The 107,387-nt window shown below is 42.5% G+C and overlaps 1 protein-coding gene across 2 annotated transcripts; it reads left to right on the top strand.

The window, feature by feature from the left end:
- The first annotated feature begins 21,057 nt into the window (after nt 1-21,057).
- On the top strand, nt 21,058-96,764 carry TAF4B (TATA-box binding protein associated factor 4b). 2 transcript variants are annotated; one of them, XM_064442830.1, is made up of 15 exons: nt 21,058-21,550; nt 38,038-38,186; nt 38,970-39,077; nt 43,361-43,528; nt 43,634-43,756; nt 45,819-45,908; nt 49,169-49,747; nt 54,836-54,971; nt 55,571-55,676; nt 61,143-61,312; nt 64,083-64,213; nt 69,888-70,013; nt 71,103-71,159; nt 83,554-83,673; nt 94,899-96,764. In XM_064442830.1, exons 1-15 carry the CDS (start codon nt 21,250-21,252, stop codon nt 95,064-95,066), a joined length of 2,532 nt encoding a protein of 843 aa, XP_064298900.1. In that variant the 5' UTR covers nt 21,058-21,249; the 3' UTR covers nt 95,067-96,764. The 2 variants fall into 2 exon arrangements, with proteins under 2 accessions (XP_064298900.1, XP_064298899.1); XM_064442829.1 differs by having other exon boundaries at nt 61,140-61,312.
- Nucleotides 96,765-107,387: the final 10,623 nt, after the last annotated feature.

Genomic DNA, 107,387 nt, shown 5'->3' with positions numbered 1-107,387 from the left:
GGAGATTCCTAGAATGTGTTGAGGTTGACTTCTTGAGCCAGGTAATAGACAGCCCTACCCAAGAGGATGCAATACTAGACCCGATGGTACCAATGCAAGTGAGCTCATTGGTGATGTCAAGATCGGAGGCAGCCTGGGCTGCAGTGATCACACATTGGTGGAGTTCACACTCCTGAAAGATATGGGAAAAACGAGGAGTATAGTCAGGACCCTACATTTTAGGAAAGCAGAATCCCAGCTTTTCAAGGAGCTAGTCAGCAGGACCCCCTGGGAAACGGTCCTCAGGGACAAGGGAACAGAAAAGAGCTGGCAGATGTTTAAGGATGCTTTCCATTGAGCGCAAGAGCTCTCTGTCCCCAGATGTAAGAAATCAGGCAAGGAAGGGATGAGACCAGCATGGCTGAGTCAAGACCTGCTGGTCAAACTAAAGAGCAAGAGGGAACTACACAGGCAGTGGAAGCAGGGACAGGTGTCCTGGGAAGAGTATAGGGACACTGCTTGGTTGTGTAGGGATGGGGTCAGGAAGGCCAAGGCACAGCTGGAGCTCAGTTTTGCAAGGGATGCAAAGAATAACAAGAAGGGCTTCTACAGGTACATCAACCAGAAAAGGAATGTTAAAGAAAGTGTACCCCCACTGATGAGCAAGAATGGTGGCCTAGTATCAACAGATGAGGAGAAGGCTGAGGTACTCAACAACTTTTTTGCCTCAGTCTTCACTGGTAACCTCTCTCCTCACCCTTCTGGAGCTGATGGACTGCATCAAAAGAAGTGTGGGCAGGAGGTGATTCTGTCCCTCTACTCCACTCTGGTGAGACCCCACCTGGAGTGCTGTGTCCAGTACTTGAGCCCTCAGCACAAGAAGGACAGGGACCTGTTCAAGCGGGTCCAGATGAGGGCCACAAACATCATCAGAGGGCTGGAGCACCTCTCCTTTGAGGACAGGCTGAGAGAGTTGGGGTTGTTCAGCCTGGAGAAGAGAAGGTTGTGGGGAGATCTTGTTGCGGCCTTTCAGTACTTAAAGGGGGACTATAGGAAAGATGGGGGCAACCTCTTTAGCAAGGCCTGTTGTGACAGGACAAGGGGCAATGGTTTTAACCTAAAGGAGGGTAAATTTAGACTGGATATAAGGAAAAAATTTTTTACAATGAGGGTGGTGAAACCCTGGCACAGGTTGCCCAGAGAAGTGGTAGGTGCCCATCCCTGGAAACATTCAAGGCCAGGCTGGACGAGGCTCTGAGCAACCTGATCTAGTTGGGGATGTCCCTGCTCACTGCAGGGGGGTTGGACTAGATGACCTCTAAAAGTCCCTTCCAACCCAAACCATTCTATCATTCTATGATTCTATGATTCTATGAAATAACCATTTAATGTTGTGTTCTTTAACTTTCTATACATAGTGTATCTCAAAGTCACTGTATATTTTAAAACCTGAAAAGATTAATTCTTCTGATGAATGAAAAATAATAAATTATACAATGAAATACAAAGCAGGGAATACAGTTATTTGACCAAAAATATATTATGGAAATAGTCTTGTCACTGTTAATAACTAGTGGTGCCATTTCTCTTACACAGCACCTCAGCGACAACAAAGCACAGCAAAAGAGACAATATACTCACGTTTCTGTAAATATGCTCTGTAAGCATTAGTGTGCTTGAAACCAATTTGGGAAAATACCCTCTAACTAAAATCTTGTGGCATTGAATGTACATTTATTGTTTTCCACTTTTAATGTCTGTTGGATTCTTGCTTCATGCTTGCTTTTTTCTACTTTTTAGCATTTTCAAGGGTAAAATTATAATGACTGGAGATCCAGTTGCAGAGTGAGGCTCTATAAGTTTCTTATACATAGGATGCATACATTTTATTCTTAGCTTGGAATGACAGATATAGCATATTCATATTTTATAATCTTTAAGAAGGAACCAAGATAAACTTCTGTTGAACACACACCTCTCACATCATTGCACTGTGGTATTCGTCCTTCCAGACGTGGCCCCATTTCTTTGTCCCCATTTCTGTATTTGGTACGTACACAGTAACTTAGTCACCGGGACCGCTCAAAAGGCCCATGATTCACTGAAGGCCAAAACTCCTTTCCTGTGAAAGTTTACTCATTTATACCGTTCTGTCCTGAGTAGTCCAATCGTCAGTGGAAATACAGTAACTGAGTACATATGTACATTTGAGAGCCAAGAAAATCACTATAAAAAATAACTATGACATTTTGAAATGTTTCCTTTATCTAGTCCAAATTCCTAACAGAGACTGTGCGGGTACAGTGAATGGTTCCTCGGAGTTGTACTGGCTCTAACTTGCATTACTGTAAATGCATATATATAAAACATGTGTATGATATGTATCTATGCATGTGTGTTTCTTTTCAAGCAGAGCAAAAGGGAGGAGAAGGAAGATGCTTCATGTGAGTGCAGTCTGTGAGATCAGGGTCCCAGGGTACAGGAGGTCTGCTGTACAAAACAGGAGATTGCATCCATGGGGAGGAGTTGGTATTTGCAAGGTAGGAACTACAGGCCTTGGTCTTCCCTTGTTTTGGAATGAGAGCAACAAGGGATGCGTGCTAGAAATAGGTAAACTGCCTTTGAACTACTCTACAAAGAGGAATTGACTCTAAGCAACAAATGAAAAAAAAAAAAAAAGTAAGTGTTGATTTCTAGTATTTATTTTGCTTTAAGGACATAGCAATGCTTTTTACCACTCCCTGTCTTTTGCTTTTCTTCAGCAGGAAATTTTCAAGCATGACTCTAATCTAAAAAGATACTCTAGAAATGTATCACAGTGTTATTCTATAATTGCTATATATTCTTCTGCAAGTAAAATCGCCATGTATCTTACTGTTAAATCCATCTGAAAATCAAATTGAGTTTGCTCTGGATATCAGTAAGAAAAATTCTAAATTAAAAGACTCATTAGAAGCCTTGCTGATAGGAATGTGGGCCACAATAATACCTATGCTTTCCTTGTATTGATTCTGTAGGAATAAAGGAGTCGTCTTTTGTTTGGTAACATAATTTACATTTTATTATTAAATTCTACTAGTCTTCAATATTGATAAAAAGTGATTTTTGCATAATTTTCTAAACGTGTTCACATATTAGTGTGTATATATTTTTTCAGGAATAAGGTACTGTTGCTCAAATAAGTTCATTATGCAGTTTTCTAAATGCTACATTCTTTCCCACTCATTCCAAGTGGGCCTTTGGTTCTGCTGTATGTGATGCATCATTTTACCCTGCTGATTTAGCAATCAGGAATAATTCAGTTTGGAATAATTCTGTTTTGTAGGATTCAGGGTTTATATGTTTGTTGAAAATGTTAAGTATAGATTTTATTTTTCATTGATGTTTGTCTTTCCCAGGCTTCTTCATAGTGTTTGGTAGGCATCAACTTGAAAATTTGATTAAAAACTGGCACTGACAAGAAATTACATCCCATGAACCAAGAATAGAGGTAATTTTGCTCTCTGGTGATAGGAAACAAAAAACTGAAATTCATCAGAAATTATGATGAAGAGAGCCAAGTGGAAGAGATAGTCGTCAAATCTGGTAAAGAGAAGCACATGAAACCTCCTATGTTTATTGATATTTATTGCTTCAGATCTGATTTTTTAAGCAAAGTAATAAATTGTTGGGCTAGAACAGAGGACAAAACTTGCAATGGAGTGAAAATGTAACAAGAAATTGCCTATGAAAACTTTTGCTGGCCTATTTAAAATGGAAGTTACATGAGCTCTGAAACAAGTAGAAATGGTGGCTAGATTGTATGTATCTGGCGGTTTGGATTTTTTTTAAGAGGAAACATTTTGTAGTAGAAGTATGAAACCATAGTCTGTTATTCTTTCTAAATGCCTAAAGATATCAGCTTATGTCTTTTTAAAATAATATGCAGTTTTCTTCATTAATTTATGCAATATTTTACCCTCTGTGTACTTTATACAAGAGAGTCACAAAAACTGAGAAGTTTAACATTGGATGTGATGTAGTAAAGCTTTGGTCTTAGCTAAGTGACAAGGAAAATATCTATCACAAGAAAATCATGTAAAAAAGGGATCAGTTTTGTATGTAGTGTACTCAGAGAGCTTTTCTTTCTTGAGTGCTGGATAAGGTGATACATTTCTGTAAGGAAAGGACTACTTGTGTGTTCCTGTGAGCCCTCTTTTGCATCAATTCCTTAGTGTTGGCAGGAAAGTATCTTTGAGGAAGACTGAGAATGCAAAGGAGGGAGGGGATGCTTATGTGCTATTTTGGCCATGCTTGAGACTTTCAGCTCAAAATCCTAGTTTATTTATCATTGATATTTATCCTTCATTTATCTTCTTCAGCCCATTGTCAGACCCAACAGAAAAACTTGTCAGTTTTTCTTTCCTTTTTAGCATTCATTGATTTGTATCTTCTAAGGAAAAGGTTTTATGAGGGGAAATGCTGAGTTTCAAACCAACCGAGAAAGAAACAAAGTTCTTATCTGCTCTTGAGATGTTGACCCTAACGTTCCTTCTATTAGTCTTTCTTAGAATTTTTCAAAGCAGCTGTCTTCATCTTTCTTTCTACCTGTGGGTAAGAAAGGAGTTTCTCATAAATGTCCGTGGTACGTCATTGTCCACCTTTGAAGCTCTTCCCCATCAAAACACCTATGAAACCGGTGACAGCATTTAAGTTGCAGTCTGGCATGATCTTATAGCTAAGTAAACCTCACAGCTAGCTGTTATCAAAAGCTGTGTATTTCCTTCGGTCCCCTCTACACTCGTGGCCACGTGTTCCCAGTCTGTCTCCCGTGCCATAACTTATACTCATCTGATCTTGTAATGAGATGATTAAATAAGATAAATTAGTAGAAAAACAATTGCTTTTCTATAAAAGTAGTTTTCTGCCTGTTGAGCTTCACAGATTGGGAGCAGATGAGTTTCAATGTCAAAGCAAGGGGAGACAATCGCTGGGGCACAAGAGTGGAGCAGTACTACTTTGTCAGCAGTTAGTTTTTAGATCAGCTTAGCCATGACTGCACCTATAAACAGCGAGTATACTGAGAATACTGCTTATCACATTGATCTGTGTTTTCTTGCTACCTCCCTGGGCTCTTGTGTCTATAACCACCTTATTTCCTTTGTTTTTAACTTTGGTTGTAAGCCTTTTATTCAGGGGCTGCCTCTCCTTACTGTATTTGTAAACTTCATCTTCTGCAACTTTGAAAATTTTTGCTCTGATGTTTACTGCACCTTATAATTTTTCCTTCCTAACAGATGTTATTATTATTTATTTTTTGGGGAGGATGACACAGCCTCCACATAGGTGTTTGCCGGTGTCCTTGTGAAAAGACTTAGTTTATAACATCTCCTCTGCGTGACATAAATAAAGTTAATATTGGATTTAAGAACAATTTCTTTATTCTCATCTAACATGTTGGAATCTGAGGGCTAGATACAGCTCTCTTGGATATACAGAAAAAAATCTTTCACCAAGCTTCAAGAGGAAAGAACTGCAAGGAAAATGTATGCCTTTGATGACCATGTCTGTTGGACTTTTGCAGGTATTGTTCCTAGTGTTATTGCTCCACAATTCATTCCATTCCAGGTATGGAGTATGTAAAAGTCCTTTAAAGACTGTATTTATGAAAAACATTGTGAAGGTGGCCATGGTGGTTTGGGGGATTGATACTAGGATACGAAGGCTTGTGTCCCTACCTAGCTGATTTGAATATAGCTGATGGATTCTTATGGGGCCAGTGGGAATTATTTTCATTTTTAAAATTTATTGGTCCCTCCTTTCTTTTTTTTTTAAAATCATCTTATGCAGGTCTGTTTGCATTGCATCATCAGGGACAAGCTGCTTGGATAGCAGAAGCTGCTCTGTACTGGTTGCAATGGTGCAATAGGCAGACTGAAAGGTACAAGAAAGGCAAACCTAGAGATCAAATCCAGGAAAGCAAACCAGGATGGTATTGGAAATATTCCTGGAGAGCTGGAAGACAACTTTGGGCTTGAATCTGCCCAAAGTGCTGCCATCCTCCTCCTCTGCCCTAGAAACTACCTCTTGACACGCCTGTCTCATTTATGAGACCCCTGTTCCAAATATGAACTATCACTTGTGAACATTTGCCTCCGCAAGGAATATTTTGCTTCAGGTAAGGATTGAATGAAGGCAAAACTGCGTGCAAACTCAGCAAACTGGTTAGCAAAACTGCCTAGAGCATACGTCTCATCTCAACATAGAGTTCCATGTGACCACTAAACTGACTGGTCATGGCTAGTTGCCACTGCAAGTTGAAGGTCTTGCTCTGGGCTGTGCTCCTCCGCTGTCACTTTTGTGCTGGCTTTGCTGCCCGGCTGAGGCATGGTAACCCAGGCTGGAAGCCTGCCCAGCAGAGAGATAAGCCAGGAACAAAAAGTTTCTTGCAGCGTGTGACCAAGGTCAGGCGAGAGCTAGCAGAGGCTCAGGGGAAAAGGGAACAATTCACAGAGAGCCACAGTAGTGCTGACTTGGATCAGCCTAACTCTCATACGAGTGTGTGCTCCTGGGTGGTGCCACTTCTTCCTCCTGTCTCTGCTGTACCCTAGGCACTTCAGTCTTCTCCCTGGTGCCCTTTCTGGTGCTTCTTTGACCCCCTGAGAGTTGACTCAACTCACTAACCTCACAGAAAAAAAAACCCTCTTTATTTGTGTGTTGCACTGATTCAATATGCAATGGTATGAGTCCCATAACTCTGTGAGGGGAGGGGAGAGTGAAGAAAGAAGTTGGTGGAGGAGATGGAACTGCCCTTTTTGGTGGCCAAACCACTATTAACACACACTGAGGGCACAATGTGTTGTTACACCTAACTTTCTGTGCATGCAAGCAGCTACTGAAGAAAATAGTCCAAAACTCACTGATCAGATGCAAAGTGAATTCTTTTTTTGGTGAGTTGCCACAAAGTTGTGTGATTGTTAAATCCAGTTCAGAGGAAGCTGCAGGAATGTTTATGTGGAAGTGGTTGGGAAGAACAGAACTGCTGCTTTTGTGGTGATCTCCACGTAGGTCAGGCTATCAGGATATGAAACTGTTCTCTTTGCATGCTTTCAGAAAGGTTGAAAACAAAACTCAGCTTGTCAAAAAAAATTTAGTTTTGAGTTGTGTCAACACGCTGATCTGACTTAACAGCTTCAGAACAGCTCAGCCTAATAGAGGGAGAGAACGAGAAGATGCAGTGAGGGACAAGAAATGTGAGAATCTCCTCTTTTGATAGCACTGTGCTCTTAGATTGGCTGATGCTGAACATGGAGCTGCTCCCCAAGAAGGGTATTCCAAGTGACAGAAGAAATTTTCAGTTTTTTGTAGTAAATGGGTCCATTTACTACAAAAATGGTCCAACTTTTTTAAAAAATGTAAATTATCTTTTACATTTGGAAGCTGTGTGTTTTCACTGGCTTCACAAGCAGGTGAATTTGTGGGAGGATGAAGAACTATGCCAATGAGTGAATAATTGACTAGGAAATTGGGAAATCTGGAACCTACTCAACTGGCTTTACCATGAGGAAAGTTATAATCTGAAACGTGCCTTGAATTTTCTACAGTAGCTTGTAATGAAGAAGAATAAGGATGTACCTCAGCAACCCTCTCTTCTTACACGCTATTATGGTGCTGTAATCCCCATTTCCTGGTACCGTGGGGTGGAGGGAATTGTACAACAGCAAAGTCATGATGTGTGGCACGGTAGGGAGCAGGGTACTTTTCATATGTGTTTTTGGAGGAGCTGAATCCATATTTAAATCTGTACATTAATTTTCTGTAAACTTAAAAACTGTTATGGCCTGAAATTTCCCTAAAATTACTGTTTCTCAGTTAGAGTAAAGTTACTTCTGTGTGCTGTTTTGAATTTGTTTCTGTCCTCATCTACATTGCCTTTTCAAGCTTAAAAAAAAGTTGCAATGGTTTTCTCCTTCTTGAATAGTAATTTGTTGCTAGTTAATGAAAGAGTCTTTGTGATTACTTTATCATTATATTTATGCAGACATGACTGCTGGTGCCAGAATAGTGATTAACAGCACTGTAAACTGCCTCTTGAGGGTCCAGTCACAGTAGAAGATGCCACACGCAGCCTTGCAACTTTAGCAGGTAAGCAGTTTGACATTTTTAGGTTTCTGCTTAAAAGCAACAGGTGGTCCTGACTACTGAATATAAACCAACTGTTTCTATTATTATCTGTAAAAAAAGGAAGGCAGGTTAAGTTTCTCTTTCATGACTTCTTAAAAAAAAGTAAATATCACTTGAGAAAAAAACCCTATTTTTCACAAGAAAATAATTACGATTATGAGCTCTTTTATTTTAAAGAGCACCAGCAAACATAACCACTCCTTATACATACAGATCTGTGAAGAATTTTATTGTATAATTTGGAAATAATAATGTAGAGAGACCAAACAATATTACTGTATAGAAGAGTTAAGATAAAAATATACACTTAAAAAGAAAACAACAAAATCCCTTACAGAACAGAGCAATGTGAAAGGCCAAATTGAAGGTAAAACTCAGACACGGATTCTTATGCTCAAATACTGAAGACTAGCAGAACACCTGTGAGCTGGCTGATTGATTGCAGCCATCTGAGATGCTCCTTCAAATCTGTTCACAACTGTGCCTGAGATCATGTTAAAAGATAATCTGATTAAGCCTAATTCCTGTAGCCTGTGTGATTCTAACAGGGAGTAGTTTCTTTACAGTGAAGCCTGTTTTTCTTCAGTTACTCATGTGTGACTTGGAGTTGTGCGACTAGAACGCTGACCACAAACTAACTTCTGAAGATCAGAAATAAGCTGTTGACGTACTGGAAATGGAGAGTTTTATGGTGAGTACCTGTATCCAGCATTTTCAGTCTTGTGCTTTGCTTGCATATTGGGCCAGTAAATTTCTTAATTTTCTGGGATGCTAAAACTGGTCAGGTTTCCCATGCTGCTGCATGCAGAGCAATGGCTGTAGACCTTTTGGTTTGTCTGCCTTGGCAGTGGGAGCACTGAACTGCACCAGACGGATCCATCTGGTACCTACCAGTCTTGGAAGGTAAGGGTCAACTTAATACGTGCATATATTGCCTTTAAGTTACTAAGTACTTATATGTAAGTATTGCATGTATGGACTGTAAGAATAATCAATTTTATGCATTATAATTTTTTGCATAGTCAATGCATGTCTCTGACATTGCATGTTGAATTCTGAACCAAACATCGTACTTGGTTTTGGAAATAAAAATATAATAAGCTATAGCAAAAATGCATAAATAGATGTAAGACCTTCAAAAAGGCATGATACTTGCTGCAAGAAATGGTAGCCTATTCATACAGAAAAACCCCCTCCATCTGAAATGTATCTTGTGTTTCTTTGTGATTCTTCTGTTCGCTTGTTGCTTTTACAGAAACTTCTGTATAGATACCGAAAACTTGCATATCAGCTGTATTTGAAAGAACACAAGGAGAAACTAGGCTATTATTGGAGTTGTTATGCCAGCTAATTTTGAATCATACTTTGCTCTTGATCAAGGGATTTTGTAATTGACTCAAGCAGGACTGGAACAAATATGGTGAACCCTTCTGTGTACGGTTTCTTCACGCTAGAAGCTCTCCCTGTCAGCGCTGCAGGTGTGCCGCTGGAAGCAGTAGCAAGAGAGCAATCTGGATACGGTAATCTGTTGAATATGTTAATTGGTCATGGAGGCAATGACCAAGAGTAGTAGTAGTATTAAATGAAGACAGGTAGAGGTGGGGTTGAGGAAGTCCTCTGGCTAAAGGAACAGTTGCACCTGACTGCAGCTGGTGTGGTCCGCACTCCGTATTCGGTCAATCAGATATTTACCACTTTAACTTACTGGAGTAATTTCATTGCTGAATTTGTGCCTAGTGATTGCTGAAAGCCCTTACAGTGCATGAGCTCATGTGAGAGAGCTCACTCTTCATTGGTGCCAAAGCCGCCAAAGCTCGCTTTTTGTCCCAAAGACCATGTTCGTACCAGACTCTCCTTGCCTCCAAAACGGACTAGCTGTGCCCTGGCTGCCTGCTCCCAATGTGTGCCAGAGACCATTGTAGCAATAGAGATAATCAGGCTCCAGTGCCCGCACCCATGGCGCTGGCAATTTTCTGTTCTGGCACAGATATAGCTAAGGCAGCTGAAAGGTGCTGCGGTGGATTGGTCTCCCCAGGGCAGACAGGAGCGGTGTCCACCTTTACTGCTCAGAAGGGTTTGGATTAATTCTCTTTGAAAATAAGCATCTTCCAAACTCAGGAGGAGGAGGAGGGAGGGAGGAAGATAGTATGCCAGCACGTTGTAATAGCTTCTGTGCTTTGGTTTTGCGCCAGTTGGAACAATTTTTCTGTAGAATGGATTAAAACTCCCCCCAGACCTGTAAGTGTATGTGCCTTGGTGAAGGCAAAATCAAAGATCACGTTTGCTTTGAGGCAAAGGACTGAAAGGCATAAGAAGGATCCTTTAAAGTCTTATCTTACACTAGTTTTATGTATATTCTGTGCATTTTATGAATTTCTGTTTTTGGCCACCAGTGAAATGAAAGATCCAAAGAGAAAGTAGAACAGCGAATACCACTTCTGTATTGACCTACCTTTGCTTCCAAGAGGATAGTTTTATTACATAAGTATTTCTCATTACTGTGTTGATACTGTAAATGCTAGTTTTATCAATTTTAATTTTTGCCATCCTTCTTATACCTTTTAATGCTATTGATGGCTTTAAAATACCTGCTAGAACTGGCAAGTAAGTAAACACTTGGCTGTGGGGAAAGTTGCCTTTTAGATGTCAGGTTATAGCCATTCTCGCTGTTAGCATTATCTCCCTTCCAATTCCATTTTGCTCTGAGATTTGAGTTCTTAACTTGGAAGTTATGGACAAAAGATAAGGAGAAATCCTGATTCCTTCTTTTCTCTTAATTATTGCATGTTTGTTTTTTGTTTGGGTTTTTTTTTTTATTTCTCCCAAGGTGAGCATAGAGTCACAGAGCTACTTAAAATTCAAGTGGCAGTTTTTTTGCTTTGCAGTCTTCTGTTGTTCTAAACCATGATGTGCCCATCACACCTTCTTCTTGGTTCTCTGTCCTGCTGGGACCTGCCAGTAGTTGCTTTTTATTCCCTAGTTTTTGCCTCAAGGGTGTAGTTAATTGGATTACAGTTCATGTTCTCTGCTTGATTCCCAAGAGCTAGAAAGCAGGGAAGTCCTAGCCACCATCTGCTTTTCCCCTGTCCTGTGGATTTCTTTCATCTCTAATGAACTCGGACCAAAACACAGACCGCTGTGCTCATGAGCTACTGCAGTACTTCAAAGGCATTTTTGAGCTAGCTGGGAAGGAGACCTGGGACATGCAGATAAACGTTGGATAGATCAAGCAATGAGCCTGTGAAAATCTGAGGATTTACAGAATCTGACAACTGGTTTATTAATGACAGTATTGTAAACATAAAAAGAAATACAACTTTCTGAATGTACTTTTTCACTGTAAGCAGGGCAAGACACTGTTCTGGCCATTCTCGGTTTGAGAAAATGCTGATGGCACCTTGTCTGCAGGGATGGCAGAGGTGTGTTGGCAGTTGGGCCTCCAGAGATATGGTTAGTTGAGGAAATCATGGCACAGGTTGAGATGGTCATAATCAGCTCCTCAGTAAACCCAGATGAAGCTTTTGCTCATTTGAAAGGGAAATGTAAGGTGGGCAGATGTTAGTGACTTTATGTTAGGATATTTTTTGTTATTAAACATCAGAGAGGGAAAGATAATCCTTGCATCACTACAAATATTTATTCACTAGATATTGCCAGAGAAGACAGTAGCTGCAGCACTATAAGCCAGTCTTGCATACCAGACCATGTAGACGCTCCTCAATTCACCAGGAAGCTCTGATAGGAATTTAGATGCCAGTGAAACTGAAGAGAGTTTTGAATTCCATTTGAGAGAAACCCTATGTATGACCTTTTTTAACTCTCTGATGTAAAGAAATAGGTACCAAACTTTGGCAGTTCTTCCAAACAGAACTTCTTTGCTTTTAACTGAAAAAAATGACCACAGACAGCATGGCGTTTGTAAAACCCTGAACATTGGTTAGAGGAGTATTCTACATCCTGGTTTACACAGAACGCTTCTTCCATGGACAGAATTTAATTTGAGTTTCTTCAACTATTGCTCACTGGATTGTGTTAAACGGTTTAGAAATTTCTGTCCTTCCCCTAGCTCTACATCAGAAGAGGTTTTAGCAAACACAGAGTTGCTAAATAGTTTACTTAAAGAAAAAGACATGTATAGCATGAAAAAGTTGAGAACTGCTGTTCTCATATTTATGTTCCCAGATACCCTAAGATCAAGTACCGAAACATCAGCAGAGTCTAAGTAGAAGCCACAAGGGAAAAACAGTGACCTGGCAGAAAGGCATGTTGTGCACTGCATAATGTATCATGATAGTGGGGGAGTCCCGGTTTGAAATGGACACAAGCCTTTATAGACTGGCTACAGCAGGTAACTTGACATATGTTGTGGTGAGATTTATAACTTCCTTTCTGTCCTCCACAGGCCAATGCAATTGGTGGCAAAGCTAAAACTGGGTAAAATTTTTTTGGAAAAGAATTACCCAGAAGAAGCTACAGGAGCTCAAAAGGACACCATTGAATCATCAGGCAGCTTTGCAAAGAAGTAATCCAGTACAAAGCACGTGATAAATGCTTCAAGAAAAGCTTGGGCTTCTTTCCTTCATGAAAATGTGAAATGCTTTTAACAATTTTGTTGTATGCTGTGCTGTGAAATCCGGTGGAAAAAACACTGAACTTCCTGTTATAAGGAGAAACCAGCCACCACAGGTATGTCTTTGTAGGAAATAATTATATAACTGGTATACGAAATCTTCCCACAAAAATTATTCCAGGTGACACCTGTGCATCCAACTTGATGTATGAAATCTCCCCGAACATCTGGTGGCACCATGTTAGGTGACTTCTTTATTGTCTCTGTAGATCGATAGTGCTGGGAGCTACAGCGATTGCTGCTGATTTATAATAGTGTAAGGAACTGTTGGGAACGTTTTGTGCAGGAAGGGGTGTAGGAAGGTGTGTGGCAACATGCTGCTTGTGTGGGTTGTATAAGACGTTATTGTTGCCTTTGAAAATGGTGAAAATGATAGCAATGTTTTATCCTCTAGTGGTCCTTAGCACAGTAATTCTGACATGCTGTGGTCCCTTCGTAGCTTAATAGCTTCTGTTTCTACCACAAGTGGCAAATACAGGCTTTAGAGTATATACAAAAATTTACATTAAAAATATTATCAGAATACAGTATTTTCAGTTTTTGTAACAGTTACTTTAACACTTACTACATACTACAAAGTATTGCTAGCAGGTCAAGGGATGCGATCCTTCTTCTCTACTCAGCACTGGTGAGGCCACACCTGGAGTGCTGTGTCCAGTTCTGGGCTCCCCAGTAGAACGAAGACATGGACATACTGGAGAGAGTCCAGCACAGGGCGACAAAGATGTTGAAGGGGGTGGAGCATTTCTCCTGTGAGGAAAGGCTGAGAGAGCTGGCACCGCTCAGCCTGGAGAAGAGAAGGCTCAGGGGGATTTGTCAATGTATGTAAATGGCTGAAGGGAGGGTGCAAAGAGGATGAAGCCAGGCTCCTCAGTGGTGCTCAGTGGCAGGACTTGAGGTAATGGGTGCAAACTGAAACACAGGATGATCCCTCTGAACATCAGGAAATACTTTTTTTTCCTCCTCTCTCTCCGGTGAGGGTGACTGGCACAGGTTGCCCAGAGAGGCTGTGGAATCTCCCTCTTTGGAGGTGTCCACAAGCCTTCTGGACATGGTCCTGGGCAACTGGTTCTAGGTGGCCCTGCTTGAGCAGGAAGGGGCTGGATCAGAGGACCTGCAGAAAGCCCTTCCAACCTCAGCCCTTCTGTGACAGTTGGTGGAAAAAATAAAGACGACATGTTCGAAACTGTGTTCCAGCTCATCATGTTTTGTAGGATTGTTTTTTTTTTTTTTCCTCCAGGTGTAAATGGAGAGAAGCAGTGGACTCGAATTTACCTGGCCTAACTGCAGTTACCTAGGGTTTCCTACTGTCTCTAGGCTTTCGGTTTGAATAACAAATTTTAACGAGCGTGTGCTTTGAAATTCAGTGTGTATTTCACCTCTCTCAATACAATAGTACAGTAAGTGACTGTGACTTGGATGTTTAGGAAAACGGCACAGAGAAAATGGGAGGGGGAACAATATGTAAACACATTTTCCCAAATATTTAAAGAAGCTGAGCAATTAATTTGCTTTGCATTAATGCTTTTGACATTAGCCTAATTTTTTAGTTTTAACATTTGTTCAAAGTTTAAAATACCTCTCTGCCCCTTCAAATATGAGAACAGTGAGGGGGGAGAGAAGAGAAAGAAAAAAAAATCTCAATCCTTCTACAATTCACCAAAAGAAGTAAAAAGATAAATCCAGGTGTCCTTTGCAGGCACTTTTTATTTTTGATCAAGTAAACCAGCTTGTCTGAAACATCCATGGAACTAAAAGAAGGAAGCAAGATTGCAGTTCCAGGATCAGAAATCCTGTATTTCCATGCTTTTATGCTCTAAGAGTGAATCAAATTATGAATTCCCAGTGGAAGGCCTGCAGTTCAGCTGAAAAAACATGGACCTGCTTAATCCAAAATGATACACGAGCACAGGGAGGTGGAAATTAAACACACCGCTCCAGCAATAGTTTCCTACAACGTGATACTTCTGAGGATAAAGGAAAGCAAGGACTCAACCTTGGTGTATGAAGGAGAATTAATTATTTGCCCTGATGAAACTGATTTGCTATGTCCTTTTTCCAGTCAGTAGTGGGGGTTTTGATTTTGGTTTTGTTGTTTGGGTGGTTTCTTTCCCCACCAAAAAATAACTTTGCTGACAAAGTTGGAATATTCACCAGAGTGTTAACTCTTGAGTGTTCTGTTTTCTTTTAGAAATAAAAATTTCTAATAGCTGGCATAACTACCTATGTGTTTATAAAATGCTGGTAAACACAGTTAAATATAGTACATATTTTTGTATTTTGGAAAGTACCCAGTGGACTATAGTTCTGACTGACATCTCGGCTTATTTAATACTAGGGTGCAGCATGAAAGAACAGGAAGACATCCTATATGCTACAACAGAATTCCAGTCTCTGTTTAAGGAGGTAGGTGAACACCAACACCAGTTTTAATTTGTCTGCAGTTGGATTTCAAACTTTACTGGTGTAGATTGTTACAGCTTTTGCTCAGCTTTATTGTGGCTGGTGTTAAGTGGTGGCAAGGGGATGCAGCCCCTTAGTAACTCCCTGTTACTCCTCTGGTAGCTCCTCTGGTAACTCCACTGTTGCTTGCTGGCAGTCTTTTAATTCACCATCATCTGATTCATAAGTCTGATTCTGACCGTTTGTGTTGTTTTGAAATGCTTTACAAATATTTATCAGCACAGGGTTTTCTTGCTATGGAATGTAACTAAATAGAGCATCACAATTGCAAATCATCTTGTCTTACTCAGATTTTTAGTGCAAAAGATATTGAAATGCAAGTTGCAGAAATACAGAAGGGAAAAAGAATCTGAAAAGAAAAAGAGAAAAATACCTAAGTCACAGGACAATTATGATAGTTGTTTTAATGTTTTTGAAGTTCTAAGAGGCGGTAATTGTCTACAGTGCACAGAGCTGCTGAATGAACTTCTTTATTCCTAAGCTGAGTTCTGTAGTTTTCCTGAAACCTGATGAAACTGCAGTTGTGTTAAACCCAATATGCTCGTTCATCCTGCACTGTGCAAAGAGGCATATATTCACGTATTATTCTTCTTCTTGCACATATATTTGCTACAAAACATTACTAACATGTTTTCCAGAAGCTGATGATTGCCCCCGGTTAGTGTTGGTACAAGATATATAAAACCTGTCAGAACCCCTATGTTTTTTTCCATTTCTGCTGTAGCTTTTTGCAAATGGGATAATTCCTGCTCAGTGGTATTAGGAGTCCAGTAAAGTTCTGATTTATGTTCTGTTTCATTTATTAAGTGTTGCAACGCTGTACATTATTAATGAGAAATAGATTAGCAATGTCACTTTACATAAAGCTGTATTATTATAGGGTGCTGCAGTTTCACTGATAAAACTGCTTTCTTTTAGTGAACTTTACTGGGTAGCAAGTGATATCCACTATGACTTCTTAATAGAGCTATGTAATTCTTAAAATGTTAAGTCTTAGATCAATTTTTTTTTACTCTCTGTGATTCACTGAGAATATATTTGTGCCCAATGGCTAAGCCTTTAATGCTGTGACATTTTGCTGATGCATTTTAACCGTACCTATTTATGGTATATTTTCAGCTGCCCATTTCTATGGCTTGTGCCCATTCCTCCCTTCTTTCTCCCTCTGTTCACTTAGTCTTCTGATCTTTCTTCCTCACTTAAAGCCTAGCTTGTGGGGTACGGGTGTTTTCTTGACCTTTCCACCTCATCAGATCACTTCTGCAGCTTCGTGATGTAGCTTTGGGTTCCCCAGACCAGCAGGAACTGCAGATGCACATCCAGCTAGGCTTTCCTCTATTGGGACTTAATGTGCCTCACCACGTGGCTAAGTTCTGTGTCCAGTTAACCCTCTCGGTATTAGTAGCTCAGTATAGTCAACCAAGCTTTATAACTTAGAACAATATAAAAGTATATGCCTAATTCTTTTGTTGTACCTTCCTGTTGTAGTCTTAAATGTTTTATAAGGTTTTGAAGCTGCAGTGTATTGTACCTCAAGGAACAAAGAGTTTGACTTGTTTGTAGTGTAATGCTTGGTTTGGCATCTGTCACCTGAATGTGCAAAAGAAAGAGGCACCTCCATAAAAGATCATCAGTCAAGACAAAAATCAGGGCAGACTGTAACACTGACTATAAATTTAGAAAAAAATGTACTCAAATCACAAACTTAATGTAGAGGTGTGGTTGCTGAGGACATTAAATAGCCAGTCATGATTTCACTTGATAGTTTTCATTACTAAACATATTCACATTTGCAACTGTCTCCTCATTACTTAATCCTTTTGGTCATATCTTCTATTTCTGCATTTCTAACAAGCTCATTCTCCCTTTTCTTTGTGTGTGTGAAGTCTTCTATTCCCTGATTTTTTACTGCTCTTATCTACAGAATCTCATTTCTTTCAGCACCTTTCCCTGAAGAGTTAGTGGTTTTTGTTACTGTTTAACATGTTTCATGGTAAGCTTTTCATTTTTCCCTTTAAAATTAACTATGTTAACTAATGAGATTAAATCTTCACACATATTTCTTCCCTTCATGTTGCAGGTACCTGCTTAAGTTAATTCCATAGTGTTGCCAAGTCTCTGTCATTTAAGAAAAGCTTAAGGCAAATATTGCAAGTTTCTCATTCTGGCTAATTTGCTGGTTGTATTTAATCGATGATTTATCAATTGGAGAGAAAATAAAGCTTTTGTAAGAAGGTTCACTGACAGAGTAGAAACCCTGAAGCATATTAGATGGATTCTATAGCACAACAGGACACTTAGGTTTTAGTGTTGGATGTGGAACTGACCTAAGACTTTATAAAGGTCTGTCTTTGGCGGAGTTAAGGTCTGCTCAGTGGACAGGAATTTTGGAGGGTGGGTAGTTGGTTTGTTGGTTATTTGGACATATAATGGACACAAGTTGCTCTTGGGGAGATTCCGATTGGACACCAGAGGGAAATTTTTCACGGTGAGGACAGTGACCATTGGAATAATCTCCCCAGGGAAGTGGTTGACTTGGCCACGTTGGACACCTTCAAGAGTCGGCTGGACAAGGTGCTGGGCCATCTTGTCTAGACTGTGCCCTTTCCAGAAAGGTTGGACTAGATGATCCCTGAGGTCCCTTCCAACCTGTGATTCTGTGATTTGAAACCCTGGAAAAAGCTTAGTACAGCAAAGACCAATTCAGTGTGCACTGGATAAGCGCCAGCTGTTGGAAGGGGGTTATGCAGACCAAACTATGGGCAGTGTATCACCTAATAGCTCCTGGGAAGGAAATCTGAATTGTTGTTTGCAGTAATGCTTTCCTATGCCCAGAAGGTAAGGAGGATACTTCTACGTACGTGCCAGAGGAGTCCGTTCACGGGTTATTTGAAGTAGCAAAGCAGGTCAGTTCTCCAAGGCTGGAAATTCATGGAATGAACAGCTAGATGTATCTTCACCTGACTTTGAAAAGCAGGTGCCATGTTTATCAGTATGTCCTGGACAAGGTCTTGGGGAAAAAGCTGTAGACAAGAATGATGCCTTGATTAAAAGTTTTTTCAGTGCATGGGGTTTTTTGGTGGTAACAGTCATCCAAGAAAATAAGGATTAAAAAAAACCCCAAAAGCGACAAAAGTAACTTTCCTTACATGTGCTGTAACCTGTTCAGTTATGAAAATAGCTTTAAAATTCCAGATTCATTGTTCCTTGTTATTCTGACTGACTTTTTGCATTTACTTTACTCTGGGTAATGAAGACTGCCTACTGGTCACATCCAGTCCTCTATTATGATACCTTTTTCCATGTGGAAAAAGGACCATTCCTTTTATTTCCTGTGCAGTTTCATAGAATGCTAGGTGCATCTGCTTTGTTTGGAGAGGATGCTGATGGCACTTCAACTAAGCCCAGTTTGGTTGGTTGGTTTTTTTGGTTTTTTTTTAAGGTATGCCTATTTCTAAGTCTTCTGGGCTTTGTTCAATGGGTTTTTTTCTCTTTATTATCGTTGTGCTATACCTTTTCCTGTGTTGTCTTTCATATTGCTTCCTTTGCTCCTTTTGCAGCCTCCATATGTTTTTCTCTATGTTGTATTTTCTACTTCCTCTTTTCACGCTCTGCTATGCCTCGCAGCTTTGATGCATACACGTCTGTCTTCTTCAGCTGTTTCTTTCTGTCTGTTCCAGACATGCTTCACTCCTGAGCATTTGCATGGGCGTCTTGGAGATCTCTTCAGAACTTGAATGGCCCCAAGAAGAGAAAAATTTGATCTTAATAATCCAACTTTTCTTCCTGCAGTCCAAGAACAGTGGACAGCATGCCTTTCCTTGCATCCTCCTTCTGCTGTCAGTCACTGCTGGTCTTTGCTGGAACTGAAGTTTCCCCATCTTCTGGTCTCTGAGCATCCTTTGGCACGCGGGAGGTAATTTGCTGTACCCTGGCTGTTACTTTGTGGGTGTAACACAGCTTCATATGCATATGAAGTGATGTAATTTGCTCAGACTTGGCAGAGCTCTAAAGGGTAGAGAGACCACCTCCCTCCTGTGCTATCCCATTGCCTCTTCCAGTGTTCCTAGCCTGCTCTCACACTTGGAAACTGTAACCATTGCTGCTTCTGCCTCTTTGGGGTTTTAGGCAGTTCTGGAATGGTAGGCAGGGTGAGAGCTGAGGCACGGCGAGGGCTGTGGCAGTAAGGGAGAGGGGATGCTGTGTGAGAAAGCAAATACTGCGTTTGCATCCTCAGTAGGGGGGCTCTTTTTGTGTTCCTGAATATAGGCTTCTGTGGGACTGTGTTTCTTTCCTGGTATGTTGCAAACACAGGTGCGATAGCTGTGGTTTCTGCAATCTGTTACAAAGCTACTGGTGTAACAACAGCGGTAAAAGCATGGTAGAATGGACTTGACATGCATGTAAAAGATTAAGGTGCTTACCTATCCAGCTAGTCCATGTGACTTATCTTCATGCCTGTTGTTACCTGTACTAGTGGAGTTTAGGAGAGTCCAGTTACCTCTGTTGTGACCACGCTGAAAACTAAGCTGTGGCCATACGCTTTCAGTTCTCATCTCGAGCGATTTCTGTCCTGTAGCTGTTTCAGCTGCTGCTGCCAGCATTTTCAATCAGTAATGCTGTGAGATTGAGCCAGGTTGTGAAAGGCAATCGTCAAAAAGGGGAGTGTTTCCTTTGGTCCTCCAGCATGGAACTATCTGGCAGGACATGGAGTTGTCCGATCTTTTGCATTCTTTTCACTTTACATGATTTTCTGTGTATCCTCAAGTATTAGAATTTCTTGTCTACATTTCTACCTGAAAAACATAGATGCAAATGATGTTTAATACAGGAGTAAAATGAAAACTAGTTTTTATTTCCGACCGTTTTGTTGGATTTTGTGCGTTTTGTACCACTATAATGAACCATACACCAGGCCTTGATTTTTGTGATTGCTTACGCTGTGCTCACCTTGGGCAGATGAGCAGCACCCCTGAAGTCTTGCGGGCAAAGAGAAGCATGTGCATACGCATGCTTCAAAACCTACTGAAATTTAGCCCAAAGTTAGCTATGATAGGCAGAAACCTCAAAACAGAATTACTGAAGGTCATGCCAACATCGCTATCGAGCCAGAAAACGCTTTCAGTTATCCCGTGAAAATTGTTTTTAAAAAGCTACGTGCTATGTAACGATTGTGCTTCCTTTGCAAGGGGGGTGAGGAGCACACCCCTCCTCAGTCTTTCTTCAAGTCGAGCCCTGGGCGTGAAGGTCAAAGGGGACAACTTTGTCCCCTTCATCCTCACAGCCGGGCGCTGCTTTCGGCCTGCCGACGAGTTCAGCTCCGGCCCCGAGCCGACCGTGACACGGGGAACTCGTTACACCTGCTGGGGCCCCTTCTGTGGTTAGCGACAGCCCCGGGCACACCTGCCGCCCCCCGGGAGGGCCGGGCCAGGCAGGCAGGCAGGCGCCCCCCTCGCTCGCAGCCCCCCGCCTCCGCCGGGGCCACCCACGCTTCACCGCCTCACGCTGACGGGAACCGGGGGTCCGAGCGCCGCTACCCGCCGGGGGGGGGCGGGGCGCGGAAGGCCGGGTCCCGAGGCGGCGTGGGCGCGTCCCCCAACCCGTAGCAGCTCAGCTGCCGCCAACTTTCTCCTCAGCACCGGCCGCAACCCACCCGGGAAGGAGAGCGAGGCCTCGGCGCCTGCGCGGGGGCCCGCGTGGGTCCATAAACACGGCGCTCTGAGGTGCGGCCGGGCCGGGCTGGGCGCCGCCGCAGTAGGGCGCGCCGGCAGCGTGGGCCCGCCCTCCGCCCGCCCGCCCGCCCTCCCTCGCTCCCGCCGCCGGCAGGGGAGGCCGGACCGTCCGGGCCCACGTGCGCGGAGCCCGGGAGCTGGCGGAGCGGGGCCACCATGTGTTTGGGCGGGCGAGCCGGTGGCCGAGCCAGCGCCTGAGCCTCCCCCGCCCGCGATGCTGCGGGGTGCCGCGGGGTTCTACGCGACGCGGCCGCCCCCCGTTCCCTCGCCGCCTCCTCCTCCATGAGCGCCCCGGTGGCGGCGGCGGCGGCGGCCCCCGTCACGCTGATGCCCGGCGGGCACCCGGAGCAGGCGGCCGCCGCGGGCCCGGCGCCCGACCCGGGCGGCCCCGTCGCCAAGGTGCCCGGCGGCCCGCCGACCCCCGCTGCCCCCCAACCGCCGCCACCACCACCGCGCCCGGCGGCAGTCCCCGCGGGGACCCCGAAGGCGCGGGTGGCCGCCTCCGGGGCCCCGCGGCCGGTGGCGCCCAAGGGGCCGCCCACGGCCACCCTCCAGTTACCGGCCAACTTCCAGCTGCCCCCAGGTGAGTGGGCGGCCGCCCCAGCTTCGGGCTGCGGCGTCCTGTCGCGCCGGTCGGGAGCCCCTGGCCCTGCCCGTGCTGCCGGGACGGGCCGCAGCGGGGGCCGGTGTGTATGTGCGCGTGTTTGACGGGCGAGCCGAAAGTTCGGGGCGAGTTGCTTTCCTGCCCCGAAGTTGTGGGGAGCGGGGCGTGTTTCTGTCTTGCGGGGCGGTGAAGACTGGCGGGGGGGGGGGGGGGCTGGGTGAAGTAAGTCGGCGCCTGGGATGCTCGCAGCGCCTGGGATGCTCGCAGCGCATCTGGAGGATGCATCTGGAAGTCTCTGGATTAAGGGAACTTTTTATTTTGCTGGAGAGCGCGAGGAGCAGGAGGGCTAACCGGAAAAAAAAAAACAACCCCGAGCCACCCCGGTGACCAAATTATAATTTGTGACTTGAAAAGACTAACTGGACTAACTGAGGCTTTCGTGGAACTTGGACGAAGGAGTTTCGCGGGGAAGCGTGGGTGTGGGTTAGCGACTGCAAAGTACCTCCCGCTTACAGTGCAAGTCATCGCACTGCTCTCGCTCCCCTCCGAGCCCGCTGCTCTGGAGGAATTGTTTTCACTTACAGCCAGGCCGGTGCGAGCCGCTACTGAAACAAAATATGACCCTGCGTGAGGAGAGTAATGTTGACATTTCATTCCGTGTTGCCTTTTGAAATTTTTTTTTTTTTTTCTATAAAGCATAGGTGGGAAGCAAAGAGTTTAGAGACACGCTTACGGATGCACCTCTTGTAGCGGCAAAGAAAGTATTGATGTAGGAATTGCGTAGTGCTGGTGAAGGTGGCTCGGTGCTTTGGGTCGCAGCGGGAGGGTTAGCCCGGGCTCCTGCCTGAGCCTCTCTCACAAGAGGAAGAAGGTGCTGTTCTAAACTTTCTGCTCTTCCCGTCAGGCTGTATTTAAATGCTTTTTTAAAAAGAAAGTGGCTTTGATTCCACTGGTCTTGGTCTCACTATATTAAGACCCCAAGATAAGTAATCACTTTATTGCTGTTGTTGCTGTGATTATTTCCTGCCAGGATAGTTCCTTTGTTGGAGCATCTGTTGCAATTACTCTCAGGTAGGACGTTGCCTAAAAGGATGACTGGTTTTACATTAATTCCTGTGCTCCTGGTACATATTTGCATTTTTCTTCCTTTTTTCTTTCTTTCTGTGCTCTTCCCCCCCATGTTTTTATCAAAGACATGTACCTCTCAAGGAAACATATAATGCTAATGTAATTTAAAAAAAAATTGTCTTTCATCAGTGTAAATTTCTGTAGATTTCCCAGCAGTCACATGATACTTTAATGTCTGGGTAGTCAGCAGTCAAGGATAAGTCTAAATTCTTGCCAAGTTTCCTCTGAAATGAACAATGATGGAAACATAAATATATTTTTCGTCTTAGTATGGCCCCCCAGATCTTCAGCTTTTACATCTAATATTTTGGCTTTATGGAGTATATTGGCTTTCAGTTTAACATCTTTCCGTGAAGGTGAATGCTGTTGCAAGTTATTTGTAGTTTAGGAACTACGACTTAGCAAAACTTCTGTTTTTCCTAGTAGCTTGGGTTTGATTACATCAAGGTGTATTGCTGAATGTCATCCAATTTGCATAGTGACAGTAGGCAGATGTAATAAAGTAGTGATACCCTTCAGCTGCATCAGCTTGTTTTCCTTGCTCCTGGGACAAGAAACAAGCAAGCAAACTTTGTATTGGATGCTTACAGGTGCTGGTACCATGCAGCTTTGTAAATTAAAAGTAATTGTATGGAGTTTAATGCTCCCTCTGGAGCACAGAAGTTGTCAGATTTCAAATGGATCAATGTTTCAGGGAAACTTGTCTAGATAATTGTCCTAAGGACGATTTAAAAATACATTCTGGTTTGAGAAAGTGTTAGTATTCTACCTCCATCTTCTATGTGGATTCAATCTTTAATGAATAATGAAATAATTCAGGAATTTAAATGCAAGATGAATAGCATTAAAGCTACAAGTGTTAGCATCCTTAAAAAAGAAAGTGGAATAAATCACCAAATTCTTAGTCTTGAAGAGTTTGTATTTCAAATAAATTGCAAAATCTAGCCGTACAGGATAAAGTACAGAAGGGAGAACGTGCTTGGCTTTAAAATCACACCATTCAACCTGTAACACCTGCTAAGAAAAATCATACAGAAAAGCCTCCTTTCCCTGAGTTTCAAAGGGAGATACTTGAACCAGCTTGTTCTGAGGAAGGCTGGACAGCCCCGCCCTTACTGGTTGTCCTGAAGTACTGGTGAAGTGCTTGTGGCCTGGAGCAGGCATTGCTCCTGTGCTTTTACAGGGCTGCAGCCTGGGGAAGGAGGGGCACCGGGAGGGCTGCGCTTGCCCCCGTGGCTTGGAGGGCAGTGGAGTTCATGGGGGTCATGGATTTAGGCTGTTCTTTCTCTTCCATCTCTACCTCCCCCTCCTCTTGCCCAGAATAAAGCCACAAGGTGGGAAAGGCAGGTGACCAGGTATGAGTCCTCACCTCTGACCATGAATTGTCCCTCTGCCAAGTGCCACTTTACCTGGTTAGCCAGGAAAGATCACTGACCTTCGTAAGTTCTCCAGGTCTTGCAGGGCCCAGACTTGTTCGTAACAAGTTTTTTTCATCACCTTCCTATGTTTTCCTCTACAAGTGCTGGTTTTCAGCTGAGTAGCCAGCTGTTAGACCAGGGCTGGTACTCATGGCCTTCCTCCTTCATCCTCAGGAGGTGTGAGTCCACCCCCAGCTTACGGCTGGCCACTGCTGGGGGTTTTAGCACGCAGTAGGACTCCAGCTGGGGACTGTGTCCTTTACACACCTTCAGCTGGACAGATTCTGCCTTGAAGGTTTGGTTGTGGCATTTTGACCTGGCATAGCAATAGCTCTTAGACTGAATGGTTGGGCTGTGCCTTCCTAAATGGAGGGAACTTGTACGATCTGCTAAAGGCACCCTTCCTCGGTGGCCCTCTTTGTTGACAAGAACACGTTAGCAGCATTTCAGAAGGCTCTGCACGTCGTGCTCCGTGGGACTGTCAGGGAGCAGACCAGCATGGCGAGTGCAGTACTGCCTCGGTCCTGAGCTCTGCTGGTCGTGTCGTCTGTGCTGACGCTCACAGAACTGCAAACCTCTCCTGTCGTGGACCATCTGTTTAACAAGAAATTGTGTCCTTGGTTAAGTTCAGCTTAATGTTGGGGGGGAAAATGGTTGGGCTGTGCTGTTAACAGAAGGAAATAGTTAAAGACTTGAGAGGGGGAAGGAGTGGCAAGGTTTACAAATGTCTGTAGCTCACTGTAGTGTCTTTGGGCCCCACGCTGCTTTGGAGAAACAGAGGGTAGAAAAAGAGCATAAAATAACAGGGAGAATGTTCCTTGATTTTCTTTTGTCTTTACTTTTCTTGGACTCAGTTTTTTGTCACTTCTGTGCCTGTTCTTGTGGCTTTCATTCTGTCTCTGGCCCTGGAATGCTCATTACAAGCAGGCGTTGAAAGGACAATTATCAGATGTATCCGCTCTTGTGGAGGGACAAAAAAATACAGAACTCATCCAGACGCTAGGGATCCTCTGTTGTTACCTTAGGATCTGCTTACAGCAGGAAGCCCTTCAAAAAGCTCACCTGATGCCACTGATGCTGGTTACAGGGCTATGGCAGCAGCTGCCAGTGCTCTTCACTGCAGCATCAGCTGCCTCTGCGTGTGTATTTCTGTTTTATACTTTCCGTTATTGCTAACACCGGTGGGCCTGAGCAAGTATGGTGTCAGCAGAGAGAAGTTGCCCTGAGTCTGCCTTAATTTGCACTAGTAAGCTGGTGCAAGGCATGGCCACTGTATAGTTTCCTTTGTACTTCACTTGGAGGGGAATGGCGGCAGGGACGGGTTCTTGGTTTCTGTTTGCAGCTCAGTTGTCTTCGCTTGGATGTTTTTGCTTGTCCCTGGCAGGTTTTCCACTGCCTACATCTTATCTAGGCTGATAATGGGTAGCTATTCAAAAAGCACAACCACTGTGGCAAGTGGCCAGGGGCTGCATGGCAAGAGGCAGTCAGCGTACAGACACCTGTGAGTGGGAGGGAGAGCGCTGATGTGGGTATCCCAAAACTGCTATGGGGTGGTATGGAGCCTGATCTCATGGGGTTTCTCTTAATTTGGTATAGAAACTAAGGTAACCTGAAGAGTTAAGGGCTGGTAAACATCTGGATGCTGCCGCCTTCTGCTTTTGAAGTTGTACTAATACCTCTCGAGTACAGTACTCTGAATCTCCCTCTTTATGTTCTAGTTGTTATTTCTCGTTGTAAAACTGCATGAGGAATTTGGTATTTTTGTATTTTCGTCTGGTCCTTCACTCTGGAACAGGAGGAAGCACTGATTTTAAAATACTTCTTAGTCTATATTATCTTTGGGTAGGAGGAGGCTATCTAAAGATTTCTGGTTTCAACGGGACAAAAAAAAGCTAGAAGCTCCTCCAAAGTCTGCAGTTTCTGGATGTTGATAATCTCATGAAGCCTGAGCAGAATACTTGTGCTGTAGGATGACCAGTAGGGACCAAATAATCCATGCTTGCAACCTTTTATATCCCAATAGTGTCCTCTCTTCAGCAGGTTTATCAGGATGGATTCTTTGCAAACTTCTCTCTTCACATTAGCCGACACTGGTAAACTTTTTTTCCTGAGGAGGCGCCAGCAAAGCTTTGGCAGGCTTGAGGAACTAAGTCAACTTAAACAGTGAATAAATGTCTTCCGCTGTAACCAGTAGAAATTTCAGCTGCTCTGTATGACTTGCTTTTGCTTTCAGGACTGAATGTGTCTAGCAAACACTGCTTTCATATCATTAAATGCACGGCCCTGTGGGAATTAAGATTTAAATCTTGGCAGAAGATATAAAGCTTACTTTTAGATTTATTGTCTTCACAAAAAACTCAGATGCATTCTGAATACTGAAGCACTGAAATATGACGCTCAATAAAATTAATGTTAAATGCTGTTCAGATTTTACAATCAGTTGGAGTGTATTGCAAAGAATTACAGCTATAGTTTGGTGATGAGTAAACTCTCTTTTAATCCTTAGAAGAGAGAGAACGCTAGTCTGACTTCTGTTGCTTTTGCAGTATTTAAAGGACCCTTCAGCTTGTAGCAGTAAAAATAGCATCATCTGCACACAAGTGACAGCTGGAAGAAATGCTAATTATATTTCAGTATTCTTTTCCCAAAGATGCTGATAGAGTAGGTAAGCTCATGAGTTGTTATTTGGAGTAGTTTGCAATACCAGGGTGGTTTTTTTAAGTCATCTTAGAGAACCAAATATTTGTCATGCCGTGTGTAGAAATCTGCTGTGCTTAGTGAGTAGGATTCCATGTTACAGTTGTATATGTGACTCTTGCTGTAAGTTGCAAAGCTTCTGTTAACTATCAGAGATGAATAATTAGTACTTCCCTAACCACTTAGGCAAAAACCCAAAGGCAAATACTTTGTTTGGAATTTTTTGCATGAAGCTACTTAGCTGAAAAGTATGATGGTTTCAGAAGAAAAAAGTATATAACTTGCAAAGTGGAAAAGATCACAATAGATGTTTCTAAGCGGCTTGCTATTCAAATTGTCAGGATTAAGGTCTGTTCTGCCACCTGGGTCACCTTTAGAAATGAATCTTTCCACCAGTGTCTTGAGGAAATAGTCTCTGATCACAACTGAAGCAAGGTAAAGATGGCAGCAGATGGAAGATCCTTGTTGCTACGGAGGAAATCTAGGGTCTGTTAAGGCTGGGGAGCTTGTGAAGCTCAGTGATCTTACTGATCTGACTGTTCTTAGTTCAGTAAGATGTTACGATGGCACTTGGTTTTCATAGCTTGTGTTTGCAGATCTCTTCTAGCATGCACTTCCAGTTTGGTGGAGGCAGAGGAGACAGCTTTGTTAGTACTGGCTGCTCCTAGGAGTTGCTGGGAAATCAAAGTTCCTTGTGTGGATGACCAGGCTAGATGAAAAAGTGGGTGAAACAGCATGCCCTGGTTGGCACAAAACCTGAAGACTTTCATGTGTGGCTTGCCAAGTGACAGTTGCCATCTGGTTCAAGTGGAGCCCTCGAAGCCAGGCCCAGCTGACTGCTTGGTGGTGTGTTACTAGGCAGTTTGCTTGGGGCAGCCAATGGTGTGTGTTGAAGGGGGTAAGTGTATTCAGACCGCTTTTATATATGGCTTGCATACTAGCCACTTGACACATACCACACAGTTTCAGCGACAGTTTCCACAGTATCCATGTAGACAGAAGTTAACTCCATGAAGGTTTTGCTGTGTTCTACATGAATTGTTTGCTCCATCCCACTTAGAGCAAGGTGATAGGCAGTGTTAAAATTCAGTATTAAGCCTTTGCCTGCTTTTCTGAAGTAAGTGCAAATCCATCCAACAGAGGGGTGAATATATACATTCAGAAGAATTTTTTAAGGGGAATTCAACCTTCTGCTGGTCCCCATGTGAACACCAAGGAAACAAGCATCCCATTGTGAGATTAATCTGGATTAATTGAGTTAATTCTCCTCTTATTTAAAGGAGACAGAGATTTAAAGGGGGCTCATCTTGTCCTTAATTAGAACTGTACAAAGACACCAGTTATGTTTTTAGCATCTCTTGGTTTAAAATAAAGATTTACAGTTCAACATTCTGTAAGTTTCAGATTTCTCTGTAACAGCTTAATAGCTCACAGTGTGCTAGAAATGGTAGGTGCAGGGTATTGGCATACCTTCTGGTCCTTATAAAGCTGTGCGCTGTATATATATGGCTGCAATGTGCCAAGCATTTAAATTGCTATTTAAAGAATTTGACTCCAGTGAATACTAGGAGTGTACAGCAAACTAGAAGAGGGTGTGGTGTATAGATTCAGTGCCTTTTTCAGTGCAGTAGGAGTTGTCTTGAGAGTAAGGAAGTGTTGCTTTGGCTCCTTGGAGGTACTATTTCACTGCCAACGGCCGAGTCCTCTGCAAGTACTTGAAGCTCCTTTGTTAAGTAACTTGGGTCATGGAGAACTCTTAAGTCCCATCATCTTATCTGTAGACAGCCCTGGAACTGTCCGATTACTCGGGTGGGAAAGCAACAAAGCCTCAAGTAGCAAAGTTGCAAACCACAGAGATGGGGAAATGCAGCTGGGAAATGATCCCGGTTGCTGAAAGACGTGGCCCAAGGACAAAAGCTAGATGTTCTCATGGTATCAAATGAGACTCTGCATTGTAGAACATGGGGTTGGCTGGGAATCCTGTATGCCTACCCACAATAAAAACAAAAACTCTTGGGACTCAAGTATAATAAATAGACTTCAAATTTGAATGGAAACAGTAGTGCCATCTTGGAACTATGCCCAGAAAACATTTATGACCTGTAAGTTGTTCACAGCCCCTCCAAGAATCAATGTAATGTCCAGATTTTCTTTAGATGGTTAGTATGGACATCTGTTGTTTGTTATAAATAAAAGGTGTACTACCTTGCAACTGAGACAGTTATACTTTTGCACAAGAGTTCTACCGTAACTGTAAAATTGTGTGGATATGAATGTATTCTCAAGTAATGAAGCTCAGCTGTGCATGGAGTTGAGAACTCTTAGCTCTAAAACGTAGACCTGTATTCTGTGAAAAGGAATCAGCACTATGGGGACCCAATTGCTAGTCTGTTAAATAGAGATATCCATCTGGGCACCAAAATGCATTGATGAGCAGCTAGCCTCCAACAGCTTGGGTAAGACCTACTGATTAAACACCGTGTGAAACTGCTTCAGATTTTGTCATTTTAAGCACTTTGTGTCTAGTCCCTGCAGGAAGGGAGGGAGAGGGGACGTTGTTTAGATTCTTCAGAAAGATGCGTGGTGGTGTCCATTATTCCAGACTACTTGAAACAATAGGCTATCAGACTCTGCTCCATCCTGCCTAGAACAGTTATCTTCATCCCTTTCCTTGCTCCCTGTGCTTGAAAAGGCTATGCCTGTACTGGGTGTCTCAGGAGTTGGTGCGCACTGTTAGCACGGAACCTTGCTAGAGAAAGGTTGGAGTTAGTGGAGGCAGCAGCCTTCACTGGGGCTGTATGCCTCTCGAGCTGTTAGTGTGACAGAGTTGTGGGTGCATGGAGGTTTAAAAAGCTGCTCGCAGCAACCCAGGCAACCAGGGAAACAAATGCTAGTGAAACAGTGCTGTCAATGGCACAGTGATGTCTGCAAATAAGGCTAGTCCCTGGCTTTGAAAAGGTGAGATGTCTTCAGACATCTGAGTCAGGTGCAATCTTAAAAGTTGTAGGCCAATGTCCAGAAGAATCTGCAGTGTGGTGTTTGTGCAGTTGGCAAAGATGCCATAAACTTCTTTAAAGAACTTGTGCATATAACACTGTAATGTATTTTGTTTAGCCTCTCTGTTTTCTGTTGTAGCAGGAAAACATATTGGGATTATGCCCTTTAAACTTTTCTTCTGACCTGGAATTTAATGAATTCTGTATCTGTGGGCAAAACAAGGTGTCTTTCACTGGAATTCAAAATCGGACATTTGATTGTGACACTGCAATATCTACATGCAAGTCACTGGTTCTGAGACATTGCTACAAAGTTCTCATAAATGGAGCTAAATCCGGTTGGCAGCCAGTCACAAGTGCTGTTCCTCAGGGCTCAGTATTTGGCCAGTCTTGTTTAACATCTTTATCAATTATCTGGACAAGGGGATTGAGTGCACCCTCTCAGTAAGTTTGCAGATGACACCAAATTGGGTGGGAGTGTTGATCTGCCTGAGGGTAGGAAGGCTCTGCAGAGGGATCTGGACAGGCTGGATCGATGGGCCAAGGTCAACTGTATGAAGTTTAACAAGGCTAAGTGCCAAGTCCTGCACTTGCATCACAAAAACCCCATGCAACGCTACAGGCTTGGGGAAGAGCAGCTGGAGAGCTGCCTGGTGGAGGACGACCTAGGGGTGCTGGTTGGCAGCTGGCTGAACATGAGCCAGCAGTGTGCCCAGGTAGCCAAGAAGGCCACCAGCATCCTGGCTTGTATCAGGAATAGTGTGGCCAGCAGGAGTAGGGAAGTGATCGTGCCCCTGTACTGGGCACTGGTGAGGCTGCACCTTGAGTACTGTGTTCAGTTTTGGGCCCCTCACTACAAGAAGGACATTGAGGTGCTGGAGCGTGTCCAGAGAAGGGCTGGTGAAGGGTCTGGAGAACGAGTCTTATGAGGAGCTGCTGAAGGAGCTGGGGTTGTTTAGCCTGGAGAAGAGGAGGCTGAGGGGAGACCTTACCTCTCTTTACAACTACCTGAAAGGAGGTTGCAGTGAGGTGGGTGTTGGTTTCTTCTCCCAAGTTATTAGTGACAGGGTGAGAGGAAATGGCCTTAAGTTGTACCAGAGGAGGTTTGGATTGGATATTAGGAAAAATGCCTTTACTGAGAGAGTGGTCAGGCATTGGAAGAGGCACCCTGGGAGGTGGTGGAGTTGCCATCCCTGGAGGTGTTCAAAAAATGTGTAGACATGGTACTTCAGGGCATGGTTTAGGAGACATGGTAGAGTTGGGTTAACAGTTAGACTAGATGATCTTAGAGGTCTTTTCCAACCTTAATGTTTCTATAAGTCTATGATAAAGACCCATTAGTATAGAAACTTCTGTTGAACGAAGGGAAAGGGTGCAGAGGGTGATTTCTGAGACATGTAATTATTTGTTTAGTGAAACAACATGTGAACAGAATGAATTGGTTGAGGGCCTGGGTATGTGGTGAGTGATTCTGGTTGCTGCCATAACAGTGTTTATTATGGGTTGATCATTATTGAATTACTCTTGCATCAACTAAAATTGACTTCTGAATGTTGGAATGATTTGTGGTATAGAGTAAAATGTTTTGTGGATGTAGTGAACAAGCTGAACAACTCAACTTGACCCATGTGGTGTAGATGAGCCCTCTACCTGGCTTGTCTGGGAAATCTAAGAGCAATCAGGGATTTTTTTCCCCAAGAAAAGCCCCAAAAGGGCAGTCTTTGTGCCTCCCCGGAAGATCGGTTGTCCAGAGACAATTGTATTTGATTTAAGAATAGAAGTTAGAGCTCATCATTGGGAGCTTGTGGTGAGGTAACCTTGGGTGGGCACCAGATCTTCATTGTAGCTTTGTTCCTAAGACAGCGAGAAGCACATTTAGATGTTGCCTCCAGATTGGGCTGTTGTCTTTGTTTCTTCATCTTCAGTACAGAAATCTGCAGTAGACATTTAGGAAAATTGAAATACCAACTGAGTATCATGGGGAGTAAGTAGTTCTGCATGCAGTACAGTCCATACTTAGTCTGAAAACATACAGCCCTGACATATTAGGAGGGTTATGTAAGTCATGTAAAAGTTAAGTCACTTCAGTATCAGACTTGCCTATCGTGTCTTTCACATTATTTCATTAACACTTTATGCCTCTTCAGCAGTTTTTTTACAGCCAGTCTGCAACATAATGCACCTTGGTATGATCACTGGCTGAACAGTCAATGTCTTTAATAAATGTATGTTCTGGGTCTGTCTTATTCAGTCCTGTAATGTGTTTTTGTAACATTTAAGGGCCATGTTCTGTGGAGCTCGATAAATGGGGTTGCACAAGAAAAAAAATGCATTGTTGGGTTTTGTTGGTTTTGGTTTGGTGTTGTTTTTTTTTTTAAAGGATGCCTTTAGAGAGAAAAACTATTTTCAAAGCTGTTGCATGGATTAGCAGTATTTGGTCCTTTATTTTCTGAATTTTGGGTCATCCTAAATAGTCAGGCTAAGAAACTTAAAACCAATATTCCTTTCTAGTTGCCATTTAGTTTCCTATTAAAAACATCCCCTTTAAAGCTTCGTTTTACCTTGTAACTGCCTTAACAGCTATCTCTTTGTTTTGAGTAGTTCAGCGAAGGAATGAGATTTGTTTAGGAAGAGAGAGCACTGAAACATTACTGTTGTTCTAAAACATTTTTGTTGTTTAACTGTTCACTTACTGATTTGGGACCCGAAAGTCTCATTTAGCCTTGTATTTGTTGTTAAAGTGAACTTTACTAAGGTTGGCAACATACATGTGCAGGCACCACTTATTTTGAAATAAGCTAAACTTACCCTTCTTTGAAAGTAGCTTTTGTAACTTGTGTTCTCTTAAATGAGTTGGGTCTAATGCATTTGGTTCTTGCTTCTATTTTATTTTAGGAGCAAGATATTTCATTTCTTCATGTTGTTTCCCAGCCAGCAGTTCCGAAGAGCTCTTCTGTTGAGCAGTTGTGTTGGAAACCATGTAATCAAAGTGGTAGCTTAACTCAACTCCAACTTCACATGTAACAGCATATAGTGTATCTCCACCAGAGCACACCTGGTTCATCTGGTGGAGCTGGTTCATATCAGAAAATTCCTTCTTGTCTTGTCTCATGTGGTAGAAATTTAACAGTGGAAGTTGCCCTTATGGTGGGGTGCTTTTAGCATACACTGGTTCAGTGCTGCTGGACGAAACCCTGAGCTTCGGTTGGCATCACAACTTTATGCTAATGACAGCGTAGTTTCCTTAACACTATTCCTTGAAATACAGTGAAGCCCATGCAGGTGGCCTTATCTACAGTGGCATAAACAAATCTCTGCCGTGATCCGACAGCATCTTTTCATGTCTCTGAGTTTTTGGTTCTCTGTCTGTAGTTACAATGAATAGGTATCTGGAAGCTGCTCCTCCTGTTAACTTGTGTTTCTTCATTCCTGGGTTGGATGCTAAACACAGCTACAGCTTAGAAAATTTGAAGTGCGTTACAAGCAAGTTCAGAAAAAGCTAGTGGCTGGTGGTACTGGGACAGCAAAAATTTCCAGCGGTGGTATCTCAGGTTTGAGCAGCAAATGGAAATTTAATAGGAGGCCTCTGATTTTCCACAGCATGCACTGCTGCCATGCCTGCGTGGAGGTTGTTCTGGGTGGTGGCTGCCTGAGCTTTGCAGGAGCGATGCTGAGTGCTCTTTCAGGAGACGTGGTTCCTGGAGCCCCTGTTCCAGGAAAGGCAGGTTACAGGAGAGAAAGGGTATAGATTGCAATGAGACCTCTTCAAGGTGAGAAGCTATAGCATGGCTCCTTCTATGTAGCTTTGGAGGAAACTGAGCTGGGTTTCTCTTGTTGGTTCCTTCCCCTCCAGCCTTCCTGCAGGATTGCAGCTGAAGGAAGGTGTGTAGGTAGCGAAGGGCTGAAATAGCTGATTTTCTTTTAACTGCCTTCTCTGGCAGTCAAGAAAAATAAATAACTTTCCAAAGGATGTTTTTGGCAGGACAGGCAGAATATCTAGAGACAGAAGTCTCAGTTCATTGTAAAAGGGCTGTTTGTTAATCTGTGAGAGACACCTGGGTCCTCCAGTGAAGCATGTAAGAACTAATCCCTGCTGGTAACTGGTCACTTAAGTTTTCTCTTCGTGATCTGAAAATAGGAACAGCCTTGTAGCCCCAAAGGGATTGTGCCTTACTATCAAACTGCATGAGAGGTGAGAAAGTCTTTCCTGTTCTCTGAAACAACTTCAGTAAAACTATCAAACTGTGTATCCTGTAAACGCTGCTTTCTTGGAAGTGCTGCCCAAAAGAGGGCACCTTTGGCATTACGAATATGCCTGATTGCTGTTCAGTAACTGCAGTTGATGCAGATATTTTGGTCAGAGGTTGCAGATATCTTTTCTGGTTTTAAATGCTGTACTGAGTGGTGTTAGCTGAAACTTCAATGTTTCAGCTGTTCGGAGGTTCCCCCTTGCTGCCTGTTTCCCTGGGGACTTGAAATGACGACAAGACCTGATCTGTTTTCATGTTTAGTCTGGCAAAAATTGCCTTCCAGTGAATGTGAAAACAGCTCTTGATCTTCCCTATTCCTGCCCCACCAAGCGAAGAATGTAGATTCTTGCACTTACTTTCTCTTCATATCTGATAGTAGCTTCTTGGTAGCTGCACGAGTATGTTTATATGACCTTTCTATTGAGAACCACCAAGGTTACCATCACCTGCTGTTGCCTTTTTTCACACTTGTGCAGCTGTACAAGTGTGGTGTATGAGACTTCAGAAATTGGTTTTGAGTGCCATGGAACCTTTTCTTCAGGCGGAAGGCACCGGTGCCTCCTCTTGGAGCCCACACAATCGACTTTAGTGTTCAGTTGTTCCTTTTGTTTCAAGGCAGAAAGGGAGCATCAAAAGATTGGGGATATTTTTAAGTTGTCACAAAGTATAAGTAAATTACAGCAACCAGAAGTAAAAAACAAATGCCCTTCTCAACAGCTTTCAAACTGTTTCACGCAATCCCTGTGTCAGCTTACTGTCACTTGGCAACATTAGGTGGGAACTGCCCAGAACTGTGTGTTTCATGCCTGAACTGATGTCTTGTGGCTCTTCACTGTATGGATCTGTAGCTATGACAGTCGTTTCAAATTTGCCTTCAGCTTTATTTGTGCAAGCATCAGGCATTTACAGTATGAAGCCTACAAAAGCAGTAATTAGTAGATTACCATAGTATTGGTTTTGTAGTTCTAGTTTTGCTAGCTGTTGAGAAGAGCTACTGCCATGAAAAGGCTACCATACCACCATATTAAAAATTCTGCCAAATAGAACAAATATAGGGAAATTAATGCTTGTACCAAGTGGAGCAGGGTTTTTACCATAACTTACGTGGTAATAAACAGGCATCATCTTAGTTGTATATTCCAGTCAAGGCTATGACCACTGGAGTGGCCGTAAGCAACTACTTCTGTGGATGCTTTCACCAAGAATAAACTTAAAGTTATTTGTTCTGATGAAGCATGGATGTTTTTGTATTGACTAATCTGTTGCTAGCAGGAAAGTATGCTTCAGGGTACAGTGCTGTTGGGGATCATTGCAGTTATGGTCAATGTAAAGGGGCTACTGGGACTTGTTAATATTTGTGGTAGTTGTTTTTTGTTTACTTTATTTTAGATATTAATGAATTTGCCTATGAGCTGTATTGTGTTTGCATAAGCTTGCTAGCTGTGTTGCTCTTGAGTTAATTTTCTGTCAAGTGAAGTCTGCTGGAAGCTGTCCCCATTCAGGTGACTGGAGGATGGGATACTCCTCTGGCAAATGCTAACTGAAACTTTGGAACAGTAGTGCAAAAAAACCCCTAACCCTATAATAGAGTTGACTAGTAATGGTGCTGCTTCTGGCATGCAGTATGATTCAGAGAAGTAGAGACAGTTTGGCTTAAAAAGCAAATGTAATAAGCAGTGACAAAATAGCCAAATATGTAAAAACAAAACACTTAACACATTCCAAATATCTAAAGGGATTAAATTATGTATTTATACGTGCCTTCGTAAAGAGTAGAGCTAGTAATGATGTTTTTAAGCAAGCTTAGAAAAGAAGAGCCTAAAACCCCCAATAGCAATACTTCTACCTTCCTGAGTGTAGACCTAGAGCAGAGAGAAATGCTATCGCTATCAAAATGTGTGGTATCATCAGCTTTCTCTCTTCCCCCAGAATCTGCATAAGCGTGTGATGTGAACAAGGAAAAAAGTGCCTTTTTTTTGACTGATGATAAATTTTATGCCATGAATCACTGTCTAAACAAGATGGCATGATGGCATGAAAAGAAAATTAGAAATCTGATATGTTTTCTATGATTCTGGGTATTCATTGATTAAATTGAAAGATCCATCTGTACCTAAATATAACTAGTCAAGGCTTCAGTGGAGGAGGAGAAAGCTGAGTTGTCAGATGGAGTAACAGTATTTTTCTGGTTATGCAACTGTTTTGTGCATCTGCCCCATCTAGTAAAGGCTGCTTGAGAAAGGAGGGAATCACTCTAGATGGTACTCGTGCAGTCTCAGTTTGTGTGCACTATGTAAATGACAATATGTTGATGTTACAGAATTTTATACCAAATTTTGTGTTGTCTTGCAATATCCTCTTCCACTTTTAGATGTTGAGGATGAAAAGCTGTTTCTAAGCATGTGGTTATAGCTTGATTTTTTTTCTTTTTTTTATTGAAACAAAACCCAACTCATGGAGCTTGTGGCCTTTCCTGTTGTATTCATTTAAACTCAGACAGAAAAGTGTTTTAGGCTGTATTGTACAGCAGTATTTTGACAGCTTTCAGACTAACCAGGTAGTAAAAAGACTATTCCATTGATGTGGGCTTGTTTTATGCTAGGAAAGATCACAAGTGTGCATAGATCTGGGATTCTTCAGATATTGGACACCTTGCAAGAAAGTTAAATGCAGCCCTCCAAAAATGTTGAGGTACTCTTATTTACATATCTGGTGTTCTCCTGTACCTTCCCCCTTTCTTTTATGTGAAAGGCCTTTGTGAAGTGAGGATGGTGCTTTTAGTGGTGGACTCTGCAGCAGCTGCTGTTGCAAGTAAAGGAGGTGAGGCACCAGCAAAAGCAGGGTGCTCTGCAGCCCTTCTGGAGGATCTGAAGCCGTTGAGACCAGGGATCCAGCTGGCGTTTTGTATTTGTGACCCTGATGGAACATCTGGATTTCCCAGAGCCTCGCCCTAAGGGGCCGGGGAGGAGGAGGCATTGGTAGGTAGCTGAATGATTTCCAAAAGCAAGGAAGATGGGACTGTGATGTGGCATCTGACTCATTCCCTTAGGGTGATTTTCGTTTGAAAGCTTTAGAAAAAAATACTCATTGTTTGTTAACTGTTTAATTATTTGTCGTTATAGCTGATGGGGTGGGAGGAAGGTGCTAGGAGTTGAATGGTGGTGGGCTGACTTTGCTGTAGGTGCGAAAAGGAAACAAAAAAGCAAGGAAACAATGCAGAGAGTCTCTCTGCCTCCCCCCTCCCTCCTTCCCCCTGCTCCCCTCGCCTTTTTTTCCCCCCTCTTCTTTCCCATTGGAATCTCCCTATTTGGCCATAAGCTGTTTTGATTAAAACCATACACTTTAATACTTATGGACAGTCCCTTGGACAGAGGGACAGCTGCAAATGACTGAGTGGCCTTGGCTTTTCATTGGAGACCACTGCCCTCTGACCAAGGGGGATGGTCTCGATACAGGCAGGTGAACTTGTGATCAGGCTTCAGTTCCCATTGCAGGTTTTCTCTAAACCGTATCTTCACCTGTAAGGGTGTGCCTAATTGTTCAGAAAGTGAGAATGTGTAGAGGCAGTCAAGTGTGACAGTGGTGATGAATTTTGCAGGCTGAAAGAACTGCTTAAAGAAGTTACTGTTAAAGCAATCCCAGAGGGTGTGTGCGGTGTGTCTGTCTTTTTAATGTCCAGAATATTTTTGACTCAAATGATGAACTGCTTTGCAGTTTGCATCTTGTATACACATAGTGTTTAGATGTGGCTATCTAGAGGTGTTTTTCTCTTGACTTCAGGAATTGTTTTCTGGCTTAAAATGCAGAGTAAAGCTGATGTACGCTTAGCTCTTACATTTCTTGGCTGCTGTTCCTTGGAGTAAGAAACTAAATATTCCATTATCTTACCAATGTGGTCTAGTTATTTCTTCCACAGGAGCATAGAAAAGCCATAATAGCACTTTATTTCTAACAGTCTGGATGTTTTTCTCCAACAGGAACTGTTCTTATCAGAAGCAGTAATGGCCAACTAATGCTAGTATCTCAACAAGCAATAGCACGAGCACAAAGTCAGCCACAAAATAACACGAGTGTGAGACCGTCTCTGCTGACCAGCACACCCACAATCAAAATATGTGCCGTACAGGTAACCTCTCTCATAGCTTTAGTTAGACTTTGCTGTATGTGATGTAGTTATAGCAGGGTTTGCAAATAACTTAGGGATCGTTTGAAATGTGTTCAAATATGCATTTGAATGCTTTCTGAACAGCATAATAGTATTTGGTTTTGTACATAAACACCACTATGTGCTTTGCTTTCTCAGTTTGAAAAAAACCTGCTAGCTGTTACATGTGGTAAAGTTCAAATTAAGGAATTCCTGCCTGATGATGATGTAAAGGATTGTAAGAAAAAAACCAAAACCAACCAAAAACCTACCTAAGTGGTTACTGCTAGTACTGCAACCTTGTGATCCTCTGGTGGGATGCTTCTCTGAAGCTGAGTGAAGTATTTTCCCATGGATTTTCTAGGGGTTTTCCTATGTCCCCAGGATGTTGCTTCCCAGCTCTTTGGCTTTTTGTTTCCATCTGTTGTAATGTAGTTCAGCATGCAAGAGGAAGAGTGGGTATAAAAAAAAGTAACCATCTGCATAGGTCTTACCAACATGCTCATCCTTTAAATGCTTTGTTCTGATTAGGCATTGCATCTAAACGTCTCTGAATCTATTCTTGAGTATTAAACTGGTAGACAAATTGCTTTGTTGAACAGTGTTTAAACTATATGGGCTATAATGACACCTGTGTTGTTACTGTAAGAGTGGGTGTCTTGGTTTCTATTAGAGAAGAGCAGGTACTAACTTCAGTGCATGTTTTCTCATTGACTTGTCTAACAACTGTTCTCTGCACGTGTTTAATTTTTTTTTTAATTTAAGAATTCTGGCACCCAGTTACTAAAGAAAGTAGCAGCTACTCCTGTGAAACCATTAGCTCAAACAACAAATGCTGTGGCTTCTACTGTTCAGACACCTGCTGTAATACAGGTAGGTGGCAAGCTTTATAGTGCAGTGGAATAAGAATAAGTGACAGAGAGAGAACTGAAGAAGGTATGGATGCATTCTTGTTATTTCTAACTCTAACCTGGTTTTCACTGCGTTGGTAACTTTTGTTCTCATGATAAATGTCTTTTTTTTAAATGCATAATTTAATTATACTTTTGCCAGCGTGTGTCAGCTCATCTTCTCTCACTACAGTAGAAAGCGCATGAACAATGAACAAAATGAATAGTTCAGAGAGCCATTTCCAGTGCTTTTGTACCCTAATCACACAGCTCCTTCAACTCTGGGTAATGCTTTTCTGGGAGATGGAGACTTCCTAATGCTCTCTCCTGTTTGGGTTTCCTGATTCCTTAGAGGAAAAAAAGTATGCTTGGGATGTTGTTGAGGGGAAAATGATCTGTCTGCACTAGTCAAGCTGTTTTTCAGCTCTACCTTTTTTACCCCCCTCATTAAAAGCTGAAGGAAGATCATAGCTTGAAAACCTCTGTTCTCTAATTGAATTTGGTAGACAGGTTCCACTGATGCAACTGTAAATAGACAGTGGTTGGAAATGCCTCATTATTTTTAGGTAGTGTGTTTTTGTCTTATTTCCTAGGTCTTGCTTATTTTTTTCCGGAGAAAAATGTTGTAGGACTCTTCTGAAGAGGCTCTTGCTACCTGTGAAGGATGAGACTTCTCCTAGATACATTTCTTCCTCTGTTCTTGGAGAGTTCTGGATAAGCACGTGTGATGGAAAGAGAACAGCTTCCTTCTACAGCTAAAATATTCTGTTCTTGTAACACGGAGGAGAAATTGGGAAGAAGTCTGGCTTGTACATACCTTTTATTTTGTGAACAAGAGGTTGAAGGAGACTGGGCTGTAGTGGTTGACCAAGGACTTGGAAAATGAGCAGGATCAGTCATTCAAAAAAAACCATGCTAGATGTATGTTCTTGACCTTGAGGGTGTTTGAAGGATTGGGGAATATATTCGCTGTCAACAGTAACCAACAGTCTGACTTACAAATTCATCCTACTGCTGTTCTTCTGTATCAGCAACTGAAAACTACTCACAGCTCTGATCTTTTTTCTCTTCCTTCTCACTACTGATGGGTAATGTTGGGGCTAAAGGTGAAAACCCAGAGGCCTCTCTTAATACATTTTCTGTTTTGCTTAGAATGGGAACAACATATGCTTTGTGTCTAAGAACAGTAATGGGTATTTTATTTTGGAACAGTAGCTTGCCATCCCTATGCTTGTGATCTCTGCATGGAGATCTTTAGGATATAAAAGCTATAGTCATCTACTATACTACCCTTGCACTGGGGAGAGGAGATAAAGGTAAAGATTTCTTCCATCTGATGGCTGAAGCTGCCTGCATCCTCACACTCTCATGTGGATAAACAGAGAGATTAATCATGCTATTAACTTTTCCTTTTTAAACTTACATTTGCCTTTGACTTGGTTCTTCCACACCTTCTTATTTCAGTTTTGATGTAATCAATTTAACTTGTGTTCTTCTGAGATACTTAAAGAAGTAGATATGGAGCGTTTGGGTTTTTTGTGAGCTGTTTCTGTTGTAGAAACTTGAACACTTTTAGTGAGCACAGGACTGGATTTAAACAGCAGGAACGATGACTCTAGGAAAAATTAATAGTGACGTTCTGTTTGGAGTAGCTTCCTTGTACAGAGGGCTTTGCAATCCTCTGCTCCAAGCTCCTCATACAATAAAGGATGAATAGGTGCAATATGGATACATGCTGCAATTGCAGGGCCACTTCACTCCTCGCCGTGGGACAGGCAAGAGAAGAGTCCTGACAAGGGAGTCTATGTGTAAGGTTGCAGGAACTGTCTGGGGAAAGAAAGTAAGTCCTTGGGTTTGACCTCCTTGGCAGCAGTTCATTCATCAGTCCTAAAAGAGCTTAGTGATGTTACTCTTGATGGTGTTTTGAGGTCACAGGATTGTAGCGTTGGTGTGGAAGTATGATGTCATCACAAAAAATAGGAGACAGTGGAGAGGAAATAATCCTTGGCTTGGTTGTGTATCTCCTGTCCTGTGCTATGTACAACTTGGAACGCTGCTATCTGCAAAATTCTCCCTAGTTACTGACTCTAGGATTAGTCTCATCATCAACAAAAATATTTCAATTTTTTGACATTCCTGAATGTTTAAGCTCTGTGGTTAGACAAAATAACCTGCAAGTTCTTATTTTTTACCTTCTTCCCAGATGGGGTAAGGAAGCTGCTGCAAAGTATCTAATTAGCATCATGCTGAGGTACTTTCATTTAGATGCAGAGCACTTCTTCTCTTGAAATGACTTCACAATATGCAGGATTAATGCCATTTTTGTGGCAACTGTTTCTCTCTTTCTCTGTTGCTCAAAGTGAGAATGAGAATTGTCAGTAGTGAAAAAGGTTGAGGGCAGATGACAGAAGTTAATTCCCATATATTCATCTTCCTGGGAAAAGGGTCCAGCAGACTTCCTGTTGTTCTCTCCCCCAGCTGATAAAATGCTGTTCTGGTCTTGATATGTAAACATGCTGGAATTTGCAACAGATCAGCTCCCGCGAACTTCATGTTTTCGGCTTTTAAAAGCCCAGGGCATTGCAGCTTGACAGATCTGTACTCTGTCCCCTTCAGTCTTCCTCCCGTCCATCTGTTTGTGGGATTCCTGTGCCCAGTTTGCCTCCCTGTGGTCTTAGAGCTGTTGAGCCTCATCCTTGGAAGAGGCAGTGGTGGTGGCAAAGATCCTGCAGAGAGCTATTAAAGTGTTACCAACAGTGGGAGCCTAAGCTGGAAGGCTTTCTGGTAGCTGTCTACTTCTTTCATGTCAAGCTGGCAGGAGCTTGGGGGGGGGGGAGCAGGGAGGCATACCCAGGAAAAAAATAATTTATAAGTAAACAACAAAAATGTGAGCGTTCTGCTTTAGCTTTAAATATTTGTTCACTAATTTTCCTTATCCTGAAAGACTTAAAAGCCCTTTGATATTCTACGTGATGTCTGTCCAACTCTGATTAATTTTTGTTTTATCCATGGTAGGGTAAGTTGAGCTCTTGTGCTACTGTCTTATCGTTATTCCAGCAATCACAAATTAATACTTGCTAATTGCATTAAACTGTGGTGTTTAAGTGTGTTAATTGTCAATGAAAGCAATTGTGTTGCACAGATCTGAACTTAGAATTTAGCCTACCAAACCAGACCATCCCTTTCTCTTGAGAGGTTTGGACAAAAAATGACACCCAACTTCAGGTTTCAAATGCTAACCCGCAATTCTTCCTTTTCTGGAAACTGCAGGTTCAATCTGGCTTTTTAGTGTTCAAGTTGAGAAATCGGAAGTAGTGGTTTTCGTAGAGGCAAAGTCTTTTGCTCATATTGAATTCTGTTGTGTCAGAACAACTGTGTTGGGTTTTTTGAATGTGGGGGTTTTGTTTGGTTCCTCCCCCCCCCCCCCCCTAAAATCTGAAGTAGAAATATTTCAGTTCAGTAGGTTTTCCTCTGGAAATTACTGTTTAGCCTGGCTTGCAAAGGAGAGAGGGGCAATTGTTTTCTTTTTTTTTTTCCTAAACCTTCATTACTCTCCTGTTGCTGGAGCTTTTGAATCTGTTCAGAAATTCTAATAAGATTTTTAAAAGAGGTCTCAACTGAATTTTGTGAGGGTTTCCTCTGGACAGAGGAGAGAGAAATCCAAATTGCTGCCCACAAGGAAAAGGCAGGAAAAACTTGTTCGGTGCACTTGCTCAGCGGACTGCTTCCGCTGGCACATGCATCCTTCCAAAGTGGACGTGACATCTTTTGCCTACTGTGCATGTGATAGGAAGAGTAAGGGACATTGCAACTGGGAAAGGAGCTGCAGGGGAAGAAAGGAACATAAATAATCACTTACGGTCGTATTTATCTTCAGTGTAGTATCACCTGCCTTAGCGTTGTCCAAAATTCATTAGTCTTAGACTGTAGGAGCCTGGCAAAGTTAATATATTGGTTTCTTCAAGACCACTTTACCTTTCTCTCTTCACTTGAAATTGCAGGCAGTACTTTAGTCTGTGTGAACCTTTGTCATTTCTTCCCCCCGCCCTTGATTTAAAACCAGAATTATGGCTGTGGGGTTCTGTCACTTTACAAAATAGAGCCTCTCAAAGCAAATGAATCCAAACTTTAAAAACAAAGGTAAAAAATTGTTTATTCGTGTTTTAAATAGTAATGTGGAGGGAGGGTGCTACCTTGCACATTAGCAGAATACAGTATGTTTGTCACGTTGGTCTTTGGTTAAGAAGTGTTAATTTTTCTTTTCAGCCAGCAGCTGCACCAGCTAGTGTTACTACAGTTACTGCTGTAAAGCCTTCGAGTACTGGAACACCTGTAAAACTTCCAGTTACAGGACCACCTGCACAAGCTATCTCCCAAAAGGCAGTCTCTGTGAAAGCAGAGGGCACAACAGTAGCACAGACCAGCATTTCTACAGTAAGGGAAAAAAAGTTTTTAATTAAAAATTAACATTCTCTATATTCATCAGAGGTTGGAGAGCCAATGCAACATCTAACAGTCTTCTTTCTGTTTCCACACTAGGAGACACTAGAGAATGTGAAGAAATGCAAGAATTTTCTTGCTACACTAATAAAACTGGCATCTAGTGGATCTCAAGCCCCTGAGATGGGGCAGAATGTGAAGAATCTGGTGCAAAATCTGTTGGTGAGGCTTTTTTTTAACCAGTCTGCATCAGTTGTGTATTGTTTTTGACATTGACTTTGTTATAGTTTTGTTCCTTGTCTTTTTTTAAGAGCTGAAGCATTGGATTTGTGGCTGAGTACGTAAGTCTTACTTTTACTGGATCCCATACTGTATTTTTTTCCCCTTACATTCCTGTTTCATTTTATGCACGCAGGTAACTGACAGCAGGAGGAGCTGACACACATAGCATCAGGGTGTGAGCTGCTTTTTTTTCATGTTAGTGTAGTTTTGAGTCCTCAATGGCAAGAGTATTACCATAGAGGTTGTAATGCAGCGCTGAGTCCATACTACTGCTGTACTCCAAGACAGAACTGACTGATAGGTTGATAGTGAAGCTCCAGTGGAACAAGCACAACATTATGTCTTTAGACAATGGGATGGAGAAAATAACGCGGTGGCTGCCAGCCTCTCCCCCTCCTTGCAGGTGGCTTCCTTATGCTGCTTTGTGCTGAACTGCAGCACAGCTGGGTTTTCTTGGTAGTGATTTCTCATGCCACTCCTTGTTTTGGCATTTGACCGCTGCTGCTGTTTTGTTGTTCCACGGTGGCAGAAGGCTGTGGGCTGGTGGAGGGGGATGGCTTTGCTAGTGGTACCGAAGGACTTTTCAGTCTAGAAAAGTGTGGTGTAGACAGAGGTGTAATTTCAGAGAGCAGACTGTTTGAACATGCAGCCTTGCAAAAATTTGATTCCTCTGCCTCTGTGTCCCTGTTGGACTATACACCTTGCTTATGTAAGAAAATACTGGAGTTGTTCCTTCTTGTGCTTACAGTACTTTTTTCTTTAGGAACTGTTGGTACCAGACAGTAATACATCATTAACTGTGCACTTGTTTGCTTCTTGTAGTATTTTAAAAATGCTGTTCTTCTGCCATTCTGCCATTCTGTGTGTATATGATTTAAATGCAAAATTAATTAATGTTTCATATGTATGAGGGGAATGAGTAAACAGCATCTGTGAAGTAAAATGGGTCTTAAGGCAGCATCTCATGAAGTGGGTGTCAAGCACCTTGTATGCACTGAGGTGTAGTGTACCAAATCACTGCATCTGTATCAGTGAGGCCTCAGTGACCTGTATCCACAGGTCGGTGAGACCTAACAGGCAGCACATCAAATGAATAAATGGGAGAGCTGCTCTAAGTTCTGTTTGTCTATGAATATGCAGTCCTTAAAATCCCTGATCTGGTCATGTAGCTCCTTGGAACATTTGTTCCAAAGGAGAATATGGGTGAGAGGAGTAATTTCTCTGCAGAGGCAGCTATTGGTGCTGGGGTCCCCCTTCCTTATGTGAGAAAGGGCAGCAGTGTCTGGGGCTACCCACCACCTCAGCCCCATCGTGGTGGCACTGAAGTAGTGGGTGAGGGGTCTCGGAAGTCTGCAGCTTCCTAACCCTCCCAAGCCCTTGAGTCAGGTGTTTGTGCTGGGGCAGAGTGGAAAGCATTAAGGAAGGAGACTACTCTGCAAGGCAGAGGACTGTTACCACGGTGGAATGCAGAAGTGATGTTCTGATGTTCAGTTTCTCCTGCTTTTCAGAGACATGTTAAGTGTTCTGCTTTATTATCCTATGTATCCATTAGATTACAATTGTCTTACAAAAACTACTGAGTTGTCTTTTGTCTCTGGTCTTCTTAAACTGATCTTTATGCAGATGAACTACCTTTACAGAAAAAAAAGTACTAGTACCAGATTTTAAATATCTCTGCATAACAATGAGATACTCAATAGGATCAGTGCTACTTATAAACTTGTTTCTATCAGTTCACTTTAGTGAACAAGTATCCTTACATCTGTTAACTGCCTGTAGTTGAAGAAAGTAATTCAATTTGATAATACTGTATCTAAATTACAACATCATTCTATCCTAAAACCTTTTTGTTTAAAAATACAGGAGGAAAATAATATTTGAGTACTGAAATTGAACAATTCCATACTAATGTAAATTTCCATGAATTTTTGATACATCTGGAGAAAAAAATATGGTAGATTCCTTGTTATAACTTCCCATTGTAATTGTATTTTCCTCTAAGGAAGCAAAAATTGAGCCAGAAGAGTTTACAAAAAAACTATACACAGAGCTCAAGTCATCTCCACAACCGTATTTAGTTCCTTTTCTCAAGGTAAGTGTCTGATTGTGGATGTATAGTATTTAATGAGGGGAGGGAGGACAACCAGAGAAGAAAAGCAGAGCATTCAAATAAGTGTTTGCTCAGTTCAGTTGAGGAAATGGTGCTTCACCTAGCCCTGTGTGACTGTTGCTCTTGAAGGCAATTTTTGGGGGTAGCGAGGATTTCAGAGGAGTATTTTACACTGTGTTCTTAGATTGGAGAGTAATTACCCTCTAGTTTGGAAGCTGGTGCATCTACAGTAGAGTAGCTATTGTAAGATGAACTGTTGCTTTCTCATCAAAACTGTAGCTATTCTAATACAGAAGACTGACAACAGTGGCTGTGCTCAGTTTATGCAGTATTTAAGCTCAAAGAATCTACATAAAGCTATTAACCTGTCTGCTGGTTTGTGTTTAAGTGGAGGCAGAAAAAAACCCCACCCCTTTCTCCAGAAAGGATCTGACAGGTCTACTGCAGCTTTGGAAAAGTAACCTAGGACAACTCTACCTCCATTCAAGCAAATAATAATGTAAATTTAAAAATGCTTTCTTAACACTTTTAATCATATGGTAGATTGGTATTAACAAACAAAAATGAACATCTTTGTACAGCAAGCATTAAAACCCAGTGAAAACATGGAAAACTTGGTTTCATTTACCTAATTGCAATGTACACAGTATTCTTAGGCAGGCTTGATAGATCTGTTCTTTTCCTTGGCATCCATTATATGCATGGTGGAGAATCAAAGAAGAGTAGCTAAGTGGTAAAGCTGGGACAGAGGTTTCCTGGAGTTTCTCTTCCTTACTATTTGACAGCACATATACCAATGCCTGTAATAATGTCGATGTTACTTTAGATGGCTGGTGTTAATCTGTTTAAGTGCAGGATGAATATTTTTGTTAAAGTGGCAGCCTTTAAATGCTTTGCTAGCAAGTTTTCCATGAATCTAGAAGACTACAGTCATCTCTGCAGGGCTTGATATAAAATTTTCATATTGGTTGCTTATTTCTTCTCTAATTCCCTGGAGGCTTCTTAAATGCCTATGCAAAAGCTTTTTAGCTTTTGCTAAAACCAAACAGCGCAGAGTATGGGCTTTCCTACGTCCAGTGCAGCTCTGGCTGCAGAAGGACCGGTCTGTGAGTGCAGGGTTGGTGTGACTGGCAGAGGTTTCCTGTGAGCTGCAAGGAGTCTCAGCAGACCTCTACTACCTGCCAGGGCAAATTTGGCTTCAGAAGTAGCATAGCTGCCTTCTGCAGCACCCTGGCTGATGAACCCCACTGGATGTGGGCTGGCTGCCTGTGCGTGGGGCCAGCTCAGGTGGTGTTGTACTGCGTTCCCAAAACAGTGCAGGTGAACCTCAGTAGCTCTGTGCAGAGACAGCCTGAGTCTGGTGTAGGTAGACCTCATCAAGAGGGGCTGAGCCAAGGGATGCCTGTGCAGCACTTTCTAATGCTTCTACCCGTTTGGGTCCCCTGAGGATTTATTAGCTCAGGCACAGCACTGTCCTCATGCACTCACAGAAGCCCTCAGCCTGAGTTAATAAGCCATCCTGCAATGTGGAGAGCTGCTACATGTGGCACACAGACCTCGAGGCAGTCCCACAGGAGTTAAGTTGGGTTCATCAGCATGGATCAGACCCTGACCCAGTGGCAGAGCCGCTGCATGTTTCTCCTGTGGCATGCTGCCAGGTGCTGGTATCATCTAGGCTTTCCTGTTTTGGGCAGTATCCATAAATCATAATCCTTGACAAAGTGCTGTCTCCTTCTTGCACACTATATTAACACAGAAATAACTGTGACTTCAGAAACATCATTTATACATTGTCACAGTCAAAGTAAGCTGACTTTGTAGTGTTACCCATCCTTTAAAACTCCTTGCACCCTGATTGATTTTCTTCCAGAATACCTTAAGGATGTGTAGTTGATACACACCAGTTAGGTCTGGTCTGTAACTCTGAGCAGCTGTGACAGGACTGAGTGCCAAATGAAAGGTGACTTCAGGAGCACTTCTCTAAGGTGCTACAAGGATTGGTGCTGGCCTTGTTTGTGGAGGAAATGGGTCTGGAAAGAAACGTGGTACAGCCTGTTGCCAATTCACTTTTAGCTAGTGAAGTGGAATTTTAGGGAGGACTCTCTGGAGTTGTCTCTTATCTCTGATTTGCAGGTTTTTGTTTGTTTTGTTTTGTCTGTTCTGGCAGGTGGAAAAGTACAGTGACTTTGGCTGTAAAGCCTGTTTGATTTTTCAAATCTGTGCTGGATGCTTTTGGAAAATAAATAGTATCAGGAGCATGAAATCTGAGCAGCCTTTTCAAAGAAAAGGAAGGGAACATTAAAGATAGGCGTGCCAGAGGAGGTCTAGATGTCCAAACAATTTGTTCACTTGATATATTAGCACATGAGACAATGTGTTCCTTTTGCATGAAGCCTAGAGCAACCACAATGTGCTGGAGGCTCTTACAGACTTTAAAAACTGTTGGGGGTGTGTGTGGGGTGGGGAGCCTGTGAGAACATATAGGTAGCTGTGGAACTGATTTTTCCCTGGTTCTGAGCCATATCAGATTGTAAATAGTCAAGGAGAAGAATCTGTAGAGGTCTTGAAGATTATTCCATCTGTTAGCCTTCTCAAACATAGCTGTAGTAAAAAATAGATGTTGCCAGATACCTTTACTAATGTTCTGTTGAAGAGAACTATCTGGCTTGAGTCGTGCTGCTGCAGCTACACAGGCATTATTAAAGTGGTATCCCCCCCTAGTGTAGATACAGCTGTACTGGTATAGAAGTGCTCATATCTTCAGAGCTTGTTTCTGACTTCACTGGGTAATTTATAGTTCTCTGTCAGACAGGCTCCATGGAATAAACACAGCTGTTACAATATAGGAGGGTTTTTCGGCAAAATGAAATTTTTGAGGTAGTAGAACAGTTAAAATGATCTTTTTCTAGAACACAAGTTTCAATTTGAAAATATTTAAAAAAGAACAACCTTATGGGTGAGTTTCCCTATAGGAAATCTCATGGGATTTGCTACCTGCGGTGAAGCCGTGGTGACTGACCTTTACTCAGCCTGTGTTGGTGATTCTTGTGGTCTTCACTGAGCAGTACTGTCATCAATTGAAGGGTGCCTGAATTTCTAGCAAAACTTGTTTGGAATAAGCAATTTATTGTCTCATGAAAAATTGAATTGGAAGATGAGGAGGAAGATTCAGTTGCTAATATATCAGCATTGTGGAAGATTCTGCTGATGTTACAGCCAGTGTTTTTTTTTCTTTCTTCTAGAAAAGCATGCTTGCCTTACGGCAGCTAATGCCTAACGCTCAGAGCTTTATCCAGCAGTGTATGCAGCAGCCAGCTTCAACCCAGGAAGCTGTTTTGACTTGTACCTCTGCAGCACCAGCTCCGTCGATAGCAGTGGCAACCTCAGCTGTAGCAACAACTTCTCTTACAGTTAAAAAACCAGTGTCTGCCTCTCTAACAGTCACAGCCTCTCCAGTTATAAAACCAGTTCTTGTCAGTGCATCGGCGACAGCTTCTCTGCAGACCGTGAAGGCTGTTCATGCCTCTCCAGTGGTGACAGCATCTCTTCGGCCTGCAGCTTCAGTCCTCACCACAACAACGGCAACATCAGGGCAGATGGGTATCCAGACTGTCAAGCCAGTCTTCACCTCTGCAGTAGTAACATCCTCTCTCCAGTCTGCAAAGCCAGTGCTTGTCTCTACAGCGGCATCTTCGGCAACAACCCCTCTCCAGCCTCTGAAACCAGTCGTTGGAACCCCAATCAGTATTAAAATCTCCCAGCCAAACTCCATCGTTGCACAGCCAGTGGGTGCTCAGCAGGTGGTTAAAGTGAAACAGCTGGTAAGATTAATTTCTCTGCAACTGGGCTTCTTTGCTTTCACTCTTACAGTTTTGTCAAGAGGATACAAATTTGGATCTTAGTGGGGCTTTTTTAACGTACAAAGCTAGTCTGTCATGAGTTATGTTTGTCATAGGGATATTGAGCCCTTGCTAAAAACGTGAATCTAAAGCCAGACTGTAAGCTGGGTCTCTTGCGAGGCATGCCGACCACCATTCCACCAGACTGAACATCCAGCTTGAGACATGAGGGAATATGAGTTTTGACCCCTGCAGTGCATGCAACTAGGCTAGGTTGGTGTCTGGAAGAAAAGGCAGGAAATGCTTGTCAGAAATTGCTGATGGGGTGCGTATGTTAATTACTATTAGATGCTCTGTTAGGGCTCTGCCTAAGCTAGCTACCAGAGATTCTAGTCTCTAGCTTGGTAGTTCCTACCCTGGATACTTTGCAGGCACAGGTGGCTTGATGTTTAGTGATACGTTAAATGTATGAACTAGCTCAAGGAGCTTTTTCAGAGCAGAGTTCTGACCTCCAAATTTACTAAGACATGTTGATTATGAAGTCATCCAAAAGTGAGCTTTTTCTATCAGGCCTCATTAGCTAACAAATTCCAGGAGGATTAAATGTCTTATTAAAACAATACCCTCAAAAGCAATGTGTTAACATTTGTTCCTTGGCACAAGTTAACTTCTTGCTAATGTCAGTGTTAAATACCAGCAACCCATGTATCACAGGTATACCCAAAAGAGGAACGTTGTGAAATATATTAGGTTTGCTTTATGGGTGTTTGAGATACCAAGTAGTGTGCTGTCTGACTGGTCTACCCGCAAGTAATGCGCACACGCATTTTGAGAGAGTAGTTTCCCTTTGGCAGATAAAAAACTCAATTCTTGAACAGGACTTCCTTGTAAAGACTTGCTCATTAAAAGAGGGGAAAACATTAGACTTCCTATGAAACTAGATTTACTTTCTACAAGTATAGTAGGGCATCTAGTGTGTGAATTTCCTTTGTAGTTTGTTTATTGTCTATGTGTAACTTAACAGTATTCTGACCCCTAAAATGTTTTGCTTTTTTAATTTTCTTCCTTTCAAAGTGCATAAGGTGGATGTGATACAAGAATCCTGCATTCTAAATAAATAGTTTATGCTACCAGCTTTTCCCCTTAAAAAGAATAAAGCACTCAATATATGGAGGCGGTGTGGGTTGCTTTTTATGACTGGGTTTGTTGTAAAAACAGTTATCAAGCGTATGCACTAACAGTCTTTGATAGCAGTAACTAAAGCCAAATTGGAAAAGGAGTTGGTACCCTTACTGTCTTTGAGGACTAAATTTGAAATTCCAGCCAGAAGAAAATGGGGGCTTCTTAGGTTGTACAAGGGCTGCAGAGCAGTTTGTTGGCTACACAGCAAGCCATGTAATCCAGGGGAAAGGTTGACCATCTGTACAAATAGATGAGGAAGCTTAAATCTACACTGGGGAGTTGAAACACTTCTTGAATATGATATTGGTGAACTCAAGAAATTACTTCTGCCTCCTCCACTGCTGCAGTGTGGCAGCCTATTGCAATTGCTTTTCTTTGCAGTGCCTTGCAAGAATTAAATTGCATACAAAACATGTTTTTATCCTCGTTTGGGTAGATCCCAGGGACAGTGATTAAAACACTTGCTCTTCAAAATGCCTATATAATTTTGGTCTTGGATGTAGTTGAAGGGCTGAGTTGACCACTTTGCAGCTTAGCCATATCAGGAGCTTGGTGTTTGTTCAGGCAACCGATTAGCACAAAAAGAAGCAAGTCTGTAGAAGTGGCTGCATCTTCTGGGTCTTCCCTGGTGCATTTCCTTGAAAGGACAGGGGGTCTGTTTCCTCCCACAAGAAAACAAATCTGGACCTCCCCTCCTTAAACAGAAGGGTCCTGCTGCCAGCTGAAAGGAAGCACATGCCAGCTGTGCAAATCTGTCCATACAATGCTGCCAGCAATTTCTTTCGCTTTCCAGCCCTCAGGGTTGTCTGATGCCATACACTCCCTCTGCATGCCCATTTCTAATTTAGGTCTCTTGTGCATGAGGAATGTAAAGCGAACTTTCATGTGCCAGCTCTGGTGTAACATTGGTGCTGCTTAAGGATGCAGCACTGCAGTATTTAATATCAGAATTGTGACTGGAGTGGTGCAATATGTAACTGTCTTTTCTGTGGCATGATTACTGAAACTCTGGGTTTGTATGGTGGGCACCGTGGGACCTGTTCTTTAAGGATGCTGTTGGGGTTGATGGCATGCCTGTGCTGTGAGTTGTACATTGGAAAGGGTTCCCTGCTGGTGACTTTCTTAACACAGCCTTGTTTAAGGGCATTGTCATACATAGAAGTTTCATCTTTGAAAGAAAGTCTGTCCTGCTGTAGAATTGCTTTGTCTCTTGTTAAAGCACAATAAATTAAAATTTACATTATCAGCTGCTGGCTTCCAATGGTGAGAAAGCTGCTGTGAGACAACAACTTCATGTTAAGCATAAAGAGCAAGAGTTTCATGGTGTAGTCTCTGCAATTACCGGTGAGACATGCTCCCTGGACATTGCTAGCTGTTGAAGAAAGGATTGAAGTGCTAGTGCTATTCCAACACGTTGTTCTTAATGAGTTGTTAGTGTTGAGTCCCCTCAGAGCTGAGCTTTCTTGAGCAGAGAATGTCCTCTGTTATTTTTCAGGAGTTTTTTTTTTTGTCCTGGACGTACGCTTTTGTATTCAGCTGGTGAGGCTTCCTTCCTGAGGCAGTACTACTTGTAGTGTGTGGTGATACCTTACCTACCATCTCTCTGCTGACCTAATTTTTCTTTATGAATGCAAACCAGATTCAAGTAAGACTAATCAAAGTCTTTCTCAGGCAGCTGTTCCTATGCTGTCAGCTGGATGTTGCATTGCATATTGTTTTTTTACTTAAGGGTATTGGTGTTTTTTATTCTGATGTCTCTGTCAACCCACTTAACAGGGCACAAAGTAACAGTCCCTCTTCTTTATTAGTTCTTGCTGCCTACCTGAAGAAAAGAGGCAATAGCTCTTTCTTACAGATGTTACCTATTTTTAAAATAATTTCTTTCTGGCATTAGAATTTTGTTGAAATTTCCAGGATTGTTGCCCTGTTCTGCTGCAAGTCCCAAAGACTTCCAGCTTTTGTTAGTCTATCAGTTAGAATAGCAAACACAAAATCAGCTTTACTGCCAACACATCCTTTCTGTTTCTTGTTGATCTAGTCTCCTCGGTTACTTGACTTAGTTCCCAATCTCCACCTAGGCTATTGATATAACACTGCCTCTCGCTGCTCTTTTTGTCTGCCGCACCTTCATCTTGAATGCGTAGGTTTCCTCCTGTGCTGTTTCAGTGTGTTGCATGCTGAAGATGAAGCGTCATTCTCGCTGGTGGTAGGGAGGATCTCTAGGTGTGTGTCAGTGTGGGTGCTGGCAGAGCCTGTGAGTAGTTTGCTAGAGCTGGTCGGTGGCTCAGTATTTATCTGAACACATAAATGATGCTGGTAACGTTATTTGCAACTTCCAGTGTACGGAAGCTAGATCTTTCAGAGAGATCGAACTGCCCTTTGGTAAAAACACACAGAAGCAAATGGTAGGATCTGTACTTCATGGGGAAGTGCTGCATGTGTGAGCCTTGACTCTGTCCACAGTCTGTCCCTGTACTCCTGTGGTTCTTCCCTCTTCTGGATCTTACGTTTCTTCTCAAGAACTCTCTGTTCTTTGTCTGGTTTTCAAGACACCGCCTTCAGCTCAGTTATTGTACGTTACTGCTGCTATGCTAAACCGTGATGCTATTAATATGGGGATGGGTGGGGTGTATCTTGACTATTTGATATACAAAGTACCTCTTTTTGTGAATGTATGATGCTTATGCTGATGATGTTTACTGAAAAATCTGAAGTTAGATGACAGAAGGAGACAGCCTAATTCCTGAAGTATAATAAATGTCAATTATTTAATTAAACTTGTGCAGTGTTGCTGTACAAGCACCCTTTAGAGTTTCTGAAGACAGAATAAAAGATGTAGAGGAGCAAAACTGGTTCTTGACCTTAAACTCCTTTGTATTAGGTTTTTGCTGCTAAAAAAATAGGATTCAATCTGAAGATGTTGGTAATTTTGTGCTTTGGTAAAAGCACATCTTTCTACTAGTAATGAAGAACTTTTCAAAAGGCTGTATCAAAAGCTGCAGCCTACGTTCTGCTAGCTAGGAGGGTTAGAAATGAGGCTTTTAGGGATGCTGCAATTTTATTACTTTTGTGCATTTTAATAGCTGCCCCTGAAGAGGAAGAATTAGTATTTATGGGCTGTGCCTGTAGGTCTGTGTTGTGATGACATCCTGCTGTCTGGTTTTGTTTCTTTCAAGAGCCTCTTTAAACAGAACTATCAACCCCCTTCCTTTTTTACCCTTTAGCAGTGTACTGATGTTTTTGTGTAGAGGCTCTACTCGCTATAGGTGCTGCTGTTTGGTACTTCACGTTCCTGCGAACTGATGTGTTCGGTGTACTTTTGCTTAACACTTTGAAACGCAGCATCTCGATTTCCAACTGGTGTTGTAGGTCCAAAAAAGCATTAGTAACTTTAGTGTGTACTCCTAATTCTTGACAAGGAAAGGATTTCATGCAAGGCTTCTAACTGTTTGTTTTGGTGTTCTTTCATATTAACTAGGTGTATGTGATACCTACCCTTTTGAACTTACTGGCAGGCAGACTCAATACTCAATTGTTAGTCTGTTAAGCAAGACCTAAGGAGAGGAAAGCCTCTTAGTGTAATGGATTGTGTAATAGTCAGTGAAACTCGTCTAATATGGTTATCAGTAGAGAGTAGGGCTGAAGTGTCTGTTAGACCTCACTGAATCAGCTGGAGCTTAAAGCTTACCACCAGTTATTAAGATTTCTTGTCATGAAGTTAAAAAAAAAAAAAGTGAGGTTTTTCTGAGCATGCTGTTTGCTTTAAACTGAAAGCTAGACATGTACACATGCCCAGCAGCGCTTCTGGCTGAATGAACATGTTGATACTATTTGCTTCTCTGTATGTTTAGCTCTTCTCACTCTTGATACTGGATGTTCCACTTCCAGGTAGTCCAGCAACCATCAGGATCCATTGTAAAGCAAGTGTCCACACTCCCGCAACCCTCGACGCTGACCCTACAGACACCTGCTGAGAAAAGGATGCCGCTGAATGCACTCGTTCAAACTAACCAGTTTCCTGCAGGTAAAGTGGAAACTCTTTAATGGAGAAGGGAGAGGACTGCTGAGGTATAGAAATAAGTGCTGGCTGTTGGTAGATGGTAGGAATGTAAGAAGGTAGTTGTCTATCGGGAGCAACCAGCTCTGAGTGATAAGTTGAACATCTTTACTCTTTGCTTGGGGTTCTGATGAGAAACTGAGTGCCATGTCTACTTCTGGCACCTGTTAAGATCAATCAAACATTGGTACTTTTAAAAACACTGTGAGTAAGCTCCTTGCAGTGAACTTCCTTTAAACTGTGATGCTTTTGATAGTTGTTTCATGAGACTTTGCTTTTTCCTTCAACAGGTCCAGGTTGATGCATAATATGAGTCTGTCTCAGCCAGCCAGTTTTCACTAAAACCTTTCACTGGTCAGCACAGAGGAGAATGTTTGCTGAGAGTGTGTAGGGTTTTTGGCCATACAGAACATGTAGAATGTAAGACTCCTAGAGTGTCTGGTTTTCAAATGGACCTAATTAGTTGTTGTTGAGTCTGCAGTAGCCTTTTCTAGAAGTATGAACTGATTAAACAGTTGTCTTAGCATTTTGCTTTCTACTATGGCGTTTTCTTTGTTTTGTTTTAGGTTCCATTCTGAAACAAATTACCCTGCCAGGAAATAAAATTCTGTCGCTTCAAGCATCTCCTGTTCAGAAAGCTGAAATAAAAGAGAACGGAGCAACATCCTTAAGGTAAAAATAACCAATATCAGAAGTTTACTATAGGAAGGAACAAAAGGAACAGACAGCAAGTATAGAGGTGGAATGGAGCCCAAATAAAAGCAGCTTTAGAAACTTGTTTATAATAGGTGTTTTTCACATTATAATAGTAATTGGCAAGGGGGAACTTAAAAATTTTGACCTCATAATAGATGTTAATTCTTAATACAAGAAAACTGTCCTGATGAGGTTGGATTTTCATCACGCTATCACAGGAGTGTAATGATATAACCAGTGTGCATAAATAGGTATCAGTTTTTCACTTGTAGAGGAGGCATATTGCTTTCGATTAGTTGATAGTACTTATAGGATGGAAATCAAAGTTACCTTGAATTAAAAGCTCTCCATAGGATTAAAGCAGATATAACCTCTGTTTTTTTACAGACAGCTGGATAGCATTGAACTGTTATTTGGCCTGGCTGGTAACCTGTCTAAAGCTCTGTGTTGTGTTTCGAAATCTTTTATTAGCTCCTGTTACAAGCTTGTTCCTATATGTAGAGGTGAAAGTCTTTGACTACAGCTCTAATTACGGCTTCTGGCATTTTCTCTAGGCCCTTAGATTATAAGAGTGCTTAGAGCTTTTAGTTCTGGTAACTGATTAACTTTTCAAAAGTAGAAACTATTTTTGTAGCTCTGAAATGTAATGTTGGAACAGAGCTACATACTGCCATAAGCATTACGGGTCTTATGACTGTAAGGTGAGCTTGGGGTTGCTCTTCCAGGGATAAAAGCAGGCATGATACCTTTGTCTTGTTGACCAGTTGACTTCTCATCTCTTGAAAGCTACAGCTTTGTGTGCACTGATAAAGGCAGATGTTGTTTACAGCAACAGACAATATATAGTGAATGCTTAAAACACTGATAGCCAGAAGTTGAAATGAAAAGCTGATGTTGAAGCAAGAACTGTGTTCAGCTGCCTCAAGCTCTTATGAAACATACTTCAGAGTATAATTTGGGATGTAACTTTGGGTAGTGGTATTTAAAAAAAAATCACTTTGTAAATATCATAATTAAAAAACAAACTCCTACAAAAAGAAATAGAAACAAATTTTCTTCTGTGATCTTCCAGTTAGACTAGATCAACTGTCTTAGATGAAAAAGTTTGAAATATTGAATTTTCTTCTCGGAATTGTTAAATTCTTAGTGTAGGAAAAATTCTGCTTTTACAGTGTGATCCAAAATGGATTTCTGTTCTTGCTTTTGGCTTATGATTTTTCAAAGTAGCTTCAAATCTCAATTCTCATTGATTTAAGTTTCTAACTCACCTTAAATTTTTCTAGTAACTCTCTTGTCTCTGAAGAATTTGTCTTTGGATACACCCCTGGTGGTTCTATTCACTGCTATAACCGAACTTTCTGACTTTTAAAACTATGTATGAGAATTTTCATATATCTGAACCTGGGCGGTGTGTACCTGAACTCTTGGCTTCCCCCGGTCAAGTATCTGCGCTCTCCAAGCAGGTCTAGCACAACATAGTGTTAATGTGGGTGGCCTGGGCCACTGGTCCCCAGTAAGCTGGGAAGTGGTTTGTTCTCTTCTGCCCTGACTTTCAGTATTCCTAGCACAGCTATTCGTTGTGACCTGTGATCCATCAATTGTTGATCATATGTGAGACGGAGAGAAGCACCACGAGCCCCTTTCAAGTTTTGTGATGAGATTCGTTATGGGCAGAGAGTGTCTTGTAATTGATGTGATTGTACATGTGACACTTCAAAATATGGTCTGTCATTGCAGTATGTCATTGAGCCTGACTCCCTCTGCCATTGCGTGACTAGGTTAGGTTAGGATGTGAGAATGTAATACTCACTGAGCTGTACTTAATAAGCTGAAATTTGGTCATGTCTGCTCTGTAATGAGCTGGTTTAGATTGCTTGAGATAAACAATAGGAAAAAAAAGGGCAATATTCGTGTCCGGCCCCGCCGCCCCCCCCCCCCCCCAAATCTTCTAGAAATCATTTCAGCTAAGTATAAGCATCATTGGCACTTGATCGCCCCGTGGCATGTATTGTAAAGGGCAGTCTGTTCTAAAAGCATCAGGATTTTTATAAGCTGCTCTACATACTTCCGTGAAGTATGTGCTGGAGCACCCTGGAAAAAATAAGGCACCTATTTGCATCTTCAAATAGTTATTTTGCATCTATTCTGTTTAATAGAGTTGTTCTCCAAAGCACGTACAACTCTGACTCGTGCATTTTGTCTGGAAGGAATCAGTAGTTTCAACCAGCAGACGAACAGGACTGAGACAGTGGAGTAGAGCACATCTGGGCAGCTGTTCCTCCTGTCCCATGGTGGGGAGCACTGGTGGTTTCTGCCCTGCTGGAAGTGTTCTGTCCCACATAGTTGTCCATGATGGTGCATGGAGGTTAGGGTTGAGCGTGCCTTTCTAGTTTTCCCTTTGACTGTTGTATAAAATGGAGTAAATAAAGCTGGATTCAGAAGACTTGTGTTGGTCAAACACCAGAGGGTGCCACAGACTCACTTTTCAGCCAATACAGGCAAATTCATAGATGTTGAGTGCATCTGCATTGCTTGGACTTCTTTTGCAGTGGAATATTCGGTATAAATGTCAAACCTGACTTCATGCAGGGTATTGCTCAGAACTCTGTTCTGTTTTCCCCCTTGTTCTGATAAGCTTAAATCACTGGAGACTTATAATAGCTGGGAGAGTTTTTCTTGTTGATTTCGGGGTGTGACATGATCAAATGCAAAAAGCATTAAAGGAAGTGGTGTAGAAGAGGGGCTTTACGGAGGGATAGATGAAAATGAAAGCAAATCTCTATCCAACAGAAATGTCTGCATGTATACCCTGGAATATTTAAAATTTATCACTTCAGTAGGATTATTTTTATGACTGACTTGAACTACATAATACCTTACTTAAAATGACTATTTGTTTGAACAGCAAGGAAAAAAGAATACTAAAAAGTACAAAATTAATGTGGCTTCTAAAACTACATTAATCTTTAGTGAGCACTGCTTCTGAGGAAATGTGATGATTGTTTCTTTGGGTTAAGTAAAATAAGTGCAGCGGTATTTTCATAGGCGTAAATTAATCTAGTGATTTGGTGACTTAATGCCAACTATATTCCACAGTGAAGAAGTTAGAGTTGATCCTTAAAAACAGCACAGGTAGAGATGTCTACTTGCATATAAGCTCTTGTATGTATGTACTTACAAGAGAGACTGTGTGCATGAAAATATTAAAGAAAATAGTAACATGATAAAGGCTGCTTTTTAAAGAACTGAAATTTGTGTATGTAGAGATGGATAGATGTATAGTGTAGAAGTTTACCTCCATGCCTGAATACTTGGAGTATGGCAAGATTAAAACCTAGAGTGATTTACTGAAACTGCATGCTGTACAGTTGTACTTGAGGTGCAAGCATCCTTATTTGGATTCCCTAAACGGCTCCATCAGGGTAGTGTCAGGTTCCGGTATCTGCAGCTCTGATAAGCTTGTGATATATGTTTTTGGTGCTAGTTGTGCTGATTTTGTAATCTCCTTTATCAGCAGATCCGTGGCAGTTACTGCACTTCAGTGGGATTCTTATCTCTGCCAACAGCAAAGACTTCTCTGTAGTGGTCATTAAGAAGAGGAAACTAGAGTGTACTTGTGAAGATCAGTTAGTGCTCAATTAGCATGCAGTGAAGCTTCATTTACACGCTTCTTGAAAGATCAGGGTCTCTGTTAGGCTGATAGATCATGAGTATAGGGTTGGAACTGTTCAGCTGCTGGTTGTGAAGGGGTAGGAGGAAGGAAGCTGTTCTGGCAGCAGTGACTTCAGCTTTGAATCGTAACTGTGGTCACTCAACTATTCTGACAATCCTAGGGTTTAACGCTTTTCTTAGCACGATTGATTTGGGGCACAAGCCCAGTCAGGAAACTGTGTCTAGTTAGACTTAATGAATGAAGCTGGTCTGAGAATCTGTTGGGTCTCCTTTTCCCTGAACAAATCATGTAGAAACTCCTAGCCGTGAGGGCACACAAATGAACGGCAGGAGGGGACGGGAAAGGCTGGACTCCTCTCCTAGCCAGCCTTCTCTCTAGTAGTTTGTGGGAGACAACTTGTGCCATGGAAACCTATTGGAGCCCAAAGGAGAAAACGAAATCTATAGTTTAAGAAAAAAATCTCAATTCTTTCTTGTCTTTCGAGTATTGCTCAACCACAACCCATGTTATAATAACTTCAGCTTCTACCTGTTGCCAGTCAGAAGACAGCTGCCAACAGATCCCATTTCATCTAAGAATGGCAAGTTTCTGACTAATCCTTTGTTCAAGAGTTATGTAGGCCACACTATCTTCTGGAGATTAACTTTATCAAATCTTGTCAGCAAATACTTTTCAGGAGGCAGGTGTGTGTGGTTTTGGTTTTTGTTTTCCAAATAAAAAGACCTTCAGATTGAGTGCTTCCACCTGCCTATTAATAGTGCTGACTTTTTTGGTTTGGTCCTAAATGCTTGAAGCCACCATTAGGGCCTTTGTCACTTTGTGAAGCAAAAAAAGGCTTGCTTTTAATGATCTAAACTTAATTGAAAAGAACTTGGGTGTTTTCATTGCTTAAGTCTTGCAAAAACTTTTCCCTTAAATTCATTCAGTATTTTAACTAAAATGATCTTTTTTTTAAAAAAAAAAAAGCTGAGGCACATAGGCTATTTGCTTAACATGAACTTTGCCATGTTTATAGCTAGTCTTACTTATGTTAGTCCTAAGTGCACGAGAGTTGAGTTTTTATTTTGAACACATAGGCCAAAGCTGCTACAGCAGAAGCCAGCTAGTGGAGGGGTGTTAAGAACTAGAGCTTTGCTGCTGCTCTTCAGAAGCATAGCATCCTGCCCTCCTATGTACTTAAATACCGTATTGTAGGACTGATTCAAAGGGCAAGGTCTGGTTGATTCTGTATAGTACTGACAAGGAGCGTTTGTATCTTCTTAAGGGAACTCGCTAAAGGAAAAGTGAAGATCATGTTTGTCCCAATACACTTGTGCTATAGGCTTTAGTTTGAAGGGTAGGCACCTCAGAAAATGGGCTTGTCTTATAAGTTCAATGAGTCAGTATTCAACTTTATTCAGCACTTGGTTATACCTGGTGAATTAGTTTTAGAACAAATTTTGGGCTGTAGGAGCAGTGGTGCAGGGTGGGCGGTTTGTGGGGGACTTATAATCCAGGTTTACCTCAGCCCTTGGTTTCTGAGCTTGCTCAAAATTTCAGTTGCATGCCTAGCAACTGAGGCATTCATCAGGCTAATGTTTGAGAGGTACTTCACTGAACTGTGAAAGCTTTTAGGAGCCCTCTGTCCCTGTCCACGCCCACACTAAACATCTATTGTATAGGAGTAGCCTCCAAGATACATGAATGTGGCTGTTTGTTGATAGTTGAGAGGCTTTTTCTTTGTTTCCATTCTACATGGAACATAAAAATGTTGGTTTTCTCTTTGGTAGAGATGAAGATGACATAAATGATGTGACTTCTATGGCTGGGGTCAATCTTAACGAGGAGACTGCGTGCATTTTGGCAACAAACTCTGAGCTCATTGGTACAGTGATCCGGTCGTGTGCAGATGAACCTTTTCTCTCCTTGGAAGTGCTTCAGAAGAAGATCTTGAACATAGGTGAGAACAAAGCATATGTAATAGATATGTATGGATGCAGTGTTTCCTTGCCTGTTTCATTAGTCAGCCTCCAATCTTTGAAGAAGGAGCTGGAACTGTTAAGGTCTGCTGTCTCAATTCATGTGTTTCTACCAAACTGTACTGAGTTTTTACTTCCCCTTGTAGGAAACAACTGTTCTCTAAGTTTTTTACATGGAATTGGTCTGAAGCACAACCAGAAAAAAGAAATTGGTGCTACTTTTACCTGAGAGAACTGAGCAACTTTATTACTCTTAAAGTTAATGGAACACATAACATGCTAGTGTCAAATCAAACAGTTAAGTGTGCTTCTCTATTTCTGGAGCTTCTAACTTGATGCATTACACTGAATTTCTGAACAGGTTCTTCATTCCTCATCCCGTTTTGGATATGTGCGCTCTGTTGACCAGCATTACAGATCCTGCCCATGTGATCAGGAGGAAGTTTCAAACTGCCAATATGCACAGGGCAGACCTTTGTTTACGACCCCCTCTATGGAAAAATCTTTCGTTATTTTTATGCAAAAGAGATGCTAAAGCTGTTTGTATCAGCGAATAATACCGTGGAATGTATCTTTAATGGCTGAGACTAAACTCTAATAGGAGTTTTTAGTGTATGTATTTCAGCTGTTAGTTTCTGAGCAAAATAAGAACTGTTGCTTAGTAATGTTGTATTATGTCAGAGCGGGAGCATGTATTTGTACAGCGCAACACTGATTAGTACCACTGCTGTCTACAGCAAACTGGATGAATGTTGCTCAACTCCTTGCTCCTGCTCTCTGCCTGGTAGCTTGCCATACTGGAACAGTGAGTTTTACAGCTGAGCATTCAGGAAAGCCTGCAGTTCCTGCGTGCATTCATAATTCTGCCACAGTGGTTTACCTACATGATTGCAAAGTCTTTCTATGTGTAACTTGTTCTTAGTCCAAACTAAGCAGCTAGCCTGTGATGAGCATGTAACCTGCAAATGCTATCTTGTACCTCAACGCGTCCTGTGCTAGTTAGCTACGTGTGCCATCTGAGCTGTGTGGGGCGTAGTTGAGCGAAGTAAGTGCTGTGGGACTAGCGGAAAAGGGAAAAGACAGGTTGAAACTGGTGTCAAGAAGCTCTGCTCAAAATTCAGCAGAGCTTTAACCACTCATCCATGGGAAATAGGTATAAGAAAAAATAGAGCTCTACAAAACCATGAAGTTTTTCTATGAAGAACTAGAACGTAAAGTACTTCCAGAATAATTATCTGGTTTGGGGTGTGAAGAAAATTCATTTAAAGATGGAAAATACAAGCCTGGCTGTTTCATGTTTGGCATGGTAGCTGTTCCACATTAATAATGACAATAATAATAATTCATGTCTTAAATCAAGTGTTTTGATTGCGAGTAAAGGAATAATGTCAGGGAGTACAGCAATTCAGAAAATGAACACACCTGTTCTTGAACCAAGCCCTCTTTGGTTTAGGAAGTGTGTGTGTGGTGGGAGTTCTTGAGGTTGGGGGTAGATTTTTTTTGTCTTTAGGTTGCTGTTTCAGTATTCTGATAGTATAGCGGGAAACTGCTGAGGAAGTGTTGAAAGGTGCTTGAGCAAAATGAGCTTTGCAGTCAGCTAAGGCACAGGCCAATGCTTACTGGCCAGGAGCAAACAGTGGGAACACTTCGATCAGATCTGGGAAAACGTTTTAGATTTTCCCTGTCTTCTAGGATTGTTACTTGTTTTCTTTTAGAGTAGCAAAGGCAAATGAAATGGATGATTAGGGCTTGTTCTGTACAGTGTACTGTTTATCCATTCTTAACACTCCACTTGGCATTAAATACCAAAATGGGTTTTGAAGGCATGCTGTATATTGCATCATAAAGTATTACAGCCGCTCTAAATGCAGTGAGGGGCAAGGAAAAGCCCTTCTGATGGGTACAGCGTATGAAGTGTGTGAAACTGCTGCCTGCCACGCCTACCAGAGAAAAGTTGCTCCTGTCCAGGTGTCTTGATGCAGTTGCTTTGAGTGCTCGATGGTGTCGACCATGGGAAGTCTTCCCCGTCAGCAGCCTGCAGCTGCAGGAAGGTTGCGGAGGTGATGCCCAGCTCTGGACGCGAGGCTAGGAGAGCTTTGCCTGGAGCTGTCCCCAGCCTCAGTCGCAGCTGCTGAAACAGAGAGGCAGCAGCAGCCTGAGAGAAAAGGTTGAAGGTGATGGCAGGATGACCCTGGCTGGACTTGGTGTGTGCTGTCCGAGCTGCTGCCATGGGATGGTTGGGACTGTCTGCCCTGTGCTGGTTGTTCAAGGCAGGTGAGAGGGTCCCGTGTGCCTGGAGTATGCTGCAAAAACCATCCCCACTTGTCGAATAAATGTCATGAGTTGTTAACAAGCACAGTGTCAAGCAGGGCAAAATGTAATTCTCTATTTTTTTAATTACTGGAATTAACAGAATATGGCACTAATTTCTACAGCTACCACTTCTCCCCCTCCCCGAACATGAAGCTTGATTTGTGTTCTTATTAACTTTGTCCTATAAATGACCTTGCAAGGAGAGTGGTTCTGGAGGCTAAGTGAAACAATGTCTATATTTTCTGAAGCTCCAGGCTAAGTTTTATTAATGTAATGTCTAAGATCTTTGAAGTTGTGACTTTACCAGGAAAATCATAATCTCCAAACCTTTATTCATAATGGGTATGACTTCCAGGGGGAACAGAATACCTGCTGTGCTAATTATTTCAATTATCAGCTACTACTAAAACACGTAATGGATTTTCTCTGCTTCCACAGGTAAAAGGCATGACATTATGGAACTTAACTCTGATGTTGCGAACTTGATCTCCCATGCTACACAGGAGAGATTACGAGGGCTGCTAGAAAAACTAACTGTAGCTGCTCAGCACAGAGTATCAACCCACAAGGTAAAGGAAATCATTAAGCAAGTTTTGCAGCAAAGCTTTCCTGCTTTGCAGCCTTGAAGGTAAACCTCTTCCAAGTACAGGCACATCATATGCAGTATGTGCATTTTCAGTATCTACCAAAGGCTGGTTTTGTTTTAACTGTTTATAGCCTCTAACTGTTCTTTATGTTTTCCATTCAACTTGTTGGAGAGGTGCTCTTAAAACCCAGTATAAGAGTAAATGCATGCATTTCTCCTCTTCCATAGAAGCAGTGGATGTTAGACAAAAATCTGTCTTGCATGGTAAATGTTAAAGCTATTTTTGAACGGTCTTGGTGGTCGGGTTGATTTAGGGGCTTGTGTTCACTTTTTGTGTTTACTGATGGTGGAACTGCAGTATTGGCTCAATAAAAAGCCTTGGGAAACTGAACTGAGTTTTTTATTTTTAGGAAGTGCTCCATGTGAAGGCAGGGACACCTTTGATCATAAAGTTTCCAGAACTTTTTTCCACCAGTGCTACTTAAGATTCCTTCCTCTCCCTCTTGTGTTAGCTCCATTCAATATAAAGTATATTGGGTTCAAGTGAGCCAGTATCCCTTAAGATGCTTGTATGGTACAAATAGTAAGCAATAACTTACTAGCGGACAAAATAGCTCTTCAAGGCTTTTTGTTGTTGTTATCATTCAATAATAAGATATTAGTCATTACTTTTTTCAGTATCAAGCTGTTTTAGAAAAATATTTGGAAGTTAGAAGGTGATGAATCTGTCAACTAAGTTTTTGATTTTGAGGGGTTTTTGGGGGGTTTTGGTTGATGGTTTTGGGGTTTTTTTTTGTTTGGTTTTTTTTTTTCTTCAGGAGCATTATACTTAATGACATTTAACAAGAGCAACGAACTGATAGTATAGGAGTTATTTTTGTACCAAACACTTTTTATAGGCTTTTAAGCACTGAAAGAGCAATAATAAAGAGCAGGAACTATGTGGAAACTTCCAAGTGTTCACAGTGATATCTGGAGCAGTTGGAGTATGCCGTTCCTTGCCAGAAGAAAATGCAGTACAAAAAAAAAAATCAATACTGAAAAAGTATAAAGCTTTTTATGAGAAGTCTTTAGAAATCTGCACGTGTTCTGTATTGTTTCTCCAAAGTGGGAGATCCAATAGAGCTCATGAGCAAAAGTGAGGTGGAATCTTAAGTCCTGAGTAAACCAGTAGGCCGTAGTGTCTTACAGACACCAAGGACATAATGAAATGTTTTTGGACAGTGGGCTTGATAGGGCTGATTTCTTTCTCATTGAACTGAAGCAATAGAAAAACCAATGGATTTTTTTCTGATTGAATTGCCAGAAACAATGATAAGACTGCTTTCTTTTCCTCTTTTCTCAGAAGCAAACAAACAAAAAAGTAATGGGCATTGTAATCCTAGAGGCACAGGTACCCTCTTCTGTTAGGAAGATGGTGTTACACTGCAGAGGGAGTGTCCTACAGGATTGTGTTTGAGTAATACTATTGTGAGAGATGCTGACAGGCTTTCAGAAATCTAAGTTCACGAACAGAACACTACAGGGGTTTGGAGCCCTGTTATGTATTTATAGATGTATTTACACAGCCCTGTATTCAGTCTCCCCCAGTGCTTGCCCCGGTCCTCTTTTCCCTCTAGGCTATCAGTAGGTGCCAGTGTGTGATGTGGGCTCCATGTATTTTGGAGATTTATCCAGAGCCTTTCCGAGAGGACTGGGTAGTTGCCCTGTAAGGCTTTGTATTGGCCTATCTTAATTACAAAAAGACGGACAGTAATAGGGATAGGGGTGGTGAAACAAAGGTATCTATTGTTAGGGTAGAAGTTGGTGTCAAAAGCCAATAATTCATGGGATCATATTCAGGAAACTCTTCTTCCCAGTTCGCTCAGCTCATGCCTAGCAGCTTACATCTGATGGCTAGTCGTGCAGAGAGAGTTGGCAGGATAAAAGCTGCACACCGTGGCGCCATGTAGACTTGTCAACTTCCGCCCTTTTTTTCTAAACTTGAGAAAAAAGATTATACAACTGGAAGTTACTAACTTAATTAAGGTAAAACCATCACGGTGATCTCTTTACCTGAAGTAGGAACAGCCTTTCAGAATTTTGTAAACTGCTGTCTGTGCTGTGACTCTTGTCGCAGTGCCTTTGTAGGGCCTTGGTAAGACCATAAAGGCAATTAGCTAGCTGGTTTGGTTCCTTGGCTGCTTCCCTCCTGTAATCTGGAGAACTGCTGAGGTATAAGAATATGCGTGTGACATAATATGATACCCAAGACCAGAATTAATAATGGCAACTAAACAGTACAATGGTAATAAAACATTTTTGGTATGGGTAGATTCAGTACACCATGAGATGACTGCCATGCTCCTATGTTTGGAGCCCTTGAGCACATGGCTTCGAGAGGCATGGTATGGTGCTGTGCTATAAACATTGCTCCATGAAAACATTTTCCCCATGTGCAGTAGCAGTGAAACACCGCAACCCTAAACTGCACTATCTGTAGGGCAATATGGTGTGGCAGCTGCATTGGTTTAAGGGGTCAGCTCTAAATGTAGTGAAGGAGTGAGCAATCCTAGATGTGAAAACAGTCAGCCTCCTCCTACCCACCCTGCACCGCCATCAAACTGCAGAGTGCGGAAGTAACTTATCAGAAGCTTTTCTATTATTAATTTGGTTTAGGGGTTGCTTATATAAAAGCCAAAGCTTAATAGGCTCCCACACAGTAGCTGAGCCTCTGCAACTGCCTGTGTTCCTGCTCTGTCCTCAGCAAGGCTGTTTAACATGACTTAAACTGTTCAGATTTCATGGGAGAACTGGTCTTTGTGGGATTCTTTCAACTTCTTTCCTGGTGGACTGAAGTGGAGCGCAGCTTCCCTGTATGTGGGTTTTAACTTTGTGCCCCTGGACACGCAATACATTCCTGGTGTTAAACCGCCAGTGCCTTAATCAGGTTTCAGATTCATTTACAGGTATGTGACAATCTAGGAAGGAAGTTGCAAATTGCAGACAAGGCATATAGCTGTTCCTGGATTTGTTGTCAGCTCTCTTCTCACTGGACACATACCTGGGAATGCTTTGCTTCAATGCTGCATGTTTCAAATATGTGTAAACCCAAGGTAAAAATTTTTGGTCGGAATTAGCTCTGCTTTAGAACACATCCCTGGAGAAGTCTTGAGTATGTACGTTTCAACTGAAGGAAAAAAAAATTCAGGGGAATGGATTTCATAAGAAGATTGTGTAGATGCACTAATGTGCTATTGTGTGAAAGCAATAGCTTCTTTCAGGATAGTGAAGTGAACTCCAGGTTAAATTTAGCTCAGTTGAAGTAAAAATGATTTTTTTAACTCGGATATACAAGTTCAGCTTTGGCACATACAACTCTAACCACACTCTGTGGTTAATATGCTTTATTTATCACTAAGTTAAATTCTAAAGTTAACAAGTGTAATTCAGAACAGTTTTGTTGGTATTGCACTGTTGTAGCTGGGGACATTTTGGCCTTACGTGAGGAGGTTAAACTGTTATATGGATAAAACTGAATCCAACTTGCCTTTTCATTACAGTAATGGCTACATGTTATGAACAGGCACACAATATAATATTTTCTGTCTAAGCAGTTCAGTGCTAAATGATCATGGAGAACAAGTTTCAGTAGGACAAAATATAATTGCAGGTGTTCCTCTTCTAAAAAGACCTGAAATAAGGTATTTTAAAACAGTTGATGATGAGCTGAAATACTGCTATGGATGCACCCGTTTCTTGTCCCATATAAGTGCAAGGTAGTGCATTGGGGTGCTTCGGGTTGAGAGGCTTGCATTCCTAATTGGCACAGGATTAGATTTGACTTGAAAAACCTATCTAACTCTGACTTTGAGCTCTCCAAAGCAAAACACTTTCAAACTTTGGATAAAATCTTCTGATAATATGGCTTTCTTCTTTGTCCCTTTAAAAAGATTGCAGCATGGTGGTGTACTATTATAAACTGCTACTTCAAAACAAATTGTACTAATGTACTGAGCATATGCTTTGCGGGGAGCAGTAAAAAAAATCTTGAGCAGTAACAGAAGAGGGGTGGAAAGGCTTGGACATTTTTGCAGAGCCACAGAATCTGGGAAAGAAAATCTCCTCAGTTGCAACACATGGTGTGATGTGAGCCACAGTTGGTGATACATGACAATGTGATGGCTCACTGAAAAGGACCAACCTTAATACCAGAAGAAGGATTGATTTCATTCTCTGGCTGGGTTGTGAGAATTCTGGCTGGGAGACAACAGTGACCCACAAGAAGACTTTTACTTTCCTCCTAGCTTTTAAAAGTATATGGCTGGTTGTGGGAAGAAGAGCCTGAGTATAGTGTTTGAAAACTAAAAATTTAGCAACTGAAGCCACCGATGGTCCATATACTTAAAATATATCCTTGCCTAAAACATAGCTGTAAAATATGCTGTGCTTATTCCAGAGCAGTTCTCTGTCAAGGTTGCTTCATTGAAGTATGAGACAGGTACGGTAGAAAGGAGGGTTGCTAAAAGTATATAGTGTGTTTGGCTGGTAAAAGCCCAAGGATAAATTTCTCAGGGAAAGACAAGTTCACAAAGTAAGAGAAGGATGATGATTCTAGACTGTGCATTTAAGAGTGGTACAAACAGGTGGCACAGACATGCCTCAGCTAGAATGGGCTCCCTACCTTGTTTTGCCTAATGCCCTCTGGCCAACGCATGGCTTGAATAGCCTGTAATTGGAAGAGCAGAATAGTAAAACCAAGCTTTTCATTGCCAGTTGTCCATGTTTTAGATAATTCCTTTCTCTGTCATCTTTCCTATCTAAAGTAAAGCTAAACTTAGACTTCCCAGTGAGGGCAAAAATAGTGTGAAAAATAAAACTATTGTTATTTTTTAGACCAAAAGGTCTTGTTCCAATGCATGCATGTCCAGTCATTGTTGGAACTATTTGTTAGTATTCACAGGCGCAGTTTTGCACAGGGGGCTGGATCAAATGACTTCCACAGGTCACATTTGCCATAAACTATTCTGACTTGAGAGAATCCACCAAAGCAAAAATATGCATTCCTAAAGCTATAATAAACCCTATATAACTTATGTCACTTCCCCACCCCCAAGATTCATTACAACTAGTTCTAAACCACCCCTCTTCTCCATAAAACCTCTTTTTGGAAATACCAGGTGAGGCTTATTTAAAATTCTGGATTAAATGGCTGAAACTGGACACCAAACACTAGAAACTTAAAATGCCAAATTTTATTTTTTGTTCATCTTTTCTCTTTAAAGAGGAAGGATTATGATGTTCTGGTGCTTTATAATTTTTCTTTTCTTCCCCCCTTAACCTTTGCAGAAGACTCTCGTACATATGCTTACTGGATATGAAGTTCTGTTTAAAACAAAATTTTAGCCTTTTTACCTAAAGACTTTGTTGTTATTGTAGCTAATATAGACTACATGGTGCTAATGTCACTTGTTCAATAACCCCTTACTAGTCACAGATGCCAGGAAACATGCCTCAGCGGAGAGGAGATGTGTAAATGACTACCTAGCACCTGAAGTCTTCCTAGAACAGCATACACTTTTCAGCTTTGAAAAAAGCATTGTTCTTTTCAGGCTGTTTCCACTGGGTTTATTAGCTCTATAAAAGTCTGGTTGACTATAACAAACTTCTCTTTCCAGGGGAGTGATAGGTACGTTGTATCTAGTGACACCAGAGCACAGCTGAGATTTCTGGAAAAGCTTGATCACCTAGAAAAACAGAGGAAGGATGAAGAGGAACGTGAAATATTGCTTCGAGCAGCCAAGGTAAGAACTTCACTTCTTGCTTTCCAAGGAAGCAGTGATATCCTTTACACTGGTGAACATATTCAGGTTTCTCCTATTTCTGCTTTAAATGTAGTAACCATTAACCCTGTAACTGGAAGTCCATAATGTTTAGGATAGCTTAGGCTATACAGAAAAGGATTTAAGTTTTTCTACATTCTTTTAAAAAAATGACAGGAGTTCTTTCAAATGTGTGGTGGGGTGAACTCTTCTTTTGAGATTATTCCTGCTGGTCAAAATGAAACAAAAGTATTCACATAGCCGTAGACATCCTTCCTGACTGTGTTTCTGGCTCTGAAATTGGTATGTCTTTCTCCGTATCTGTGTATGGCACTGTGTTTGAAAATATGGGTTCACTATGCTTGTATAAGCTGGAGCCTGGTGAGACACGCCGCCCTGCCAGATGTATTGTGTTTTCTGTAGTCAGATCAGAAGGTTAGCCTGGGAGCTAGTACCCTAGCATCTGCAAACCCCTGATGGAGCCACTGCTAGTACGGAATAAGTACCCGTCTTTCTTTCCCCTTCCCTCCTCTCAAGAACAGGAGGAAAGAAGAAAAAAGAAAAAAAAAAAAGGAAAGGAAAACAAAACAAAACAGTAGATGTTCCTCCATGAGACGTGACTTAATCATTTTCTGTTTGTTGGGTTTTTTTGGTTTTGTTTTAAGCTGGATTCTGGAGCCCCTTGGGTGGAAGCCTGATCTAGACTTGAAAGAATCGTGTTGTACTTGCACGAGTACGACTCCCTTTCTTTCCTATACTTCCTGTCCTTTTTAAGTGTCTGCTGCTGACATGAACAACATCATGCCTAGACTGGACCTGACTGACAGTGTTAGCATCATTTTCAGCTTAATCTTGCTTCAGGCTAGAGCAGAGGCAGCCGGCCCAGATGAGGAGGGGGGTGCGCGTATGTGCGTGGAGGGGGAGGGAAGCCAGTCTGGATTGAGGCATTCACCCCTGGAGCTAAATCTTTCAATCACCAGAGAAAATTGTCATTTGTTAAATATTTAACGGATACGACAGTGTTTGGATGCCAGTAATTTCTATTCAATCTTTTTCCTCTTCCTTTGGTAGAGCCGCTCCAGTAAAGAAGATCCAGAGACTCTGCGGTTAAAGCAGAAAGCAAAAGAGGTAGGACTTTCCAGTTACCATGCTTGCCTTTGTGTGTTGAGAGAAGGTTGGCAGCCCTGTCCTGGCAATTAGGTCAGGGTTTATTTTGCTGCTGCATACCATTTGTAGAGGCCTTGGGGAAGGACAGGAACTGCCACAGGCAAGGGCAGTGCTTCAAATGAGGTCAATGAATTACGAGCTCTCTTTTTTAACATTTTATTTTTGTAGTTTCAGTCCTGTCTAGAAACGGACCTTTGTAAACTGCAGCAGTGCACTTGGTAGGAATATAATGTGGGATTAGGAAAAAAAAAAGAAACTTTGAGATTTAGCATCTGGGACTGTACAATAGGCTACATTTTTCCAGGGTAATTGTTCGTTTTGTAAATCTGATACTGCTTATAATTCTTTGGCTGGGAGGCGGTACTGGGATTTAGTTTTAAATGGAAAACGCCTCTGGCTTTTAATTTTCTGGGCCCAGCAGTTTTCTGTTCTGGAATGGAGCCCTTGTTTCACACAGTTCATGTTTAGCTGCAGGGGTTTTAGTTTATAGCTTAGACTGGTTAAGCTTTTACTCCCAGAGGCCTCTGCATAGCAACTGTAGAAATCAACAAATAAGTTCATTTATGTCTGCAGCCTCCTCTCAGTAGCTGACTTTTTACATTTCCCAATATCCATTTCCTGACTTTTCTAGCCTGGGAGAAAAAAGCTCCACTAATTGGAGCTTATTTTAATTGAGCCTTAATATTGGATCTCACTGGAGTTGCCCCCAGAGCTACTGGGAACAGAATGAAATGAAAGTACCTAAGGTTGAAGATGTGTGTGCATGTGTATGTGTGTGTGAAATTTTTCACTTGACCTACAGATTCTTTTCCCTGCTGAATAAATCATCAAGCCTGTTCACATTTCTGATTAAGGATCTGACAGCAGACGATAATAAAGACAATTGAGGTGTGAGATGTGTGATACAGAGCTGAAGAAATTGGTTTCTATAGTTACTTGACTGATTTCATGCAATTTTTAAGGATCTTTGTGCTAAATGAGAGTGATTTTCTGAGCAACCTTTTTCCTTAACTGTGCCTCTTGAACTATGAAATTTGTTGTTGCTTAACATTGCTGCACTTGGCTCCTAGGTGCCAGCAGCAGCAGCAGGTTATTTATGAATGCTTTAAAGGCCCTTATTGTTTGGATTAATGTAGGAGCCCAGGCAAAACAAATGGAAATCCAGTAAAATAGTATTAGAATCAATGCTCTGGATTTGTACCATAGTAGAAGAAATTTGTAAAATAAGAGGAGAGAGGAGGAACTTGCTTTACTATCTATATTTTAATTCTTTCTGCATATAACTCTTTCTTCATGCTTACCGTCTGTGAGTACAAAGTTGCCCTAAAGCCCTTCCCAGTTTGCCTCTGGTGCCACCAGGATCAACAATCAGTGGGTGATGCTAATTTGTCTTGTTTTGTAGGTGGCTTTACCTCTGCATCATTTGGTTGTTTCTAGAATTTCTTTCTTTTCATTAAAACACTGCAAAGCAATTCATTTATGCAGGTTCTTTTTGCTTTTCCTCTGAACAATAATCTATAGAATCTTTTAAAAAAAAAAAAGTGCTTGAGCTCGCCTCCTTCAGTGCATCTTATCTTGTGCCAGACTAACACAGCCTTCATCGCACTTGCCCTGCATGTTTCTCCACACTGTGCCGCTCCCAGAGTGACATTCTCCAACTGCTTCACCAAAAGGAGGCATATGTGCCTCTTGGGACAATGCAGATGTTTGTGTTGGTATTGCCTTGCCCTCTGTCCTGCTGCTTTGCTCTCCGGAGAATGAGGCAGCCAGAACCTCTCCAGGCTTCACATGCCACATGGGAAACCCACCTTCTGCGCTGAGAGTGCTTTCTTACCTGTGAGACCATCTCCAGCTTGAGTGGAAATGGGCCCAAATGCTGCTGGTCAGTTTTGGCACTTTATTTACAGTCTGGAGATAAATGGTCAGCACACATTTACACTAGAAAATGCAAACATGAGTAGAGCTGGAATAAGAGCAAAACAAAAATCAACAAATATACCAAGGCTGAAACTGTTAATGCAGGAGCAGAGTGTATACTGGGATGAAAGCCTGAAAAGACCATTGTCTGTCTTGTGTCGTGAGTGCAGCCTGCTCCTAAGAAACCACACTTGGGAATTTTGGTACCTCTGTCAGCTGGAATTGGATCCATTCAAGACCCACTCCGGTTGAGTATCCACTGGAAAGTCTGATCTGATCCCCCTAAAGTTCTTTAAGAACGAATATGGGTCTTCCTTCCTTAAAGCTGTCTTTTTATGTGTTGATGGTGACCCCCAGGAGAAGGGAGAGGGTGTGGGGTAATGGCACTGGAGCATGTTCTAAAGCAATGTTTCCCAAAACGCAGAGTGTGCATCCTAACAATGAATACTTATAAATCCAGGATGTGCTGTCATCCAGCAGCTGGAGGCAACATCTTAACATTGCTGGAAGTACATCCAGAGACTCGGCAGTGGATTCTTTTATCCAAAAGGCTGTACATAATTGCTGTGACCTTTTCATCCCTTCTTACATGACCTATTGCCTCAGACTTCCCCTACGCTAAGTCATTTACTTTCCTATGTTCTTAGTCTATGTAGCTTGCTATGAATAAAGTCTTTATTTACTTCCCCCTTTCACCTGTTTCAGCAGATTTTAATACCTACAGAAAGTGCACATTCCTCCTGAGACAGCTGCAAGGCTTGCCCCTAGCTGCTCCTTTGTGCACTGAAGAATTTTGTCCTTGCTCACCTCATGGGCTAGCTCTTTGTGCAACTGTGTTCCTGAAGTCTAGGTAAATTACCCCTGCTTTTCTTTCAGCCTTATCTGCCACTTCAAGCTGAGAGGATACAGTCCTCACATTGTCCCTGATGCTTGCACTTTTAAACCATAACATTTTTTAGGTGCTTTCTGCTATTTCTTGTTCTACTTTCAACTATACACCAGTTACAAAGAAAATGTTCAGTTGATGCAATTCTTGTAGCTGTATTTATAGGTTATCTCTGGCTTCATCCCTTTTCTGAAACGAGCTTACTTAAATTGAGTAGGTGTAGGATACTGAAAGATGCACAAGCATGCCATATGAACAGCGCATCCCAGAAGACCTGTAAAATGTCAGCATTAAACGGTGTGTTCTGTAAATTTAAATATAAACCCTGATCTTTTGTAATTCTGTCTCTCATCTTCAAAAGTGGGTGTGCTTGTAGTATGGCTTCAGGAAGCTTAAGACTCAGGCTGGGCAAACCTTTCAGATTATGCATGCAAGACTGCTGCTTGGTGTGAGCGAGCAGGTATTGTACTGATAGCATCTTTGCTTATTCCGTAGTGGCTACCTTCATCTCTGCTCTTACCTTGTGGCACATTCCAGCATCTATTGGTGGATAAAGGTGAGCAGCCGCATCTTAAACTAGGGGAAGGCGCGTGTGGAGCAAGCACCTGATGGACAGCAGACTTGCCTGCCCCATCCTTGCTCTTCCAGCAGCTCAGTTTAGTTATGACTGTGCAGGTCTTCCCAGTCCCTTGTTCCTGCTGCCTGATGCACTTGTGCATTTTACTGTTATGATTTTGACACAGATATCACAAGACGGCAGCAGATGAGATGCTGAGAAAATTCAATACCTTTAGCATCAACTGACTGGGAGGAAAATAGCAAACCCTAGTGTTTTTTGTAGAGACAAAACACACCCCATCAAAAACACTGAGAAAAAGTCTGCATGATATTAGTGAGTTCCTGGGTGCTATGTATTAATGACTGAAATTTAGTTCTGTAGTATTGTTTTTCAAAAATAAGCTTTTTTCTATTGCATGTGTCTGCCTTCTTTCCCTTATTTCCCTTCACGTTCTCAGATAACAAGTAACTGTAACCTGATTCTTTGAATGCCACTCTCTCTACTGATTCCAACCCACATTTGCAAGCTGTTTTCTTTTTTCCCCACACCTTTTGTGCTGCTTCTGTATTTAGTCTTCTGGAGCTAATGGTTCAAATTCTTTAAGACCACTCTTGTGGCAGGGGAAAAGGAGACCTCCCTAGTTAACCATAACCTCTCAGAAAAACCAAACAAAATGCTGTGAGCAAAATAAGATCTCATTGCAATCAATTGGCTTTTTATGAGCCTTCGGTGACATCCTGAGAACTTCTGCTTAATTATCTGATTTATATTATCTTTATTATTCTGTAGTGTTTCTTACCTGCTTCTGCATGTTTTGAAAAAAAAAAGCATGATTATTGAACAGATACATATTTTGTTACCTGCAGCATAGCCCTATAAATAGCAAAGAGCTATCATGAGAGATTCAGTGTATTACAAATCTTAGAAAGTCAGGGATGGAAATCCTGTAACGTGTTAGATTATTGGGCAAACTGAAAAGTGAACCAAATCCCTGTTTATGTGGCATTCCTCTTGGTGTTTTGAAGGAGTGTAAGAAAAGAACAACTGAGATACCGCATTAGATACTCTAAAACAAGCTGGCTGGGAGACCACAGCAACTATTTTTATGTAGCAAAAACCAAAAGCCACTCCCCCACCCCAACCTCCATTAAGCCTCTTGAATTTTCAGATAGCCTTTTCTAAGTTTCTCTGAGTGACTATAATGGACACGTAACCATCTGAAAGTATGGCCTTGGATTAGAAACTTGCTAATAGAGGAAATTTTAGGACTAAAAGTACAGCAAAAAGATTATAATGGACAGCCAGAGAGCTCTTTGCCAAGAATGAGTGTTGGATGGACTGCACAATGCAGTGGAGAAACCTGTAGTTGGAAGATAAGTCTTAAACACTCTTTAGTTTTGAGACCTCAAGAGTGAGTGAATGAATATGCAGTGTTACAGCAGCTGAAAATAATTCAAAACATCGTGGGTTTGGAATAACTACTTGGTTTTAAAGTAATGTCTTGCAAGGGCTGGACACTGTCCCGTTATGATAACGCAGGTCTGCTGTCAGTCATTGAGCAGTCTTCTCACACACGATAGCATCTGAAACAAAAACTACAGAACATACTGCTGTGTGGTGTGCTGTAGCCTTTTCTTGGCCTTGCAACAAAAGTAGCCTGGGCTGTGTCTGAAAGCACACATAGAGAGCTTGGTGCTGGATGCTAGACACCCATGAACTTCTCTGGGCCTCCAAGTAGGGCAAATTGATGAGACTGCACAGGGGAAAGCATCCTCCAAATGTTCTAGAATACACAGACATGCATCAATAATTGTTAAACAAAACAAGACCTAGTGGAAGGAAATAGACACTCCATACTTGGGAAATCCTTAACAAGAACAGGCAAAATTAGGAGTCAAGAAGTCATTGCACCCTGGACTCTTTCTCTTAAATTCTGTGGGGACCTAGTTATTTATATATTGGAGAATGTCAAATATCAACTGAAGGGATTTTTTTTTCCTATGGATAGATTATTTCATGTTTATACTAGAAAAAAATTATGGTTTTCTCCAAAATATCTTGTTGCACCTTTTAGTTCTAGACAGAGGAGGCACCTGGTCTTGGGGACACAGCCACGGTAGGGGCTGTTCTGCCACTGGAATATGTATGAGGAATATAAACCTGAAAGAAACCTACAGTATTACATACAGTGCTATTATAAGTTAGGAATGCATATCAAACCAGTGCATGCTATTCTGCCTTTCTGCTGTTAAATCTAAATTACAACGGAGGGAAAAGTCAGTTGAAACTAATTGTATGGCTAATTAAAACAGTTTGAAAGGAAGCAATTGCAAGAAGAGAAATTGCATTATAGGCAAGAGGGGAGAGGATGATAAATGTTTAAATATGCAGCCTTCAAATGTCAGTTTTCCTCAGAGAATGTCCCCCATATGAGAAGTCTGCTATTCAGCCGCATTCAACCTGTGGGGCAGAAAATTTTGTATAGGAAAGATAGAGGCTGGAGGCAGTAGTGCTCATTGAGCTTTATGACAACCAGTACAAGAGGCTTGGGATTGAAAACAGATTTTTAAGGTTTATTTTTAATTTTCATCACAAGTTCCTTAAAATGCTTAAAGAGAATACGAAAGAATTTGAGTTCCTTTTTTCCAAAGACAATGAAGGGAGAAGTGACTGGGAGCAGCAGAAAACTTTCAAAGCACTAAATGAAGGACACAATGAAACCCAGTGAAACTTTGAAAAAGATGGTCAGAAAAAAGGATGGATAGAAAGAAGAGAGAGAATTCAATTCAGTGGGTTAAGTGGCCCCACTTAAAAGGTACCTCAATATTTAATTCTTTAAAAATATACAGTAAAGGGCAATAGTAAAGACCCATGTGGGTGTTCAGGTTCCTTTTTCACTGATGCAAGATGGAAAAAAGTATTAATATTTGGGCACAGTTGCTTTGACTAACTTTGAATTTTAATATTCATTAATTTGTTTAATTTCTTGATTGTGGAAGCTGAAAGAGTCAGGGGCTTCTGCCTCTTTTGTGTGCTTATATTCCTTGCTTCACCACCACCACCCCCCCCGCAAGTCTTATACAAATTCTTGTTCATCTACTTTAGTGCTTTTATTACTCCTGATGTACTTATTGCTGGATAGCACACATAACCCTTAGGCATACATTAACTTGTCTTCAGCCTCCCCTGGTTTCCTCTCCTGCCAGTTCTTCTGTTACTTTAAATATTTATTTAATCTGTCCCGTACTCCCTCAGCCTACAATGTCATATGTGGAGACATCCCCCCCTTTTTTCTTTATATTAAACCCAGTATCTTGTACATATGCTTTTCAGTCTTTCCCTTATATTATTTATAACCAAGTCCAGAACTGTGGTGTTTAGCTTCCCCATACGTCTTACCATCATTTCTTCTGAGCTCGTTTACATCCATATGGCTGTATTTATTTGTTGTTGTATTGCCAAGACTGTTTTGGGGTGTTTTTTTTTCTAAACATAAATTCCTAGCACTTAAATCTGAGTAGTGGAGAAAACAAATCTCTCTTCATTTATTTCCTAGTACTTTACATATTGAAGCTCCTGCAGAAGTGGGCAGTGGTATGAATTTCTTGAGATGCATGTCATCTGCAAGCATCGTGCTGCACAAGTGCCACATGTCCGGGCTTTTCTTTAACCTCAGACCTGTTACTGCTCTTTGAGCCCTGGCTAATATAGATGCTTAATTTCTTGTGTCTACCTTTAGAGAAATCTATTTAGGTAACATTTAGGTAAAACTATTCCTGAAGATCTAGAGAGTAAAGGTTTCATGTGTGTTGTCTTCTGTGACAGCTTATACCAAATACCCTGTTCTGCTTTGGGTACTTTGTGACTAGACATGAGGGTTTTCGTTACTCTTTTTCAAAGGTGAGTATGTATTCACCTGGGTAGCTTTTCCATTTCCCCTGCTTTGATAATACAGCCACCTGCTGCTGTACACATTAACAATTAGCTGGTGTGAATTAGTTGACTTTGTAGTAGAGTATACTTCTTCCTTTATTCAGTTGTGTTTAAGGGATTCTTCCTTGCAGTGCTTAGGGAAAATCTTGCAAGATTTGTGTAACTTGAATTATTGGAGCTCTGATAATGCTACCAACCGCGTGTCATGTACTTCGTAACTGAAAGGGTTTAAAACCAACTTGCAGTATTGCTTTAAAAAAAAAAGTCTCAGCATCTCATAGCTAAAGTACTTCTTGTCATCTTAAGCAAGTTGAAATTTAATTTTTAATATTAAAATGCCACAAAAATGTCACCTGTGTAGTAGTAAAAATAGATTTTGCATATTTTCTGAAATGTGCAATAAGAGATATAAATGAGAGAGAATTTCTGTGAGCAGGAAAAGAAATATATTTCTCAGTAGAGGATTGAGCAAAGAACAGAGAGGTCAATTTTAAAACCTTTCATTTTGTGTGATTACAGCCATGCTGCAAATGCCATTTCACTATAAGGGAGGACTTTAAAACATACCTTACTTCTTGATTTGTGCTGCAGGTCAGATTAACTAAAATGCTTATTGTGTCACCCTAGAGATTCCTGCTTGCTGCAAGACCAGACTTTAAACCCTATTTTTATTATTAAAAAAGCCAGCAGCAACAAAGACTATTTTACAAGTTCTGAAACGTTTTCATAGCAATTTGATCTTTTTACACACGTTTTTAGAACTCTTTGTACCGCAATTCTTAGCAATGTAAAAATCGGAAAGGAGGGAGAAGGAGCATGAACATTCATTTGCCTCTTGCCTGGAGACTGTCCCCTCTCACTGCCCTTCCTGAGGAGTGAATTTTGAGCAGAACGTATGTTGGACTCCTGTGTTGTGGTGGGACAGCAGCATCTTTCAGCAGATGTAGGTCAGGTTAAGGGGAAACCTGCTTGTTTGTGGGTCCAACATATGGCGCAGGCTCCCCCTGCTCCTCTTGAATTGCTGTTACACGCTCCTGCATTCAAGGGAAAAAAATTACCTGTTTTCAAGATACAAACCTGGGTATGACAGTTCCTATTTGTATCCTAATATAGCCAGAGACGCCAGTATTAGTAAAACTGGCCCCTAGAAGGGAAAAAATACTAGATGCAGCTTCTCTATGTTATTTTTTAATAAAGTGTATGTACTGCTTTTACTGTCTTTCACTCGCTGCACTGATCTTTCTGCCCTAACTTGTGTGCTACAAAACTGTCTGTTAAAGGCAGATTTGACTTAACATAGTTGCCTCTTGCTCTTCCCTAAACTTGTTTAGGAAAGTCTGGCAAAAGTTAGCCAGCCAGTATCCTCAGGTATCCCTTGATGTTATCTGCCTGTCTTCTCCTTATCCTGTGCTTTTTAACTGCCCGCACAATGTTTGGACATTTAATCTCACACTTTGTAATGGAACAAAACTTGATGAGGAGATGATTTCGCTGGCTTCAGCAGGGTAATTTGGATGCCTGCCCATATCGCTTAATGGGGATCTGTTGAGTCCATTATAGAGATTGAGTGTTTAAATTCGTCTTAATTATATTCTCAGAAAAATCCCCAAGATGTCTAGAATGCAACAAGACTATGATTTCTTTTTTCCTTTCGCTCCAAAACCCTGGTGAGATTCTGCCTGATTTGAGAAATCTTTTGACTGGTTACGAGGTGGTAAATGCGCTGGGAAGAGTAGATGATGGTAATGAAATGAGTTTCCAGCATTGTCTTGGGAACTCCATGGTCAAAGATGCATCTATTCTGTTTCTAGAAAGCGCATCTTTTTTATACCATCCACCAAGTATCATCCCATTTTTCTGTCTGTGGGTTTTCTGCCAGCACTGCCCTCCAGCAGCAGTGCTTGCTCCTGCAGGGCTTCTGGATGGACAGCATGCTTTGTCAGCTTGAATTATGATGGGTAAATAGTGATGGTGCCCAGGCACTACCCAGTTCTCAGCCAGAGCAACATTCTGGTACTCCACAGGGAGGCACTCCACCTACCCAGTCCCCTCTACCCTGTACTGATGCCAACCCAAAGCCCCTTCAGTATTTAACTCATAGCTCTGCCTTGTGTCCTCAGTCTTTACCATGGCTGCCCATCAACATCAGCTGTAAAAAGGAGAGCAGGGTCTTATTTCAATGCTGCTTCAAGCCAGTGGCCAAATATTCAGCAGCCACCTGTTTTTGGCATGTCTAACTGAAGTGAAGCTGGTTTCCATGTGTTTTGTTAGGGTTGAGGAAGGGCGGGGGGATATGATATATTCTCTAATGACTCCTAGGGATGGAGCACAAGGTTAGGCTAATAATGGCTTTTGTTTTGGTTTTGTGGTTTTTTGTTTGAAGCTTAATGGCTTTAGAAATCCTTTTCATTTTAAGTGTAATAATTCTTAACAGTAAAGCAAATCATCTTTCCCCTTCTGGTTTTCTTTGCCACTGGAGCCTTTTGGAATTTAATCTGTCCCCAGAGGGATGCCGTGTGCATGGCATGTTGTAGTGCTTCTTCTCGTGGCAAGAAGACTGTGGTGTACATGTGACCACTGTGATGACTCAACTACACGGCTATCAGGAAGGTGTACTTCTGTGGGGATGCTCCGTAGCTGCCTGTAAGTGGGGGTGGCTCCAGGTGTTGGAGGCCTGGGCAGCTGGGGCTAGAAGCCAGCACATGCCTCCGCTAAAGAATCCCAGCGTTTTATTGCTCCTGATTAATCCAGGGAGTGATAAAGACATCACATAAAAATAGTTTTAAGCCTCAGTGTTTCAGAGAGTTTGTGAAACTTCAAGTTATTTTTTCAGATTTTGTCTTGTTTTCCCCCGTTCCTGATTGGTTGCAAAGTGTTCCCGAATATAAATAAGCATATTTAAGACTGAGATTAAAGGGAAGTTTATCTTAAACATCTTATGCAAGTAGGCCAGCTGGAGGTAATGTCAGAGAATGCAGAACTGTAATTTTCAAGTTTAAGGGATGTAAAACCTTATAGTCTCTAAAATATTCTTGAAAGCAATACTATGAAAAAGATAAACAGACAAAAAAAAACATTCAGACCTAAAGTAATTCTGGTAAGTACGGTTATAAATGTTTATACTGCACACAAAAGCAAGAATTGTGTGTGTGGTAAGTCAATGACGGTATCTAGCGTTGAAGAAATACTACATTTCTATAAGGAAAAGCCTACATAGTGTGATCAAAGCTGACTTGCAAATGGTGTTGTTTTCATAACTGAATCATTTGTCTCATCTACAAAGAAAAAACAAAAGAAAATAAAGAACCCCAACTACTCTCAAGATGCAGATGTCAAAACTTGCATTCCCTGATTTCTGTTGAAAAATCTGGAGCATGTGTTTAGTTTGAGTCTTACAGGGCAGGATGTCCTTTTAGGAAGCTTGCACTCAAATACCACTTTTCTTTAAAAAGTTGCACTACTTGATGTGAAACTGCCAGTATCACTAAAGTAAGAATGAGTCTACTTATCTGAAGTTAAATAATACTTCCCCACCCCCCCCCCCCCCCAAAAAAAAAACAAAGCCCAAAACAAACAAACAAAAAAATCCCATCAACCAAAAACCCAAACTCTCAACAACAAAAAAAGCTGCCCATCCCCCCTGCTTCCAAACCCCATGGTATTTTTTGTTGTTGTGAATTATTTAAGTAGGATCAAGTGGGGGAGTAATGCTGTGTAAGTGCTAAAAGCTCAGTTCTTACTAGCTGAATTTCTCTTCTCCAAGTGGGATCTCAGAGCTAAAAAGCAAGCAAAACAATAGTATATTGCAAGCTTAGTAAGCAAGATATCTGTACTGACTGAATGAGGAATTCCAATTAGTTGGTTTTTAAAAAAATTTTTGATTTGCGGGGTTGAGGGAAGGAAGGAGAGTTGGATGCTTTGCCACCATGATAAGTCTGTTTTTTGTTTAAAGACATGGACATGCATGAATGTGGAGAATACCCATTCAAACAGATTTTGTAAATCCTGGAATTGGGGAGAACATAGGCTAAGGACCTGTTTTAGTTGCATGTCAGACCATTTAAGGATTAACATCAAACCTAGAGGTTTGTCCTTTAGGACGAACTCAACCTGAGTAAATAGAAAAGCTTCCTTCTCTACAGAGAGTGAGTGAGAAGTGCACTCCCTTCAGCTGGTGGACCTGAAAGCAGTGTGGTTGCATTAGCAAGGTGGTTGGTCCAAGCAAGTAAGTCTATTAGCAGACTTGACTGGCTTGCGCTCCAGAGCAGCTGGTGTCTACAGTTGTCGGATAGAATGAAGTAGTAAGTACTCTGAAATGCAGAGATAAAACTTTTTTCTTAAATCCTCTTGACTATGTGTTTCTCTCCCATCCTAAGTTTACCTAACCCAGGTGGAGGTTGTTTCTAAGGATTTTTTGAGTTGAATGGTTTTTGGAGAAGAGTGAAAAAAAATATACGTAGTGTATCTCTTGCTTCAGATGTGCCTGAAGTTGAAATATGTACTGGGAAAAGAAAGAATATCAGTGAACTGGCAGTTGTGCTGTTCAGCTGGATAATAGGGTGTTTCAGAATGGCAATATTGAGTGCTGGGTTCAGGTAATACAGTGTGAAGAAATTGAGTGTCTGCAGTGCAGTCATAAATTGAGATTTTGAATTAAGAATATGCCCGGTTCACAGAACATGGCAACTTCAACTCTTAATACACTAATCCAGCTTCATAAACCAGTTCTGATCAATTATTTTCTGTTAATCAGAAATGGCAAGGCTTATGAGCTAAGGAACGAGCAGCAAGGCTCAGTTAAGGCTGCAATGGTACCACAGTGCAGTCCCCATATGCTGTTACTTACACGGTGCTATCTCTAGGGCCATTAGCGTTTCAGGGCTCTAAGCATGACTGAGTACTGGAATCTGTCAAAAGTGTCCAGAAAGTCAGGAAAAGATATTGTGAAATACATTGTTTCAGTAGGGACTGCAGAGCTGTCTGAAGCTGCCACAAAATGAAGGAGACCTTTAGGATATTGTATAATATATTTAATGTAGATGTTTTCTTTTTTAAATTAGATGCAGCAATTGGAGTTAGCACAAATGCAACAAAGAGAAGCTAACCTCACAGCTTTGGCAGCCATTGGACCAAGGAAGAAAAGACCATTGGATTCATCAAACGTTGGATCTGGGTTAGAGGTACGGAGATGACTTGCATGTTGTCGTACCTTCATACTGAATTATTTTTTTATCCTTCCCTCTAGGAAGCAGTGAGAATTTTCTTACACGAAATGGCTGGTTCCATACTACAAGAAAATGAGTCCATGTGTTAGGTACTTGAAAGAATTGTTTCTGGTAAATTTGATGGGGATGTTTAATTGTGTGTTGTAGGAAGAAGTGTGGGTAAGAGCACTGCGAGTGACGTACTGAATGAAATGATGGCTCAGAGAAACTTCCATCTGCAGTGGAGGGTCACAAAGCTGTGGTGGTCTTCCACAGCAGCTAGTTGTCATGGCCTCTCAGTTGAACTCACCATGGCTGTTTTGGATGGCTCTTGAAATGGCTTTTGCTTTGACATTTGCCTGTGGATTCTTTTCTGTGCACAACGTATAGAGACTCTTTTCAAATATACTGTGAGTTTGCCTTGGCTGGGTCCCCCCCCAAAAAGCCATCAATCAGTAAATAAATAAAACGAGACCACTCAGTTCCTGCAATGAGCCAGATCACCTTTTCTGACTTATGCTGCATTTCAAAAGTGCCTTGAAGGTGCTTTTAACAAATCTTGGTCTGAACAAATCTCTTAATGTTGTGCTGGAGATTAACTGTTTCTGGGACCTGGGAAGCTTATGGGGCTGCAGAAGCCCTTTCCAAGGAGACTGACAGCCTACTTCTGTTAGAGATCATCATCTTGGCTGGAGATGGGAGAAATGTGTTGCGGGCTGTCATTCAAGTGTTGTGGCCAGTTTTGCCCCTCTTTCTCATGAAGCCTCAACGTTGCTCAAGTGAATGGCTGGTTGGCTTGTGACCCAAGCACAGTGGACAGAAGCCTGGAAAGTAACTCTTGTGTGGGAGAAGTGGTGATAAGTTGTCCTTTCTGACAAACCTTTAATCTTTTTCATTCCTGTGGCCTAGGAAGTTTAAATAGATGCTAGTGTTGAAAATACTCCTGTGTTTTTGCATACTGGAGCCTGGAATGACCTTGTATAAAGGTCAATTATTTGCAGTGTAACAGAGAGGGGTATCTGGACTGTGACAAGAGACCTCTCTAAGGAGGTGATGTAGACTTGTTTCTCTGATAGATTTTTTTTTTTTTTCCTTCTGACACGGAGACACAATTAGCTCCTTGAATGCCCCGTTTACTGCAAGTGAACTGAAGGAATCTATATCTAAACAAGCTGCAGAAAGCAGCGTTCCCAGCTTTTGAGCAGCTATTCTTCACTTCTTTGAAGTTTTTTATTGCTGTTTCCTATGAGGCTGAAGGTATAGTTATTTTTTTTATAATACCGCTGGGAAAACTTGAAAAAATAAGTCTAGCACAAGAACAGTTTTGCCCATCCTCTTCTCCTCTTCCCCCAAGCTTCTATCGAGTAACTATTCCTGTTCTTCGTAGTGGTTTTCTGTAATTATTGCCAGATTTGTTTCTGAATATTTAAAAAGTCTGCCTGTTAGGTACTTTTCAGTTCTTTCTCATCATCTGCGGTGTGTCTGCTTTATTAAAAGCTTCACGAGATTGTGCCAAAGTGAGACAGATAAGTGTTGCTATTATTGAAAGTTGGTGATCCATTGTTTACATTGCCAGTTTAAAAGAACATGGACATAAGGTGCCTAAAACTGACGATAAACCTCGGCAGTATTTCATTGTCACAAATTCAACTGCTGTGTTTTAAGATGCTTCTCATATACGTTGCCTTACTAAACTGAGTTGTAAGGGCAGTAAGTGAAAGTAATTCTGCCACTGAAACTACTTTTGTTTCTCGCATGCAATCTTGTATCCCAGTGCCTAGTACTTAGGCTTCATGCTACCAGAAAGCAATTCTCTGCAGACCTTTTCTCTTTTTTGTGAAATTATGCAGGATAGCAAACTTGAGAAGGATGTTTAGACTTAAACGTTTAAGTGTCCCAATATATCTGAGCAGAATTTATAAAAGGCTGAAGACTTCTCATGTAGAATAAAGAATGGTTTTGACAAACACTCTCTCAAGAAGCAGAACATTTGTAATACATTCATGATAACATGGCAAAACATTCTGAGCAGTAAACAACATTCCATTCTTCAGAGATGAAAGGAGGTCTTTGAAACTGAAAGCAAGTACAATATGGCCTTAGGCTGATGCACATTTGGGCATCTTCAAAATCATCTTTTCGGGCAACCTGTCTGAGAACAATTTAAACAGGCAGGATGTACTTTCTCATTTCAAATTGCAAATACAGACAGTTTTACTCTCAAGTAATCTTAAATGCCAGAACCTCCTGACTATGCACTGGCAAGGAGTAAATCTGTGCATAATACTCCTGTGACCTTTTTTCTTTTTTTCTTTAAAGCCTAATATCTTGGTAGACAGGTGTGATGGAAGAAGCTATTCCTGAATATGAATGATCCTATGACAGTATTAAGTGAAATCACTGATGCTAACTGCGTTATTTAACTGACTGCAACTTTCCTTGGATAGTGTTCTTTGTATAATGTTTTGTATCTCTTAAATCTGTGTCAGAGCGAAGCTGACTCTCTTCAGCTTCTTTTTATCATTGCCTACTGCAATAATTAAAAGAAAGGAATTGTTTCAAGTCATTATTGATGTAACTGAAGCCCTGAGGTATTTGGGCAGACATGGAAGAAATAATCAGTTACAGTATGTATTTAAATAGTGAAACTCTGTAAGCAAATTTGTTACATATTTGCCTTTCTTTATTCAGTACCAAAATGTAATGGGTACTGGAAGAATGCAGCTCAAGAGACTGGGTTGGTGTGGATCTGCTACCTTCTGTTGCAGTAACAGTAAGTGTGAAGGGCTAAGAACAGCATTTTGTTAGCATACCACGTTTGCTTTCTCAACAAATGAGCATCTGTGTTTAAACCAGGATGGTTCTTCAGCCCTAGATATCTGTTTCTCCACACTCTGCCATCTGGCTTTGCACCTCTTCCAGAAAGTCTTTTTCTTAGGATAGTTGGATGCCTGGTTCCTGCACATTCATCCTATCTTGTTCTCTGAAATTCTGCTTTCTTTACTTGGTCTTTTCAGGAGACCTATTATGGGTGGTTTTAATCTGGGAACTAGAACATGTGGTGACACGAGCATGTGCTTTACAGCTAGAAGCCTGCATACCAGCAGCCACATCACCTCATAGTGTGGCGGGTAACAAGTAAAAGAAAGAGGTTTTTGCCCAGAGGAGTGTTTATCAACTGATTTGGACCTAAAAACAATAATAAAAGGGTAAACTATATCTTGCCATGATTATTACTTGAAATAGCAATAGAGGCAGATCCGTGATGATCATGGAATGAAAATGTAAGGCTCATGCTCTAGGCCTAATTAAGGAAAAAAAAAGACATCAGTATAATGGGAATTCTTTTCCCCTTCTAGCTGGAAACACTGGTTTTGGAAGTTTTGCATGTTCTTTTCACTGCAACTTAACATTTGAATGGTATTGTTCAGAACAAGTAATTTGAGAAAGCCCTGGTAAGAAAATCCCTCTATTGTGAAAATGTGTTAATTGGAGCTACTTGTATTCTAGAGGTGGTAATATCTTCATCTCTCTCATTCTGGTCCCTCTGGACACTTTTGGATACAATGAGAGGGAGAGGCCTTTGGATTTGATTCATATGTGTTTTCGGGTTTTCGTATTTGTTACCCACCTCTTCTCCTCCCCCATTTTGGGGACATGTGGTGAACAGTAATGAATTAAAGGGTGGGAAGAATTGAAAAAATAACTCATCCTGAGAAGGGAGAACACTTCTAAAACAAATCACAAAAAAGTAAACTTGAAGCCACAGACTTATTTTCCCAACTCTGTATTCCATTTCATAGTTTTTGTTAGTTCGTAACATTCCCCATAATGTTTTCAATGCTGAGAAATAGTCAAGAATTATTTTGGATTAAGTCTTACTGCTTTTCTGATGACAAAGCTATTTTGGAAACAGCTTTGTCTCATTGTCACTGCAACTGGAGTCTTAGAAGTTTGAAAACCCTCACAGATATTTAAAGCTTTTTTTTTTTCCTGTGAGGAAACAGGCTGCAGTTCTGAGCCCTTAAACTTTCTTTCCTTCTGTCCAGAGGTGACCCAGATCCAAGGCCATCTTTAGCCTTGAACTAAGAGCAGTATTTTTGTGTGGTATCATGCAGTAGGGAGGAAAAAAGTCTACATATGTTTTTGAAAGTAGAGTTAGGAGAGTGGCTGTTACTTCTATGGTCAGCTTCTGAAGACTCTGATGGGACCATTCTTCTGCTTTATACAGGAAGACTTAGTTGGATGCCTGCATTTCTGTGTAATTTGGGGGGGGGGACACGGACTGCTGGCTTATCATCCATTTTCTGGCTCAATTAAACCTGTTCACTACCTGGAAGTGATGCAGTCTGTCTTGCCCAGAATTGGTGTTGGTGGTATGTCCTTCACTTGCCTCCCTCCAGATGCTGCTTGTGGCTGTTGTGTCCACTGCCAAGACTGGCTGCTGTGTTACTGAGTATGGGTCTTGTCTTGGCACCTGTAGTCTAGCTCTGCTGTGGAAACTTAGGCTATGCCAAGTAGCTGCTACAGAAGTAAATGATGCAGCTGATATCCAGGGGTCAGTGCAGAGCCATTCAAGTACTTACTTTCTCTCAAACTCCTAGGTCTGGCCAACATGCATAAAATAATGTGCTTCTTGCAGGGTGATGCACATCTTCTAATACAGCAGTCCACAAATAAACTTGTATTCTTCTTCTGGGAAGAAGTTTGGCAATAAGAAATGGGAGAAATGTCTTGTTTTCTACACTGGTCATTGTTCCATTTTTAGTATTGATTGTGGGTGGAGGAAACAAGCTTGTTGTCTTCTCTTCTAGGGCTAGGCCTCTGCCACATCTGGTCATTGTTAGCAGAACTTAAACTTACCCGTCCTTGCTTTACAGCCTAGGTTGCTGGTATGCATGTTGATCAAACATATTCTATATATTGTGCTTGTTTAAGCTTTGGAAATGCGCTTGTTTAAGCTTTTAGGCTGACCTAGGAAGAACTAAGCATTTGATCAACAAGTTCTTTTCTGCAAAATGAAAGAAAACCCCAACTCTTTCAAATGACTGGGGAAGAGAAGTGGGTTTTTTCCACTGTGTGGCAATCAAATAATTTCGGGGTTTTTTTTAGCATTTGCAGGAGGGATGCGTGGTAGTTAAAGGGTATGTGGCTTTACACTCTTATAAGCAGTAGCTGTAGAAATTATTGCTGCCTTTTTGGTAATAAGCTCTTCTGATGAGAGGACATGCTAGCATAATTCATCAATTTCAGTATTGGTGCTAAGGATGTGACTCTGTAAATGTGAATTAAACGTAGAAGTTGGCTCTGTGGTGAATGACGATGGGTTTGCTGCTCCCTGTATATCCATGGGGTGCAGAGAGGCTGCTGGCAGGTGCTTGGCATTGGTATGGGATAGTCAGCTAAAGTGCTTTCTTAAAAGCTGTAGAAAATTAATTTAAAAGCAATCATTTTAAATTGGACCTAGACTACTTGCATATCAGTAGGTGTTCAGAGCCAGGCTACAAAATCTGTATCTACACTTGAGGGGTTTCCCTCTCTTTTTCTGTGTCTCTTTTGTCTCTACCACCCCTTCCCCCAGCCCATTGGTCTGAAGTGATACAGCAGGGGTTTTCTTTTTTTCTGCTTCGTGTATGCTTAGCATATGCAGACTCTTGATTTCAGTTTCTGGTTCTTATTCAAGCTATCGGACAATTGACAGCATGGTCATACCTTTGGGGAAGAGGGGAGCTAAAAGTGTTACTGCAAAATATGGCTCCGACGTCTTTCTTATATGCTGCAAGATCCAGGCACAGCCCTGTCAGCTGGAGAGTTTCAATTTCAGCGCTGAGTTTCCTGGCTGCTGTCATTCTAGGCCATACACTTGATGTGAATTTTTTCCCATATAAATAGGCAAAAATATTCTTGACTGCCATTCACACACTTCAGAAGTACAGTGTGTTGGCCCACATCATGCCTTCTCTGTGCTAGAGATGAACTTAATTCTTCTTATGTGTGAAAGATATCTGCAATTTAAATGACTAATTGCATTGTAGCTTTAGGCTGAGCATATTGGTAATGCACAAATGTTGATGACATGTGAAGGGTCAAGAGATTTATAATTTAGTTGACAATACATTGCTTAAAATGATGTGGCAAAGAGCCAGAAAATTTCAGCTTAATAATTGTCTATTAACTAACATGATATATTTGTATAGTATTCATTACCTCCAGGTACAGATTAAGCATCTGATGTAGCCATACGAAGTGACATGCGTACATGAATCTCGGGCATAATAGTGAATAAACTGACATTACATACGCAGTAATTTGTTTCAATATGTAAAACATGTTGTTGCCTACATTTGAAAGGACTTGTAGGAATGTTGCAATGAAATCTGAGGAAAAATACATAGTTGAGTAGCGTTCTCTATTATATAGATCTGACAGCTTCGTGAGGCTTCTTTGTAGGCTACAGATAACATCATAAATATACATGTTTGTTTTCAGCTGCATGAGAAGTTGCCTGGAAATAGAGATCTAAACCTTTCAGACATTGGCTTGATCTACCCTAATGGTCTATAAGGTTTAAAAAAAAAAAAAATTAAAGAAAAACCTAATGCCACCAACTTTATTTTAAAAAAAAAATCATATTTATATAAATACTGAGTAATGTAGTATTTTAGTATTGTGAGTTGTGGGAGTACTTCAAGCAGACTGAGGCTTATTAGAATAGCCAGCATCAGTAGGCTGGCTTGTCACCAAAGTAATAATATCAGTTTCTTTCACTTCATTTTTTCTGGCCTAAATTATACACTTATTCATACAAGCAAAATTTCCACAATTCTGACAGAATTCTGACAGGGACTCTTCTTCCTTGCTGCTGGGGGAGACCCAGGAAAGTGTATGAGCACTCCACAGTCCATTAATAGCTTTTAAACCATTTATTCCTCCTGTGAGTCAGGAATATGTTCTGTGTTTTACAGCTGGGAAACTAATGTACGGGGTGCACCAGGTATCACAGGCCTCAGTGTGACCACAGGTGACAGAGATGGGGACTGAGCCTGGGTGTGTTTGCTCCGATTCACTAGATGCTTTTAGGAACTTCCAGCAATGTCTGTGCTGCACGCAACTGTAATTATTCAGTGTTTGGAGATGTCATTGAAAACAGTCTTGTGACTTTGCTTCCGTCTACTGGTGGTATTTTTATAATGCGCAGCAGGGCTGCAATGACAGTTTGATCTCTTGGGATCATGGCTCTGAGACTGGGATTGTGTTTATGCCACACCAAAAACCAAAATGAGAAATCTTGGCTTGACTTTTTAACATTTGACAGAATGCTTTGCTGTCTTAAAGTGCCCCTCTCATAAGAGTTTAAAATTTCAAATGTGATTGGTTTGAAGCCATTGAATTTGAGAAGGGAGAGCATACGCTGCCAGGAACAGCTCACAGAGCCTGACCTGGCCTTGGCGGGAAGGAAGCTGTCTGCTGACTCCTCTGAGCTTTGTATCAGGGCCCGTAGACTAGCTTTGAGCAACTTTCATATCCCTGTCAGTGATCCAGATCTTGTAGATTACATGCTCCAGAGACCTTGGAGACTAGGAATAAACTGGTGACGGTAGCTCAGGTAAAGGAAGAGCCTTAGCTCTGTATCAGCTTCACTCTTGTTTTTTCAGAGAATTGGTATTTAATTCTCGGTCCAGCCACTAGAGAGAGCTCTAGAGATCTTAAAAGGAGGGTTCAGGAGCAACCTCTCAGCAAAACTAGCCGCACAACAGGCATGGGACTACCATGGGAGCTCCACAAGGTCTTCTGCTGCCAAGATCAGTGAGTAACTGATCTCTGTCAGGTGTATATAAAAGGCTCTGAGGATCAAGAAAGGGGGACAACATGTGGCTTTGACAAAGTTGCTGATTTGACTTGATTCTGAGGATAGGCCAAAAGCAGGACTGCAGCTGTTGTGGCCTCCTAGGGCTGGTTTTAACCCAGCTGGTTGTGGTGAAGAGTAGTTTCCAGTGGCGCAGAGCCACATTGCCACAGTACATTAACTAGCTTATGAACAGGGTCTGTCAGCTGTTGCTACCCAGCTTGTTAATTCCCAGGTTAACTGGTAGTATCGATGCTGGTAGTTACTCCTCCTGCGTTACATCTCTGTGTTGTTTCTCTTGTGGAAGGAAGGCAGGGTGCTGAGTGTCCACAAGGTAGGAACTTCAGGATACAGCTGATGTCTTCCAGCCTCCTCTGTGGAGAAAAGGAGTATTGCCAATTAAAAACAAAAAAAAGTTGCTAGTTAAGGCACTGATAATTAGACGTTGCAGAAGGGGAGGTGCAGGCTGGTTGTAGTACCCTTTGCTAGAATTAGTTCTACAGGGATGTATTTTATATTCACTTACTTTTGCACTTGTGTGGCCTGGCTGAAAAGCAGCATTTTACACTTCCCCTCATAAGAGGCTTGCAAAGCTGTCTTAGGGGTAGGCTGAAGACTTGCAGAGAAGAATCCCTCAAAATAGCAAGATGCAAGTGGTTGCTGTCCAACTGGAAGGAAGGTAATAGAGATGCCTGGGAGCAAGGAGTGGGCTGTTGATGTTCTAACCAGGGTATTAAGGTCTCAAAAGCAGTGTAGTGGAGCTTCTGTGCAGGAAGGGGTATATGAGATGTAAAGGAGAGGACTGCTGACTGTTGCCTCAGCCAGACAAGATTAACCTGCTGCCCAAGAAGAACTTGCTCAAAGGAGACTCTGAGAATTGAGCAGCAGAGGACCCTCCCATAAAGCATCCCTTTTGTCAGCTGGAGAACACAAGAGTTGGGCACTTCTTAGATAAGGTCTTGGACATTAACAGAGGCACCTATGATGGCTCATTTTGATGTGCAGATGGCATCTTAACTTTGAGTGTTTTCGCTGTTCTAAATGTTTTATTACAAAAAGACAGGCAGTACATCATCCTCCCCTGCTTGGTCCAAAGTCCAAAACAAAACTGTGAAAGCCCAGATGCAGCTGTAGGGGACAGTAGCTAAAAGGAGCTCGTGCTCATCCCCATATAAACTTAGTTCAGGCTGAGTTCCCCAACACAGTCCCAGTCTGGACTGGAATGTCTTAGGCTGTATGTTGGCTTCTTTAATTTTAAACTATCATGCACTTTGAGAGAAGTACCTTTTCTTTTAACTTGGATGTGGTAGCAGCTGTTGGTTTAGATATGTTTAGTAACTAGTCAAAGAGCCCCTGGCCCCTGAAAAGCTGTACTCCGTAGTTCTGATAAGCCGGTGTGATGCTACATGAAACTTAGAAATATGAACTGGCTGTCTTAGCAAACAGGAGTCTAGGATAAGCTTTGGCTTTGGATGTGATATTACAGCATAACATTGCTTACATCTCTGCACTGGGCATGATGGGTAAGAATTTAAGAATAAACAAATCCATAACTCTCTCAAACGCAGGCAGCTTGGTGTTTCTACCCTATCATAGCATCTTGCAGCTCCAACAGCTTCCAAAGGCTCGGGGATTTGTGGTCTGCCTGCCTCCTTTTTGTGAGGGAGTGAACAGGATTGAGGTGGCTTTGTTTGGTGTCTTTTTAAAGGTAAGACTTCTAGTCTAATGACTATTTAGAGAGAAAATACTTTCACCTCCATAAAGTTCTTTGAATTATAAAGGACATTGCTGCTGGGTTACTGAAAACCCTTGGGGTTTGTTTCATTTATAACATTGCCTCAGGCCTTCTGCTGCATCCTGTTGGATTGACCTCCTTTTCAACCCGTGCTGGCAGCTGCATTGCAGAGCTATCTTTTCCCTGGATCCTTCAGGGTTGTCATATGACAAACTTGAACTGTGACCCTTTTGTGTCTTACCAGGCCAGCAGTGCCCTCTCTGTGCGATGTGGCCAGCAGTCTTCCCCACGCAGGCATTTGTTCCAAGCCATTTAACAAACTGAAAGTTTCAAATGATGGCATTTCATAGTGTTTAATAGTATCGACTGTAAAGCAAATGAAATGGTGCTGAATACCCTGCATGCTGCTAGTAAGAAATACAGCTTCCATTTCTGCAGTATGCCCTGGGTTTTCTGTGGTTAGTGCATGCTCTCTGGTGAATCTCTTTATTTTTTTAAATAAATTTCAATGCTTCCCCCTTAACAACAGTAGCATTCACCGCTATCGGTAGTCCAGCACTGGTATTTGTTTCTAATATATGGGGGGTTTTAACCAGATTTCTCTAAGCAAAGTGGGCAAAGTCATTTTGCTGAAGTCTTGCAGAGAGTGTTAGGGTAAGAATTGATATAGTTAACACGGCATCCAAGCAACACCATCTCCAAGCGGTGTTGATGCTGGCAGGCATTGCCTTGCTGAAGTTACAGAGACTGAGCACTCGTATTTGTACAAATTGCATTCATTACCAAGAACCCTCCAGTAGTGATAAGAGACTGGCTGTGTAGCATAGATTGGCTCCAAGATAAGTAGCCAGTCTATTGTGCAGCTCACGGTAATCTTCCTCCTCCCCGCCCCTCATAATAAATCTTGGGGCATTTTGGAATGCGTGGGGGTTGCTCATTCCAGTAGCCTGAATGTATAACTACTAAACATCATCATCTCCTACCAATTGTGCTTTCATAACCAAGGGAGGCAGCCGACTGAGATGGATAGGCCTCGGGTACAGTGTTCTGAACGCGGGAGTGCTTCAACTGTGTGTGTTTGTTGCTCCCTTAAAGGACAAATCACAGGTAATGGCCAGGGTAAGAGTTTCTCCTGGCCATGTTTCAAGGCCAGAGCCCACTCACAGTGATGGTTTTCTTCAAGAAGAGATGTGAACATCTGGAGCTTGGGTGTTTGCAGCTGTGAGTAGGAGCCTTGCACAACCTGGGCCTCTGCGTAGGAATCGTGGTAGTGCCTCCTTCATACTTAGTTTGTCCTTTCTCAGTGCAAGAGTTTATGTAGTATGACTTCTGTGAAGCAGCAGTTATTTCTCTTACCATAATAATAATACAGTTTTTTAAAAAGATAGAATTATTTTACTAGGAGGGTTTTCATTGCTTTGACTGCAAGAGCTTGCTTTCTCTTTTAAAAGTGTCTAATGTGCAAGGACTTCTTTGTCCTTGCTGGTTTTCAACATGTAAAGCTGAACATCAGCAGGCTAGTTTTATGCAAGTAGGCAGTATAATCCAACCAGTTTGGTTTAAAAACTTGTATTTACAAGGAATTCTAATATTTTTTTTCTCTCTCCCTCTTGCATTTAGGATTTGAAAGGCAATGGAATTGCTCCTGGATCATCAGGTTTTAGCCTTACGAAACAGCTGCTCTGTCCAAGAATAACTCGCATCTGTCTCAGGGACTTGATATTCTGCATGGAACAAGAGAGGGAGATGAAGCATTCTCTAACCTTGTACCGTGCTCTTCTGAAGTGATTTGAATTTTACATTTCAACTTGCTGTCTACTGCCAAAGAAAACACTGAAGCATTGTTGCACTGTCTTGAAATTCCAATTTCTGGAAAATGATCCGTTGTAAGGATAACTCTTGTTTACAGATAAACATTTTTATTAAATACCTAACTTAGCTCCTGTAGGGTTTTTAATAATACCTAGCTTAAACCAGTCTGTAAACCAGTGAAAACACTGAGCTGCGCACACAAGCACCTGACTACCTGCTTGCATTTAACTGTCTTGCAAGCTCTGAGGGCTTGATATGTGTCCCTAGTTTATGTATGTCGCTTGCTTCAGTACTCCAGAGTCTGCAACATCTGTTCTACGTGTAGTGCCTTCTTCTAATCCGACTTTATTTAGGGAAACAAATAACACTTTAAAGGCACTGCATAGCATGGCAACTGTATTTAATCACGAACCATCAGTCAGTCAACGTGCTAATGTATTGCCTATCTGACTCAGCAGCATCTTAAATTTTCTAGGTTTAGAATTACTACTGGATGCTTGTTTGTGGAGAGCAAAGTAGCAAGCAAAAGAAATGAGGGGTGCTTTCTCACCCCCGCCTCGCCTCCACTGCACTCTCCCTTTCCTCTGAGAAAGTGACTGAGGGAAGGTGAACAAATTGGTCATTCTTGTGGTTGAAGTACATCAGGCAGTGTAGTTAGGGCATACTTTGATGGTCGGGAAAAAATTGGAGTTACTAAACTTGAATACAAGGAGTGAAAGAGCCTATAAAAGGAGGGGTAAACAGAAGAAACAGTTTGTCTTTCTGTAGATACAAAAAATAGCGTTGAACTTGAGCATAGATGTAGAAAGAAATGAACAAAAACAACCTGTGCTGACTGCAAACTTGATGCATTACAACTTTGCAGCTGGGGGCTCTCTTAAGGAGAAAAGCAGTGTTTGCAAAGCACAGGATTCACTGCTTTGTTTAGAATATTGATTTAATATGTTAATGTGGTTTTACAGGGAAACTTCCCGAACGGAGAGTATCTAGGCAGTTGCCTCATTTCCATTCAGTGAGGAGGAGGACTCTGGATTATTAAGACTGCTAGAGTAGATTCAAAGATTTTCTGCTTGCTGGTAAAGACTGCCTTGTGGTGGCAGAAAAAACCTCCGGGTCGCCCTTCTCCCCGGCCTCCAAACATTTTGCCTGCCGTGACACGGTGTTGCGTAGCGCGGCTATTTCCCAGGACCGACCGGTGGGAGAGGCTCTGACTGTACTGAATGGCTTCCTGCTGAAACGTCTTTTCTTTTAAGGAGCAAGCTTCCTATGGTTATTTGGCATGCTACTTTAAAACTTGAGGCGATGATTCAAATGCCCTCCACTGTCAGAACCACTGCAGGTAGTTACCAAATTTTTGAATCAGTTACCAAAGTTTTGAATCAGTTATGGTTTTTGTGTTGGAACAGTAGTAGACAAATGAATGCTGTAAATTATTTATATATGTATATATAGCATATATATATATAAAAGAAAAGCAGTACTTTGAACTATAGTTTGCAAGATATTGATGGCATCAGGCAAAATTGTTTTGTGTAATTAAATGCTTAGCTTTACTTTTTATGTAAAGTGCAGCATTTTCTATATTTGTGTACTGTATCTTATTGATCAGATGTTTAAAATTATTTTAAATACTGCATTAAAGCAATTATTTTATTAAAGATAATAAATTGGTAACTTTGTTTCCTAATGTGAAAAATTCAGTGTGTGAAGCTGTCACCACCATGACTGATGCCGTGGCTCTGAGAGCGAGCCCCAGCTGTCTGCCCATCACAGTAATCGGCACCGTTGCCCCATGTGATGTATTAACAATAAACATCTGTATTTTAAGGTGTTTGAACAGAACTAGGGGACAGAGCGAAGAATTAGTTGAAGCGGGGGGGTGGGCAGGGAAAAAGAGCAACTTCTCATTTGCCTGACCTCCCCCAGTCAGTCAGCACAGAGGCTGGTTTTTTTTTCATTTTTTTAACAGCTGGGCAGAGGTGAGCACTTCACACCTGTGCTGTGTGTTTTTACACAAGAACTGTCTCAGACTTCAGCAATGTGCAGTGGAAGCATAGTCCTCAATTATTTTTAAAGCAACTCACAATTAATTAAGTGCAGGTTGGAGAACAAAGATGAGCATCTGCATACCGGCCTGCTTCTTTGTCTTCTTTAAACCAATGTGATACTTGAAATGAAAGATGTTGGAGAAAATAATGTAAACTATGACAGATGATTCAGGTGTTTTTATGGCCTGCCAATGATGCAGATTGCACGCTTTCATTGCTGCCACAGCAAGTTGTCTTTTTCACCAGTAGTTCCACCTTGTGTGCCACCTCTTCCCTCTCCCCACCAAAACAGACACCAAAATTATCCTGTAAGGAGTAGCAGACATTTTCGAAAAGGTTTTTCAGCCAGTGTTTAGGCCTAATTTCAGACAGGGACAGACATGGTCTTGGTGCAAAAGCTAAAAATGCTTGTCTCCCTCACTTGCCTCTCATTCAAGCTCAGCTTTGTTTCCGAGAAGAACAAGTGTCCTCTAAAGTGGTGCTTAGGAGACACTTGAGCTTTGCTCAGCCACACCACAAGTTAAAGGAGAGATGACCATGGCTTTGCTTCCCATCTTTTCCTTGTCTCATTTGTGGGAAGGTGGACTGTTCTTTACACAAACACTAAAAGCCCAGTCATAAGGTGATAAGGACAAACCCTGTCATTCTGCTCCCTTACCCCTTGGTTCTCAGCATGCTTGTGTTCAAGCTTGGGGACCTAGCAGCAGAGCCCTCTATGCCACCGATGCTCTGAGGCTCTAAGGCTTACTCCAGTCGCTTCTTGCTGCCCAGATGGCCTGCTAGCTTAGTGGCTATTTCTGATGCACCAAGCTGCCTGGGGGACTATCCCTGCCAGTCTATCCCCTGACAGTATATATACAGCTGGGGAGGGAACGCTGTTGCGTTGGCTCTTGAATACTGCTATCTTAAAAGCATAGTATGCTCAGTTTTCTTTGTTATGTGGTGACAAAAAGGGCCTTGTATTCTTTCTCCTTCAGCTGCTGCTTTTCCCCTTTATTGCCGTTTTCAAGTCCTACCACTGAATCCAGCCCTTTGCACTGTCTTTGACTCCCGCTTTTCCCTTCTCCCCCTGGGAAAGACTAGCCGGAGTGCACTAACACACCCCGCAGCTTTGTGCAGCTTTGTTCGAGGTTTAATGAGGAAGGTAGTGGGGGCCTGTGAGACGTTGCTAGATGGTTCCTCAAAGCCACTGCACTCTCTTGGACACTTTGACATGAGTAGCTTAAGGCTACTGTTTGCATCAAGTTGTTCTAGGCCCACTCTCTTGTAGGCACCTGTGTCCTGCCATGTGAGTGCACTGCTCGGCAAAAAATGCTGTCAGCTGTCCTCCAGGTTCATATCTTTGCTCTGTTCTTTGCTTTCCTCTTAATTTGTAATTGCTGGGGTGAAGAAGGAAAGACTAAGGCAAATGAGGATGTCCTGAAGGGGCAGACAGTCCAAGTGATCGGACTTGATGAAACGGGCTTGCTGCCAGCAACTTTTCAAATGAGGGCTGCTGGGTTTCTGAGGCCAGCTGACACACACGCTTCCCTCTGCACGTAGCACACGTGATGTCTACGCAACCTCCAAGAGCTGGATTCAGCCGTTGCTACCCAAAATCCCATGGCTGGAGCCTGCAGCTCTGGAGATAAGTGCAATCTACAGTGAAGGCTTCGCTCCTTTGATGAGCGCAAAACTGAGTACCAAGACTGAAGAACGTAACACGCTGGGCCTTTCTGTTTTGCCACTTTTGGCACTGGACTTGTTGCCACCTGTCAGTGGCTTGTCCTACCCTCATCTAGTAGAAAGGCTACCAGTCTGTAGGCCACAATGCCAGTGTTTCACTTGGTGCAGCCCTTTCGTAAGCTGGGTGAGCACCCCCTTTTCGCGTTGTAGCACTTTGAAGCAATAGGCAAGAAACCTGGTCTTTTCCTTCCAGATACATCAGTCCTTGTTCCTACCACCTCTTCTTTCCTCTTCTACTATAGGCATAAGCTGGTCACTCCTTGCCTGCTCTCTGTAGCTATTCTGGTGTGTTAGCTGCTAACTTTGCTAGCTAGCCTCTTCTCAGGATCCCCTGCTTCACAGTTAACAAGTTGCCTCCAGGCAGCTTGCTTTTGGAAGGGTTTTTGCTGTGCAGAAGGGAGGAGAAGGAGGATCTCCATCCTGGACTTGAAAGTGGGATGGCTATTCTGGAGTGGAAGGAGGTGGCGGTGCAGGTCAGCTCACCTCAGCCCAGAGGCTGCTACTTTCTACGCAGGGGAGCAGATTCTCACAGGAAGTTTATGTTTCATGGTGGCCGAGACTTCTACCATTAAGTCTTGCTTCAGTCAAGGATTTTATACAAGGTCCTTGCAGCAGTAGGTACTGCTGCATCCACCTTCCAAGGGATGTTACTGTGGCAGGATTGTTTCTTCAGAGCCAGGTAAGGTTCCTGCCAGAGACCCCATCAAAGCTGGTCATCCATTCTCTTCCCCAACCCCCATCTCACAGTCCCAGAGCTCTTCCACATATCTCCTTTTCAGCCTTTCTGTCTCTGAAGTAGGAAGGGGTGTAGCTGCATCTTGCATGATTCAGCTGGACATTGGGTGGTATCAGGACCCCTGAGGTCTCAGGGGGTGGCCAGTATGTGTTTCTCTAGAGCTCTGCCCCTGAGTAGTGTCACTGAAAGACTGCTTCACCTGGGGGTGTGCCCTGGTGGGGGAAGAAAAAGCGCGGGGGTCTTCTGCGTGGGTACTTCTAAGATAAAAAAGTCTTCATCTCAGCAGCTTGGCAGTCATGCTTCTGCTCCACGGGCTTCCCTTGAAGAACAGCAGTTAGCAGTAAACAGTTACTCTCTCTACCAGATCAGTGGGATTATTATTTTTAATTCTATTTGGAATGAAAAATTTTCTGGCAGATCATCTCTATCTTTTCTTGAGAGCTAATAGATAATTATGTGTAGTTCCCCAAGATTCTTGAGATATTTGCACTTCCACTTTGAAGTGTTTAGCATGATGGGGTTTATTATTTACAGTTATTTGAAGGTGTTTCTTATTTCTGTCCTTAGAAGCTGGGAGGGAGGAGTAGTAGTATTTTTTTTAAATTAACTGTGTGTGAATATACATGTAATCTGTGTGTATAAGGATGGCTAAGTAACTTTTTAAAAGAAATACCCCACTTCTTGTAGGGGCTGAGTTATAACAGCTCCCAGGTGTGAACCTCCAGCAACAAAGAGAGAGGGAGGAAGGAGACAAATTATTGAAGAGGTTGCAAGTTTTAATATGTTAAAATCCTTTGATACCTTTGTGCAAAATTGGGCAGAGAATAAAGACTCCCTTGAAGAGCTGATCAGCGGGACTTCCCAAGAAGGGAGGCTAGGAAAAGGAGAAGGCATTCGGGGGACCGAAGACAGAGCTCGCTCCCCTCTCCAGGAGCTCCGGTGATAACGTTTATGTGCGTTCTGGCAGAGGCTCTCATTTATAGAAATGACAGAAAAGGGCCTTTCTAGAAAAGAAAAAAGCGTCAAAGTAGGTAGGTATGTGTATGCAGGCTATATATTTAATGAAGCAGACTTCTTAATTTCTATTTGGAAAGGGATCCGTAAATTGTTGCTTCCTGTTCAATGCAGTTTTTATTCTCACCTTCATATTTCCTAAAATTGGGAGAAACCCTCTGTAATCATCTCACCTCTCTTTGAAGGAGTGGCGAAAAGGATTATTGCCAGCTGCAGCCCCGGTGCTGCAGTCCAGCCACAGAGCTGAAGCACTGCCGGATGCGGGACGGGGGGACGTGTGCTGTCCACGGGAGTTGGTGGCCTGACTGATGCTGAAAGAGAGAAGCTGGAATAAGCAGAAGCTGTATAGATACTGCATGGGCTATACAATATCTCAGAGCTGAAGCAGTTTTCCTCTACTGATGTGAATAAATCATGGATGGAGGCTTACAGGCCATGTGAGCATCTGCTTGCGTCAAGCCAACATGGTAATCAGGGTTGCGCTACCTCTTGTCAAGACTAGGGCTGTAATTTTCTGCACCCTGCCTTTCACCAGCCCATTCATTAGCCCTTTGCAGCACGGCTGATGGGCAGTGCGAACTCAAACAGGCCTCACCTCACAGAGCTCTCAGAGTCTTTGCTTCTAATTTAAAAGCTCTAGCCTTCTTTATTACAGGGGAAAAAATTTGCAAGTGACCCAAACTTCAGGTACAGAGGGCAAATATTAAAAGTAAAGTTTGTTTTCGCCTTTGAAATTCCTCGCTTCTTAGACACTGTTGGTGAGTGATGCCCCAGAGCTGGGGAGGATGGCTCCAGAGATTCCCCTCGAGTGGGTGATCAGCCCTTTACAGCAGTCTGCTGGGGATGCTGAAACAGAAATCAGTGTTTCGAGTTTTTTTTTTTCCCATGCCGTAAAGAAGAACCTGTGGGAAGGTTCTGCCTGTGTCCTTACACAAAACCAGGATATCCAGTAATTAGTGAGAGATACCTCCAGGGCAAGCTCAAATTTTGCAACACTTCCCAAGGCAGGGAAAATGCCCTGGGCTAGGGCAGTCTTGGGAAGAGCGTGAGTCAGGAGGCTTTTTTTTTCCCTCTGTAGTCTCAATCAAGTCAAAATTTAAGAAAACTTTTCAGGGACCCGACTCTTCCAGACCTCCGTATACCTACACCTCCACCTCCTGTGGGAGATGGCTGCCTTTTCAGGCTTTTTTTTTCTATAACAGGCTACATTTTTTGCAGTCCTGAGCTGCAGCTGAGTTCCTGACGATGGCTGGGAGTGGGGAAGCCAAGCTGACCCCAGGGGCAGTATCCCCCAAGGGAGAAAGACAGGGAGGTGCAGCCCAGCCCTTGCAAGGCATTAGGGGCAGGGCGCTACCTCTTTTGGTGACTTTTTTTCCTCCCCCAGAAACACAGGTTTCTGCTCGAGAATGGACTTTAAACCCTGTATAGCTGTCACCTGCCTTGGGCGGCGCTTTGGCAGGTAGGAGTCAAAGCAGTGTAGGGTTTGGGCAGGGTGGGTGGCAGGGGGCAATGGGTGGTGGGGGCCAGTGGCGACTTGCCTGCGGCTCCTGCACAGGGACCTGGTCCTGGGAGGAGCGGTGGGGCTGCGCTGGCGGAGGCGCCCTTGGGAAAGCCTCCTGCTTGGCGGAGGGCCCGGAGGAGACAGCACCACCCCATCGCCCCAAGGTTGCCGGGCATGCCCGGCCCAGCCCAGCCTGCCGGGGACCCACAGAGCTGCCACAGGACTGCCCTGCCCGTCGGCTGTGCCGGGCTGGGGTCCGGTGGCTCTCGGCCAGGGGATGAGCTCGCAGGCGGATGGGTGGGAAGCCTGGCTGTGGAGGTTTTGAGCCCTCATTGGGCCAACTGATCCACCTGGGTGCTCCTCGATCTGTCACAGCACCATATGCTCAGCTTCCTCAGATGCATCCCATGTTGCATCTGCAGACCCCAGGTCTGCTCGGCATGAGGAGACTCCATGAGTCTCCATCATGGGCAGTAAGCCACACATAAGGGGCTTGAGCTCCTGACACCGCGATGCAGCACAAATACTCCCTGGCTCTTTGAACAAAGATCCCCAGATGCATCTGGCTGAGATGTGGGTGCAGTGGCCCAGCTCAGCTTTCCCACTCTTGTCTTTCATCCCCTCCACCTGATTTCTGTGGTGTTGGGTCTCCTTCCCATCCCTCCTCTCCCACCCACAGCTGCCTTAGTTTTGCATTTTGCCCCTATGCTCGTGCCTTGCAGCACAAACACACCGTAGCGCTGCCTGCCTCCCCTTGCTGGTCTCCCTGACTGCTGCCCTTTCTCAGTGTTTTAAGCCCTGGGAATGATTTGTAAACACAGAGTGAACTGTCTGCTTCGTCCGGGCACCCTCCGGCCTGGCTTTAACTTCTGTGCTCAGGTGAAACCCAAGTGAAATGCTCACAGCCAAGCAATGTCCAGAGCGGGTGCTCCCACCCTCATCTTGCACTGCTTGTTGGGCACTTCTGCTCCTCCCCAAAAGCTTGCCTTCCTCTTCAGCTTCCATGGCTACCCCAGTTCTCCTCCCTCCCAGCTCAAATAATTTGTTTCCCTTGGATGACTTCTGTCCCTTCCCAGCCATCTTCAGGCTCACTGCTTTGATTGCCTTCCGTAGGAGACACCGCCTGCACAAACAGCTCCTCAGCTGCCACTTGTCTGGGCTAATGGCTCACGGATCTTGATCACAAACCTGTTGTCCTCTGCACAGGCAGAAATTGGAAGCACCTGGAGAACCTCTGTGCTTGCTGAGACATTAAATCAAATTCAAGAGGGCTAAAATAGGGCTCAGTTACTTTCTTTTCACATGACCTTTGTTAATGACTAGGCAATGTCACTCCTGTTGCACTTGCACCTCAAGAGCTTCCAAATCTTGGACATTACTTCTGGAGACCCTTGAGGAGTGCTGGCTGCAAAGGTCTCCACCGTCATCTCCAGCCTCCCAAGGTGTCGGGGATGCAGGTTCCCTTTTCCCCAGGGGAGGACAGCTGGGGTGAAGTGGTTTTCTTTTCCTAGACTCCTGTGTGCACCTACAGCAGAAAGGAGGCAGGCTGTCCCAGGCAGCTGCACTCATTTTAGGCTATTAAGCTGTTCCCTCTCGGATGCCTCCTTCAAGTTGTGCTTTGCTGTGATGCCAATAAAAACTTGCTGTTCTTAGGCTTCTGCAGCATCACAGCGAATGCCACAAGAAGGAAGGGCTCTTTTCTCAGCAGCTAAAGCCCTGTGTCAGGGATTTCCCTCCATCTAGTTTTGGTAGTTCCCCTTTCTGATGTGCCATCCTCTGAGGATCTCGTTGGCACATCACTTGAGGCGGCGGAGTCCCAGGGCGGCAGGGGCTATTTATACCTCCCTGATATTTACCATGAAGAAGCCCTTTCCTGGATTTAGCTGTGAGTCCCAAACCTACCAACACGGCCACGTCTCGTAGCACTTCCAGCACCTGACCCCGCGTACTCAGAGCCGGCTGCCGCCCAGTTTGGGGCTGGCACCCCACAAACCTTCCCCCTCATAGCGGGGGCTCCCTTTTGCTCCCTGACTGCTTCTTTTTCTTCAAGTGGGCAGGGATCCCTCGCAGGGAATGGAAAACAGTCTCCACTCCCATGGGTGTGGGGTTTTGCCTTCTATCGTGCCAGCAGCAGGCTGTCTATGGGAGTACAAGTGGTGCTCAGTACAAGCTTTGGATAATTAATACTGTTTCTTTGAGCTAAGGTAGCACTTATGCCCCTGACTGATATCTACAGTGATAAAGATACAGTCCCTGCCACGACTGGGCAAAAAAAATATTTGAGAGGGTAAAACAGGATTTTTTGGTACCTGACTGAATACAGGTCCAAATCTCACACTTAATCTCCCAAAACAAAACCATCCTCTTTTTGTAACCCCTGGATAGGCCCTTAGATGTGCTCCTAGGGGCTTACATGCCCACGTGCACCACAGACCTCCCTCCCCAGAGCAGCTGATGGGGGCAGGAGCTCAACTTTCCTACAGAAACACATAGGCACAGATAGGTCACGCCTACCATGGCTGTCCAGGGCTTGTCCTCAGCGTGGCCGTTGCGGGGGAAACAACATTTTCCTGGTGCTCCCTGAGGAGAGGAACCCTCGCCCGGTCTATCCCATCCCAAGGCAAAGCAAGAGCGGGGTGGAGTCGCTCCAACCCACCATGGTTATTTTAGACTATAAAGTTGTGGGGGATTTTTTTGTTGTTGTTGTTTAGTGAGCAGCTCACTGTGAATTTAATAGATGAGTTTTGCTATCAGTAACAACTCCCCTAACCCCCAAGCAGTTTATTTCATGTATACAAGAGTAAAAAAGGGAAAAGTAAGAACACCTCTGGGGAAAATAAGGGGTTGGGAAATGGCTGTAAGTGCAAGCACAGGATTGCCAAACCCACATGTTGAAAAAGTATGAATCAGATCTCCAGGAATCACAAGACTGGTGGTCTGAATTTCAAATAAGAAATCTGGGCAGTTTCTGAAGGGTATTTCCCTCCATGTTTTCAATGCTGTAGGGGAAGCTGCATGCCCTATGTTTGGGAGGGAGCACTGACGGGCTGGAGTCGAGGCTTACACACACTTATAGGAACTCATCTTCCCTATGCTGGAGCCCGAGACAGTCATCCCACCCTCCCAGTCCCCTAAGCTTGCCTCATTTCTCTACTCTCCCCTCCCATGGGGCATCACTGATGCTCCCTCACATCCCTGCTGAGCTGCCTGGAGGGACGGCGGAGCCCTGATGCCCACCTTGTCACAGTGGGGAACAACTGCTGCTTTCACCAGGGTTGGTCTTCTCCCCGTGATGAGGAAGCAACGTCTCTATTTTGTCCTGCAGAGTTTAATGAGAGAGAGCCACCTCTTCAAGTAGTTCAAAGATGTACATAACCTGGGCAATAAACCCAAAGCGGCACTGCCTGAGGTAGGGAGAGTTGCCTGCGATGCCTGTTTTGGAGGGACATGAATTGCTTTCCACAGTATGCAAGAGCTTGCTGTAAGACAGAGCCGAAGATATTTTATCTGAGGGTACAAATTAATACCTCCTCCCCCAAAGTCACCTAATGGCCCCCAAAACCTAAGAAGGAGAGCACTGTGGCAGACTTCCTCAGTGCTAGACTAAGTCACCCAATTTGTTGGCGTCTGAGCCCCTAGGCAGCAAGCAGCCTTCACCCACACCTCCAAATATGGATGTGCTGGCAGGAGAGGGAAGCTTCTTCCGTCTCCTGCCTCACTTGAGGGCCTCTAGATCTATAGCTGATCTAAACTGCTGTTGCCCAACTCAGCCTTGCAAAGTCAGCTTTGCTGCAAGTCTTTTCCTGTCTAGCCCTCTGGAGTCCCTCAGCCACTGCCAGGGCCACGATGTTGGTCCGTGCAAGCTCTTCGGTTGTGCTACAGCTGCTCAGCTACAGCTGTCCACACCAGAGGACCAGCAGGATGACCTCTGTGGCAGAGGACTCCCAAGGATGATCGCCTACACAGCACCACGAGATTGTCTTCCCAAGCTCACGCACATTAGCGTTGCCTCCCTGAGCTGCTGGACCAACATCTCTTCTGCTTCAGCAGAAGCCACTCTCATCCTTGTGCATTAACCCCTTGTCATTCTTACTTCCCAGTTCACAGTTACAGGAGCGCACACATTAGGACTCATTGGTGTGAAATGTGGGGAAATCCCAGGCTGCATGGCTCTTCCCGAGCTCCCGTCAGGTAGGCAAATTACCTGTCACAGGGAGAGGATTCAGGAGTTAGAGGGAATTGCATGCAAATGGGAGGACTAACCAAAGAGCCCCAGTTCTCCCAGACCTGCTGAGGCTGACGTCTGCAGTTGGCAGTGCACCTGCTTCAGTGAAGGGTGGAGCTGCAGCCGTGCAATGGGTAAAAAATCTTCAGAGCTGAGCATTGTATTTTGCTCCAAAGCACTTGTACAACCCACCCATGGATGAGGAGTCCAGGTGACTTCTAAGCCAGTGGGCAGGGACAGCAACCAGCAGGCAGTGAAACCATTCATGTCTAACAGGAGCAGTAGCTCTTGCAACGGTAGCTCAAGAGCACGAGCTTGTCAGCTTCCAGGGCAGGAGTGACTCACAGCCAGTTTATGGTTGCCTGTGAGCCGTCATGCCTGGCTCCAGGCTCCCTGGGGCCTGGTGCAGCAACGTCTACTTCCTGAGTTTGATGGAAGGGAAAAGGTGCCTTGCTCCCTATTGATGAGCATGAATTAAGCCACTCTTGCCCTAGGTTGGAGGTAATACCAATAGCACCATGCACTTGCTCCTGCTGCATAACAAGCAAGTGTGGGAGTATCCTGGCCTGAAGGACCAGGCATATTAGCCTGACCTGTAAGTGAAGTGTCTACATCAAAGGAGAGGTGAGAATAACGTGTACACGCACAGCCAGCGGCAGCGGCACCTCGTAAATGTGCCTGCTTGCCTCATTAGAGGCTCTTTATCTGGTAGATGGTCTCATTTGCCAATATAAATACACACTTGCTAGTGGGAGACAAACACGGCATGTATAGCGCAGGAGAAGCTGAAAGAACAAAGTGAGCCCAGCACTGGGATGGAGATCCCAGGAAGAGAGCACCATCAGAGCCCAGGAGGACAGACCCAGCGTAGCTCTTGCGTCTATTCCTCTTCTCCCAGTCTCTCTTCAACAACAGCTACCTGGGGGGAGAGAGAAGACCAGAAAAAGTCCTTCTCAATGCTCACTGGGGTCACACATCATCCTACACTGTTGGTTCGAGCAAGGTGATGAGACCTTTGGCTGATCCCAGGCTGACTCTCTGCAGTGTA

The sequence above is a fragment of the Phalacrocorax carbo genome, chromosome 2, assembly GCF_963921805.1.
Source record: "Phalacrocorax carbo chromosome 2, bPhaCar2.1, whole genome shotgun sequence".
Classification (NCBI taxonomy): Eukaryota; Metazoa; Chordata; class Aves; order Suliformes; family Phalacrocoracidae; genus Phalacrocorax; species Phalacrocorax carbo.
This window is presented reverse-complemented; position numbering and strand designations above follow the sequence as displayed.

Bases quoted from the DNA above. Each gene is read 5' to 3' on its own strand.
- TAF4B (XM_064442829.1), top strand. From the start codon at position 21,250: ATGAGCGCCCCGGTGGCGGCGGCGGCGGCGGCCCCCGTCACGCTGATG. The intron at 43,529-43,633 runs GTAAGGGAAAAA...TTTCCACACTAG, and splicing joins CACAGACCAGCATTTCTACA to GAGACACTAGAGAATGTGAA. The intron at 49,748-54,835 runs GTAAGATTAATT...TTCCACTTCCAG, and splicing joins TGGTTAAAGTGAAACAGCTG to GTAGTCCAGCAACCATCAGG.